We start from the raw sequence: 108,992 nt of genomic DNA on the forward strand, positions 1-108,992 counted from the left end.
CAGAACATACTGATGAACCTATGCATAAAGTTATTCCATTCTACACTGAACCACCAAACAATAAATCAGAAGAAACAGAAAATGACAATGTACCAAAGGCTACGAGTGCAAGAGATGAAATCTTGGAATTTTTAAGAACTGATACTGGTTCTATCCGTCTCGCAAGAATTTTAGCATCTCGAAATATGACACTAGCAGAACTGATAGAACATCGCGAGAGAGGATCTAGTCAGCAACATCTTGCAGAAATATTCAGGGAATCTGGACAACAGAAGAATCATTCCGATGAAGATGATGAAGGAGAATCCAGTTACAACACTAACAGCAATGAAGTAAGGTACAGCATTCCTGCAGATGTTAAACAGGAAACCTCAACAAATAATAACAACAAAGATACAAATATCATTCCAAGCCTTGAAGAAATGTTTCGTTTTTTAGAAAACACTGACAGAGGGTCGCAACACCATGAGAAAAAACCAGGCGTGAAGCAGTCTTTCGCATACACCTCCACACAGGAGCCAGCGAACAGTGAAGAATATCCTAGGAATTTTGCTGAAGATCCAGACCATATACAGCATACATTCCCACATAAATCTGATATCTACAACACACTACGACATAGACCTCATAATCCACCTCCGTATATCCCTCCTCCAAGCAACCCTTATTCTGTACCATCATGGAAATCAACTTACTCACATCCAGACACCATCTATTCATTTGATCCCAACAATCCATATTTCAGTGCTGGTCGAAGACCTTTAATTACATCAAGGATAGCCTCGACACCAGCACCATCCCAGATCAACAATGACATAACTGACGGTATTGTTTTGCTGGAAAATATAGGTCAAGTACGTGAAGTTGGAGGCTCCGGAAGCGGAAGCATTAAAGGACCGATTCACAGCAGTAGAGACAAAGACAACAGATACGATATTCTATACAGAGATGATATAGATGAGAGAGAATCAGAAGGCGGCTTGCCTTCTGATGTCAAATCGGCTATCATTGTAAGTTCCGCAATTCTGGGACTTGCTATTCTCGGATTCTTAGCGATTTTTGTGGTCTGTAGATGGAAACAGAGACAGGCAAGGAGACGATTTGTTGACGGGATTGCAAATGCGAGGGCACAGAGTCCTATCTTGATACAGCCAGACGAGAAAAATAATCGTCAAAGTATCAGTCCGGTGATGGTGAACACAGGGGACCTGTATAAAAGAGATGTCTCTCTTGATGGGGAAGACGACACTGTAGATCCTGGAGTGAGGCGCTATTATTTATGGAGGACCATACGGAAAACATTACGATATAAATAGAACTGTAAATTATGTTAACTTCTGAGACTTATTTTACTGCAGAATGTGATAATTACATTTAGTATGACCGTTTTTCTTTACTTCGACTCCATCAAAATACCTCACTTTAAAATTAACTTGTAAATAACCACTCCCCAATTTTAGGTATTAACTTTTGAGAATTCACTCTTTTGAATGGGAATGATTGAGAAGAATATAATTACAAGAGATCATAAATAAATCAGATACAAAACTCTGCCATGTACTGGAATTAATAGTAAATACAGTGTGTTCATAAAGACATGGTAGGGTTTTAAATGATAATTGTAAACAAACACGACAGTGATAAGAAACAGACACAAAATGGAAGAATATCTTCTCAAGTTTTTACTTCAGTGAAGTTCGATGCGGGTTCCTGTAGTCCAGCAAGTATCAAAGCATTACTCCAATTCCTGCCACACATGACAGATAATCAGAAGCGATGGATGTGATAACTTCTCTCATTTTCTCTGATGATTAATATCATTAATTGGTACACTGTACACCCTTTGCTTGACATAACTCCAAAAGTAATAATTTAGTGTGGTCCGGAGACCGTGGTGGCCATGTTTCCATCCACCTCTTTCAATCGATCTGTGTGGAAATGTTTCATTTAGAAATTCTCGACGTAGGCCAGAAAAGTGCGGAGAAGCATCATCTTCTGAAAGCTTATGTTGGTGTTGGAAATACAGAGTATTGCAAACAGTTCCAGAATACTGAGGTACGTCTGCAAGGTTACAGTGGGTTCTGCTAATAAGTGACCAATCACTTTATCTTTTGCAAGAGCACAACTCACATTAACTTTTGAGCTATGTGCCTCATGTTCAACAGAGGCATGTGTTTTTCATAATCCCACATTCTCATGTTGACTATAGACCATAGATTGGTAGCTAACCATAGCAATCATGACAACATAAACTTAAGAGTTATTATTTCATTTAGTGGCTGTTTCACATCTCTACCATGTTTCATTGAAATTACATTGTCATTTAAAACTCGAACATGACTTTATGAACATATTGTACAAAAGAGTCAATCCAAGTGGCAGAAGTTACACTGACAACACACTTTAAAAATAAAAAAAAAATCATAGTTTAGAGTAAACAGTTTGAAGTGTATGAAACTCTTGACAAGGAAGATAAAGTTCAATAGATAAAAGGCTAATCATGCACAGAATTGTATTATCTTTAGTATATAAACTTCAGTTAAATGGACATGATTAATGTTTTAGAAAAAATACACCACTTTCACATACTGTATTTGATTGCTTTATACAAATTACCGTTAGGCTATTAAATAATTTTGTTATACCAGTATACCAGTATGATTGGTAAGGTATGGATCAGGAATGTGTGATGGGACCAGGGTGACTTGATGCTAAAATATAAAACGTCATTGAAGGACAAAATGGTGAAAAAGGAAGACATTTTACTAAACTCAAAATATGATTGATCGTTGTGTATTTACATGCATGCTTAGTAATGAATATTTAATATGTTCGTAAGGAATGCATGACATATTTGTGTTATCTTGCTTCATAGATATACAGAAACTTGTAAAATAAAATTCAGTGTATAAAAAAATTTTGAAAACCGTAATTATAAACTATGTCCAGAAAAACAAAATATTTTAAAGAATTTCTATGATGAAATGTTGTTTCATAGAACAAATGAAACCAAAACAGTTATATTTAATTACAATAAACATTTATCAAAATATCTATTGTATTTAACATAGTACCGTATGTTAACACTTTTGTTGGAGTCAGAACTGCCATCATAGAGTACTGTAACACGTAATTTTTAAATAATTGGATAGTAACTACAATGTAGTTGAATTCAATCTGTGTAATTTGTAAACTAGAACTCTTTACGATTTTTTTCAAGGTATATTATCAATACTAGAATTACTGTTTTCCCAACAATTCTTCAAATGGTACAACAATAACACATGTAATATGTAATACAGTATATATTTCCTTCCCAGCTAATTTGCCACTTTCTAATTTTCTCATTACTTGTAAATTCTAAATTGTGACAAGTACAAAGAATGCATTAGTTTTAAAAAAATGCATTATAATACTACTATTATAAACAATTATTGTTGTATTTCATTCGCTCATAGTATACGAAAATTCTTATTCAGTAAATGTTAATTCTTCAGGGTTCATAAAATGGAAAGAGGTTAAAATTGTCGGAAAGGATCTTGAGTTGACGAGACATTTTTAATATACTGTAATTTGTATTATATTCCGATTTCAAACATCCATTTGTCATCTTTACAATTATTTCTCCACTGTTCAAGAATGATGCTATGAGAGTCTTGTTTCTTAAGTGTGAATGTGCATTCATAAACTAATTCATATTAGAAATGAGCATTTCATGATGAATCCTAATACAACAAAATTTACTGCAATTAAATATTTATGTATAGACAATCTATAATTTATGTGCACTTTTTTATGTATTGTTTATTAAAATAAAATAAAATCAAAGACACACTGTTGTAAAATTTTTTGTTTGAAAACAAATTCTATCAGAACCTCGTATGTTGAAAATGACAAATTCTCAGGAGTTGAATGTTTATCATACAGGGAAATTAAAGTTCTTTCTTTCCTTTTCAATGGACATCAATATCATCTGAATAAATTATACAATTATATATAAAGACCACAAGAATCTCTTTATTTAAGGATTTCTAATTACATACAGTAATTTTCACATTATATTAAATGTTACACCTCTAAATCCTAGACTGTTACAGTGCCTAAAATCTCTGTATTTTAAATTACACACTACTTAAGAAGTAATAATACCTACTCTGCAAGCTTAAAAATAATTAGTTTAATACAATGAAGAAGAGGTTGCATTTAATAAAAGAACATGTGAATCATACATTATCTACCATTGCATTTGTATTTTATACACACTGAAATAAACCGCCAGAGGTTCAATGTTAACATGTTGGGCTTATATGCCTGGGTTCAAATCCCACTTCATCCTGAATTTATAACTTGTATTGGGTAAGCTCGTGTTCCGGAGGTTTTTCCCTGGGTACTTTGCTTCTCCTGTGACATCTCAACAGATCTCTATCATTTTCATTCATTCATTATGAGGGTCATTTCATAAGTCATGGCAACTATATTATATCACCCAATATAGCTGCAGGAATAGAAATTCACTATATGCAATTGAAGGTCACTGGAATGCTAGTACTAAATTGGGTCCAGATACAGGAGGCAATGGGTAAGGGAAATTGAAAAATGTGTAAATAGAAATCATTGTTTTATTATGCACAAAAGGAAACAAAGTACATTACTCACAGCTAAAACCTTTCAAAATAATCCCCCAAGGCTTCCATACATCTTTGCCAATGATGATGCAGGCTTTGAATACCATTGGGTGTGTGCGATTCGTCTATGTGTGCCACATCTTGTCGAAACATTAAGACGTCCTGTTTGTAAATTGCTTCCCACGCACTGGCTTCTTCAATTGTGGAATGAGATCAGGCAAGTGGGGAGGATGTTCCAACACACTATCACCCAATTCTTCTCGTAGCTCAGAATGGCACTGACGAGCATTCGTGCCAAGAAAAACTGCAATTTTCACGTATGACTGCTGTTCAACTTTACCTACATCCATCTTGGAGCACAGCCTCTAGCATACTAACTTTTGCATGTGCTGTCAACTAGCCACCAATGCACACAGATGCAATCTGGCATTAGCATCCTGTACAGTGTACAACAGGTTTTCAAATGTATATCATTGTTGTTCCTGCAATAACTATTGTTGCTGTTGTTGTTGATGTCTAGTGCCTTGCATTTGGCAATGAAGCCATTAGTAGTCGTGCTTTCCAATACTTTTGAACTGTAGTTTCTTCTGATCTTAATGCTTCACAGGTCTTCAAGTGGTCTTCATTCATTTCTGCTGGATCGTTACACAGGACACATATGGGTGAAGCTGAGATACCTATTCTGTAGGGATGACTTGCTAGACAGTCATGATTTGTCAATAGTCTGAAGGCTGCGACTGCTGTTTTCCTTGGTCTCTGGGGGATAATATCTGGGTTGGAAAGTAGTGTAATCCATTTTTTGTCTTTAGCATTTGATTCTATTTCTTGTAGGTATGAATGAGAAAATTTTGTAGTGATCAAGCGTTTTATTGAGGAATATGAGAAATTAAATTTAGACTTTTGTTTTATTGTTGTGCCTTTCTTTGCAAATGTGTCTGCGGTTTCATTCCCCATGACTCCACAGTGTTCTGGAATCCATTGGAGATGGACAATCTTATTAACTTTTTGGAGTTGTGTTAGCATTTTGTAGCATTCTCTTATTTTTGTTGACTTCTTTGTAGCATTTGAACATATTCCCTGAATTGCAGCTTTAGAATCTGAAAGAATTACTGTCTTGTTATATTTATTTAAGGGAAGATTTAATAATTGTCGGAGAGCAATGTGTATAGCCTCTATTTCACCATCATAATTTGTTGTGTCTCTGCCAACAGAATGATAAAAGGAAAAATGTGTACATGTAACTCCAGCTCCAGTAAGGTTTTCTGTGGTTGATCCATCAGTATATATGTGTAGCCATTCTTCTGTAGGGTATCTAGTATCGATCGTTTCCAGTGCTAGAAGTTTTTGTATTTCTTTTGGTGTGTCTGATTTACTTATTTCCTCTGTTAATTCCAAACTGAAGGTAGGTTGCAATAATTCCAATGGATTTTCTCTGATAAGTAAATTTTCTCTGGTGTTAGGAATGTTCAATTTGGATTTAATCTGTGTTACCTTTTCTAGGAAACTACTATGAGTTTTAAGGAATGAAGAAGGGAGGTTCTTTTCTGTCCATTTAGAGTTTGGCAGTCGTAACATTTTCTCATGTTGAAGCAGTGCTTGTTCTTCCATTTTTGTTGTTATTGATGGGATCAGTGTTAAGGCAAGCATGGCATCAACAGGTGTGGATTTAACTGCTCCAGTGATTAGGCGAAGAGCCTGATTTTGTATTTGTTCAAGTTTATTGATGTTAGCATTTGCTGCTGTTATTAAAGCTTCAGAACAGTACAAGAGGTTTAGTTTAATATACATTTTGTATGTTGTTTTAAGGACTCTCCTTGAGCAGCCCCATTTAGCACCAGCTAACCTTTTCAGGATTTGCAGTTTCTTTTCAACCTTTTCTGAGATGTTTGTTATATGTCTTTTCCAACTAAGTTTTCTGTCGAAAGTGATGCCCAAGTATTTGGCATCATCAACTGCTTTGAGTGGTTTATCAACAGTAATCTCACTAGACGTTTTGATTTATCTAGAGAAAATCAAAACTCGAGTGGGATTTAATTGACTATTACTCAATTAGAAAAAAGTATATAAAGATTAGAAGTAACGAAGTACTCCAATACAATAAAATATTAATTGACTTACGAAAATACAACTGTCTTCAAATGTATTATTGTACCATCTCAACATTACAAATATTACGCTAGATGCATGCTAGATGGCAGTAGTGTCTTTATACAGACACTGTAATGATTACTATTCAATAAATCTTAATATTAAACAATCTCTGATACGTGACTATCCATAATATCATATAGCAGAAGTTCTTTTTATCCTCTCAGAGCAGAAGCTATAACATAACCTAACTAATATACACAAGTGTTAGAAAAGTTTTAATTAACGACGATGACATAAAAAATAAACATGAATAATTTTAAAAGGAATAATTATTGAATGTACAATTTTAAAATCTGAATGTGGTTGGTGGTTCAACTGATGTTATATTGGACGTGTGCGTAATAGAAGTGGAACTCGTTGATTTAGGCCTACATGGTGTATTCAACTTATTCAGAATTTCCGAATGAATAATTTTAAAAGGAATAATTATTGAATGTACAATTTTCAAATTTGAATGTGGTTGGTGGTTCAACTGATGTTATATTGGACGTGTGCGTAATAGAAGTGAAACTCGTTGATTTAGGCCTACATGGTGTATTCAACTTATTCAGAATTTCCGAATGAATAATTTTAAAAGGAATAATTATTGAATGTACAATTTTCAAATTTGAATGTGGTTGGTGGTTCAATTGATGTTATATTGGACGTGTGCGTAATAGAAGTGGAACTCGTTGATTTAAGCCTACATGGTGTATTCAACTTATTCAGGATTTCCGAATGGTGCTCTTCATTTATTTGTAAATCGGATTTCAGAAGATGCATAGGTATGATCAGTGATTTTTATTAATTCTTGTTCTTGAATGCCAATGCGAGTCATATTTGAAACTGCTGTGCATCGACTGGAGTGGTTTGTAATTTTATATATATTTTTGACGTCCAGACCAGCGCAGTTTCAAATGTTGGCAAACAAAGAAACAAATGCTAGGGACGCGATAAAATTAAACAAATGCTAGGGACGCGATAAAATTAAACAAATGCTAGGGACGCGATAAAATTGTGTGATAAGCAGCCATGATTGGTTTAAATACATCCTTTCGTACCGTTTTATTGGTCAAAAGTAGTATGACGTAGTAAGAGTGTAATAGTCATTATAATTTATGTTAACATTCACTGGTTTATATTTTGTGTAAATAATTCATAATAACTATTGTGTAAAATATGGAATTTTTCAATAGGAAGAAAAAATACATTTATTCTTCTATGGCAGTAGTGCATAGGAGATTGTGAATTCTTACATTTTCCAAAGAAAGAAATATAATTACATATAGGGGATTTTATTATTTGCTGTATCACTATTTAAGTTATTTAATAGAACAAAAACTGAAAATCGATAAATATGTCACATAGGAGTTCTTGCCGGAACAACGACGATATACTGAACTAACCACATTTTTGGTCATTTGGAAGATATAACATAGTTGCCATGACTTATGAAATAATCCTTGTATTAAAAAGTTTTGTCATTACTGGAATATAACCATGGAAAAATGGTAAATTAAATCAAACATAGATAAATACAATTGAAAACAATGAAAATTACGAACTATTCAATGTTTTTTTAAGCATAATAACCACTGAAAAAATCTCTGGTCGGCGGGAAAAGGCACATAAGTCAAAAAGAATATTTTTCATGAGAGATTTTCTTTTTAATTTACTCTTAACTGAATCTATATATATAATTTGAACTGGTAATGGAAATTACGGGAAAACGGCTGAACGGATTTTAATAAATGGCCCCTCATTTTGAAGCTTGGAACCCAAAGATCTTCGGAAAAGTAGTAGTTTTCAGTGAAATGTCAATTTTCCTACATAATTTTCCTATTTTCCAAAATCCATCTGTTGTCAGTTTTGAGAACTAATTTTATCGAATCACGGCCGAACTTGATTGAATTTCGGAACAAAACACACACTACAATAAACAATAGGCTATTACACGAATGCCATGACCTGCAGGATTGCCGACATATTTAGAGCTCAATTCAATTTTTTATTAAAAATTCATTCTGCAGTGTATAATAATTTTCTGAGTACAGCTGTGTATTGGATATTCAAATCTACGAAACTTGAGGTGGTTTGATGACATTATCATTAGAAATGAAATATTATTATAGTTAATATCATGATGCATCTATTTTTCATTAATTGTACATAATATTGATGCTATATTGATGACATGAAAGTGAAACGTTTTGAGGTTATGTAAGTAAATGTAGAGAATATCTTAATTTAGATCTTCATTTCTATAATTTACTGAGTGGCTGCTATATATAACTACAAAACTTAAGATAATAATATTGTTATTAAAAATCAAATATTTTTATACTTATTAACCCAGTGGGGTTGGGTCTTTTTCATATACTTAATGGCGGTGTAGTGTAGATATTGATATGTATCATTCTCTTCAGTATTGGCTCGGGAGAGCGCAAAAATTACAGTTCCTAAGGAAAGATCAAAAGATATTACTTACTGATAAAATAAGAGGCCTAGAAAATTTTGTAGTCTCCAGATCATTTCAGCAAGATCTCTTAGTAGAATAAAATGATTTTACGCTCTACATTTCAAGTTCTACATGCAGCAGCTATACGAAAATGCTATTGTTCGAAAGCTTAGCAAACCTGACATTTTTTTAACTTTCGCCTACAATCCACAATGACCTGAAATAGCTAAGCTACTGCTATCGTCCTGACATTGATACTTGCGTTTTCGCATTGAAACTCAAAAACTGAAGTTGGATAGGTTCAAGAAAAAGTATTTGGCCTAAAAAGATCCATTCAGAGTATGTTTCATTATTATGGAAGCAAATAACTATCAAAAAGACAAGTATTCTTCATTGAAAATAAGTCTGAAAAATTTTTATTTGAACATCTAACGAACTTAGTTTGCAGCAGCATTTGCTGCACAAGCCACTAGTATAAGTATAATAATGAAATTCATGTATGTTGGTTAAAGTAAGACCCTTTTCAATTTAAAATAAAAGAAATTTTATTATTTCAAAAATTAGAAAAAATACTAGATTTATGTGATTAGGTACAACAGAAAAATCGACTTTTTGAATTATGTGCCTTTTCCCGCCGACCAAAGAAATAATAACAGACCTAAGATCTTGTGGTATTAATATTAATGTGCCATGACACATCTGCCTAGTTCTTACATCTTTCCTTCAAAGTGTGGACATTTACCTCCTTCTTCAACTAAAGAGTGACTTATGTGCCATGAAAGTAACTGTAATCATTCAAAAGGTAAAATTTTATTTCTTGCGGATGTTTATTTAAATTTCTTCAAGGAATGTGGATCATTGCAGATTACAGAGGTTTTGTAGAAAAAGGAAGGTTTACAGATTTGTTTGGTCTTCTAAGCATATGACATCATTCCCCAGTCATCACAAGTTTACATCAGATTGTGTGAGTTGTTTCACACAAAACTGTTATAAGATCAGTAACAACTGTATCACCAACATGAACTCCAAGTAGAATGCTGGAATAGTAGGTATAAATTGCAAGAGAAATCACTGAAATCCTTGAAAATTTCGAATGGACCTTGCCTAAAGATTTCAACATACTTTTCAAGGACACTAATTACCTTTTTGTCAAGTTTTCTCTATACTACGTATGGTCAGAGATGCCTACTTCGCAGATGCCTGCTTTAGGCAGCAGTATATTAAGTCAAATAATTGTTACATGCCACTTTTTTTAGTCTGACTGCTAAATGTTTTAGATTTGTATTAGTTTGTGTGTAGGAGGCGCAAAATTCTTTTCAGGCCCATGAATGTAGCACTACCTAAATACGGAGCTGTGTATTGTGAGCAAGTATTATACTGATCCTTTTACAGGGCGCAGGGACTCAGACTTGTTATGAAAGGCTCTTTTAAATGTACTCCACTGCACTAGATATTTATCCTTTGCTGACTGCTTGTTTTTGGTATCATTTGAAAAGATGGTATTTGAATTCCCATACAGGCTCCAAGTACAGCTTGTATCTGCACAGTAGTATTGAAATTTCAATTTTGGCACATCCACAAGGAAATATTTCAGGTACTACTTGCGTTCACTGTCAGCATCTTTCTTCTTAATAGTTGCTTTTGCCTTGACATAAAGAGCAGTTGGTGATTAATCAGTACTTTAAATCTGGCAGTAGTACTAGTGACTTCGTTTCTTTCTTTTAGAATCTGCAAGACATTTACACTTAAATCACAGGATTAATATTAGAATCTTCTCTGTATCTATGTAAAAGTGCATAAATACTCAGAAGACCATTCGGCACAGACGAAAATCCCTGCCCATATGTGGGTGCGCACTGAGAAAACAATGTGTTTGTCTTTTCTGTTGTTTCTTCCATTTCGATTTTCTTCTTCATTTGTTACTCAAGCAGTTAAGAGCCCGAAGACCTATGAGAGTATTCAGACAAGTCTGAAAACAATTTTTAAAATCTGAGGTTATTCCACTGCCTTTACAACCAGTTTCAACTGCTTCTTCATGGCTGACCAAATTCGTTGGATATAACAGGCCTACTTCCTTCGCTGACAAACACTATTCCCACAGTCATATTGCCTCTGGTAGTTATTTTTGTGATCTGAAAATATGAACAAAGAAAGATTCAAAATGTCATACATTGATACAGAGTAACATACATGTTTTTAAAATTACTTTTTGTATTGACAGAATATTGCAGATATGAATGCTAAAATGTTTAAAATTAGTCCTTGAAGTTAAATGAGTAACTTTTCGAATATTTAATATCACATCAACAAAGCCAGTAACTGTTGGGAGTAATACAGTAAAATTAAAATTACAGTTAGGTTGTGTATAGGTTATGTACTTTAGTATGCGATTATATATCATTATCAAAACAAAATATGGCTTCTTACCTGGTGTTAATATATTTAATTGCTTTTTAAATATTCATATGAGGTACAGAAATTTTCAGTCAAGGTGAACTTCAAACCGCTGATAAACATCATAAACATAAACAGAAGTCACATAACAACGCCACCCAAAACATACGAGAATTTGATGGTCACAATATGCAGCCAATAATATGGGAAGTTTATTAATTACTTCAAACACTTCTTTTCATTGGTCGCTCATTTCCGAAGTTTTGTAGGGTAATGTGGAACCAAAAATGAAACTACAAACAAAACAATTTTTTTTGTATATTTTAACATACGAGGTTTTGGTAATATGTCATTTTTATATAAGGAAGTGTAACCGATATATAAAACAAGAACTTGAATTTTATTTCTTGTACTATATTCTTCTCTGCTGCTTTTTTATATTTTGCCACAGAAAGCTAAATCTAATTTTAATTTTTCAGTTGATATTTTCATGTTTAATTCTTTACATACACACTTTCATTCATTACGATTATACTATGGTCAACAGCATAGCTAATTCATTACATTACATCATCAATATAGTTATTAAACAATGACGATGATAAGCTACAGCCTTATCAGGTACGTAAATTTATTTCTTCCACCTCTTCATAGAGTTTACTTCATATACTGCAGCCTTGTTAGGCACCTACATTGATTTATTCCACTTGTGAAGGATTTCTTTAAAATATTTTAAATATGCCACTTACTTACTTACAAATGGCTTTTAAGGAACCTGAAGGTTCATTGCCGCCCTCACATAAGCCCGCCATCGGTCCCTATCCTGTGCAAGAATAATCCAGTCTCTATCATCATACCCCACCTCCCTCAAATCCATTTTAATATTATCCTCCCATCTACGTCTCGGCCTCCCTAAAGGTCTTTTTCCCTCCGGTCTCCCAACTAACATTCTATATGCATTTCTGGATTCGCCCATACGTGCTACATGCCCTGCCCATCTCAAACGTCTGGATTTTAAGTTTCTAATTATGTCAGGTGAAGAATACAATGCGTGCAGTTCTGTGTTGTGTAACTTTCTCCATTCTCCTGTAACTTCATCCCGCCTAGCCCCAAATATTTTCCGAAGCACCTTATTCTCAAACACACTTAACCTATGTTCCTCTCTCAGAAATATGCCACTACATTTCAAATTTATACTGACAGTGTTTTTCCATGGAGATGATTATTGAAATGTGCCCAGCAGACAAAATACAACAGAATATCCTGTCTGTGTACTGCACAGACATCAGCAGCAAGGAATATACATAACTGTATTGTACTCACCAATATTGTTCATAGGTGAATACTTCCCGCAACAAATCACTAGCAGGATCAGAGGATTGCTAAAAAAGTAAAATAATTGCAACATTAGTATCTACTTGAACAAAATTTGGATGAAAAAAAAAGTGGATCATTCAAATATACAGACAAATTATTACAACACAAAACAATGTAAAAGGCTGAGTATCATAATCCTGGCCAATGTTGCACAGTACCTAAGTAATACAGTAAAACTTATTTTATATTGTTTGGTAACGCATACACGTCCGTTGATGTGACATATTAATGAATTTAAATACTATTATAGTCACAATCATGCCATGGTATGAAAGAAAAATTTCACAATCTCGAGCGGGAATCGAACCTGCGACTTCCTGTTCTTCGGTCTGGCGCTCTACCACTGAGCTATCGAGTTCATCTCACGCCAAAGGCTTGGAATTATCCTTTCATACTGGCGACTCTGTTATAGAGTACTGTCCATAGCGTCTGATCTAGTCAGCACTGTTTATGGCTTCAAAGAATCTTTATGAACTCGATAGCTCAGTGGTAGAGAGCCTGACCGGAGAACAGGAAGTCGCAGGTTCGATTCCCGCTCGAGGTTGTGAAATTTTTCTTTCATACCATGGCATGATTGTGACTATAATAGTATTTAAATTCATTAATATGTCACATCAACGGACGTGTATACGTCACCAAACATCGTAAGATGAAGATTACATTTGTAAAGATTCTTAATTCCCGATTTACCACGAAAATCGTCTGTAGCTGCATTTAGATTGGCAACAGACCATGATTGTTTGGCTAAACACCTGCATAGAATTGGAATATATCAGTCCCCTAACTGCCCATTGTGCAACTCAAACCAAGAAATGGATTCGGAACACCTCAAAATCTGTGCTTCATTGGCTGGTCATGATAATATCTTTGAAAAATATTGGAGTGCAAGAGGTCAAATGACTTTATTGTCAAACGCCGGCATTAGAAAACAACAACAACAATATTTAAACGTGTGCGTCTTGTGATTCGCTGAGGAAGACGTTTCTTAAGGCTCGATATATACTTAATATAATCGCCCGCCATTTGGCTCTTTCGTTGGCGTTCGCAGAAAGCGTACGAAGACGTTATTTGCCGCTCAATTATTTGCTGAATTACAGTGTGTTTGATTTATTATCATAGGAGCTACGACATGATAATGTTTAACGATGTGGCAAATAGATTCCTCGTATGGTAGCTCGGCAACGAAAGAACAAAAATGGCGAACGATACTACCTACCTAGACTTTATAGAGTCTTCACTTCCTAAGACGTAAGCAAAGAGGAGGAGTCACGCTGGGAATAACAGCGTCGCGACTATAGTATCTGAGTGAGATGACTGTGATAAAGCTGGCGAAATGAGTCCAGGCTCCAGTGCCAAAAGTTACCCAGCATATGTTCTTAAAGAATTGAGGGAAAACCTCGGATAAAACCTCAACCAGGTAACTTGCCCCAACCAGGATTTGAACCCGGGCCCGCTCGTTTCACAGTCAAGCATGCTAACCATTATTCCACAGCAGAGTCATTCCACGTCAAATAGCACAAAATTATACAAATTTTGACCTTCATATTTCTGATTGCGTTCATATTTTTTTATCAACTCTATGGGTCTAATAAACCAACAAGTGTACTTTTATTTCCTCCTAAGTCCACATGTTTTTAAAATATTGCATGTTAAAATTCGTTAAAAATGTAGCACAATCCAACATTTAAAGTGTCATATTTCCGAGGATATTTAAGTTAATTTTTTTTAATGCATTTAAAAGCTTAAAGTACTGTCTTTTGTTAAATATTTACTAACTAATTTTAATATAATTATTACAAATAGTTTTTTATGATTCAATTTTTAAAAGTTAGATATCAATGTGAAATAGCCCTATTAAAAATCTAAAAAAATGCCTACTAGGTGCACTGAAGTATTCTTAATAATTCCAGAAAAAATCACAATGGGATCTCCAATAGTTTAATGGAAATTTAATTACTTACGACGCAATGTGTAGCGGTCGGTGCAACAGCAGTGGACAGGAAGCGTTGAAGTGCACTGGGAGGTTTATCGGCGCTGGATGATCAACTGAACGTTGCAAGATTACACACAGTAGGGATCAAGACACTCGAGAAAACACTGCTAATTTACTTATTATGATATCCTCAAATATTTGTACATTATGCTTTTTAAACGTTTGTTTTCATTCACACTACACCTTAAATTTTCATTCGCCTACCTTCTTTCTTGAAAGAAAATTGTTTTACTAGGCCTAAATCTTCAGTTTTTTGCAACGGAATGAAAGAATATAATTTTAATGTACCAGTTATTGGTTTTAGATTGTGGTATCTGGCCTGCAAATTTTCAGTGTGGTTTTTGTGCTTATTCAATGAACAAAATATAAATGACACTTTAGAAATGTTTTTTGTGACCAATCAAACAGTTTTTTTTTGTTGATGTTGCTTTATAGGATCTTGTAGGCTATAGGCTGCTCTCGTTGCAAGTCTTTTAACAGTTCCTCCAATGCCACCACATGGACTTTTACCATGCGATGTTGCAAAGAAGTGTCATTCAGCACCAATTCCATAATCGTCTTCATGTAAGCAAATATTTTTAAAATTCTTTTTGTTTTTGTATTGTTAACTTCATCCTTCAGAAAAGTAAATGATTTTTTTATATCGTTGAATTCTTGCTTTAAGAAGTTGATTGCTTCGGATTGAAAACATTGAAAGGAATCGGTGTCATGTTTCATGCTTTCTGAGACGACGACAATATTTTTGTGACGAATTTCTGTATCTTCTTTTAAATATACTACGAAAGGATGTATTGTGTCTTGGCATTTTTTCCAATGCACACCTTGTACTCAATCTTGTATTACAAATGAATAATTTTCAGAAAAGTATGCAATTTTCAGGTTGTACATTTTCTTTGCATTCCGTCAAAAATAAAATATGGCGACTTTTGAAGGGATGACGATGCATCTTCTACATGAAAAACTTTACTTGCTTGGAAGCCTTTTATTTTTTTAAACTTTTCACGGGGTATCGTTTTCGTTGTAGTTTTCTTTTCTTGATAGGGGATTTTATTGACATCAAACTCTTGTTTAATTCCTCAATATTGGTGATTTCTAGCGCTGTATCGATAGATCTGCTAGAATAAGAACTGGGATAATCACTCTCTCTGCCCGCACTTTTATTTGATCCATGTTTACTAATATCACAAGAACTACCGGCTTCACGTATAATTTCATCTGACATATCTGGAAGTTGAAAGATTTTTTACGGAACGAATCACATATTCGCACATTCAAAGACTCCTTTAAATTGAGCTTTATCAATAAATCGCGACTTATGCGTCTTAGTGTTTTCTTTTTAAAAGCGTGATTATAAAGGTCAAATGGATTTAAACACTTGTTATATATTACTCGTTCTTTACCATCACTGATGTTGTATAGAAGTCACGTCACTCCGTGAAATTCAAACCCTGACTGATTATTTTTCTCTTCTATATTTTGTCTCCTGCCATCTGTTTACTGCCATAAAGTTTACTGCCTTACCCAGCCTTGCTATCTTTAAACACTTCGCTATATTACAGTATAAACATACAGCATTGTGAAGGGCCCCCCCTCTTAGCTGTTCTGACAATAATAAGATAACTTTAGATATTTACTGTTCCTTAAGGTATTGATCATTTGATGAATGAATGCATTTCTTTCGAAGTGTTGCGAGATCAGATATTACATGCAACGGGGGATTTCGTAAAAATTGCCGCCGACAGCTTTCTAGTCTATCTATGGCTGCAAGTAGTACATTAGCTGGGAATCGCGAGCGCGTGCATGCCTCTGGAAAATAAATTGTTACAAATGTATGTGTGGAGATCCCACATTTCTAAATGCAGTAGTGTACAGATAATACATTAGGGAACAAGTCTATAATTTTTTTCAGATTTTTAACTTGGCTATTTAATATAGTAATTATGCTTTAAAAAAGAAATGATTAAAAAAATACGCCAAATTTTAAATTTATTAGTGACAGGCCTAATGTAATAAAAAGTGTTGTATTTAGTCTTTAAAATGCGCCAAACGGCAAATCTCAATTATTTGTAGACACAGAGTTCCAAGTGAGTTTATGTAACAGTGCGCGCATAATTTGCGTAATTTCAGATAGTCATAACTACACAAATAATTAATAATTGTGAAAATAAAACAATATGAGTCTCTTTATTTGATGTCTGGAATTCATGAAAAAAAAAATTCGACCATTTCCGAGAAGGTAGTGTTTTATGGCTGTGCGATTTGACGTGGAATGACTCAGCAGTGGACTTTACAGTGAAATGGAGTAGGCTTGTTATTCAGTATCATCATTGTGAGAAGGGGGCAATAGAGTGGTGGGTACCATTTTAACACTCACCTGAAAGAGTTTGTTGAAATATGCATACTGTCTGGCAATATTCCGGCACTGCTTTAATGCTGGTTCTGAAACAATTAATACTTAATTATTCTAATATCTTGGAAGAATATGGTATTTAAATAAAGCTAAGGTTTCAGGCAGAGAATCCTTCATAAGGGGAAACTCATAGATTACATTAATGTTACAAATTATGACAGTGTTGCATCCTATCACCACCAATATTTCTATTAGTACTACATTCAGCTTTGAAAAAAACAAGAGGAGGAAGGAAAAGTGAGGGTCTAGATCATGCGATTGTTAGTAATTCACAAGGAATGTACTAATATTTATATACAGTAAAAACAAAAGTTTCATGGTCCCATTCAGAAAAACATAAGTTTGTCAGGACATAACTACGAAATGGGAAAAACATTCGTTTCAGGCGACAAAAATGCGATTTATATAAACGTTAATAAAATCTACAAATTAAAATCGATTCTTTCAGAAAGTGTTAAGTTCGTGTGTCTACACCAGTATCTATCATAGATATCGAGATTCGATGCAAAGAAAAGAAATTATGAATATTTATTTTTCACGAGATTTTCAAATATGAAAACACGAATAAAAATTTTATTACAAATCTCAAGAGATTCTTCTAATTCCCTAAAGAAGTGTTAAATTCATGTGTCTGCACGCATACCTATCAAAAGTTTCATGGTCCCATGTACAGAAACATCAGTTTGTTATTGTATCACTACGAAATCGGAAATATAATAGTTTCAGGCGACGAAAAATGAGATTTTTATAAATGTTAATAAAATCTATAAATTCCAACCGATTGTGCTAATTCTTTCGGAAAGTGTTAAGTTCGTGTGTCTACACCAGTATTTATCACAGGTTTCGAGGTTCGATGCAAAGAAAAGAGATTATGAAAATTGATTTTTCACGAGATTTTCAAATATAAAAACATGAATAAAAATTACAAATTCCAACAGATTCCTCTAATTCCTTAAAAAATGTTAAATTCATATGTCTGCACACATATCTATCAAAAGTTTCATGTCTCCATGCAGAGAAACATAAGTTTGTTAGTGCATAACTACGAAATGGGAAATACAATCGTTTTATGCGATGAAAATGAAGTAGAATTTAAGCAACGATTTAACTAAAGATCATAAAAAAGAGTCAATATTTGAACATGACAATAATTGAAGTTATACTATGTTATAAACATGTAGTACTACTAACCCAATGAAGGAGATCCTTTCAACTCCTGCAGTTCATTCGTCTTGAAGTACAGCACTGTAGTATACTCAGTTGGGAGAATGGCGATATAAGGCTTCCAGAAAGAATCAGGTTTGAACTTCTCCACCAGCAGCAGCAATGACAAAGCTACATTTGGCATGTGCTGCAACATCGCATCTTTCCGCATAAGTGGACCTGCAACAATGTATTTTCGCGTAAGTGTACCTGCAACAATATCATGCAAAATACGGTTTTCTTTTTCTCAATGCCACCAGGTTGTCATTCGACATTTCTGGTCTCTCCTGACAATGGCTTATGTGTAAGCTACTTCTGAGGTTGGAGCACCTAGAAGACGGAATTACGCTGTCTCGATGGTATGATAAAATGACTATGAATCTGTGGCACCAAGAAAGGTCTTAAATCTAACAATTTCCAGACTGTACACGAACACAAGAATAATTTCCTTTAAGAAAAAGTCCCTGGGAATCGAATCCAGGACCTCATGAAGTCTAGCCAGAAGCTCTGACCATCAGACCATGACTCTGGTCAGATATGGTTTACAATTTTCATAATTTACAAGTTGTACCTATCATAATATGATCATTTTACAAAACTTTTGAACAAGATAACTGGCCGGTTTCACCAACGTTCGTTATCATTATAACGTCTCGTTAAATAATTTAATGACATGTTAGTCAATTTTTATGTTTCACTAAACATCGTTATTGCTAACGCATCTTTAAACTCATCGTTAATTTATTAGGACCTAATTCGTCGCGTTAAAGCAGTAACGATGGGTTAAGAAGTCAACAATATGGCGGACGTATTCGATGTTGAAATTCTGCAACATAATGGCGAACTTTTATGTGTTGTAATAACACTTGGAATAATCATTTTGAAGATTTAAGTGATAAAGAATTTCACGAAAGCTACACATTAAGGAAATAAGTGATAAGAATGATTCTAGAATAAACTGAATATAGGTTAGAATACAACAGATAGGAATCACCCACTTGACACCTCTGCAACAGATTCTTCTCGCTTTAAAATAATGTTATGGGAAGTTTTGAAATAGTAATTGGTGATATGAACAGGATGTCAAAAGCTGTATTGTCTAGATATGTGAATAAAGTATCAGACGTACATCAACATTACGACCACAATACATTCATTATCTTTATAATAGGCCTACAGTTAAATTTTCTGTCGTCATTGACAACGATAGTGTGTGTAGGCTACATGTTCCAATCATATCTCCTGTCAGTAATATGGCCAAAAGATCCTATTTTTCATTCAATATTCAAACAATTTCATTTGTAAAGTTCCACATAAAAAATTGTGACTAAACTATCACTGAGGTAGTTTCCTTCGTGCTCTGCTTATACACCTTGCACATACGAAACTATGACAGGTTAGGTTTGATTAGTTTAGGTTTTTGTTATGCCTTATATATACGATCAGTTACATGTCCACAAAAAAAAAAAAAAATAATAATAAAATTCAACGATTTTCAATTCTGAAATCAGCAGAATTACCTCAGCATTAGTTTATTGAAATTGTAATAGGTTAGAATACGACAGATAGGAATCACCCACTTAATGCCTCTTCAACAGATTCTTCTCGTTTTAAGATAATGTTACGGTCAGTACACAATAGCACAACATTCCAAAGGTGTAAGAGGATGCCTTTCTAAATGGAAAGGGTGCAAAGAGATTTTGCTTTTAGGATGCAATGGATACCCCTTAAAATCCAATTTAATGACACCTCTTCTGAATTCTACCACACAAGCAGGGCAAAATTGTTACAGGTACATAAATCTACATGAAATACAGTATAAAAGTAGTATGCAATTTATGGAAGAGGCGATTTCCCATCCTAAATTTAGGCCTAATAATAACTGTATTGTTCCATCAATTCTGAAGCTGTTTATCTTATCGTCCGCAAAATTTTCTTATATTTCCTTTAGAAGTTACAAATTAACTGCTCTACATTCCTATTTACATTTGGAAGCATCTGGTTCTTTTGTTTTTAAATTACGGTATGACAACATACTGTATTTAGGAAAAATATCAAGAATAAGATATTAGATGTTCTTAAAATTACAGCCTCTTACACGTTTGCCTATGATTGTTTCCTCATGCCAAACAAAGTCAGCCATGATCATATGTAACCAATGAAATTCGCGATTTCGAAGCCATGGTCGTATGAGAAATAAAACATGCAAGATATAAGCACAAAATTCCCAAGTTAGTAAACGCACGTTAATTTTAAAGAAATGAGGCAAGGTGAAACAGTCAACTTTTAAAGATCTCGTTAAAATTAAATGATCCGTTTACTGACACGTTGTTTGTGCTAATTTAAAGGAGCTTGGTGAAACCGGCCAAATATCTTAATTATTATTAGTGGCGTGTTTCTGGATCAGAAATATGCATAACTGTCAATTCATTTTTTTTTTCAGTGGGATATTTTACGACGCTGTATCAACAACTCAGATTATTTAGCGTCTGAATGAAGTGAAGGTGATAATGCTGGTGAAATGAGTCCGGGGTCCAGAACTGATAGTTACCCAGCATTTGCACATATTGGGTTGAGGGAAAACCCCGGAAAAAACCTCAACCAAGTAACTTGCCCCAACCGGGATTCGAACCTGGGCACCTAGTTTCGCGGCCAGATGCGCTAGCTGTTACTCCACAGGTATGGACTCAATTCATTTCATGTCACTTTTATTAGATGATTAGATGGTAACAATACTTGTAATTTTTACTTTTTTATTAGGAAAAGTATTGCGATTGCAAAAAAAGAAAAACTGAATGATATTTTACGGAAACAAAGTATAAATGGTAATAACATTCACAACATGATAAAAAGAAAGATCTGAATTGTTGCGGAATGTGTAAAATGTGTAAGAGCAAGTATGCGTCATTTTATTGCAGTGATTATCATTCTTATGAAGCAATAGCTAACAATGATGAAAAAGTTATCTGCTTGCTAATACAGATTTTAATTCTAATAAGTAATCAATCAATCAGTCACTTAATTAGTCACGTAAACTAAATTCGATTCTTGATCTCATTTTCAAGAACCTGTAATTAATCACGTAAAACATTATCAGAACAACTGGATAAATCATATGCATCACATGTGTAGAGATAGAATCCCAAAAGTCATGCTCCACTATCGTCCAAACGGGAAGAGATCTCTCAGTCGTCCAAAGAAGCGCTGCATTGAAAATTCAACTGTGAGATCGTAACAGGCCATATGGCCTAATACTTGAAGGGAGGAAGAAGAAGAAAAACACATTTTCATTTCGCTTTCATAGCAACCTGTTATTTGCCCATTTCATTCTTTTTCCAACCAGCTGACTATCAGAAGATACTGGTTTACTTTTCTATCTACATTTCAGACGTCCTGGAGACCTTCTTTAATGTGATTTTCTTCCAGGCCTTTTCTAATTAAGGTGTTTCACCTTCTATGGCTTGTGGATGTGGACTTGTAATTTCTCTGTTTTTCTAGCACCTCTGATATAAAAAAAGCAGTCCATCTGTCTCTGTTTGTCTATGTGCAGTGATTTCTCCTGAAAACTTCCGGTCACATTTAACCTACAAGTGAATTACACAGAAATATTTTTCTGTAATTATTCATGAAGATAAATCTGAGCATGTATGGACAATCAACCAATTCAGACATACCTCCTACAGGTAAGTCTATAAGAGAGAAGTTTCTCGTAAACATACCTAACAAAGATTCTCCAACAGTTTCTGTAGTTAACATCACTTTCCTAGGAACTGCAATAAGAAGATCACCCTGAGTGAAATTTTTCTCTGCTTTGATTCCATATTCATAGCCTGGAAACTGTGCAATCTTCAGTCCATCTATTTCAGCTCCATTCTCCTTCATCCATGCTATAAATTCGTCAATGCAGGCACTTCGGTCTCCCACTGGAATCTTCATATCTAAAATCACAAAACAATGAAAAATATAATCTATACTTTCTAAACAAATGTTATGTTTCTTCAAAGTGGGGGGGGGGGGAATTCTAAGCATACATACAATAATCTGTAAACCTTTGTGTAATATTTCATTACACACCAATAGTAAATATCCGGTGTTCAATTTTCTATAGGACTTCCATTATATATCCATGAGATCATCATCATGCAGCGAGCTTAATCCTCAATGCAAAGATAAACGATATAGGCCATGTCTATTGTTGAGCATGGGGTACTGTTCTTTTGTTTTGTTAACAAATGAATGTAATTGTGTATTAAAAACAAGAAATAAATGTCATCCATGATATTATCACTGTCTAGTATATACAGTCACGAAGCTTGAGTTTATGTGGGTACTGGGAACAATAGACTGTGCAGGTACTATTTTGCATTGTCTGTAATGAGGCGATAGTAGCGACCCAGTGGTTAGCAACTATCTATGGATGCATATTACTATTTATTGAGCTTCGTGACTGTATATACTAGACTGTGATATTATTACAATTTTTTTAAATATTCCTTAATGGCGAAATGAATGTTACAATAGAGCATTACAAATGTATTGTTGAAACTTACTTCCGCACGGAAGTTTTAGTTGAAGAGCATTGTCATAATGATGTTGACCACTTGTGAATGAATTTCTGGCCTACTGACCACAATTCCAGCAACTTTCTCGACGAAACCACCTCAGAATTATCAGGTAAATTCAATATTTTCTTATTTATATAACAAACTAATATATGTTTTTAAAAAACGAACAGAATTAAAAAAATTAAAATATTAAGTGCGAAACCCAGACATTCCAAAGTATAAAAAATTGTTAAATCAGTCAAATCGTTTGCCTTTGGTTAGGCTCGGCAAACAAACCTATGACGTGGTGAAAGTAAAAGCAAGTGCCAGAAGCTCCCATTCAAAATTGAACACATTTTAATTAAAGGCATGTACTATATTAACTTACTAAAATACTATACCTGATTCTAATCTTCTTATCTTCTCCAGCAGTTTCCCAATTTCTAAATGTATTTCCCATTCTTTACTAGCATTGGGAGTTGACTGAATATTACTGCTAACTGAAATATATAAAAGAAATATTATTCGTATTCTGCCTGTAAGAGGTAATCACACACACAAATACTCACTTAATACCTTGTTTAGTAAGAACAAAATTAAGAAATAAACCTTATTCCTAACGCTATTTCAAACCAAAACAATGCTCCTAGAGAAGTAAAAAAAACCTCCAAATTCATCATCGGTAAAAGCAGTTGAAAAATGAAACTTCTAGCATTTCTTGAATTAACGAAGTAAAGGTGAAAGAGAAAGTAAATTCTCAAAAGCTGAAGCATAACAATTCCTTTCTTTACAAGTCCACAGAATAGTATACTGCAAAATTTTTCTTTGTTGGGAAGTGTGTTATTACAAAATCAAGAAAAAGTTTGAAAAAAAAAAAAAAAAGACAAAGTCGAGTTTTTTTCTAGTTCGGAGATTCTGTAATGCACTTATCACAGAAGCTATATTATTATTATTATTATTATTATTATTATTATTATTATTATTATTATTATTATTATTATATGAACAATTGCTATTATTAATTTGGTTTTAAAAATACTAAAATGGCTTAATCTCGAAAGAAAATGTCCAACAGTATGATAATATTTAAAATTTACTTGAAAGGCAGTAACCTATGTCAAAGCACACTAAAGAATAATAAATCTAATAAGCTATATAGGCCTAGGCCTAATGAAAAGATAAGAGGTTAAACTGAAGGATAATATAAAATTACACTCCACAACAATTTTATTTACGTCTGCAAGAATACAATACAATTTTATGTACTATTATGAAATACAGAAAGACCTGTTAGCCTACAGGAAACAGACCATGACAGGTCACTCAGTGCTAAATACCGGTACACTTATTATAGGTGTAGGTACAGTAATTAGTTACTGCATAAATCACAGGAGGGAAAGAAGTCTATGCAACTTGCATTACTAACATTATGGTAGGCCTATATCATTTGCATAAAAGCAAGAATAAATCTTATTCATGAAAACAGCAGGCCTAAGTAAATAAAATATATTTTAAATTGGCTAATAAAGCCTCACAAAGTAAAATACATTATAATATGATTCACAGGAATTGTATCCTTGACTGTGAACCCCCAAGTTTTGTCATACACATAGTAATTGGTAGTCTAAAGCAAACATAGCTCAACGGTAATTAGACCTATGTATGGGTTAATGGTAATGGTTTTCGTACAGTTCATGTAAAACTCTGAATTAACAGAAAGGTTATCTCGAATGCTTAACATCTGAAGATATTATGGATAGCCTTAAATGTATTATATCGACACATCCATTTTCACAAACTGGAGTAATTTAATTAAATACAGTAACGCCAGAATTTTGGAACTAATGTCCAAATATGCTAAATGTTCGTGACTACGATCCATACAGTAGGCCTAAATATGTGATAATCACTCTAAATAATTTATGTTTACCAAATTGAAACGACAATGTCTTTTAAATAAATGTACCGGTATATAAACAATGCAATCAAAACCTGTGTTACCACGAATTGAAGGCCCAAGGAATCATTTTCCTTGACATTTAAATACAATTAGCATTAACGTAACTTACTACTCTTATTCCAAAAGAGAAACATTTAAAATGAATCTCGTATAATTCCGATAGATCATCAACACAGAACTGAGTACCAAATACATATTATAAGAACAAATTGATATGGCATTGCTTAGAAGGCTATATTTTGAAAGGAGTAGTGTATTTCAATGTGAGACACGGAGCACATGTTGGCATAATGGTGCTTCACTCACCTTTCAAAAGTTTATCTACCAACTGGTTTACTTCATTTCTTTTTTGACGAGACAATTTCTTTGGTAAACTTTCCTCGATATTAGTTTCTTTGATTGGAAGTTTTCCTCTTCCATGTATTTTCCCGTGACTCTTTTTGCCCATTCTACGTGCGTCGCAACTGTAGGTCTCATCCTACACTCACCACTAAGTGTTAAAATTATAAATATCTTTTATGTTGTTATTACAGAATCTAAAAATTACGCAAACCAGACCATTACTTCTTTTTTTGCCTCTCGTACGATTTCCAGCAAACCAGACACTGTCCTCATTCACTGCTTTCAGCACTGTGAGTGTGATCGTATATGGTCATGTCCGATCTAGGAGGCTGTGACAGTTCTGCGTCTTGTAGTCCTGCATAATATAAGTGGGGTGAATTGTTTCCCATTCCAATTTTGATTATAAAATCTTAAATTGTAAATGAATTTACATAGATATTTTAAAATGTTCATTACGATTATATTTCGATGCAATGATCCAATAAACAATACACTGTATGTTGTATGAATTTATAATATTTTTTTTTTGTGTCAAGAGTAAATATAACCATGAGTGTTCATTTCTTTACTGGTTACGAATAAAAACAAACACTTTTATTATTATATTTACTCTTTCACACAAAGATATAAAACAAATTGCAAGAATTCGTTCCTATGACCCCATTTTACGGTATACCATCCATAATATTATATATGTGAATTTCATTATACTGTATATTGCTGCTTAGACTCAACAAATAATACTGTAGTAGCAATATCAGAAGCAAACAGCTACTACTTATTTATTCAGCACTCTAAATGGACATGCAATTTGCCATTCATTGTGAAAGTTTGACTTTGTCATGACAAATTTCATTAATTTGACCAAAGATGTTTCTTAAAATTTTATTTTCAGGAACTATAAGAGCATTTTCAATTTTTTTTTTCTGCCTCCTACAACGAATATTACTGGCCAAATTATTGTCTTGTAACATCTGAGTTTAGTAGCTGCTGAAAACATTTTGGAGGTAATTGTTTTTAAAGCATGGAAATGTTTGTAAATCGCTGATTAATTTATATTTCCATTGAGTTCTTCTGTGATGTTGTGGCCGAAATATTGCAGTTTCTTGTTGCGTACCTACATAGAAATAAAAAAAAAACCATTTCAACTACACAACTTTCTTTTCAGCAAAATCTTCCATTTACACAGGATTAAAGTAGAATTATCTTCTAAGACTTGAAACAGAAAAAAGTGTAGGACCAGTGGGCATTTTAATTTGGGAGGAGAGAATCTTGAAACATTTTTCCGACACTTGCAGAACATAACCAGAAACATTAAAATAACTTTCTCCTCCAAAATTGTTTCATATTGCTCAACTAAACACGATCTCTTCATTGTACAATTAAATTAATGAACATTTATGCATTCATTAAAATATACAAAGTGGGTCAAAAGTCGCTTTCCCCAATATTTGTTCTTAGGTTTCATACTTGTACACATATACCGATGTCGTAACTTGAATAAACGAATAGCTTGTGTAATAAGTGGTGGGTTGACAACCATGTTCATGTGTTCAACTGTTTTTCCGTTGTCATGTCTTGAAAACAGCCCTCATTTTTCCGAGATGCAATTAATATGGCAACAGAATGGAGCATCATCTCAATTTGGTGTAGGAGTGAGAGGCTTCTTGAACCAGCAATTCCATTAATGGATTGGCCATTGTGGACAACAAAATGGCCACCCAGATTATGCGACCTGACGCATGTAATTTTTCGCTGTGGGGTATCCTGAAAAATGTTTTTGCTCAGAAATCACAGGATCTACATCAGTTATGACAGATGATGGAAGTCATTCGTGAAAATCTGAGTTATGTTCTGCCATCTGTAAATCAGTGTCTAAACGTTGTGAATTGTGTATCGAGAAACAGGGCTTCCATTCTGAACAAAATCTGTAAAGGAATGTGTAGTCAAATGTAAATTGAAGGTAAGGAAGTGTTTGGGGAAAGTGGCTTTTGACCCAACTTATACATTTAACCATATTGGGAGAGGGCATCATCGTTAAGAAGATATTGGTACAGGCCTGACACAAACACTTTTCTTCAAGGGACACATATAAATTTTAGTGTTCAGACGCAGTATTTCTGAAGAATAATTTTTATATTATAGGTAATAACTTTAACAAACATTTTTACATCTATTCCATATTTAAACTGAATCACAAACGTTGTACTGTGACATGAGTATGAAGTTCACTGGAGATTTTATGTAAGGGATCTATAATTAACCTAGTTGAAGCAAATATTAACAAAATGTATAAGTTTCTTGCAGTTTGGAAAATTATCCACCTATTCTGTCCAAAACAGTAATATCATGAACTTCAAATACTGTAAGCTATCTTAGTCTATCCCAGATATGATTTTGTTTCTCCAGAAATATTATCTGTCAGAGTATTAAAATGTACACCAAGTTACTTGTGCCATTTTTACTAATTGTGTTTAAACAACCTTATTTCGAGTATTTACATCATCTGAAGGCCTATGTTCACTAATGTTTGCTGTGAGTCAGAAGGGCTGCTCATAAACATTTTAGGCTCTTCCTCCTCTCACCAATATTGTAATGAATGTTAAAATTTTGTAATTTAAATATAATATTAAGGCAAAAAGCTAAGGAAATTTTATTACGTCTAACAATGCCATTTGTTATAGAAATATTACAAGAAAAATAACAATGCTAAGTTTATAAACATGTTTAATAGTGTTACAATCAACCAAAAAAGAAAGATAATTTTAGTATAATAAATTAAGGCATACTTTTATGAATATACTAAAGATATATTCAAGAAAAATTAATATGCAGATATAGCAAGCAAACATTCTCATGGGGGCAGATTGTTTTCTTCCCCCCCCCCCCCCACCATGTTAGTAATGCCAAAACAATTACTTATACAAATTTTGGTCACTCGAATGCAATTACGAAGGCCCTCCAGTGAGTGAGTTTCCCTGAGCCCATTTACTTAAATAAAAAAATTTCACGAAAAGATTTATTGGAACAGATACAGCAATTGTTGAACTATTTTTCAACATATTCCCCACTGAAACTGAAAGATCTGTCATATTGTGGTATCAAGTCCGTCATAGAAGTCTGCCGTCTGAGATTTGTACCACTGTGTAACAGCCGTCTGCACCTCTCTGTTGAGCCCATATGACAAATGTCTCAATTCCGGTGAGGAAATATGTTGAAAGATACCTAAAAAATTGCTGTATCTGTTCCAATAAATCTTCCCATGAAATTGTATTTTCTTTCTGTAAACAGCCCCAAGGAAACTTACTTTCTCCACAGCCCTTGTAATTACGCTTGAGTGGCCAAAATTTGTATAAGCACTAGAATGTTTGCTTGCAAGTCACTGAAATATAGCCTAATTAACTATTGTACGGTATTATTCAAACTGAACATCATATTTAAGAAGCTCTTGAGAAGTTGATTACTTTAATCACAATCCAAATACTATTTCAATAATAGGTGGTTTAACACAATTCTTTAGAGTTAAAAAAAGAAAAGTTTTCGTGAATATTTTCTCTCTTCCTCCCTCTAAAATTACCTAAAAACCGAGTTGGGCTTTCCCACTCAAGTGGTGTCCATCCCCTCCCCCTCCCCATGGGCGATCCTGTGGCCAGAACTAAAACTTTTTGTAATTCATATGCTCCATTTTGTGTCTGGTTAATGGTGGTACTACAATGAGTCCTGAACTATACTAGGATTGAGGAGGAAGAAAGGGAAATGGAATAAACAAAAGCACAAATAAAAAAATTGTGTTATTGTTTATATTTAATACAAAATAGTGGACTGGCCACTATATGAACATTCGTCCAATATGCATGACAGAACAGTAACATGAAGCACACAGTGTTCAAGTTATGTTCTGTAGTGCATACTGCATTACATAACACATTTCACTGTGGGGGCATAAGCTGTTTCTTCTGTAGCACTTGCGCTGCTATGCGGTCTACATCACGACGGCCTTGTACAGTCAGCCTTCTCCCGCCATCTCCTGTCTTCTCAATCAGCTTCAGCTGTTCAAGAGACTGCAGTGCCTTACGAGCCACACCTCGAGCACCCCGGCAGAAATGTGATGGACACACACCATTACGCTGACGACCTGCAAAGTAAACACAAATATTAATAACCACTAGTAACCCCTTTATTGAAGGTACAAACGGGAAATGTGTCACATGTTATCTGAAACAGAAAGCAATGATATCATGCAATAGTATTGCTGTTGGACTATGTAACAGAATAAGTGATTTCTTGTACTGAACAAACAAATAAAAGTATAGGATAAGTCTATATTATAATATGGAATATCGTGAAAAAAATGAAAGCATAGGACAAGTCTATCTCATATATAGGGGAATTTCAATATAATCTACAATAAGTTATTGTGTTAGTATTTTATAATTCTCTGATTAAATACAACATAAAATTAATAAAATTGCTCTAACCCAAAAAAGTGACAAGTGATTTGCTCAATCCTTATTCATTCATTCATTTATTTTATTCCATAGATCTTACATGAGCAATGAAGCTTTAAGATGTGGAACAAGTCAAATATTTTACAATATTACAATTACAATTTTTACAAATTTTTATAGTTTTACAATTTAGTAATTTTCTACAATTTTTACAATTTTGTGCAATTTTTTACAATATTTTGGCGAGATGTAATGAGATGAGGTGAGATCCGAGTATTCGCCAAAATATTACCCGGCATTTGCCTTTTGGTTGGGGAAAACCTCGGAAAAACCCAATCAGGTAATCAAATCAAAGGGGTTGATGCCAAGGACTCGCCATAGACCATCTGGCTTCAGTCCCACGGCTGTGGAAAACCTCGGAAGAAACCAAAGACCAAAGGGGGATCCAACCCAAGCCCGAACGCAGCTCCGGATCAGCAGCCAATTGTGTGAAACGTTTATACTGTTCGTGATTGTTATTGTGATCATGGTTAGGATTGTAGGGATGTTTGGCATTTGAAATAAAAGTTTGATACATATTTATTTTTTCATTTCTATCTTTATACTCCCTGCATTTAAATTTAACAAGGCAAAGCCTTCTTGTTTACTACTTCATAATCGCTTCCCCAATCCATGAGGCCTAGTCTCCAGACAACACTGCAATTGATAATCCAAACGATTCACATATCAATATGACGCCAATGAGTTTTTTGAAATTGTAATGAATAATACGTTATTACAGAGAATTGGATTCATTTGAAAATAATAGGACTAAGTTAATTTAACTATTTCTGCCTTTATACTCCCAACGTTTAGTAATCACCTCCATTTGTGTAGGAATAATTTTTTATTAAATTACAATTAAGTTGACTATTTCGGCTTTTACATGTTAAAACGTTTCACGTGAATCTTTCGGGAAAATTTCAGTACACGCACAGTCTAGTATATACAGTCGCGAAGCTCAATACGTAGCAACATTAGATAGTTGCTCACCACTAGGATCACTAATATCGCCTCATTACAGGCAATCCAAAATAGTACCGTCACAGTCTATTGTTTCTAGCACCCTCAAAACTCAAGCTTCGTGACTGTATATAGTAGACTGTGGTATACGGGTTCCTCACTGACAATATTATATGCTGAAATACTAAAAAGAGCTGATTTGTCTGCATTTGTTGAATGCGCATCATCATGCTTATAAAAAGGCACTTTTCAGTGCCAATAATCTATTTTGCGTGCAAAAGGTTGGAATTTTGAAGTAAGAGGGGAAAGGAAGGAATCCGTGTTCTGAAAGAACAAATGAGAATGGATCTGCCAACATAATAAGTATAGGTTGAGCATTCCTTGGAATGCTGGAATGCAGAACTCCATTAAGGGGAAATATTGCAATTTTTGTCAATTTTCGAGTAGTATGCAGAAAAACGTTCCACGTTAAATACAATAAGGAAGCTGGATTACAAAATCCCTGCCATGTTTTATCTCCTTTCTTAACAATATTGAATCAACTGCATGGAACCTAGTATTGGTGGAATTAATGAAGCAAGATTGTATTCAGTGTATTAAGTCCAAGAATTTGCTATGGGATTACCTCACATTCGACTTACAGTTGGGGTGAAACTCTTCTAGTGTACCGTCAGAGCATGAGTCCATCTTGTTACCCTGAGCTATGTCAATGTCTTGTGCTAATGTTGAATATCTTTATATATATATATATATATATATATATATATATATATATATATATATATATACGGTATATAAATCGCGATTCCCATCCAGAATAAGTTGAAATTCCTCCTGTAATTGGTGGTTACAAACTGATTGTCCATAAATGCTTTATATTCAAATTACAACCTAAATTAAATTCGTTGGTTTTCTATATGCTCTGCAGTTTTGCTATACATTGGCATCTTATTAGTACCTGATGTCACAATATGTTACAATTCATAAACTAATAAGAGCACTTTCTGTTTATTACATTTTAATCCAAAACTCAAAAACTAGCCTATCTGTGATACGTGAAATCTGATTGCAGATTCTGAAAACGTCGTTAAAATGTATGTACTCATTTTACTCTCAATATATGTAGAACTATCTTCTGTACAACACATCAGAATCACACCATATCAACAGAGCTGTCTTTGCAATCTAAGGCAACATTAACCTATGATTTGCGGATAAACTCCAGAACACGGACTGCACCCTTTCCTTCTTACTTCAAAATTCCAACGTTGTGCACACAAAATAAATTATTGGCACTGAAGAGTGCCTTTTCGTAAATATGATGCGCATTCGACAAACGCAGATAAATCTGCTCTTTTTAGTAGTTTAAGACATAATTTGGTAGGCGCAGTCCGTGTTCTAAAATTTCCCTAAAAAAAACTTCAGTCCATACCTCCAAAAATTTTTGTAACAGCTCCTACTCCAACAGGGGAGCGGAAGTAAATATGCCTTGCGAGGGCAGCGCATCTGGTGTAGTACCAATCTTCATCGTAAGGCGCCAGCTCCTTGAACCGTGCACTTTTTACTAGGTCTACCCATTCTGGCACCTTCATTTTGCCAGTTCTGAAAGAAGAAGAAGAAAGAAAAAAAAATAAATATAAGAGAGTAGGGAACAGATTTCCAGATCAAACAGTCTTGATTGGAAAAATTATACAGTATGGTTTCCTCACTGCCAACAACTTATCTTAAAAGACTAGAAGAGGTTTGGGTTAAACGTAATTAACATTCGATCAATAAACCCTCTTGGTTCACTCAATATTCTCTATCGACATATTGATAACATCTACTGAATTAACCCCAGAATGGAAACAAAACTAACAAATTATGATTTTCAGGAACTTACTTTTTAAGGAAAGCTGAAAAAGCTTTCACAAACTTCTGCTGATCTACGTCCTTCAGCGTAACCGACGGCATCTGGAAGAATTAAAGAATAACAAAGAAATCCCCAAAGAAATAAAATACATTTGCAAAATACCCATCTTATTTCCCAATATCCAGTAAAAAATACTGTACTAAGAATGACATTCAAAATACCAATGATTCAATACCAAAATGTGGGCAGTGTACCTTAGTTGCTAATACACACACCTACACTAAATGTTCCAAAAGATTTTTAAAATATTAATATTCTAAGCTTCACTTTACACGAAGTGTACGATGACCATGTGGCCAAGCAAATTCTACACATTAAAGTAAACACACGCATTGCTTTCAAATATTAAACTATGGTAATGTATATAAGAAAATAAATATTTCTGGAAGCGGTATAAATTAGTTACAATGAGTCTTAACAAATTAAGACGAAATTTACAAAAACAATATTTCTCATACACACATACCTTCACTCTAGCTACTACCGGAAAGAGAAGCAACTGCTGCCGTCTACAAAAATGAACATCGAGGAATCGAAGAGTGTATAAATTATTTCCGAAGTAATTTGAATTAATTCAATTACGAAGAAATCTATTGAAAAGAAGAGATATATAGAAGACTAATTTAATTCACTAATTATTGTGAGTTTATTTAATCAACCTATCACATTTATAATTTTGTTGGCTGAAAACCTCACGCGACAGGTCTGCCATCTGTGATAAATTATGGCAGCAGACTGTGTGCTCCCATCTATCGAGTGAGAAAAGCATTCGAAGCAATTCTTCATGCATAATAAAAATATATATAAAAAAAAACTAAATATATTTCTTTCTTGCTCTCTCTAAAACCGTAATGCCTCGTATAGAATACACCCCTCAATTTCTATACCTATCGCAGTTCTCCAAATTCATCACGATGCTGGGTGGGGCTGATCGCCTACACTGACCGAAATTTCAAAGGAAAATTCCTTCCCATGAGGACTCGAACCAGTGCTCATTCCATAATTCCTGGACATGATGCCTTAGACCACAGCACTGTCACAGGGCATATTGAAAGAAAAAAAAAACCAGGGGGGGGGGAGTTGTATTTAAGGAATTCTGCACAGTTGCTTGCATAGGTTTGGTGTGTTGTGTTCAAAGTTCAACTAAAAATAATACCTGTATGCATAAAATCACGTGAGATATTAGAATATTTAAATGAAGGAAACACCTCGTGGATTGTCATTTTTTAAATGCTTACATCTACATACTGAACACTGATTTACTATGGCTATGGGCATAATTTTTTGGATGGCTTCTATCAGTGGCATACGCAAAATTTTGTCAGGAGGGGGAGGTCGTTATTAAAATTGTTTACAATTTACATTATCAGTATTTTAAATTTTGTGTATTATTATTATTATTATTATTATCATCAGCTGAGTTTTCACAGGAGGATGTGAAACTAGTTCCGGGAAGAACATTCACGACATCGTCATGCTGCTGCTGTGAAGAAACATTTGTCAATGTGAAATTTTCACTAACCTCGCAAGAATCTTTATGTGGCCTTTTGCTAAAAGAAAACAAAGTTGTAAAATTGAGCTTTGCGGTTGCTTAGACATATCAAAGAACCTGGAACGATAATGTGAAGTTTATATGTTGTTGTTGTTGTTATTTTCTAATGTCAGGCGTTTGACAATAAAGTCATTTGACCTCTTGCACTCCAATATTTTTCAAAGATATTATCATGCTCAGCCACTGAAGCACAGATTTTGAGGTGTTCCGAATCCATTTCTTGATTTCAGTTGCACAATGGGCAGTTAGGGGACTGATATATTCCAATTCTATGCAGCTGTTTGGCCAAACAATCGTGGCCTGTTGCCAATCTAAATGCAGCTACAGACGATTTTCGTGTTAAATCGGGAATTAACTGTGGATTTTGATGCAGAGAGTTCCATTTTTTCCCTTGTCAATGTGTTATCAAATTTTGTTTGTTAAAGTCTAAGTATGTAGATTTAATAAATCTTTTCACAGAGTAATAAGTAGATTTTGTAACAGGTCTGTAAGTAGCAGTGCTGCCCTTCTTTGCTAAAGCATCCGCATTCTCGTTTTCCAGGATTCCACAATGGGATGGTATCCATTGGAATACAATTCTTTTATTGAGTGATATTAATTGAGAGAGCATTTTAGTTATTTCTGCTGTTTGAGATGGTGTGTGTTTGGAGACGATTGATAGAATAGCTGCTTTGGAGTCTGACAATATAACTGCATTCCTAAATTTATTGATGTGGCATAGAAGATTCCTGAGACTTTCACTTATTGCAATGATTTCACCATCAAAACTTGTTCCATATCCAAGAGATCTATAAAGTGAGAAGAGACAGCACGTAACACTTGCACCGGCACCTTGTTCTCTGGAGATCAAGGATCCGTTGGTGTATAAAGGAAGCCAGTTTTGTGGAGGGTACCTAATATTAATTGTCTCTAAAGACAATTGTTTCAGTATTTCCTTCTGATTTCAGTAGGCCTATTTCTTCTGTTAAATTTAGATTATATTCTATATTTAATAAAGTTAAAGGGTTTGGTTTAATTTGTAAGTTTTCTTTTAAATTCGGGGTATTGATTTTCTGTTTTAATTCTTGAACCATGGATATGAAACTTTTTTGAGTTTTCAATCTACAGAGAGGACTGTATGAATGCCAATTGTTTCCTGGTAATCTGATAAGTTTTTCATATCGAATCAGTGCTTTTTCTTCTATTGTCATTTTGATGCTATTAATATTAGTGAGGAATCTCATAGAATCTATTGGAGTTGTTTTGATTCCACCAGTAATGAATCTGAGAGCTTGGTTTTGAACATATTCTATGTCATAACTACTGAGGCTTTCCTGGCGACGTGATAATTCGAAATTTTCTCGGGCTTCCAACCAGGTCATAAGTTGGTGATCCACCGACGTTTCGAGGATGTTCATCTGAACTTATGACCTGGCTGGAAGCCCGAGAAAATTTCGAATTATATTCTATGTCATTTATGAAAGGTGAAGTAATTAAAATTTCTCCGCAGTATGTCAGCACTGGCTGTATAAACATTTTGTATGTAGTGTTCAAAGTATTCCTAAAGCATCCCCATTTCTTTCCTGCTAGTCTTTTTAGAAGGGAGAATATTTTACGAGCTTTTTCAGAAATGTATTTCAAATGGTTGCTCCATGGTTGTGCATTTGACAATTCACATTTTTTTTGTGAAGTTTATATTAAAAATATGAATTGTCAAATGCACAAAACATTAAATGATTATTTCACAATAAAGTCAGAACTGCAACAAACAGGTGAATACTGCTCTTAAAATGAGTTTGAAATCGACAATGTACAATATTTAATATCTGCACTGCAGAACTTGTCAAAACAACCTTTTCAGTATGTTTCACAAGTTAAATTTCATGTTGTATTGGCTTCATTTTATTACAAGGTCTGTGCTAGGCAGTAGATCTCTCTATAATAAAGATAGCATTGTTATAATTTGAACATGCCACAACAAGCACCCAGCACAGGGATTATATTGAAGGAGAGGTAGAAGGACTACGTTTTATGTTGATGTAGATTTTGTTACTCTGACAGTGAAAAAGATCATGGATAAAAAAAAATACTAAAATTTAAATATGTTTTTTTAATTCAGGGGGGGAGGGAGGGAGGTTCAAACCCGGTAGCCCCTCCTTGCATACGCCCCTGGCTTCAATACACTTGTGAATTATTAGAGATGGTTTCCAACTAAATCAATTAAGGAAGTTGGTGACTCAAAATACAATATGCACCTCACTAATGGCCCTCCATGCTTTCATGATAATTAAATGTATCTGAAAAATAACCAGCTATTTAAAATCTCAATAAATGAGATTGACTGCCTCCGTGATTCTGTTGGTCAGCATGCTGGCTTCCAGATCTGGAAGTCCTGGGTTCGATTGTTGAAGAAGAAAAATTGCCTGGGTGTCTAGAATCTGGAAATTTGTATGATTGTGAGTGTGCTGGGTTAATATTAATTAGCCAATCTTCAAAAATATAAAAATATAATATATCAGGACTGTCGCTGGGCAGTAACCTGAACAGAAGTAACAGCATCACATTGTTGACAAGTAACTCCATCAGTTAGCACAACCATAAAGCACTAATAGATGCTATAGAGTTAACGGGAAAAAAATAAATATGAAGAAATACAATCTATACTAATAATAAATCTGTAGCCAAAATTTTTCTGGTAATTTTCGATTTTCCAAAAATAATTGGTCCTAACATATATAATTAATCACCCTGAAACCGAAAATCGCTTTTCTGAAATTTTTGTTTGTATGTCTGTCTGTCTGGATGTTTGTTACCTTTTCACGCGATAATGGCTGAACCGATTTATATGAAAATTGGAATATAAATTAAGTTCATTATAACTTAGATTTTAGGCTATATGGCATTCATAATACTTTATTTGAAAGGGGGTTATAAGGGGGTCTGAATTAAATCGAAATATCTCGCTTATTATTGATTTTTGTAAAAAATGTTACATAACAAAAGTTTCTTTAAAAATGATTTCCGATAAGTTTTACTCTTTGCCAAATTTTGATAGGAATGATATTTAATGAGATAAATGAGTTTTAAAATTAAAATAACGCCATCTAAGGTGGTGCAATGAGATATGAAAAAAATGACTTCGTCTATAAGGGGCCTTGGACAACAACAATCGAAAGATACTAAACATAGCCTACAGAGAATGTTTCTGTGTTGTTGTATGAAGTAATATCGGATGCTAAATTAACCGATTTGTATAATTAATTATTATTTCACCATTGAAGTGTAGTTTCTCTAGATGGACATAATGCTATGTTATTACAGTAACTTCTGAGTGAATCAAGGACAGGTAAGATTAAAATAACTTCTTATGCACAGAAAACTTAATAGGCTATTTTGTACATTCATTAAACTATGGTTGCATGTAAAAACAAATAAGAAACATGTTAAAGGAATTGTCATTGCACCAAATGAGTGCTCTCTGGACGAAAATGATCGCATTTTAATAATTTAAATACAATTTCAATTAAGTAACAATATTAAACGATTTATCCTTCTATCAAACACGACTGTTCCCTGGATCAAACGTCCTATTTTAATTATGTAATTACTTTATATTTATTTCTAACAGGTGCAGCGGAGCACATGGGTACGGCTAGTGTGATATGTTCTTAAAGTTCACATCTCAATTTATCAATTAGTACTTTTTAATAACCCTTTGTGATCTACTCACTAACTTTCCTTTGTGCAAAGTGCAATTAAGTCATTATTGGTACCAAAAGATCTTCGCTAATTCATAGCAAATTTGCTAGTAGTTCAGTAAGACTTTCCACAGTACCAAAACAAGGAGGCTCTGCATAGCAAAAGAGATGTTGATGTGCCTATCAACAAATGACAGGAAGCATCTAGTTACTTATTCTAAATGTCATCAGGGTGTTTGCAAAACATATTCAGAACAGAAAATAGTCTGTATTTAGTGTCACAACAAAGTACAGATAAGAAACCATTCTTCCTAGGAAGTGACAAATGCCATATTATAGGCAACTCAAGAATAATGTAAAGTACATTAATTGTTTACAAAAGTTGCCATTACCTTTATAAATCAAACAGAGCATATCTGAGAGAAAAAAACTGTACCAAAATATATTTGCAATATATCTCACTCAAGAAGCAGTAATTTCAAAAAAAGATTTCAGTGACCTCAACCTGTTTTTTTCTGTTCTCTCAGCTTATAAAAAATCATGTAGAAAGTCAACACATGAAGAAATAAAGTTTCGAGCTCAAAGCATAACTAAAATATAGCCAGCGGTACTATTCAAGTATTTGAATACAATACTTATAGCAAATTTGTTTTCCCTGATTTTACAATAATTAAATATTCATCTCGCTAATACAGTGCATTTATTTTGCATAGGCTCACTACGTAACACTCCTGATCACATATACAGCATGTAAACAATATAAACTGCCAAAAAAAAAAAAAATACTGGTGATAGAGCATAAATTATTGAACAAAAAATTCTTCTACAAGCTTTGTGGTCTCCTAGAAAAAAAAAATATCTGTGAGTCTAATGTATTTGGAAATGATAGTAGACGTCATTATTTATTACTGAACAAAGAATTTTCATTTGTCTTAACTTTCTATAAAATTAATCCCCTGCCCAGTGTCGAAGAGAATTTCACGAATGATTTAATAGGGTTGATCCACCTAACAGGAGAACAGTTAATGAAATAGTGAACAAATTCAAAACTACAGGATCGATATTGGACAAGAAATTAAATCTGAGATGTCACAAAACAACATACACGAAGAAATAGCAAACATTTCGGAAGCGGAGTTGCAACATGTGAATAAAAATGTGATTAGATCCTACAGCACATATCTCACAGCGAATAGGGAACACTTTCAACAACATCATCTTTGTAAAGGTAAGCATTTTTTACAATTTCAAAAAAAAAAAAAAAAAAAAAAACTGTCCGCTCTATGGTTTATCTTGCATGTTCTTGACTCTCAACCAACCACTCAGTGGGCCACATGTGGGCAGCTGTATTATTCAAAATTATTTTTAAAATTATGGTTTATTTAAAGACGCAACTGCAGAGGTTATATCAGCATCACCGGTGTGCCGGAATTTTGTCCTGCAGGAGTTCTTTTACATGTCACTAAATCTAGTGACATGAGCCTGTCACATTTAAGCACACTTAAATGCCATTACCCTGGGCTGGGATCGAACCCGCAACCTCGGGCACAGAAGGCCAGCGCTATACCAACTCTGCCACCCAGGGTGATTGTATTATTCAATGCCACATACACTGAGCTCTGGCAAGTGGGTCATAGCAAAATAAATGCACTGTATAAAATACAATAGAAAAAGTGACAGGAGATTTACAGATCTCTATGGTTACGTGCACACGTCTTTGTTTTACTCTTCACAAAACAATACTAAATATTGACAATTTTTTAGTATAAACCCTTGCACATAAACTCCATTTTCCTTCCATATTACATGAACTCGTTCAGTGACATCATAACTTCCTTCACAGTATTCAGTTATATGCAGATAATGTTTATAATTATTTGTTATACATCTTGATTACACAACTTTTAACACTGTATCACTTCGGAATATGTATGATAAGAACTTTCTTGTGTTAAATTTTAACGTATCTTGTTAACATGTTAACAGTGTGTTGAGTTTCTGGCTTTCATATTGTTCTAGTATGTTGAGTTTCTGGCTCAACACACTAGAACAATATGAAATATACAGACACACGAAAACACACCCCAACAATATTCTCAACACACAACTCAATTTCAAAACACATACACTCTTTGACTCTACACTACGAACGCACCCTCACAGGAAACAAGAGGTGCCAAGACCAACAACGATCCGTTCAGAAGATGACCCAAAATAGGTCGAAACATGTTAACAAGGTACATTAAAATTTAACACAAGAAAGTTCTTATCATACATATTCCGAAATTATTTGTTGTTGCTATTATTATCATCCAAAACATGTATTAGAGCAGGTGGTCTGTTACGGTCTCGCATCACTCTATCTCTTAGTCGAATGACCAACGAATCTTCTTCCATACTAATAGGATTTGTTTAGGAATGTATTCTATTCATCCTTCTGACATGATTTTCCCAATTTTTCTTTTTATTGTTTACATATTGTAGTAAGCCACCCTATCCCATTATTCCTGGCCTAGTTGCCTCGTAAGAGGTTCAGACTCGTCTTTGGACAGTTGACTAAACAACAATAACTATATTGTAATATTCATTCGGTTTCAAGCTCTTATTTCGATTGTGAGACTTGAAAGCAAGTAAAATCCTCCCAGTGGGGCGCTGGCTAACACAGGGAGTATGTCTAGTGATAGGCCTGCTATCTTTATTACTATTATTATTATTAAGAAGCCACCAGAGTAGTCTAGTGGCTAGAGCACTGGACTTATAATCCTGTGGACTCGGGTTCGATCCTCGATGTAACTCCCATTTATAACGTGTTGGGCAGGCCCGTGGTCTATAGAGGATTTCACATTAAGAAAAAAGCATTGAGCATATGGGGCTATTCCATCAAATGACCAGTTTCCATAGAAACGCCTATCTACCACATAGCTTGTACAATGTATTAGGCAAGGCCCATAAAACCAATGCTTTTTTCTTAATGTGAAATCCTATATAGGTAGCGCGGATTTTCTTCGAGGGCTCCAGTTCCCCCATGGCATCCCAACAAATCTCCACAATCATCTCATCTCATCGCAGGTGTAATGTAGAGCAGCCTCCTATGGTGCAACGACTGTCTGTAAACTGGTCTACACTTGGGTTCTTTCTTCATTATGAAGATGAATAGTCAAGTACCCACCATTAGTATATTATTATTATTATTATTATTATTATTATTATTAGTTTGCCAAATTAAGACAGCTGTTCACTGCTGTACTGACAGTAAATGGCATTGTACAGCAGTACAGGTATATTATACACCGCTGCAGTGGTGAATGGTCACGCAGACGGTCTGGGTTCGAGTCCCAGTCTGGCTTGCGATTTTTCATTTGAAATATCCGTAGTGGCACTTTTGGCAGACAAGGTCGCAGTTGCAGTTTTTCTGGGAGATTCTCCCATTTCCCCACATTATGTATCAACATCATTCTATCCATACTCCATTCCATTATCATTTCACAGCATTCCTTAATGCACAGGCTACAGTACTAATGTGCTGGCCTTCCATCCAGACGGCCCAGGTTCGATCCCCAGAATAAGGAATTTATGGTGGATAAAATAGACGTTACAGGGGTTTTTTTCTCGGGGTACTCCCATTTACATCTTTCATGCCACCAACAATTTCCATTTCTCCCTTACTTCATCTATCATCTGTATTAGTAAAAATAGATTGGGGTGATGTCGGGGGTTAGTACGGGTTTCCGATGCTGATCTAGATTCTAAGGATTTGGGGTTCCGGGCTCTGAGTTCGAGTTCATCAGTAGATGATGAGACTTTACCTGAAGGGCCCAGGAAGGACAGCCTGCCTGTCGGCATCAGATTCACGAATACAACCTGGACCGTCTGTCAGACTAGATAATCATCGCATATAGGCGAAGAATGGACCTAAATGGCCTATGTGCAAAGACCCATCCCGGACCTAGTCCTCGTGAAATCAATCAATCAATTGTTAAATGTTATGTTTTATTTAACAACAGTCGCAACTGCCGCGGTTATATCAGCGTCGCCGGAATTTTGTCCCGCAGGAGTTCTTTTACATGCCAGCAAATCTACTGACATGAGCCTGTCGCATTTAAGCACACTTAAATGCCATCGACCTGGCCGGGATCGAACCCGCAATCTTGGGCATAGAAGGCCAGCGCTATACCAACTCGCCAACCAGGTCGACCCAATCAATCAATCAATTTCCCCAATGCATGAAGGGGACAGTCTAGGGACAATTGAGGACCGTTTTTGCAAAACTTGCTAACTGCAAAATTGAGATTTTTGTGGATTCGTTAACATAAAGTAGGCCTCTACACGATGTTAAAGTTATCGTAGTAAAATTGAATTATTTCTCTTCATTATAGTGTGTCAAAGTGTGATGGTTGCACCTATAACCTATTTGTCTCCATTCAGTTTTTTGTCTCTCCTGTAAAATTTAGTTTTTCAGTTAGCAAGTTTTGCAAAAACGGTCCTCAATTAGAGTTGCCTGCATGAAACCTGGATATGCATCGAACCTTAGAGTAGTCAGCCAGTGTAGGAATGGAAAGCACCTAGATCGAAAGTAAGTATGTAACACATTTTCTAGGTCACAGTTATGGGTTGTAGGTCTACATCCCAAAATTCAAATAAAGGTATACATTATACAGTTCTTCTTCCACTCACAATGACAATATCACTGGGAAATACACTTGTCACTTATTCACTTGCAAGTAGATTACACAACACTCAACAGATGGCAGTACATATATGCTTTGGCATGTGCAGCACCTAGCAGAGACTTCTTGAACTTTGAGTTACGCTATAAATGTTAGATTTCTCTCATCACTTGTACTTTGAACAAAGACGTATTCACGTTAAAATATCTGCCTGTAAATAACTTTAAATAAAATATTAACAACTCATGATTTTACATAGTTTTTTTTTAAATAAACCACACTTGAAATGCTCATAAAATAAAAGATAGGAATAATGTTTATGCTATGTAAAGCTACTAAGGCTTGAGGTTTATTCGTGGTTGTTTTGTTATAGTTGGATCATTATAATCACGGAATTTAATTAAAACTTTGTCACTAACTCAAAATATCGCACCATATCTGAAAATTAATTTAAATTTCCGCACATTTAAAAATGTTATTGGACAAAGAATGAAAGTGAACACAGTAGAGAGAGATTGTAAAACAGATTAAGTACATAAAATATCAAAATGTGATCATGTACACAAAATCACAACAATGACTGTTGCATTATCTAACATCTAATTTCGTTCTTCTGGCAATGTAACACATTACCTGATAAAAAAAAAACACAAATTCAGATGTAGTCTTCAGTTTTTTATGTTTAAATCTGCTAAAAATGTTCAAGACTGACACTAAATTAAAACCATGCATATTCTAATACTTCACAATAATCCTATAGTTATGGCACTAATTTTATGTCTATTCACAAAGCTTTTCTACTTTGTTCTCAAGTTCACTTACTACTAACACAATGTCATGTCAAAATAAAAGTCATGTTGATCTCAGGTATTGCCACATTCACTATAAGATTGTCAAAGACGATCTACAGAAATAAACTATGTTATCTAATAAGCTGAGGTTCGATGTATTGACAGTGAGTATGATATACAAAACAGACAAGGCAAGGTTGTTCAGTGCAGAAAATGCCCACAATTAAGTATTTAATGTATGTAAACATAAACAATCAACTATTAATAGTATGCTTGAATCTGTGTTGTTCTGATACAGGGTGGTAGTGATTTAACTGTGCAGACTGAAAGGGGCAATATAATATATTATTAAAATAAATAAAAAACCTATTATGCGTTTTGTAATTAAGTGCACGATTAATTAGAAAATTAGGCTAAAAGACTGCAACAGATTGGCAAGAGCACATCACCAGCTTGGCTATCCTAAGAATACACACACGCACTCAGTCTGAACAGCAGAGTTCTGTTCTCTAGTCAGAGTAGTAGGCCAGACTTCAGGAAATGACTAAACATGTTAATTTTTTTAATTTTATTTGTAAGAAAACCGCCCATTTTACTGAAAAACTGCAAAAGGATAAATCATTCCTTATGAATTTCTCTAATGATAAGAGTAAAAATCAGATAGCACTTATCAAGTAAAACAGTGTTAACATTTTGGGGAAAAAAACTTTTTTTTTTCTGAGCGAAGTATTTATTTGGGACTAATATGGTATTAGAATTTCTTGTTGTACTTAATCCAAGGAATAAGCTGTTAAAATCTGCAGTTATATTATTTTCGCCCTGTGTACACATTATAACTGCTGGACAGATCAGTGTCCTCTTACAAGATCTGAACAAAGGATGTACGTCACTGTCTCTGACAATAAACAGTAACTCTAATGACTGTAATGAATAATCTTATAGTGAATGCGAAATAAAAAATAATACATTTAAATAATATACATGTTGAATTGATATAGTCACATCAAAATAAGTTGAAAATGACACTTCTTGTAGTTAAAAATACCAATTACAAAGCTTACAGCTGTATTTAGCAATATCTATAAATCCAATATAAAACTTACTTAAACACACATTTCAATTTTCCGTGACTTTATTTAACTTTTTGGAGATTGTCACTTTCAGCAACATGCACTGCCTGCTAGATATTCAAGGCCTGAACAGGATGAAGTGTAAGCAGTTGCCATGGGAACCATGTGTCGAATCTAGTAAACAAAAAGCATGTGGTGTTTATTTGGATTTTATTTTTTGCTCCATTGTCCTAATTTATTCAAAATAGTCTAATTACTCTTTGTGATCATTTGATAACGTTATTTCTTATCTTGCTTCGAACAAATGAGTGTTATACTGTAAGATTATTTATACATATTATTACTAGTGGTTAGTGTGTGTTAAATACAAAAGGAGATAATCAAGATTTCACCCATTGCCCCCAAAGATAGAATGTATTCAAAATAATACAATAGGCTTCATGTAGTCCTTAGTTTATTGTCGTAGAACCTAAAGTTTTCTGTGCTGGAGATTCACGTCCATACTGCGTTCCAAACGACGATGTACAGCCATATCAGACTTTAACCCAGTTAGTCACAACACGTGAGACATTTTTGTGCGGTGTTGAAACTGTTTACAGAACCAATGTCACCAGCAGACAGAAGTACCTGAGTGGGATACAGACAAACCTTTGAAAGTTTCCCTTTGCAATGATGCCAACTGAAAGTGTGTAATATTTTCCGAGAATCTTTTATTTTGGGTATATTTCATCTAAACCCTGAGAGGTACGAAACTTCATTTATACGCTCTAATTAAATTTTACTCGAAATTAGTTTTGCTGTGAAAATGTAAGAACGCGAAAATATCGTATTTACACCATCAAATAAAATACGCACACCAATTTTTTTTATCCTAAAATCCAGAAAGAAAAACTGGCGAATATAATATGCATCTGTGCTAAAACCACTCAAGATTGAAATTATATTATCAAGGTAGGTTATAAAGGCAGTCTCTTACCTCTAACTATACATCAAATTCATCCTCATTTGCAGTATCAGACCTGGAACTTTCAGCCAACAGATCTGGGTTCGTGTCAGAACATTGACAGTGAATGTCATGCTACTCTTTCGTCAGTAATTATTGGTAAATTCTTTTGGTTTAATTAAAGACGTGCAATTGTTGAGAGTTATATTAATGAAATCTCATAATAAAATAAAAAATGTTATTAAGTTATTCTAGTAGTTAAAAATATTATACTTATTGGTGATTTTTGTCAAAAATGGACAAGAAATTACGAATAAAAAGTGCGCAAAAGACGAGAAAACACAAACTCGCAGTGGTCGTTTCTGTCAGTTGTTTCCCACCATATCTCGTAACATAAATAGAGCGTTAATTTTAATTTGAGTCTGAATGTTTGCATACAAATATAACATCCACCCCAGTTTCCAAGACGACGTTTTGTCAAAAAAAAAAAGGTGCATATTACAATCACCTAAATACAGTAAAATATATATTCATTGTTAACATGTGCCGGCTTAGAAATTCCTGGAAATTCGAAGCTGCCCATTCTTGTCTTCATATGTGCTAGCTTCAGTAAATCGGTTATCCGTCAGTGGGACAATCAATCCAAAGATGGGAGAGAAGTATGTGCAGAGGGAAGAAATGAACATTTTAAACAATGAGAATCCAAGTCCAAAGCTGTGACGATACTGAATACAACTATCCTAACACTCCTTCTTCTTCTTCTTCTTCTTCTTCTTCAGTCCCTTCTGCTGCTAAGCGTCGGGTTCGCCTCTCTCCGTCCATTTCATCCATTTTTCCCGCTCTCTACACATTCTCTTCATCTCTACCATTGTTTTTCCTTTCTGTTGGCCTATTCTTTCTATTGTATCCTCCCATTTAATCCTTAGTCTTCCTCTTCTCTTTCTTCCTTCCACTCTCATTTCCATCACCTGTTTAACCTTCCTTTCCTCTCCCATACGATATACATGCCCAAACCATTTCAACTGCCTTTCATTAATCACCTCTGTTAATGCTTTTCTCAGTTTAACTTCTTCTCTTATCCTGTCATTCCTTATCCTATCTCTTCTGGTCTTTCCTACAGTTCTTCTAAGATATTTCATTTCCACTGCTGTTAATTTACTTCGATGTTTATCTAAGAGTGGTAAGCTTTCGGTACTATATTGTATTATAGGTTTAATTATTGAATTATATATCTGTATTTTTGTCTTAGTGGTTATTTCTTTTTCCCCAACTATTGTATTACTATTTGATAGTATGCTGATGTTGCTTTCTTTACCCTGTTCAGTACTTCTTGATCTACTCTTCCATCACTAGTTATTATTGTTCCTAAATATTTAAAACTTTCCGCTCTCTCCAGATTTTATCCTTCACATTCAATGTTAAATTCTGTTTCCTTCTCTAACACTCCTCTAAATTGAAATATTTTGAAAGTAGACTCAACCTGATACTGATTGTTTTTTGAATTCCAATGAGTGGAAGAAAGAGAAAGTGTGTATGTAACTGACTTTTTTTTTGTAAAATAATCATGTGTTATTAATTATTTATTAATGTTATTTCAGAAGTAATTAAATGCCATTTCAGTTGTATGTTTTTCTCACTTATATGTTTTTTCTTCAGACTCCCATAAAAACGTATAAATGAAGTTTTACTAACAGTAGTCTTACGTACAGTAATCGAGAAGAGTTTGGTTCCATAGACAATAAGTGTGTAGATGTCAGGCATCTGTTAACATGACTACTGTTAAAACAAATCCATCCAAAGGAGAAGTGTGCAAAATTAGTTTGTGAGCAAAAAGTAGGGGGCTCTGGATCATCCAACTTACAGTTCCAATTTGTTACCACGTGACTTTCATTTATATGGACACTTAAATAAAGATCTAAAGGAGCACAGGTTCCACAAAGATGATGAAGTGAAGGCAGCAGTGATAAAATGGTTCCGAAGGTGCAGACAAGGTTTTCTTTTTTCGCTGATGCTTCCCCAAATAATGGTACACTTGTGTCAATGCCTATGTAAACTTCTTCTAAGAAATCAACTGCATTTATGTATTCTTAAACACTGATCTTCCTGCATCTACAATACATTTTATGTACTGTATCTTAATAAATAGATAAATTGGCTCAAAGAGATTTAATTTGATTATGCCTTGTATTATGTGAGCTTGGACGTTTTCTAATATTATCTGGGTTGATAGTGTAAAGTTTTACTGTTTTATTAATCGTAAATGTCCCATTTTAGATTTTCCTAGACAGATTAGTAAGATACAGTTTGAAGAACGTTTTACAATTTGTTTCATTTGAGCTCTTGCACTCCAATATTTTTCAAAGGTATTATCATGGCCAGCCACTGAAGCACAGATTTTGAGGTGTTCCGAATCCATTTCATGGTTTGAGTTGCACAATGGGCAGTTAGGGGACTCATATATTCCAATTCTATGCAGGTGTTTGGCCAAACAATCATGGCCTGTTGCCAATCTAAATGCAGCTACAGACGATTTTCGTGTTAAATCGGGAATTAACTGTGGATTTTGATGCAGAGAGTTCCACTTTTTCCCTTGGGATTGTGTTATCAAATTTTGTTTGTTAAAGTCTAAGTATGTAGATTTAATAAATCTTTTCACAGAGTAATACGTAGATTTAGTAACAGGTCTGTAAGTAGCAGTGCTGCCCTTCTTTGCTAAAGCATCCACATTCTCGTTTCCCAGGATTCCACAATGGAATGGTATCCATTGGAATGCAATTCTTTTATTGAGTGATATTAATTGAGAGAGCATTTTAGTTATTTCTGCTGTTTGAGATGAAGGTGTGTGTTTAGAGACTATTGATAGAATAGCTGCTTTGGAGTCTGACAATATAACTGCATTCCTAAATTTTTTGATGTAAAATTGATGTATTGAGGTCAAATGACTTTATTGTCAAATGCCTGGCATTAGAAAACAACAACAACTTGTTTCAGTCATATTGAAAAACTTGAGAAACTATAATCTCCTCGGGAAGGGCGAGGGAGGAGGGGGAACTCAAAACTTGACACTGCACTTGAATTCATCGACAGATTTAAGTGTGAACAATATGATTAAAAAAAAAAACAGATATAACAGTGGCAATTTTCCAACAAGATTGCGAAATGCTGAAACTGTTATGTATACAGCATCATCACAAGACCTATGACGTTCAATGAGTTTGATAGAGAGTTTTACTAAACACATTTTTAAATTCGTAAACTTTCTTTAATTTGATAAGGCAAACAACAGCAAAACATCCCGAGCAAGAAGTGAGGAAAAACATTCATTTTTACGTTTGTTCCAATCTCGAATATCTAGCAGACAAAACAATGGGACGCAATCGTAATACTGATGGGTAATGTATAAAATGTTACGAATGATTAAAAGTTGTAATACAAATATGCTGCTATGCAGGTTGACCGCAACATATTTTAGTTGTAGATATGTTGTTACAAATTATTACAAAAAGTACACTGTCTTTAACAACACGGCAGCCTTTAAAAGACATGAATATTATTTTTATGTACTATTTATGGAGATTAATTACAAACTAAACAATATCTGTAATTAACATAAAATACTTCAAAGTGTTCACTCATCAATGGTAAATTAATACCTATATTTAGCAGCCTATAAATTACAATTTATTTGAGCTAAATTTCATAATCTATTTCTCTATTTATGCTAGAAAGTCACTTACAAGGCTCTGCTATATTATTATTCTTTCTATAAAGTAATAATAAAAATAAAATAAATACAAGTTAAAACTAAATTTACATTTCATCATGATCTCGCTGATATATTTTCTTGATCTTTCAATATCACATAAAACATTAAAAACCTTAATCACCTTAAAAAATATTATGCAAAAATTGGGGTAAAATAAATAATGATCAGAATTTGTGTCAACTCTGTCAGTGATTGATATTCTTCCGGTATAAATTTGCAAATGTTTTTCAATCACAAGAAAAAGCCATCTGTGGTGTAAACATAAACGATGTGAGGTTATTAAGAAGCTTGGACAAATTACGAAGATTTCCTTTCTTCTCATAAGGTTATTTATTGATTTTTTTTTTTCTTATCCTGTCATAATTTCCAGAACAGCTCCACTGTCTGCTAAACAACCTAAGAAACTGAGATTTTTCTCGAGAGTGAAAGATGACACACGAAATTTTTAAACAAGTAGTCCTCAATTTATAATTAAAAAAAAACCATTGGAAAAAATCTGGATAAAATGAACGAAAAGTCTGAAACCACCTTATTATATGTCTGATACTGTATGTTACGTGATTTATTATAACATCTAGTAGTTGGCCGAGAATTGCAGTGAACAACAAAGGTCACCTCCAAATTCTCCATCATAAATGCATGCCGATTATCTCTGAACAACGACTTAAACTGTGAAAACGATCTTTCCACATCACAGGACGTCAGACGTGCATATTTAAAGTGAGGAATGTCACAAACACAAACAGCGTCAATTTCGCCTACAGGCACACCCTCCAATTCTTGAGCAACTTTACACATTTTTTTATATCCACTGTTTTTCCCAAACACATTCTAGAATTTGTCCCTTAGTAATTGTACTTCTGAACCTGGTAGCGAGTCTAGTTTAATTTTCACAGCACGCACCTCCCTGTTTCAGACAACAGGTTTTTGGATGTTTCGAGTTTTTTTATGGTGTCACACAAAAAGCTTAGATTTGCTAATAGGAAAGCCAAATCGTTTTTTAAATAACCATCTTTCAGTATATCTTGAAGGATATCGATTGACGAAGCCCGATAACAGGGAACCACAACTTGAGGTATTGCCTTACTTGATGGACATGAGCGAGAGATTTGTTTAAATTAAATAATGTTCATACCCGAGTTCTTATCTGTTGTGTTTGACAAACATAGCGTGGAATGAAATCATCTTCAGCAACAATAAACATTCCTAATTATGTGTTGCAAGATCTCTCCTCCTTGTCCTTGTTAATTTATTCTCTAATAACAACACTGATAAGCTGCCTACCAGTTCTCGGAACTTGAGGCGATACTATTACAAAAACGGATCACAGATACACCACACAGCCCATAGAATCACGAAGCAACCAAGATTTCTTAAAAAGATAACGTACTTCTGAGTGACATAAATGATTTAGTTTTAAAATATTTAAAAGTTCTTGTAAAAAAATTATTTAAGTAAAAAAACTCCAAGATTTATGTGTTTATAATAGATTTCCTGAAAATATGTATTTACATAAATTTTTTGTGAAAAATATGTGTTTTTATGTGAAATAAAATTCGGGTTTTAAACTTGAAACTTCATGTTCGGAATTTTTAACTATGTTAATTGTGTTTTATCACACGCAAAAATAATATTTAATTACATAGGAATCCGCTCCTTAATTATAAAACACCGCAAAATGAGGACTACCTGTTGTTGGAAAAGAAGAAATTGAAGCTCTATTCATATCAACTATAATACGAAACATGTCACAATATGGAACAGAAATTTAGAAGTTAAAAAAAGAAAAGCGCATTGATGTTTTGCATAAGTTACAAATATATAGTAACTGTCACTAAATTAATAATAAATATATAATTAAAATGGAAAAGTTAGGTTTACGGTTGTCACACGTATTTCTTTTCAGATTTATCTACAAAGTTTATCAGTTTCCTTCCACCTTCAGAGTCTTAAGTATTCTATTACTTTAGTTTCTGGTATTTGACAGTGCAATGCATTAAAAAGTAAATAAAATGAGGGAATAATAATACGAGCTGCCAAAGTGACTGGAAAACTATTTAAAACTATGTTCTAATAGTTCAATAAAATAATATTAACTAATATCTCACTATCTTCCTTCTCATGCTTTCAAACATGTCACACTTTTTCAAAATTTCTTATCTGAGCAATTACCTCTTCAACAGAAGCGACTCTATCAAGAGACAAACAAAAGATTTCATAAGGTTCCATATCAGATATGGTCCTGCTCATATGATATCATTTTACAAAATTAGCTGCGTGATTTCAAAAGAGTAACATAAATGTCTTTTTTTTTTTTTTTTTTTTCGGAAAAATTAGCCTTAGACCCAAATTTGCAAAAGAGGATTTTCGATTCAATTTTTGGACGAGGAATAACGGTGTGTTGTTCCCTTGAGAAAATTGAAGACCTCCCCAGAATAAGGATGTAACCAACAAAACAGTAATTCACGTTTCAGGAGAAAGCAAAATAATTTCAGAAGCATATTTCATTAGGCCTACACTTACTATCACAACCATTTGACTAAACAAGGATACAAGTTTATTCTGTCATTGAACATAATAATTTATTGTTATTTTCACTTACATCATGTTTCAAGAATCTGATATTACATCCTTTTTCCGGGGAAGGTCTTCAATTATGGAGCATTCTGTATATATTCCACCAACTATTTAAATAGCTTTCCCCTGCCTTTTGAAATGACTTCGCCTTAGGCATTCAAAGTTTCAGGAACTTTTATCATTTTGTATACAGCAAAACCTCGATTATCCGTCCCTTGATTAACTATTCTGTGGATTATCTGTCACCAAAAAAAGAGCATGTTTTTAAGTGCTGTACATAAATGGCTTACATTATTCTTTTCTACCTTTTGAATTGTGCTACCACGATCAGTGAACTTCGCTGAATGCATAACTTTCCTTCGTTTCTATGTCAAGTTTAAATAAATACCTTCACTCCCTTTGGATTATCATAATTTCACGTTGCACTGCCTTTCTCGAATATTTGTTAGTAATCAGAAAACTTAGAATGGATTTAAAAAGTAAATTAGTTGCGAGAAAGTATGCAGAAAAAGAAATCGACTTTTTAAAGCATATTAAATTGCGCGAGATAGATTTAAGTGCATTAAAATCGATAATCGATCATATGGATTATTCGTTTTTTATTAACTGTTCACTATGTCCCGTCCATTAAAAACGGATGATCGAGATTGCACTGTATCATAAAATTGTTCTTTATACGAGTACATAATGATACAAAATAATACCTCACAAATGAATCCGATACACAAAAATAAAACAAAAGTACTTTTTGTGATAATTTAAATATTGCGCATCTTGACACACAACCTTTTTAGCACTCTTTTCCTTGTAAAAAAATGGAAGATATCAAGAACAAATATCACATGTAACAGATGCTAGTGACTCTCGATGCATTCACAGGAATGAATTTCTACTTTTTAGAGCACCTGTTGAAGTCAGAGACTACCAATACTTCCTTCTCACTGCTTTCACAAAATGTCACACCAGTAACTGTGATAAAAGAGCTCCATTCAAAGATTTCCATAAGCTTCTGGAATGAATTACATTGAAATTCCACCATCACGTTCATTTTCCCTCGTACATGGAATGTTCACCAGCTTGAGCAAATGCAATCTGCATTGTACGACGAATGTGATTTATACCTCCATTCCTGCATCTGACCTCAAGCCTTTCTTGTTCAGATTCTTTTCAGATTGCAGGCGAGCACTTTCCGTTCTTGTGTGCCACACATAAATCTGTCAAAAAATAAACTTATTAATTTTAGATTAGATTCTCGACAGTGAGTTTGGACTGTATTGGTTCTGTATTGGCTTCACATTAAACCAAACACAGAACCATAGTTCTTGTTACTCATAAATATGTAATAATGTTTCATATTCCTCAGAAGTGTAAACCAATGAACACAAAATTTAAATGCATAAACAGCTGAAGAAGAGGAGCAAAAGAGGAGGAAGAAAAAGAAACTAATAAGAGGAGATAGTAGGAGAGAAAAAGAGGGGAGCAGAGAGAGGAGGAAAGTGTAGGAGGAAGAACAAAAAGACAAAGTAGAAGAAAACAGTAAAATATAGAGCTTTTAAAAAAACATTCAATATTTTGAGAGGTGTAGTGTTTATCAAAACAAGGAAACCAAGTCTAACTTAATAAACACGGGTCCTAAAATTTAAATCTTCTGAAATATAAGTACTTGTTCATCAACATCATACCAGATGATCAATGTGATTTCCATTAACACTTAAGCAGTCACGTGTGATGTTGTCAACAGCCCAATCACACATACAGAGCTTTAACTACATATTGAGTATGCCTGTACTTCTGAAACTTTGAGTACCTTTCTTAGAATAGTGATATCCTGAACTAGCACCAACAGATAGCATGCGTGTACTTTGAGAGATGCGCTTTGCGTGTGCATTTGTTTTCCAATATATAAACATTGAGGACTTACGTTGTATTAGTATGTTAAATACTCTTAAAAACAACTCAAAATGCCAAATTTTTGTTGTGTTCCTATATGTAAAAACCAGGGAGAGCTTTTTGCCTTCAATTAGATCCCGAAAGATTCTGAATATATGCTTTCAACCTTAAAAAAATATAACTAATTAAATTGCGCCTATTAAACAAAAAGAACTACTTCAAATAAGAAATTGCTGGCTACAGTTTCATTTTGGAAGAGGGCAAAGAAAAAAATTTTAATAAAAACGTATGCAATCTCGACAGCAAGCTATGTTAGTTTAGACTGTATGCAGTACTTGTAGGAGTCCCCGAATTTTACGACTGCATTTCACAATGGAACGATACTTGGCCTACAGTAAACTCTTGATGAACTGGGATGTTTATTATTTAGGACGATCCGTAGTGAAAAAAAAAATATATATAGTCTTACAAATAATATAGTCTATGTAACTTATGGAAACCATGTTTTAACTTCAAATTTTCAAAATCATCATACATAGTATTCAAAACCGCATGTCCTTAACCTACAAAATGCATGAATAATCGTGATACTACTATGATCATATTGTATCATCCTATTAAAAATTGCGTTTGTTCTTTCTGCAATTAGAGAAAAAAAGTAATAGGAATTCAAGCCCCATATTCCCTCCCTTATAAAGTAATATATTGATGGCTGTAATTAAAGACGCAATATTCACCTTCGACAAAGATCCTTTTTTTTTTATTTGTACACCTCGTTCTCAAAGTTCTCGTATAGGTTCATGAACATTCAATTTACTCGTATCTATATTCTATATCCCCATCCATCTCTTCAGGGGAATACCTCAGTATTATACAAGTTTACGCTATTATTTATTGTAAATTAAATTAAATTAAATTATGAGGTAAGAAAATACTGAATTCTATTAAATTATACCAGGTTATACAAAATAATAATAAATATAATATTGACACGCACAGAAAACCAACAAGCGGGAGAATGTAATGAACAGTAGCATGTGACATAATATAGCCCTGTGCCACATGGAACGCTTCTGCCATCTAACTGTAAAACTTCGTATAAGACACCTCTATTGGTAAGGCAACAATAACCGTAAACATGTTTGAAATCGGAAAGCACACACTCGAGATAATAACAGTTTGAGTGGTGTGGGGTGACGAAGTGTGATTATTGTGGTAAATAGTGACAGTGACTAAATTGACCATACTTGTGTAACAAATAATAACAATTGCATATAAACCTAAAGAAATCATCCTCTGAAATTCAACTGAATAGAAAAGAACTTACACACTCAAGTTCACAATTTCTGTAACACAGTAATTTTATTTCTGAATTCTTACCTTCACAATAATAGTAACTGAACATGTAAAAAAAATTACAATAAAAAAATTAATTAATTAATTAATTAAATAATATAATAATAATAATAATAATAATAATAATAATAATAATAAATGTTGGTTGGTTTCACTGGACTAAAACTAACCTTTGTGCAATTGTTAGCCTTAGGTTCCAACTGTTCTGTTGTTGTAAGATGGCGGAGAATCTCTGATTCCTGATAGCCACTCTGCACATTGAAGGAGAACTTGGCTTCTGGATGCTTTAGGAAGTGCGACAGGTTTATTGCAAAGCCAGCCATGTCCACGGGAAATGGTCTCTCTGGACGCCACACACTATTCCAACCGTTCACATGACCTGTCTTGGGATCCAATATTGGTTTCTCGACCAACAGACCTCCTGCGAGACCAACTGGCCACACACTTACGATTTGTGTGTCTCGCATCTGAAGAAAAAGAGAGAAAAAAAAAAAAACATAAATATCACTTACCATGAACTGCAGACATGTTACATACAGAATGTCTGAAATAATGCAATAAACTTCTGTGTTGTACATGGGAGCAAAAGAAATACTAAACATAAAATTTGCCATATATTTCAGTGTAGTAGAGCTACAAGTTTTTCATTTCAATGCTTCTCGTCAGATTGCAACAGTTCTCAATTATGTCATTTATACGTTTTTATGGGGGTTTGAAGGGGAAAAAAGTATTAAGTGAGAAAAACGTATAACTGAAATGGCAGTTAATAACATCTGAAATAGTATATGAAGACTATATAGAATCAATTACCAGCAATTAAGTCAATTTAGTAAAATATTCACAAGAGAAATTTCGAGCTTCATAGTTAAACTATCTTTCAAGCTATAATACTGTACTCAAATTTACAACACATATTCTTGAAGAATTTAAGATTATTTCTAGGAAATCTCAGCTATCAACGCTGCCTGATATATTGCATTTCAAACTTCAAACCAGAAAATTTTACCTTGCTCACTTGTCCTGCATGTTCATTTAATAATATGTGATTATATATATATAAACAAAAACAAAAAAACACGCACACACACACACACGTCAGCCTGGGTAGCGTAGTCGGTATAGTGCTCGAGGTTGCAGGTTCGATCCCGGCCCAGGTCGATGGTATTTAAATGTGCTTAAATGCGACAGGCTCATGTAAGTAGATTTACTGGCATGTAAAAGAACTCCTGCGGGACGAATTGATATAACCTTGGCAGTTGCGAGTGTCGTTAAATAAACCATAATTTAATTTTTAATAAACACACACATATATATACATACATACATATATAATATATATATATATATATAAAATACAATATTGAAAAGTATTTTGACCTACTTATGGCTGTGGAGTGTGTCAACAAATTTAGGAAATTACACAAAATAAGCTGCTGTTTTCATCCTACAATCAACACAGTTTATTTTGTGTAATTTCCTAAATATAGTCAATAAGGATGATTTCTGTTCTCTCTTGAAGGGTATACACTATTTTAAAATAATTTAACACACAAACACAACTATCACATGAAATATTCAGTAGTCTTTGTAGCTTTATTCTCTTCAGCTCTAATCAACAATAACAACAATCCATGTTGCCAGGCGACGATAGAAAAGAAAAGATGCGAAAACAAATGAATGAGGTGTATAAACAATTGAATACTCTTTCAAATTTAAGTATCATTAGATAAGGGTGACATTTGAAATTTCAAAGTGGGGGCAACTGGGGGTAAGAGGGTGAAAACTAATATGCAATTAAGATTGGTTTTAAACTTCTCCCTCAATATCTAAATTGACGTGTTTTTTGTTTAATTAAATTGAATTTAAATTATTTAGACTGGGAAGTTTTGAAATGAATGCTATGTATAATGAAGTCAAACGTACCTCTTCAAATAACTCCAAGCTATATGTGTTGTCATCATCTGCAAAGTAGATTACTCCTTTATCTACATCAGGTTTCAGATTATTTCTAATCCACTGCAGCGCTGTATTACGCTGCTGAACACCTCTTGGCTTCTTCCACATCCCTTCCTAGTAGAAATAAGGTTATTTTTTATCATTAAAGGTTTACTGGGTTTTACTGTGTACTGCAAAAATACAGTGTGTTTTAGTGGATCCTGTGTAAGAAATGGAGACATGCTTTTGGGAAGAATATTAACAATTTAGAGCAATAAAAAATGTCATGGCAGAACCTTACACGATAAAATACACGATTCAAAAGGATGGTGCAAAAGTAAACTTGATTTATTCATAACTGAAGCAACTGAACACATCTGTATTAACAAGAAAAGACACGTTTTATTGTACACTACAAAAGCTCGATTTGAGACCCGTTGGTGACACAACAGATGTCGAGATGGTAGTCCAGTTTTATCCAGACTCATGCCAGCATGTTCTCATTGACTCCACTGCTTTTGTGATGCGTCGTCTCAGGTCGTTCAGGTTCTGAGGCATGGAGGTGACAGACATGAAGTCCTTAGTATATCCTCACAGAAAGAAATCGCAGTTTAAGTCTGGCAATCGTGGAGTCCACAGTGACACTGGTGAGTTATTTTATCCTATATGGTCTGGGAGGGTATTAATACACTTCTATAAGATACAATATACTATGGATTATGGCACCTGTAGTTCCCTACTAGTCCACCTTGTTGACTTGCTAGGACTACGTTCTGGTGCTGACATTATAGCCATAATGCACACTTTTCATTTAAAAATTATTAGATCCACATAAACGACATGAGCTAACCTTTTCGTTAAGTTTCCATTCTTTAGGCGTAGCTGCCGACAGATGTGTATGTGTAATACCAGATTGTTTCAAGATGTTAGCTACTATAGATGAGGGACCATCAGCATCTTCAACTATGATCCAATGTAGATTAGGAACCAGCATGAAAGTGTGTGATAATCTGTAAAGAGAAATGTTAGTGTTTTTCAACAATCATCTTTTATTTTGTCTCACAAATCCATAAATAAATCTATATTTGTCTAAAGTATTTCACATGCAGGACTGAGACATGGACATTTACAAAAAGACAAATCAGTAGACTTCAGACTGCAGAAATGAGATTTCTAAGAGGTATTGTGGGTAAGACAAGCATGGATCAAATAAACATGAAAAAAATTAGAGAAGTATAAGTTGAAAATTTACAGATATCTTTAAAAGAACAATGATTGAGATGGTTTGGTGGAGTGAAAAGGATGGATGATGAATGACATAATATCCAGGAAAGTGCTGGCATCAATAAAAAAGAGGAAAGAGACCAAGAAGCAGATGAATGGACCAAGTAAAGAGGGACATCGAAAGAAGAGAAAAAGAAAATGGAATAATTCAAATATGGAAGGATAGGGAAAAATTGAGACTGCCACTATAACTTGTTTGCCAACACGAGATATTTTTTATAAAAATAAAATACATTACCTAAATTAATAACACAAACAATGAATAATTAAAGTAAATATTAAGGAAATATAACAAAGTAGTAGTTGTTTTCTAGTGCCAGGCGTTTGACAAAGTCATTTGACCTCTTGCACTCCAATATTTTTCAAAGTTATTATCATGACCAGCCACTGAAGCACAGATTTTGAGGTGTTCCGAATCCATTTCTTGGTTTGAGTTGCACAATGGGCAGTTAGGGGACTGATATATTCCAATTCTATGTAGGTGTTTGGCCAAACAATCATGGCCTGTTGCCAATCTAAATGCAGCTACAGACGATTTTCGTGGTAAATCGGGAATTAAGGCCGTGTCTCAAAGCTACATTTTCAGCTGAAGTGAACTAGATTGATGACTAAATAGCCGGATGTGACGTCAGAAGTTATGATCCAAAGCTACATAGTGCATACCAGTCAAGTCCGTAGTAGCTAGTAAACGAAAATGCTTGCTTGATTGTTGACTTGTTCACTAAACAAACATGGATACCTCATCAGCAATTGGGGTTATGAAATCTGAAAATGCTTTGGAAGTGAAATAATGTAAATGTAATGTAGAATAACACGTTAACTTTGAACACTGACATTGTTAGTACCTTGTGTACAATGTTTTAAACATTATTGTAATATATTAAGCACTCATCTTTTCCACATAATTCGTAATAAAACTGCATTAGGACACTGTCTTCTTAATTCAGTGCTGCACCATGATGTCATGGTTTTTAGAAAAATAGTCTATGAAGAAGGCCATGTTTCAAGCATACATTTCCAAAGCTCCCTAGTGTGTAGTTTACAAGTCACCTAGTTGCTAGTCACTAGTGTGTAGTATGGACTTGAACTTTGAGACACGGCCTAACTGTGGATTTTGATGCAGAGAGTTCCATTTTTCCCTTGTGATTGTGTTGTCAAATTTTGTTTGTTGAAGTCTAAGTATGTAGATTTAATAAATCTCTTCACAGAGTAATAGGTAGATTTAGTAACAGGTCTGTAAGTAGCAGTGCTGCCCTTCTTTGCTAAAGCATCCGCATTCTCGTTTCCCAGGATTCCACAATGGGATGGTATCATTGGAATACAATTCTTTTATTGAGTGATATTAATTGAGAGAGCATTTTAGTTATTTCTGTTGTTTGAGATGAAGGTGTGTGTTTAGAGACGATTGATAGACTAGCTGCTTTGGAGTCTGACAATATAACTGCATTTTTAAATTTATTGATGTGGCATAGAAGATTCCTGAGACTTTCACTTATTGCAATGATTTCTCCATCAAAACTTGTTGTTCCATCCCCAAGAGATCTATAAAGTGAGAAGAGACAGCACGTAACACCTGCACCGGCACCTTGTTCTCTGGAGATCAAGAATCCATCGGTGTATAAAGGAAGCCAGTTTTGTGGAGGGTACCTAATATTAATTGTCTCTAAAGACAATTGTTTTAGTATTTCAGTGTTTACTTCTGATTTCAGTATTTCTTCCGTTAAATTTAGATTATATTCTATATTTAATAGAGTTAAAGGGTTTGGTTTAATTTGTAAGTTTTCTTTTAAATTCGGGATATTGATTTTCTGTTTTAATTCTTGAACCATGGATATGAAACTTTTTTGAGTTTTCAATCTACAGAGAGCACTGTATGAATGCCAATTGTTTCCTGGTAATCTGATAAGTTTTTCATATTGAATCAGTGCTTTTTCTTCTATTGTCATTTTGATGCTGTTAATATTAGTGAGGAATCTCATAGAATCTATTGGAGTTGTTTTGATTCCACCAGTAATGAGTCTGAGAGCTTGGTTTTGAAATATAACAAAGTTATTAAGTTGGTTCATCACATATTTGGCTTAATCAGTACTATTCTTAGTTTACAAACCAGTCCCAACAAATTGCCTCTTTTATATCTCATCCAAGCAAATGCCGGAAATTTTCAAAATAAGTACTACTGTATCTTTTTATTACCGTGTCAAGTCTGCTTTCTGAACTGGCCTGGCATATGTTGGCGTAATTGCGTAGATCACAGGTAACTGAGATGTAAATCTTGCTGACCTCAGAGATCTGCATTCTGCAGACAATTTTGCTAACTGAAAGAAAACAATTACACAAAAGATGGTTAGATAAATCAGTCAAAGTGATTTAAATACATCATTCTTACATCTCCACTTAAAAACACATTCTAACTGATCAAAATGTCTACTTAAGCATAATATACCATCATCAACATCACCACCACCCCCATCATCATGTCCTTGTTATCATTATTTACTGTCATTGACATCATCATCAGAACATGGAGAAGTGATAGTAGGAGGAAGAATAAAGTATATAAATGCCAACAAGACGAATAGCATGGTCATAGGAAAAAGTAAAGAAGGTAAACTTGCGAATTCTAAATGAGGAAGTAGAGCAAGTGGACAGCTTCAAATACTTGAGGTGTATATGAGCTGCTGCCAAGAAGTGAAAAGGAGGATAACAATGGCCAAGGAAGCTTTTAATAGGAAAAGGAACATCTGCGGATCTCTGGAAAAAGAACTAAGGAAGAGACTAGTGAAGTGCTTTGTGTGGAGTGTGGCATTGTATGGGGCAGAAACATGGATATTACGACGAAGTGAAGAGAAGTGACTACAAGCATTTGAAATGTGGATATGGAGAAGGATAGAGTGTGTGAAGTGGACAAACAGAATAAGAAACGAAGATGTGATAGAAAGAATGATGCTGAAACTGATCAGAAAGAGGAGAAGGAATTGGCTGGGTCACTGGTTGAGAAGAAACTGCCTTCTGAAGGATGCACTGGAAGGAATGGTGAACGGGAGAAGAGTTCGGGGTAGAAAAAGATATCAGATGATAGACGACATTAAGATATAGCCTATGGATCATATGAGGAGGCAAAGAAGAAGCAGAAAACAGAAAAGACTGGAGAATGCTGGGTTTGCAGTAAAAGACCTATCCTAGGGCAGAACACTATAAATGAATGATTGAATCATCATCATCACCACTGTCACTGTCTTTGTTCTCGCCATTGTTACTCATATTATCATTGTCATCATCATTATCATTAGGAGTAGACAAACTCCAAAATGCTCCAGGAAGCAGTCTATTTTTTTTTTTTTTTAAGAAATTGAAGAAAAAACTCACGCATTAGATTGAATCTTTCAGTTGTCATGACGACTGTGCTATAGACTGTTTATCCCAGATCATCGTCATCATTGTCTTCAACAAGATCGCCATAATAAAAAAAATATAACACCATTAACATTAATAATAAACTCATACAGTATTATTAAGGACAATTCAATTCTATGTGTAAAAAAAAATCATAAATACAGGCACTAAAAGAAAATAGAGGTACAAACACAGCAAAACAGGCAAATGGCTTAATAAAATAATAAAATCAAATTTTGCATCTTCATGATGTATTTTCTGGAGTCATACATAAAATAAATTCCTAATTAAGAAGAGTAGCCTATATACCGGGTGTTTCATGAGGACTAAGCCTAATAAAGATTTTAGGAGGTGGCAGCGTGGACTATTCTGAGCAGGCCTAAATCAGTTCATATATAAACTTGTATCCAATTTTCAATGGTTATGGAGATACAGCTGTCTGAATATTACGAGCCTACATGTAAAATGCTTTACAAAAGGTATCAAGGAGAGACAAATGACTTATTGGCTGATTGAAAACTTTACAAATCATCAACATCGCTATTGTCAAGAGAGTTGAAAAGTGCATTGAAGTTAGTGGTGGAATTTTTTAAGCATTACTTTGAACTGTTGCAAATTACACTGAAATGCATTTCAAAAAAAGTTTTCTGCTAAAAAAAAATTACCGATTCTAGTTAACTGAAGTGCCCTGAATACGAATCTGTATTCATATTTTCTGTATCACGTCAGGTTTTTCTGTAACTTTGAAAAGAAAAATGAAAAAAATGTCAAAATTGGCAAAGTTCATGATTTAAAAAAAATGTAATGCGATACTCTAACTTATATGACTGCTTTCAGGTATTGAAGGTCGTTCAATCCGAGCCTGTATTCAGATTTTCTCTATCGCTCCAGGTTTTCCTGTATTTTTTGGAAATAAGAATGAAAGACTTCAAAATTTAAACAGGATTTCAAAAACGTCAACTGGGGTATACTATTTTTAAAAACATATTTTAACATATGTATTAATAAAAATTATTTTTATATAATTAATATAATGCTGTAGTATTTATATTATATTACTTACTTACTTATGGGCTTTTAAGGAACCCGGAGATTCATTGCTGCCCTCATATAAGCCCGCCATTGGTCCCTTATCCTGAATAAGATTAATCCAGTCTCTATCATCATATCCCACCTCCCTCAAATCCATTTTAATATTATTTACCCATCTACGTCTCGGCATCCTCAAAGGTATTTTTCCCTCTGGCCTCACAACTAACACTCTATATACATTTCTGGATTCGCCCATACATGCTACATGCCCTGCCCATCTCAAACGTCTGGATTTAATGTTCCTAATTATGTCAGGTGAAGAATACAATGCGTACAGTTGTGTTGTGTAACTTTCTCCATTCTCCTGTAACTTCATCCCTCTTAGCCCCAAATATTTTCCTAAGCACCTTATTCTCAGACACCCTTAACCTATGTTCCTCTCTCAAAGTGAGAGTTCAAGTTTCACAATCATAAAGAATAACTGGTAATATAACTGTTTTATAAATTCTAACTTTCAGATTTTTTGACAGCAGACTGGATGATAAAAACTTCTCAATCGAATAATAACACGCATTTCCCATATTTATTCTGTGTTTAATTTCCTCCCGAGTATCATTTACATTTGTTACTGTTGCTCCCAGGTATTTGAACAATATCATTTAAACAATCAATAGATGCCTCGCCTTCATACCTTCAGTAAGGCATTTTATATGAAACATTCAAACAGCTGTATATCCACACCCATTGAAAATTGGACACATGTTTATTATTACCTCCTAAAATATTCACAATTCCTGCTAAAACACCCTGTATATTATGTTGTCATTATCTATTAGTAATCATGTCTGAATTATTACTTTCTTTAGTTCATTTTTAGACCTATATATCTTGTGCTTCTGAAACTCGAGAACATGTCACGTTGCAGTGATAGTTAATGTTGCAATATAAATAACACAGAATTATTATTGAAATTAACAAAAAAGTAACTTCGCCAAAGCTGTATTTAAAATGACAAGTGATGTAGAGCTAGAAATGTAACTCACACTTTGTTTAAGAGCTGCAATTTCTAATTCTGGAGACAATCCTTCTGACAACCCTATTTTTCCTGAAACAGAAAAGCAGTATAATAAGTCATTTAATATCAAACCAACAAACATAATCAGCCCTCATGCATTAGACTACTGTTCCTTACTTCCAAGATTAAGATCTTGCGACATCTCTTTTGCCTATTGGTCTGTAATTTCACAATATGTAGACATAGTATTATAGAACTTTTCTATGACAGCACGAAATCTATTTATTCCTACAGTCTTTTTATTTTACCTTATTAATGAAAGGTATTTAATATGTCTTCAATTAAAATGAAGTCCTATTTTTAGTAGTATGAAACAAATCTCCTCAGCATTCAGAGTAAGTAACTGACAGGATATTGTGCCTTTAAAAACCACGTGCATAGGAGGAACTTCATGATAGAAACAGTAAGCATAGGCTTTGTATGCCAGGAGATGACGCTTAGAATATAGGGTCATTTAGGAATATGATGCATTCCACAAGGTTCTGTGCAAGGGTCTTTCATTTTCCTCATGTATATATAAATAACTTACCTAGCTGTTTACTATGGAAGCTGGTACTATGAGGGTCATTTAATAAGTCATCGCAACTGTATTATATCAGCCAATAAAGCTGCAGGAATAGAAATTCATTACATGCGATTGAAGGTCACTGGAATGTGCTTTGCAATGCTAGTACCAAATTGGGTCTGGGTACAGGAGGCAATGAGTAAGGGAAATTGAAAGATGCGTAAATAGAAATCATTGTTTTATTATGCACAGAAGGAAACAAAGTACGGTACATTACTCATAGTTAACATCCTTCAAAATAATACCCCAAGGCTTCTACACATCTTTGTCAACGATGATGAAGGCGCCGGATACCATTGGTTGTGTGCGATTTGTCTACGTGTACCATCGCTCATCGAAATGCTATTAAGATGTTCTCCCTGTTTGCAAACTGCTTCCTACGCAGCGGCTTCAATTGCAGAATGAGATCATAGTAGCATGGACTGAGATCAGGCGAGTAGGGAGAATGTTTCATTGCACTATCACCCAATGCTTCTCGTAGCTCAGAATGACACTGACGAGCATTTCTAACATGAATAACTGAAATTTTCACGTATGACCATTGTTCAACTTTACTTACATCCATCTTGGAGCACAGCCCTTAGCACACTAACTTTTTCGTGTGCTGTCAACTTGCCATCACTGCACACAGACGCAATCTGGCGATGGCATCTGTATAATGTACAACAGGTTTTCAAATGTATAAACTGAACTAACCACATTTTCGGTTATTCGGAAGATATAACATAGTTGCTATGACTTATGAAATGACCCTCGTATATGCAGATGATACCACTCCTATCACAGTAGAGGATTAAGGAGTATTCAAAAGGAAATGCAGTTATTAAATTTGGCATTTATTTACATTTGTGTTATCAAAAAATGGTCTGATGTATTTACGTAGGGCCTACTTGATTTCTAGTCGCGCCATCGTACCCTAAACAAAATACAAATTGAGCGGCGACACCAATTTCCCATTGGAATAATGCTGGAATGATGCTGTGAAAGTGGTGGTTGGCTTTCCTTTGGTGGCGCAGTTCTAAAGAATTGCCTTAAATTTAATGCGATGCGCAACATCATTCATTAAGTAAAACTGGATTCCAGTTCTTAGACTGTTCCCAACTGGAAGTGTCATCGCGTGTCCTTGTGTATGACATTTAAGAAATTACTTACACTAGCTTTACAAATGACCTTCATTCTTTGCATGATGTGTACACGGCCTATTAAATGCATTCTTAATAATGAAATCGTCCATAAAAGTTGTAATTTCAAGTTTCCCTCTCGCACCTCCTCCCGGCAATTTGAGGTTATAAATCGTATTTTAGGGTAAGAATTTATAGAAACGTCAGATAGTTTAAGTATTCATACTTGACAGTTCATTTCCTTACCTCTGTTCCTTAGACTAGTGAACCATATTATCACTATTGCAACAATTAGTACAAGTAATAATCTTCTTTTCATTCTCATGTCCTGTGATGGCACTGCCACGTTTAATTTATTGTGTGCTATTTCTCGTAGCATTACTTTAATTATCATGCAGTTTAACACTGATATAACTATTGTTAATTACGTATAATAGTGATGCTAACTATGCACTCATCACTCCGATGAGGTAATGACAACACATCATTCACATTATGAACCTGTTTTGTTATTACAACAAACCGTCACCATTCCCTTTCCACTGTCGTCTCCAAGTACGACCCAACACAATCATGATAGCCAACATTATTATGAATTGTGTTATATTAATTTGCGTTCTCATAAGTTTTCTGTATAAATCACTAAGCATAATTAGAGTAATTTATATTATAGTGCGTTATTACATAAAAACTTGTAGTCTGATTGAATAGCAAGCGATTACGGAATTAGATTTTAATACAAGAACAGTGGCTAGCCTGAAGCCATCTTTCGCTGACAGAAGACAGATGAAGTACGAATGCAGCGTGGGACGTGTGAATTGTTGTGAGGATTGTGGTTATGTTATACTACATCATAGTTAAGAAAAACTGTAATAGCTTATTCCAGAATTTAGAATTAACTTAGTATTCCATTTATTTTATATACATCTTCCATTCTCTACATTCTACTTCCTGAACCAAATATGAGCGGAAAGAAAATCGTTAAAGGAGGAAAATCCAAAAATTCAGGATCCACTGCAGACGACGAAGAATTAATATTGAAATTTAAACAAAAATACACTGATTCTGGGTGAGTTTTTTTTTTCATATTAGAAATAGTTATGTCTTATGTGCTGACAATTTTTATGAATGTCAGTTGAATGTACCTATAAATGTTACATGTTACGTAACACCATGTTCTGTTTCAACATGAGACGAAATCCTCACCCCCCCTATCATTTTTGTAGGCTTATTTATATAATTTTGTTTTACCGGTAGGCCCTATATGAAATTTAGACTTATGAAATATATGAATCTTATTTGTAGGAGCAGCTGCAGCAGCCGCCCTAGCCAGCACAAAGTAGAGATGCAGACGCTGTATCTTAGCAAGAATTCAGAGAATGTGGTTTTGGAAACGATAAAGAGTATACGTGGTGCAGTAAGTGATTATCAAGTATTCTGAGCTCAATTTAAAGGGAGTCTCATTACAATTTATCAGCATTGCGGAAAACTAGTTTATTGTGTATTTATAAAATTTACAACTATTTTCTCACAATAGAATGGTTTACCATTATTTCTGTGTAATGTTGTTGTTTTCTAATGCCAGGCGTTTGACAATAAAGTCATTTGACCTCTTGCACTCCAATATTTTTCAAAGATATTATCATGACCAGCCAATGAAGCACAGATTTTGAGGTGTTCCGAATCCATTTCTTGGTTTGAGTTGCACAATGGGCAGTTAGGGGACTGATATATTCCAATTCTATGCAGGTGTTAGAACTGGAATATATCAGTGTAATGTTTGAGTGCGGCAAACAGTTTATTCCAGACAGAAAAAAAAAAGCTCAACATTGTCAAATCTTGTAGTTATAGAAGGTCTATGTAGTGGTCATTTTGATTATTGTATCTGAAATTGCCTTCAGCAGTGGTTTCAGATTTAGTTGCAAGTTAAAACAAATTTGTACATATATACAAATACCAATTCACATATCTGGGAATTTCTGTAACACAAGACAATGACGAACTGACTGATGTACAAAGAAGGATTGATTTAGCAAATCAAAAGTTATTTTACCCTCGTCAACGAAATGAAATCTAGATCAGTTCATAGAAAGACCAAAATAATGTTTCATAAAACTATGATCAGATCTGTACCTGAGTATGGGAGTGAGGCTTGGACTAAATCCAAACATTCAGCTGAGATTATTATCGGTAGATTTGAAAGGAAGATTTTGAGAAGAATTTATAGGCCCATTAATGAGAATGGTTAATAGAGAATTAGGAGAAATGAGGAATCGAAATTGCTGTATAAGGATCCATATCTGGAAACTGTAGTACATTTAAGGCTGGACATATTGTTAGGATGGAAAATGTTAGGCTTCCAAAGAAAGCTCTGGAAGCAACATTTCGTGGAAAGAGAGTCAAGGGAAGACCAAGAAACAGATAGGAGTATTCAGTCAGCAGAGATTCCAGTAATTTATTCTGGTATGGGTGGTTTACACCAAATGTAGGCCTACTACTCTTATAGGTGATTTGCAAACTAGCCTATACAGAATGCTTCAAAACTTACATCGCAGAGTTTTAGGGTAGATAAAGCGTAATGAGTACATTCCTCACATGTTATGACACGAGAGGTAAAATACAGCTTTCCATAGGTACCCATCATATGATATGTATTCCAAAACATTAGCTGGATTATGTTGTAACATTCCAGAATTCAACTATCATAAATTCTCAAATCTCTTAATAAAGTAGGTGCGTACTTGTTTATTGAAGTTAATTATTTCACCATAGAAATAAAAGAAATACTACTGAATTCTTATCATTGAAATAATGAAATTTATATTGTAAGGTAGATTAATTAACCAGCTTAAGTGTTTAATGTTTTTATTATTGTTTTTAGGATTTCTCTTTGAGAGATAGATCATCCTACAGAGATGAAGGAGAGAACCTGAGTCGACAATATTGGGTTGATCGTGGTCATTTGGTGGTGCAAGGAGGCATTGATTACTCTGCCAAGCATACCAATCCTAGAATATCACATGAGCACATAAATACGTATGCTTTGGCAAAACTTGAAAGGTATTTATGCGAGCTTCAAATAATGAATTATTATACTACAGAAGAAAACTAACATTATATGTACAAACTCCTTAAATATGCATATAATGCAATACCGGTACCTATATAAAATCTTCACCCTTGGTTGCTAATAACTTGAAACACAGTTATATAATGGTAGCATATGATTTGCAACAAAGGAATAAAACATGCAAATACAATATATTCTTGATTATCTGGACCAGAGATGCAGAACTCTGCTACAATTGAAGCACACGTCATACCTCGGAACACGTAATTCATCCCTTCCCTTTAACTCTCGCGTCATTGTACCTTAGGGGGAGAGGAAAAGATAGAACAGTCTGTATACCTAATATCACACAAACATCACTGAAGGCTCCGGCCTTGTGGATGGGGTAACGAACTCTTTCCCATGTTTCCACCCCTCTCTTCCCAGTTCTGCAACCCTGATCTGGACTAATGACTGGGAAGAGAGTCCGCCGAGTTAGCTCTGTGGTAGCGCGTCTGCCTCCAGACTAGCCGGCCCAGGTTCGATTCCTGGCAGAGTCAGAAATTTTCATGTTAAGTACACTTACACTCACCTAGTACACGACATAACTCTTCACAGATACACATCATGCATAATTTGGTCTGCCGAAGTGGTGTACAATTTGAAAAATGGATCACAGTTGTGCCATCTATCTGCAGTATGAGGAACCCGAATCACTTTAAGTGAAAAAAAAAAACACACACACACTCACACACACACTAAAAAAAAAAGATAATACAGAAGTTTATTATTTTGCATGTACCAAGTAGTATATAGGCCTAATTGGTGAACAAATACTTTAAAATCTATATTTAACTTAATATTTACTGTAATACATACAGTAGGTGTATATTATTTTACACATAAGATTAAAATTCACTTACAATTTATTTAAGATTGTGGAAAACAAAAGTAAATTTGTTGTTTACAGTAAATACTTACATAATTTATGTCCTGAAGTAGGCTTTGATACTTTTTTGATTCTGATCATTCATTTGTTTTCTTAATTGCAATTCGTATTTTGCGTGCTGCAGTAGGCCTAATGTCACAGTATTCAAAACCCCATTGTGCCAAATAATCGAACAAAGTATCAACACATCACTGAGCCTCAATGTGAGAAATACATTCATAATATTGTAACTTTTAAATTCAAACAATAATGTAACTTTATTGTTTCAACAATAATCACTTTCTATAATGAGTTTCAACACTCCAGTTAACAATGGGATTTCCACTCCACACAGCAACACGTATTTCGTTATTGCACTCCACAGACGACAATGACAATTCACTCGGATTATTGAGAACAACAATGTACTGTTAATCTTAACTAATGTTCACAAAGCACTATTTACAAAACAGAACTGTCAGTTCTCAGTTCGTTGCCTTGACTAGTTCCTCTAGCTCATTCACTCAAGTTCACAGTATATCGAACCCAAGCCTTCTAGAGACAGTCCACTGCACTCGAACTCAGGCCTTCCGGGGACAGTCCACTGCACTCGAACTCAAGTCTTCCAACTGCGTTGCTCCCGCCTGGACCCTCGCAGAGTCGCGGACAAACACTCAAGTCGAACTCCGGTCTCAAAGCTGGCTTCACTGCTACACACTGCTTGCTGACCAAAAACTGACACAACTCTCTTCTCCTCGCGTCCTGTATTTATTACTAAACCATAGTTTCGAGAACTTACGATTTCGCGATCAGTCTACAGATGCCGAGAAGATGGCGCCTATCTAGACTTCTCTGGATTTCTCCCCTCTCCCTTCGTCACAGCACATACCCTAGGAAGTAGATGCGTGCGCAACTTCATTTGCCGCGTCGCCCAATCCTTCCACGTGCGCCCTGACCTCTGTGGGACGCGTGATCAAGTCTCGATGGGGCTGTCACAATATTTTATTCCTTCGCAACTTACCGTTTTAATTTGAAGTTCAGTTTAATTTTTTTATGATTTGTTGTCGCTTTATATTAATAAGTAATAAATTATTTTCGAGTGTAAGATGTAATCTGCAAACCAGATAATAGAGAGTGTACTGTATGCTAAAATCTGGCCCTTAATCATGATCATAAATTATGCAATTGTGACTATGATATTTTTTTCTTTTTTCAGTTACGGCTTCCACAAGTCACATTGCTTGGAGGCCCTGGAGCTGACAGGAGGAGACGTGGGAGTAACTCTAGAGGTGCTGCTCTCCCAGTACTTCAAACTTGGACTCTCCTTCCCTTTCATTGCAACAAATTCTTCCGTTAACAATGGCGACATTGAAATTAAACCTCCATCCTCTGACATTCTGCAACAGCGGGAAGAAGAAAAGTGTGCCCTAGAATCTATTTACGACTCTGCCTTTGAAGAGAGGATAGCAAATCGTTTGTGGATATTGAACTTACAGCTGGACTACCTGCTAGATGTTTATGAAGATAATGAAGGTTTTGATGTGCAAAGGAACAATAAAAAGTCTGGAAAGAAGGAAAGAGACGATAGCTGTGAGAGGATTTCTAGTAGGAAGTCTAAACCACAGCCGGAGTTCTGTAGGTTAGTGCTTACGTCATAAAGCATAAGTGACAGTGTATTACTGATGCAGATCTCATATTATATCTATGCCCGTCAGTAGCCATTAAATTTCAAGTGGCTTATCTTACAACGTGGGTGTCAGCACATTAAAAAGCATTACAACTTAACTCCATCTCTTTGGCTTCTCATTGCAAATGTGACGCACAAAGGCACAGATAAAATATCAGATCTGTACACAAATTTTTTGCCTGGTTTCCATTGCCTCCAGATATGATCAATTAAGATGTTTTTGGGGCTATACTGTAATAGGAAATCAAAGCAGTTAGCATGCCTAATCGCGAAACGAGCAGTAAGTCATTTTGCAGAATGCAAAAAGACATGAGGTGCCTAGAAGCAAAGTCAGCAATCTCCACTTTGGAAAATTTTACAGTAGAAGCAAAAAACTTTTTGAGGTGTTCACTGAACGACAATTCCATCAAAAACTATTTTCATATGTAAATGGACATCGGAAAAGCAATTTTACATAGTATCTTTACTTCAGAGTAACTGTGGAACAATATATTAAAGCTTTTAATATGGAGATTGCTGTTTTTGCTTCTCAGATGTGGATATTACAGTCTCTGCATGTAAGATGAAGAAGATTACCAGGTTTTATTGCAGATTTCAGAAGTCATGTGTAATTATCAAATTTAATTCTGAATTATAAACATTAGTTTAGGGATAACAAAGCATACAAATTTTTTTTCCACAATATTCAACATTTGAAAAGTTTTATTGTTCATCTTGCTACACACACAATTCTGGAGATTCTTCCGTGAGTTCACATGCACAGTCATTAGTGTCTACCTCATTAGACAAGTCCAATGCATCAACATTGTCAATTAGTGGCTTGTAAAAATCCAACTTTGCGTTCTGACGCCAGTTCTCACTGAAGTGGATTTGAAGCAGTCGTTTGACATCAGAAATTTTCTTAGGATGCACAAGATTTGGTTGTAGAGGTGGAATAAGTTCTGGAACCATTCATTGTACATTCGGTGAAGTAGTGCAATATTCAATTGAAATGGCAAATATTTTCTCCCTCTTGGTGAATGGCAGTAGTGAAGTTCAGAGATGATACGAATTTTATTACAGCCTCTGTTTTTGCCTGGAATTTCTGAGAGCAGTGATCTCCTTGTTCTTCAGCTGGAACATTTCCAGTACTAAAAAAACTGTTTGGTTACAAATTCAACTCTTGCTCGTTTTACCTGGATAATCCCGAGAAAAGCCTTCTGGCATACAGGGACTAGATTATTACTCTCACTTTTCCTCATAAAGTACTTTGTTTGGAAATATTTTCCTCTGCGAGTACCTGTTGTCGATCTCTTTCGGGTTATGGAGGACACTTTACAATACCGTAATAAAAAGGCATTTTGACTGGATTGATCCTTATTCGCATAGAACAGCTTATGGAAATCTAGGCACTGCTTCATAGATAAGATTGAACATCGAAAGCTTTTTGTAGCATGCCCACATGTAGGAAAGGCTGGCAGCATTGGAAGCCCATACCTGTGGAAAAGAGGGAATTCTCTAATTTTTTTAAGCTAGGTACCTATTTCACAAATTATGATCATAAACTACAACGTTGTCAGTATTAAAATCAAAGTATAAAGAGTCTTAGAAGAATGTACACTGCATTTATTTATTTACATATTTATTTATACTATTGCTTAATCTGCAATAGTAATTTTGAAACTAGTTTTCATTAAAGCAAACCACAGCAAAACAATAAGACATTATATAAGAAAATATTTAACTAACCTGAGCTGTTTAGCTTTTGATCTTTTCCACTTCTCAGGCTGAGATTTTCTTTTCCTTGCTTTGGAATGCGAGACTGGTGTTATTTTCTCTATACTATTCATTTTACTGGAAATTTTATGATACCTGTATTCAGTAAAACAAAGTAATTTAGTTTACTTTTACCTCAGAGAAATAGAACTGACACTGTAATAACCATACTAACAATGAGAAAAAGGAAAGAGGACAGCTGACGGTCACATGACCAAATGGCATTCTCTGATTGGCCAATGTGGATATTGCTGACTTTGCTTTTCAGATTGTAAAATTTGAGCATGGAGATTGCTGCCTTTGCTTCTAAGCCCGGTTTTCAATATGAAAATTAAACCATTTACAGCTGCTTTTGCTTTACATAACCTATGGAGATTGCTAGAAAACACCAAGAAGAATCCAATGCTGTCATAATATAAGTTTCTAAAAAAGTGGAGATTGCTGACTTTGCTTCTAGGCACCTCACATGTGTAATTCGACTAATGACTAATGAAATACTGACAGGAACAATGCCAACAATCGATTATTGCATAAAATTGTCCACTGTTGTAGCTGTTTACTCATTTTGTTATGATACAATATGATAGAATATGATACTGGTAATGGAATTTCAAGCAGTCAAAATATCGCGTTCGCATTCAAACGGCAGTTGGGTTACTTTTATCTGCACCACCCAGTACAACAAAAAGGAAAACAATTTCTAATTGAAAGGGCTGTGCCTTTTAATAACATTCAGATAATACACGCATATACAGGGTGTTTCATGAGGATTTACCGCCACCTACAGAGCTTATTTTCGAAGACATTCTGAGAAACAAGTGTCATCTAAACATGTGTACTAATCTCAATATTTTCAGAGTTACATTAATTTGAAGTTGTTTGTAAAATACCATTATTCTTTAGTTTTATGAGTAAAAGAATATTACAGATGAAGAATGAACTATTAAGAAATATAATTTCTTTAATTAGCTAATATTCCGAAGCTAAAAAGTGTTAATAATTCCATAGTTCCTTCGTACAGAATTTGTTTTTCGATTTTTAACTACAAAATTATATTTACTTACGCACTAGTCACAACAATTGTTACAAATCACGCCACTCTTGTAAATTCTTTAAGACTGTACATTAGGATGCATGTTGTTGTTGTTTTCTAATGCCAGGGGTTTGACAATAAAGTCATTTGACCTCTTGCACTCCAATATTTTTCAAAGATATTATCATGACTAGCCACTGAAGCACAGATTTTGAGGTGTTCCGAATCCATTTCTTGGTTTGAGTTGCACAATGGGCAGTTAGGGGACTCATATATTCCAATTCTATGCAGGTGTTTGGCCAAACAATCATGGCCTGTTGCCAATCTAAATGCAGCTACAGACGATTTTCGTGGTAAATCGGGAATTAACTGTGGATTTTGATGCAGAGAGTTCCATTTTTTCCCTTGGGATTGAGTTATCAAATTTTGTTTGTTGAAGTCTAAGTATGTAGATTTAATAAACTTTTCACAGAGTAATACGTAGATTTAGTAACAGGTCTGTAAGTAGCAGTGCTGCCCTTCTTTGCTAAAGCATCCGCATTCTCGTTTCCCAGGATTCCACAATGGGATGGTATCCATTGGAATACAATTCTTTTATTGAGTGATAATAATTGAGAGAGCATTTTAGTTATTTCTGCTCTTTGAGATGAAGGTGTGTGTTTAGAGACGATTGATAGAATAGCTGCTTTGGAGTCTGACAATATAACTGCATTCCTAAATTTATGGATGTGGCATAGAAGATTCCTGAGACATTCACATATTGCAATGATTTCACCATCAAAACTTGTTGTTCCATATCCAAGAGATCTATAAAGTGAGCAGAGACAGCACGTAACACCTGCACCGGCACCTTGTTCTCTGGAGATCAAGGATCCATTGCATAAGGATGCATAATTAAACTGTAAAGAATGAAGTTCCTAAAGTCGTATGATTTGTAACAATTTTTGTGATAAGTATGTAAGAATGATGTAATTTTTAGTTAAAAATTGAAAAACAAAATCTGTATAAAGCAATTAACAACATATTTTTAGCTTCAGAACTCTAGCCAATTAAAGAAATGACACTTCTGAATAGTTCATTCTCTATTTTCAATGTTCTTTTACCCTTACAACTAAAGAAAAAAGATATTTTACTAACAACTTCAGATTAATGTAACTCTGAAAATATTGCGATTAGGACAAATGTTTATATGACATTTTTTACTCAGAATGTCTTCAGAAATAAGCTCCGTAAGTGGCGGTAAATCCTCGTGAATCACCCTGTATATGGAACTGTGAATAAACTAAACACGTATGGAAAGTCAACAGTACACTTATACCCTGAAATAATTTCAGCCTCTAGCTTCATTTTAAATTTCCTATTTCGTTCCGACACTGAATTGCGGATTTAAATCACTCAATACTTCCAACATCCATACTATTTGATACTGGAATATTGCAAGAACATTCGTATTTTGTATTGCATTTAAATGTGACAAACATTTGAATTATGAATATGTATAGCCTGTATTTTGTATATTATATACTGTAATTCTCAAACTTTTATTTCAGATTTTTTGCCAAAGGAAGCTGTAAATATGCCCAAACCTGCCGGTTTTCACATCAGCCTGTTCAAACACCAGTGGTGGTACCCAAAGAGGAGAAGGAGAAAGAGAAACCACCGTTCCAACTGGAAATTCGATTTCCTGAAGGTCAGCCGATTGAAGATCTCTCTCTTTGTTATTTCTTTAGCGTGATGTTCTTTTGTCTTTCAGACATATTGTGTACTTGTTTCTGTATTTTGTTTGGTAAAATTTGTATGAAGTATGTGAGGCAGTTCTTGTTTAGTGTCATGTTAATGTTGACTTTAATTTAAACAGTATTTTTAAAGCGCACCAACACAGTTCTTTAACATTTAACAACACTTATACACTCAGTCTCGGACAAAGACAATTTTGATAAGAATAATATCTTATTGTAGAAATATTGGTAAACACACAGAAAAGTGGATTATAATAAATTATAGCCTTGTGATACAATTTAGTTGAATTATTAAATGTCATACATACATTTTTGTTAATACAATACAAACAAAAGTTGCGTAATCTAAATTCTTCATTAATTGGTCAAATTTAACGAGACAAATAAGATTGGTTATGTTAAAAAGTCGAAGTTGAATTTAATAAAATCTGGGGGTCTTTTTTCTCATGCCATGGGTGATTATCTCTTAACAGAAAAGAAATACGTAGGTACTTTTACTGATATTTGTCTTTTTAAAGCTTATATTTTAATAAAAGAGTATCTTGTTTTGCAATACGAAATACGAAAAGCCTGAAATCCCATAAGGGCAACGGCCTCCTACAGGAGTGTAGGGTGAGCTGAAGATCTACTACACTTGGGGAGCCAGTCCAAGAGAGCTTACACTAACACTTACAAACTAAACACATAAACAAATTATACCAACTAAACACGAAAAACTATACAGACTTTGCAATAATGACTAGTGGAAAAATTTCTTATTTTAGTACTTGTTGCTTATGTAAATTTGGTCGCTCTCCTGTTTTTTTTATTTTGCTGGTATTGAACAACTTCGTACGAAATAATATTTTTCATTATATGAAATCTTTTGCAATGACAGGCATAAAATCTCCGGATGACTTCCATTACAAATGAAGCAATTCCTCCATGATATTTACCTCATTACTGCTGAGTGCTTTTGAGCATTTAGCAGTACAGTGGAATCCGTCGTATTCAGCACCCAAATAACAAACAATTCAAAAACAAAGTCACTTCTAAATAAGAAAAATAAAAATAAAAATACGAGAGAGAGTTAGTAAGACAAACTGAAGTAGTGACCTACATTTTTTAATGAGACACCTGAAACTATTGCCACTAGATGGCAGTATTATCAATGTGAGCACAAGCAAAAGAAAGAAGCAGCAATTGCAATTTGGCAGCACTTCTGCAGGAGTGCACCAATATATTATTAAATAACTTATAAAACTATTTTCCAATTAACCAGCACTGGTTATCCAACACTGGCTTTGTTCCGTAGTTGCCAGATATGAAGGATTTTACTGTATGTTGAAATGCTGTGTAACATATCATGAATTCTGTACATGGGATTCCCTCCAGCAAAGCAATGTTGTAGTATGGATATCTGAAAATTGAAAAAGTTTGATGGAGGCATAAAAAGATTGCGTTGACTTAAAAAAAATGCAAGCAAATTTGTTCTGTGTGACATAAGAACATCGTCTGTAGCTACATTTAGATTGGCAACAGGCCATGACTGTTTGGCCAAGCACCTGCATAGAATTGGAATATATCAGTCCCCTAATTGCCCATTGTGCAATTCAAATCAAGAAATGGATTCGGAACACCTCAAAATCTGTGCTTCAGTGGCTGACCATTACAATATCTTTGAAAAATATTGGAGTGCAAGAGGTCAAATGACTATATTGTCAAACGCCTGGCATTAGAAAACAACATCATTTGAAGACATTATTACAAAAACAACCCTTGTCAAAATTGCTATTTTTCAGAACAATAAAAAATAAAAGAATAACACATGTCAGCTATTTCCATTCAACTGGAGTTTTATCCTTGTGTCTATTACACTTGACATGGGCCGTTTTTGGAATCTATAAACATTTTATATAGTAGCAAATGTGTCCTTAACTCAGTTTCATTAAAAATGACTAGAGCTGTTTTTGTAATAATGTCTTCATTTTTTTATGATAAAGCAAAAAATTTTATGTTATTTCGTTTCTGAAAAGTTAGTATTTTATTTTTTTCTCTCATCACGAAAAGGTGAAATTTTAGTCTAATACTAGTTCTATGCAACATTTTCATGAGCTGATTTTAACCATTTTCTTGAAGGATACCATGGAAAAAATAAAATAAAATGGAAAAAGTAAAAGAAATTCATTGCATGGTAAAACAAATTCAAATGCTAAATAAAAAAGTGGTCTTCCAATGGATCCCAGTCCACTGTGGACTGAATGGTAATGAGAGAGTGGACATGTTAGCAAAAGAAATTAACTAAAATCAACTTAAAAACGAATTTCAAGTTCCCATATGAATCAATAAAACGAGTCATAAAAAGAATAAGTAACAGCGAACAGGCAAAACATCAAAATTAAAATGGAAAGAATCATTCAAAGATCCAAAACTAATTCCTGACCTACCTCGAAAATCTGCCATGGCCATGTTTAGATTGCTTACTGGACATGATTGCCTCAGTAAACGCCTCCATCGTATTGGAGTACTGAATTCACCTAAATGCTTATTGTGCGCACCAGAGAAGAGGATATGGGGATGGAGCACCTGGCTAATTGTGAAACTCAGGACATTTGTGGACCTTCCATCAAAATATTGGGAAGCAAGAAGGATGATGACTTCATTGTTAAATCCACACACACACGCACACGCACGCACGCACGCACACACACACACACACACACACAATATTTCTATGCATTTAACGTTTCAATTAATGGACTAATGAAAACAATGCATCTCTGCTTATGAAATTCATTAGCAATATGTTTATGTCAAGATTAATTTGATCTTCATTTTAAAAATATGTGGTACAATATTAGTCTCTTGTTTGTAACATTTTCTGTTACTATTGCTAGGTTCTTGCTATCCCCTTGAGCCAGCATTAGTGTACCTGACTACATCAGCCAGCAGATTTCCTCCTATCGCCAGCCTACGGTTAACAAGTAGGTTACTCCAAGAAGCACAGATCTGTGCTAAGGATGAAATTCCAGCTGTGTACACAATAGCACAGTTGTTACTTGATCATCCAGATGAAATGGTAGAGCTTTTAAGAGGTGAGTCACATTTAATTTCTAGGATAGCCCCAATATTTCCACTACAAGTAGGTCCATGTCTAAATATTATTTTTTGTACTTAGCTAATTTCATTTTTCAAATCTTAAATTGAAGTTGAGGTTTAATAGTTACTTATCATTTGAAACTTTTATTTATTTATTTATTTATTTATTTTGTGACTTGTAAAGAGTGAAAAGCACATTAATAGAGATAAAATAACATTCCCACATTTCGATAAATCAAATTTTCTGATGATCACTGCATAACATTGTTTAATGTTATTCCATCTCAAATCGACCGAAATATAGAGAAAATTAACCTTGCAACTTTTAAATACAATGAAACTTTTTCTGTCCGTTGACAACTGTAATACAATGCTTTGTGCAAAGTTTCAGGCATCAGAACTTCATAGTGTTCAAATTTAAAATATTTAAATTTATCGTATTTTCATAAAATTAGCAACTTTAAACTGTTGTGGCTCCGAAACCCTTTCATCCAATGATCAAAATCATGGTTTATTTTGATTCTAAGAAATTAAAGTTTATATTGACATGTAAACCGTTTTTCTTACTTTTTATGGAAATGGAGAAATTTAGATTTTTCTTCATTAAGATGCCTTTGCCCACGAAAAAATATTTTTGAAATATATGGTTAGATTCCACATTGAAAGTACAAATAAACACATTTTTTTACTGGTGCACCGTTGATAAGAAAGTATTGAAAATATCAAATAAGGAAAAAAATAGTACACGTGTGAAGTAACCAGCTGCATGTGAGGCGGGAGCTAGCCGAGACAAGCAAGTGATGTTTCGTATAGCTTTATCACAAGTTTTCATAAACACAGGAGTAAAATGATGCCCAACACTCGCTTATCTTCAGCTCTCGGCCAGTGCGTGCGGTACTGCGCCATTCAAGTCCAGGCGTGTAAAAATAATGTATTTAATACCCTCGAAACTTATTGCCGAGCCACTAAGCAAACAATGCCAAATCCCTCTTAATAATGCAAGGTTTTTTCTCAATATTTTTTACATTTTTACAAATGGGCAAAAAGCCAAAAAGTAAGTAAAATCAAATTATCTGTCTCTCTGTATACAATAAAAATAAGGATTACTTCTTAACATAACCTACCAAATGTCAGCTTCAAAATGAGCTCCCGTTCAATATTCTGCAGTAAATGTTTCCAGAGTTCTGAGCGCTGAAAGAGGCTTGTTTTTATAAAATACGCTAAATTTGTCGCTCAATAGTACGAAAACCGTTTGACTTTCTGTAATATATTTTTGAAAATGCACTGTCCTCAGCACCTTGTATAAATAGGGAAAAAATTAGAGTATTAAAAAAATGCAAGGTTTTTTACTGATCGATTTCATATGGAATAGCCCAAATAGTCTTTATTTTATGTTTAATGAATAGTCTGCACCTGTGATTTCTTGTGACGTAGAAAGATCATTTTCTGTGTTCAAGAACGTGTTGTCAGATAAATGCATGAACGTAAGTGAAAACAAAATGGGAGAAATTAGTTGTTGTACGTTGTTTCGAAAGAAAAAATATTATGTAACATAATGTAGAACTCAATTTTGATAGTGCATATTTTTACTGTTTTTTTCCCTCCTTCACTGTGCATGTTTTGTCATATAATAGTGCACGAATGCATGCATGTTTTAAGATATGATAGTGCATGGAAATCCGGAATCTAATTTTAACTAAAACTTAAATATATGATTCTTATGTAAAATCATCACACATGAATAAAAATAAGTTAATGACGGAACACATCATACAATTGTTTTAAATATCAGTGTGACTAAACGGAATTAACCATGCCAATTAAACTTAGAGTATACAGTTTTAAGGTTAAACTGGAAGTGTCCACTCAAATGAATACATGTTTATTACAGATAAGGATAACACTTTCTTAGATCCAAATTGTGCACTATTTCCTCCTCCTTCCCTGCCATCTGACGAGATTTCTGAGACACTGCTAGAGACAGCAGGGGAGACCAGCACAAGAAATGCAAACACACATCAACAACGACAGCAAATCAGCCTTCATGAACTTCTCAGGTCAGTTCAAGCACAGTGAGTTTTGACCATTTCCATACTCACTGTTTTTCCTACCAAACAGTGAATTTTCTTTGACTTTGAATCCCTCCTGTATTAGTTCTGCCCACTCGTCCATGCAAATATTGAATAATGTTGACAAAAGCAAATAACACTGCTGTATCTTCTTCGGTTTGGAAGTAAATCCCGAAAAGACAAAGTATATGATTATGTCTCGTGACCAGAATATTGTACGAAATGGAAATACAAAAATTGGAGATTTATCCTTCGAACAGGTGGAGAAGTTCAAATATCTTGGAGCAACAGTAACAAATATAAATGACACTCGGGAGGAAATTAAATGCAGAATAAATATGGGAAATGCGTGTTATTATTCGGTTGAGAAGCTCTTATCATCCAGTCTGCTGTCCAAAAATCTGAAAGTTAGAATTTATAAAACAGTTATATTACCGGTTGTTCTGTATGGTTGTGAAACTTGGACTCTCACTCTGAGAGAGGAACATAGGTTAAGGGTGTTTGAGAATAAAGTGCTTAGGAAAATATTTGGGGCTAAGCGGGATGAAGTTACAGGAGAATGGAGAAAGTTACAAAACACAAAACTGCACGCATTGTATTCTTCACCTGACATAATTAGGAACTTAAAATCCAGACGTTTGAGATGGGCAGGGCATGTAGCATGTATGGGCGAATCCAGAAATGCATATAGAGTGTTAGTTGGGAGAGCAGAGGGAAAAAGACCTTTAGGGAGGCCGAGACGTAGATGGGAGGATAATATTAAAATGGATTTGAGGGAGGTGGGGCATGATGATAGAGACTGGATTAATCTTGCTCAGGATAGGGACCAATGGCGGGCTTATGTGAGGGCGGCAATGAACCTTCGGGTTCCTTAAAAGCCATTTGTAAGTAAGTAAATATCTTCTTCTTGTGACAGTTTAGTATTAACTTTATTGCTTTATTTTTTTCTGGGAAGTATCTTTATTCTAGCATTTCAAATAGCTTTTGCCTATCCAGATTATCAAAGGCTTTTCGAAATCTAAAGCAACAGAGGCGTTTCTGGATTACATTCTCCCCTTCATAAATTAGAGTTCATATTGCATCAGTGCACAATCGACTTTTTTGTAGGCCATTTTGTTTTCCATATATTAAATTTTCTGAGTATTATTGTAATTTTTTGGTTAAAAATCTTAGTGTACATTTTGTAGCATGTGTTAAAATATATTTATTGTTCTGTAATTTTCGGCATATCGTTTGTTCCCTTTCTGGAATAATGGAATGAGTGTCACTTTTCTCATCATATCTACGTCTCGACCTCCCCAAAAGACTTTTTCCCCTCCGGCCTCCTAACTAATACTCTAGGCTATATGCATTTCTGGATTCGTCATACATGCTACATGCCCTGCCATCTCAAACGTCTGGATTTAATGTTCCTAATTATGTCAAATGAAGAATACAATGCGTGCAGTTTTGCGTTGTGTAACTTACTTCATCCCTCTTAGCCCCAAATATTTTCCTAAGCACTCTTATCCTTTGTGCCTCAAAGTGAGAGTCCAAGTTTCACAACCATACAGAACACCTGGCAATATAACTGTTTTATAAATTCTAACTTTCAGATTTTTTGAAAGCAGACTGGATGATAAAAGCTTCTCAACCGAATAATGACAGGCATTTCCCACATTTATTCTGCGTTTAATTTCCTCCCGAGTGTCATTTATATTTGAAGAGTCCACTGCAAGAATGATGGATGTCATTTGGAATACATTTTGCAGGAGAAGCAATTGAAAGTTTGAAATGCTTAGCGCTCAAAGCTTAACTGTGATTTTCCGATCATTACTGGACAATGACTATCAGTGTTAATGCCATATAACTCTTTATGTACATTCTATATGTCTTAAGCTAAGCATTGACAGTCTTGGTTCATTTTCGATAAGAAAGTGACATCCATCATTCTTGCAGTGGACTCTTCATTTGTTAATGCTGCTCCAAGATATTTTGAATTTTTTCAACCCTTCAAAGGATAAATTTCCAATTTTTATATTTCAATTTCGTACTATGTTCTCGTCACGAGACATAATCACATACTTAGTTTTTTTTTTCTTTCGGGATTTACTTCCAAACCTATCTCCTTACTTGCTTCAAGTAAAATTCCCGTGTTTTCCCTAATAGTTTGTGAATTTTCTCCTAACATAGTCATGTCATCCACATAAACAAGCAGCTGATGTAGCTGATATAGCTGAAATAAATATATTAACCGTTCTGTATTGTTGTTAAGATGTAACTGTGTGTCACAGGGAGGACAGCAACATTGCTAGAAGATTTCTGGAGAAACAGGGTGATTCTCGTTACAAGAAAGCTTTGGAAGGCCGAAGACAACTACCTGCTTGGAGTCGCATGGAAATCATTCTGAATGCAGTGAAGAAACATCAAGTTGTTGTAGTCAGTGGAGAAACTGGTTGTGGCAAAAGTACTCAAGTTAGTGTTTTGTTTATGAAGTTCTGCTTGTTTAGGCATTACAAGATTCTCTCATAGAGTTGCTAAGGAAACACAATTTTGAGAGCATGTTTACTATGTAAAGGACTATCAAAATTCAAAGTTTGGGGACTCCCAAATGTTTTTGGCTACCAAGTTTTACAGACATACATCACATTATCATATAATTTTTACATATTAAATACTGTACTTATGCTTTATTGCTCTGACTTCTCCTTCTCCTCCTCCTCCTCCTCCTCCTCCTCCTCCTCCTCCTCCTCCTCCTCCTCCTCCTTCTTCTTCTTCAAGCTCTACAACTCTCAGATGAAAGTTTTGGCCTTCTCAACAACTTTCTTCCATTCCTTACGGCTTCCAACTATCTTTGTCCAATTTTCCACCTTCATCAATTTCAAATCATTCAGGACATCATCCTCCCATCTATTTTTTGGTCTACCCTGCTTTCTGTTAACTATTGGTTTCCATTTGTATATTTGTTTGACCAGTCTATTATTCTCCATTCTATTTATATGACCAAACCATCCTAATCTTAGCGATTATATATGATTTATTATGTTCCTATTCTTCATCAGCTCATTCAGTTCACTGTTATATTTAATTCTCCATGTACCATCATTCACTTTAGTTGGACTAAAAATTTTCCTTAGTATTGCTCTTTCAAAAATTAGCAGTCTATGTTTTATGGAGTTTTTAAGGACCCATGTTTCGCTGGCATAAGTTACTACAGGTCTTATTGTAGTACAGTATAGCTTAAATTTGGACTGTTTAGATATCAATTTACTTCCAAATAACTGCAGGTTGGCATGGTATCCTTTGTTTCCCATTACAATTCTTTCTCTTATTTCTTCCTCAATGATGTTGTTATTAACAGTTGATCCAAGATATTTGAAACTTGGTACTTGTTGAATCGTTATATCATTTATTTTAAAATCTCCCAAAGTTTCTCTCTTCGTGCTACATTTTAAGAATTTTGTTTTCTTCTCATTAATTATCAATCCAAATTTCATTGCCTGTTCTTTTAAATTGTTACATGTTTATTGCTCTGACAGGTTCCCCAATTCTTACTAGACGACTGGCTTCTGAACTGGAGTTCTGCTGAAAAAAGCCATTTGGAAATTATATGTACTCAACCAAGACGTCTGTCAGCTATTGGTGTGGCTGAGAGAGTAGCAGAAGAGCGTGCAGAAAGAATAGGAAATACAATAGGCTACCAGGTAAGAAATTCACTTTTTTAATAATAAGAATAATGAAGATAGATTTATGTAAATATCACCAACAATACAAAATAATATCATTGATTGCTGTGTTAACAGATCCGTCTTGAAAGCAAGATGTCTTCCTCTACTCGATTGTTATTCTGTACCACTGGTATTCTGTTACGAAGATTAGAAAGTGAGCCACAGTTGAATAGTGTGTCTCATATCATAGTTGATGAAGTGCATGAACGCAGTGAAGAAAGGTAATATCGACACTACTGATTGTTATAACTATTTCTACATCACCAAAATGTATGATGTGTCAGTATTTACTGCAGAGCTGTGTCTTCTGCAACTGGTACTGATGATTTTAATTTACTTCTTTTGTGGTATGGTGTGTCTAGATGAAAGTTATACAAATGTATCCAAATTAAAGAAGAAAAAAAAAGACTTCTGTATTTCGTAATATGTTGTCCTAGAACTAGATGCTTTTCTGTGTTAGAGGTTCATGTCCATATTGCGTTCTAAAACAGTGCAGAACAGGCCACAACATGCATTCAAACTTCATCTGCAGTTTCAGTATTGCTTAGTGAGCTCGGGAAAGGTCACCAGCTGGCACATGTGCTTATATCAGTTGCTTCACTTAGAACAGCCGTGGCAAAAATGTGATCGTGCGCTGAGCCACTGTGTAACCTGCAATGTGCATAGCACCTATGGAGGGAGGCGGACACCCGAAGGGAAAGTGAAGCAACTGTCTGACTTATTAACGGATTTTCATTTTCCTTACATCAAGCATTTAAATGTAATTTTATACAGTATAAGGTTAGAAACTAATATTTAGTACGTGTAACGAAGAAAGAAATGAATAAGAAAACATAGGACACATCATCACAACCTAAAATTACCTGTCTTCAAAATGTCTCTGTGATAGAGTTTCAAAATCAGGAATTATGTCACTTACTGCCAGTCGTAGTTGATCACAAAGGTATTTGTCTGTCACTCGTAATCTAAATTTGCTTTTTATTATTTTCACTGTTGAAAATAATTTTTCACAAACGTAAGTTGTAGTGAACATGGCTTCAACAGAGCAAGCGAAAGAATGAAGCTGCGAATGTTTATTTTTTGGCAAAGATTGGAAAAGTTCAACATTTGTCATCTAGCTTTCATTTAACATCACATTGTAAATTTGTGAGTTTAAATTGAAGATCTAACCGCATTATTCGTACATCTGCTGAAAAAGGATCGACGTACAGAGATAATAATAATAATAATAATAATAATAATAATAATAATAATAATAATAATAATAATAATAATAACACTTAACCTTTTAATGTTTCATGGGTGACATGTAGTATAATGCCATTTTATGTTATACAACCGTTTTCCTCTAAATACTTGTGAACAAATCATACGTTTAATATTCTCATCATATTGGCAGCAAAAAAATGCGTTCTCCCATCCTACTTGAAACTTTCGTTTTTGTAGAGGTACATGGTTTCGAGAGAGACATTGCGATGATACGTCACTCGCAGGTCAGAGACAAATACAAATGGAACGGAGTTTGACTCCAGTGAGTGAGAGGGTGGGGGTTGCGGGAGGTAGGAAGCAAGGCGTAATGTACTCGCGAGTCACATTTTTGCCACGGCTGACTTAGAACAAAACTTTAGTACAAGTGCAAGACAATTGGAGCTATTCCTTCTTCTTTAACATCACTGCCCTAATCAAAGGATGGTCTGATTTATTTGATCCTGTTGATGCCTGTTTACAGCTGTGAATACTGATCTGTCTCAATTTTCAGTGACTTCCTACTACTTATTCTCCGTGATCTTCTTCCTTTCCGACCTGACCTCAAAGTAATACTCATGAGTGCCACGTTGAATGCTGCCTTGTTCTCCAGTTACTTCGAGCAAGTTCCAACAATAGAAATACCCGGTGAGACACGCATCCACTAGTATAAGTCTTTGTTTGTGAAATGCAACTTTAAAAGTAGAATTTATACGTTTTATTCATCATGTCCACAGTATTGGACAGAAAATTATTTTAGTGGAAACCTATTAGCAGAATAAAACTTTGTACAAATGAACTCAAGTTACAAGAAAAGTTTCTTTTTTTTTTCAGTAATCGCAATTCATCAAAGTAGAATCACATGACTTACTAATATTATACCTTTGTTCCTAATATATTTCCAGGACGAACATTTCCAGTAGAACAATTATTTTTGGAAGATATTTTGGAAAAGACAAATTTTGCTCTTGAAGAGAACTCCATGTATTCACGTAAAATGAAAAAATCTGGCAACTCAGGCCCTGGTGACATATCATCTCTAGAATGTGAACTTGAAATGGCCGACATTAAAGGATCATTAACCATAATCTCAAACCCAGCCACGAGAGATGAGCACCTCACAATTACTCAGTTGTATCATCGATATAAAGGTAAATGTTTTGTTGGATGAAGATCTGACCTTTCATACAATGTGTCCAAGCAAAACGTGTATATATATATATATATATATATATATATATATATATATATATATATATATATATATTTATATTATCATTATATATTTTACCAAGTAAAATGGACATATGGTAACTCATTCTTGTGTTGGTTGTCTTAAGGTGTTAGGTACAGCTTAGAGCAGTAAAATTTTTAAAAATATTCAACATTATTTTCCTTCATTACTGTATCTTGTACAATAATGAAAATTGATATGTGTAAAATACTGTCCTTCTGCTATATATATATATATATATATATATATATATATATATATATATATATATAATATTTTTACGATTTAAAAAAAATTATTTATATATTTTTTTCAAAATTCAAAATGTTGGCAGTTCACTGTGCAGTGATGAAGAGTAAATGCATATAGAGTGTTAGTTGGGTGGCCGGAGAGAAAAAGACCTTTGGGGAGGCCGAGACGTAAATGGGAAGATAATATTAAAATGGATTTGAGGGAAGTGGGATATGATGATAGAGACTGGATTAATCTTGCTCAGTATAGGGACCGCCCTCGCATAAGCCCACCAATGAACCTCCGGGTTCCTTAAAAGCCAGTAAGTAAGTAAAGATTCAGATAGGGATAAGGAAAGCTTATTTAAGACGATTCATTTTTGTTTTCTGTAGTTGCGTTGCTAATGTGTCCAAAAGTCTAACAATCAGTTTACTTAAGATTAGAAGCAAAAAAAGGAAAACCTGGGCAATGCCAAGTACTTTAAACTAGTGTCCAATAAATGAATGGAATTCAGCTATGAATTTTTCTATTCACTTTGCTTAGTTTCACTTTAATGCCACGCATGTATTTTCGTTCCTCCCATGCCTTCCCTGCATCATTCGTTGTTTCTTGTGTTAGTGAAGGAGTTCTTGTTATATATAATTTTGCGCCAAGTAATGTTATGCTCTTTTTTGTGTCTATTTTATTTTGTATTTAAGTAAATGTTGCTTCTTTTTTTACAGATTATAATAAACTTACGTGTAAAAATTTGTACTTAATGGATCCAGAAAAGATCAACTACGACCTAATTGAAACTGTGCTGACATGGATAGTGGCTGGAGAGCACAATTTTCCCAGAAAAGGGGCAATATTGGTAAGAGATATTTAATATTATGGAAACAGAAAACTATAACAGTAAGTTATTTTCCATTTTCTTTAAATACACATGTAGCAGTTGAGAAGCATACAACCGTGGTATTGTTCAGTAACGCCATCCAAATTCATAATGAAAGTGTATCTCAGGAAGACTTTGACTGTGTGGGTAAATATTATGGTTTATATGATAAATAGAGAAAAAAAAGATTTGGGGGAAAGAAATCCGATTATTTGCCAGATGCTTCATCAGATGATGAATAATTGGGTTTTTCTACTGTAATATCCAGTAGGACTCACTGAGTCTGCATAGGTTCAAAGACGAACTATGTCAGCTGACCAGAACTATTCTAAGATTTTGTGCCAGAAATAAGAGCATCAGTATTATAATGTGAATACTTCCTCAGGCACTGCATTAAGGGGTTAGGTACAGCTTACAGCAATAAAATTTTGAAAGTATTCAACATTTTTTTCCTCCATTATTGTACGTCGTAAAATAATGAAAATAGGTATGTGTAAAACACTGTCCTTCTGCTATATGAAAAAAATATTTGTAGGATTTAAAAAGTTATTCACATTTCTTTTCAAAATTCAGTTCACTGTGCAGTGATGAAGTATTTCCCACATAACTAAAAAACTATCCAATATTCTGAGACGAAATTTCTTGTGTACATTAATGCATGTCATATGTACAATATGATGCAAGATCACTTCTCCATCTTTGATAGATTGTCTGATAAAAAATAAATTCATTTTATAAAATGGTCAAATATCAGTATTTTCTTCTAACACAAAATAAAAAAAAATATTATTTATTAAGGAATGTAGTTGAAAGAGCATGATATTGTAAACATGAGTTTCAGCAATAAAATAAAAGAGAGAGAACATGATAAAGTTAACAAGTTTATGAGTTATGAGGGAAACGCTTCATCACTGCACAGTGAAGTGCACATTTTGAATTTTGAGAAAAAAATATATAAATAATTTTTTTAAATCGTAAAAATATTTTTTACAAGATATTTACAAAATATCTGTACAAGATACAATAATGGAGGGAAAAAATGTTGAATATTTCCAAAAATTTTACTGCTGTAAGCTGTACCTAACCCCTTAGAAGCAGAAAAAATTCTCTTCTTCTCTCAGTCTTTAAACATAAGAGTCATCATCATCATTATCGATTGAACCCTATGGTTTGTTCTGCTCACAAGGAACCAAAATTATCTCTCCATCTTGGAATGTAGGCTTTCACGGCCGGCGTTGATAGGATGCGTATTTTCCGGGCTAGAGGGCCGTGGTCTGTCGGTGTTACAACCAAACGTTTCGTCCACTACTCCGGTGGACATCTTCAGTGGCGTGGTACACGTGTGCGGAGAGATCTGCTGTGTGTATCAGGAACTGGCATTGAGACTGGTAGCACGTCGATATTTAAGGTGTGGGGCTGTTGTTGCTTGTTGTTGTCACCGCGGTCCGCACTAGTGGCTTCGGTGTTCTGATTGTTTGTCATAGTGTCTAATTGTCGGAGAAAGGGTTTGATGTGTGTGCTTCTGAGGGCCGGATACCAAGCTTTGTTGACCTTTAGTCCTTCCTCCTTACGGTTAAAGTTGTTTTTGTGTTTATGAATCTCAATAGCTTCCCGATGTAACCTGGCATAGAAGTGTGGTGTACTGCTTAGGATGTCGGTGTCCTGGAACCTGATGTTGTGATCCCCATCATTATAAGCATGCTCGGCTATAGCTGACTTGTCCACGTAACCTAGATGGCAGTTCCTTCTATGCTCAATGATTCGGGTCTTGAAGCTACGCTGTGTTGTACCTATGTACACTGACCCACAGGAACACAGGATTCTATATACTCCAGCTGATGAAAGTCGGTCACGTTTGTCCTTGACAGATCGTAAGCAGTTACAAGTCTGCCTAGTAGGAGTGAAAATTGTCTCCACGTTGTGTTGTTGTAGTATCTTGCTGATCCACACTTCTATGCCGGGTTACATCGGGAAGCTATTGAGATTCATAAACACAAAAACAACTTTAACTGTAAGGAGAAAGGACTCAAGGTCAACAAAGCTTGGTATCCGGCCCTCAGAAGCACACACATCAAACCCTTTCTCCGACAATTAGACACTACCACAAACAATCAGAACACTGAAGCCACTAGTGCGGACCACGGTGACAACGACAAGCAACAACAGCCCCACACCTTAAATATCGACGTGCTACCAGTCTCAATGCCAGTTCCTGATACACACAGCAGATCTCTCCACACACGTGTACCACGTCACTGATTAGATGTCCACCAGAGTAGTGGACGAAATGTTTGGTTGTAACACCGACAGACCACGGCCCTCTAGCCCGGAAAATACGCATCCTATCTCTCCATCGTCTATTCACTTGACCCACATCTCTCTTTCCACTAAGTTTGTAGGCCATAACATGTTAAACTATGCTTGCTGTGTCCATTCTTAATATATGTTCTCTCCTGTTTGATTTCTTGTATGGGAAAACTCTTCTTTCCTTCCTGATGCTACAGTCCTCTATACAACCTTGAACCCTTCAATAATATTCCTTCATGCTAATTGGTTCTGTACTACCATCTTTCAATTGTAATATCCCAATTTTGACAGAAATACGTTCATAAACTACAGCAATAAGTCGAAATATAGTATAAGATAGAAAATAAGAGAGAAGACAATAGTCTGCCAGCTGCTGGACAACCATTGAGAGCTGTATAATTCGGCTTTGCTATAGGCTACTTTGTCTTCCGTTGCTAACTTTCATTAACTGACATTAAAATCAGTGATCCCAGAAACATGTCTTCTTCGAGCTGAAGGGACAGCACTTGGTTTGTGTGTTGCAGGTGTTTCTGCCAGGAATGGCTGAGATCTCGAGTCTCCATGATCAGCTGATGGACCATCCCGTTCTGACTCCACGCTCAGGGAAGTTCGTGTTGGTGCCACTGCATTCAACACTCACTAGTGAAGAACAGGCTGCGGTATTCAAGTAAGACGCTTTGCTGTATTTTGTGTCAGTTCAGTGAGAAGGTGGATAGAGTTCATTTGTGTTCTTTTCATTGTAGTAAATATTACAGTGTTAATTCTTCAATAGTTGCCTGACCTGCTAACACCCATTTATCTCATACATACAAGAGGCAATCAATATGTTTCCGGACTGCCCTGAGTGTAGGCAACACACAGGCCATAGGAAATGAAGTTATTTAGAACCAGAGAAACGCCTGGAATCTATACTAAACGCATCAAATGAAAGAGAGAAGAAGACTAGCCACAAGGCGTGTATGGAGAGATTCCAGGTAAAACCAAGGTTTAAGCCACAGTCGCATTTTGCTACTCGACTTCTAATAATGCAACAGACTTTCAATGTTGTTGTTGTTTTCTAATGCCAGGCGTTTGACAATAAAGTCATTTGACCTCTTGCACTCCAATATTTTTCAAAGATATTATCATGACTAGCCACTGAAGCACAGATTTTGAGGTGTTCCGAATCCATTTCTTGGTTTGAGTTGCACAATGGGCAGTTAGGGGACTGATATATTCCATATATTTACTTTCAATGTAAATGTGCAAAAATGCGACAACCACATTGGACTTCAGAAACGAAGATGGTAATGGAGAAAATGAAATCAGAGATGTGTTTGAACTATTCTGAATTTGAATATGGATTTCAAAGAGTTGGTGCAATTCATGTAAGTTAAGTGAACAATTTCTTCTAATTGATTTATATAATTCCATCGCATACTGTAAATTGTGAGCAAGGATTTTGTTGCATAAATCTTGTAAAAACTGGAATTAGAAACCGCCCTTCAGTAAAAAGAGTAAAGGCACATTCACAATGAAAATTAAACATAACGTAAACATTAACATAAGCACATAAACATATGCCACAAACTTAAGTAGCCAAGGCCCATTCACAATGAAAATTAAACATAACATAAACATAACACGTGTGTGGAAACAAACATACCGAATCAACAAAACTACAGAATCTATTACATAAAAATGGAGAATTGCACAATGACTGACGATGTAGCTATTCAATTTATGTTTCTAATAACTACAATGGCATCAGTATATGGCTTTCAATACTTGAAATCAAAGAAACGGAGATGTAAAATAATCAACTTTTCGTCATATGATTCCATGTTATGCGCCTAGCTATCATCACGGCCAATAGATCAAAATATTGCTTGTAGGCAAAGCCCATGAGATGTTAAACAAAAAGGGAAAACACGCTTTCCGCTTGTGTACTGTTTCCAAATCGCATAAACATAAGCATGAAAGTTTGGAGTTTGCAAACTTTCATGTTAACGTCTTATGATTAAGATTAAGTTTATGCTTATGTAATTCATTGTGAATGCTTTCATTAAATAACATGGACACAAGGTGTTATGTTTATGTGTAATTTTCATTGTGAATGGGCCTTTAGCACTCTGCTAACAATAAATATTGAAGGGCCTACTAGTAAAGAATTTAGAATACCCATAAAATAGTGTATTTAATGTGATGTAAATTTAGCAGTAATTGACTCTAAACATACCTACGTCTAGTGATTTATTTACATAAGTATATCTAGAGTGTGATGAGATGGATTGAAAGTAATACAACTTCAAGAACCAAATTACATAACTTTTTGTTTCTGCATACTTTAATTTTATATTTCTGTATAATTATTATTTAGCCTGTAATATTGCACAAGATTTTCGCAATTTGCACAGATATAATTTTTCATTTGTGCATTTTTGCGACAATCATTTATTTTATAACAAACCCTGGGTAAAACCGCAATAGGTCCTTGGCATGCTTGCACAAAATCACGTGTAGAAGCTCCGTTCTTAAAGACAATCTGACGTTGTTTGACTCAATAGGCGTGGAAGCAATGATCTTCAGTGGCATGCGCATGTATGTTTATTAGTACGATAAATACAAGTGCAGTTGGGAAACATATTGATTGCACCTTATATCTGAGTTTACAATAAAAATTCTCACACCGATATCAAGAACACACATGTACGTGGATAAGACATTCAAGACATACCGTATTTGCTCGCGTAATTTGCGCACTTTTCAATTAACTTTGGCCACTGAAAAATTGGGGTGCGTAAAATGTGCGGATTTTTCAAATAAGAGGTCCTGTTCTGAGTTTATCTCAATTAGTATATGTATAGGTAAGTATTTACGGTAGGGCTAATTTTCTATACAGGTAACTTGTCTCTACCAAGGAAAAGCATTGTTAAAGTATTGGGACTTTGGGGTTTCTTTCTGAAGCAGGTACTTCAGTTGCTGGTGAATGACCTACGATGGACTATAGGGAAGGAAAATCCCTACTACACAGAAAAAAATATGTACGTAATCCCTACTACACTGAAAAAAATATGTACGTAAAATGTGTGCGCAAAATACACGGAGCAAAAATTAAGTTCAAAATAATCCCTTAAAAATTAGGGTGCGCAAAATACGCGGGGGCGCAAATTACGCGAGCAAATACGGTAATACCGCTCAAACTGTTTATATCCTTCAGAAATGTAGAAGCAAGAACCACACTCTATGGATCTGTTTTTGACAAAGCTGAATGCAAGTTGAAGTAGATCTTTGATACATGAGTGACATTATCATCATCGCAAAAACCTCAAATTCTATATTTTGTTGTATCGCAGTACTTCCATTTTATAGGTCTACTCCCCCATATAATGAGAAATTACAATTGGAAATTATTGATTCGGCCAGCCCTTGGGCAGACATCTATGTATGAATTTAAAATCCTTACATAAACATCACTTACATTGTTTCATTTATATCTGCAGGAAGCCTAAGCCAGGTGTTCGTAAGATTGTCCTGTCTACAAATATAGCAGAAACATCGGTAACCATTGACGACTGCGTTTATGTTGTTGATTGTGGCAAGATGAAAGAGAAGAGGTAAGACAAACTAGGAATAAATGTCTTAAATTATTATGATCTGACTTAAACATAAACAAATTATTATTCACAGAAATTGTTAATTTTTTCAACAGTAATCTAAATAATTGTTCCGCTGCGTGGCGTCATGGTCAAAGGCATCCTGCCTAGGACTCGCGTTACGGAATGCGCGCTGGTTCGAGTCCTCATGGGGGAAGAAATTTTCTCATGAAATTTCAGCCAGTGTATGGGACCAGTGTCCATCCAGCATAGTGATGCACTTGGGGAGCTACGATAGCTAGCGAAATCTGGTTGCGAATGCCAGCTATAACGGCTGTGGGGATCATTGTGCTAACCACACGATACCACCATTCTGGTTGGATGATCATCCACCTCTGCTTCGGCATGTGACGTGAGGCCAGCTGGTCGGTCTAGGCCCTTCATGGGCTGTAGTGCCACGGATTATTATTAATCTAAATAACTAAACTGCAGTGAATTATAACTAATAACTCATTTATTTTTAGAAATAGGAACAGAAAGGAACTGGAGGTGGTTGAGTTAGCTTACATCATTTCAGTCCCAAGAATCTATTGTGTCTACGTGTTTAATGTCAAAATGGCTAAACCTAGCAAAGTTGATTTCTTCTCAGATTTGACTCCAACAAGAACATGGAAAGTCTAGAGCTCGTCTGGGTGTCTCAAGCAAATGCATTACAAAGAAAAGGACGAGCTGGACGTGTAATGCCGGGTGTCTGCATTCACTTGTTCACCAAACATCGCTATGACTACCATTTCCTCAAACAACCAATCCCTGAATTACACCGTGTACCTCTGGAACAACTCTTACTCCGCATCAAAACTCTGTCTCATTTTGCAGACAGAAATCCCCATGAAGTTCTGGGTAAGTGACCATAGCCGTGTATTATTTGTTGCATAGCATTTCAACACTACCAAAAAAAAAAAAAAAAAAAAAAAAATTAAAGCATCTTCTGTTTCGATGGTAAAGAAATTTCCTGACAACAAAACTCGTTTAATATTGTTTACATTTTAATACAAGTGCTTTCCAGACTATAGGATAGCTATCTTAACAGTTTATGGAGAGAAAATGAACTGTTCCCCCTGAGTACAATAATGAGCCAACTTCATCTTCATCTGTACCTTCTCCTCCCTCCTTCCCCGTCTCCTCTGCATCCTTTCTTTTCTCAACTCCTCTTCCTCCTGTCTATTCTTCTTTCGTCTTCTCTGCATCCTTCCCCTCGTCTACTCCTTCCTCCTGTCTTCCTCTCTGCATCCTTCCCCTTGTCTACTTCCTTCTGTCTTCTCTGCATCCTTCCTCTCATCTACTCCTTCCTCCTGTCTTCTCCTCTGCATCCTTCCCCTCATCTACTCCAGTCTTTCTTCTCCTCTGCATCCTTCCACTCGTCTACCTCTTCCTCCTGTCTTCTCTGCATCCTTCCCCTCGTCTACTCCATACTGTCTTCTCCTCTGCATCTTTCCACTCGTCTATCTCTTCCTCCTGTCTTCTCCTCTGCATCCTTCCCCTCGTCTACTCCTTCCTTCTGTCTTCTCCTCTGCATCCTTCCCTTCGTCTACTCCAGTCTGTCTTCTCCTCTGCATCCTTCCACTCGTCTACCTCTTCCTCCTGTCTTCTCCTCTGCATCCTTCCCCTCGTCTACTCCATTCTGTCTTCTCCTCTGCATCTTTCCACTCGTCTATCTCTTCCTCCTGTCTTCTCCTCTGCATCCTTCCCCTCGTCTACTCCTTCCTTCTGTCTTCTCCTCTGCATCCTTCCCCTCGTCTACTCCAGTCTGTCTTCTCCTCTGCATCCTTCCACTCGTCTACCTCTTCCTCCTGTCTTCTCCTCTGCATCCTTCCCCTCGTCTACTCCATTCTGTCTTCTCCTCTGCATCTTTCCACTCGTCTATCTCTTCCTCCTGTCTTCTCCTCTGCATCCTTCCCCTCGTCTACTCCATTCTGTCTTCTCCTCTACATCCTTCCACTCGTCTACCTCTTCCTTCTGTCTTCTCCTCTGCATCCTTCCCCTTGTCTACTCCTTCCTCCTGTCTTCTCCTCTGCATCCTTCCCCTCGTCTACTCCTTCCTTCTGTCTTCTTCTCTGCCTTCATCTTACTTATTCCTTTTTCCTTCCATCTCCTCCTCTGCTTCAGTTTCTTTCTCTTTTCTCCTTTCATCTTCCTCGTCTTTTTCACCCTGCCAGGCTAGCAGAGTTCAGGAAGATGTAAATGATCGCATTCAAAAGCAGTAGGGAACAACAAGTCATATAGCCTATATAATTTTACAACTTTGCAGGTGGTACATTGGAGCCACCTCCAGTTGAGAGTGTCGATTCTGCACTGCTTCGTCTCAAAGATGTCGGTGCTTTGGATTCAGACAATGAATTGACGCCACTGGGACGGCATCTTGCAGCTCTACCTGTTGACGTTAGGTAAGCTTTTTTTTTTCTACATTGGTATGTCTATAAACAATTATTCTGGCCTAGTTTGCTATGAAAAAATAAACCTTGTTGTCTAGCAATCAGCATGTTGAATCTGAAGTTTGCAGGTTCAAACGCAACTGAGAACAATGGATTTTAAAACACGAAAAAATCCTGATACTGAGCACACCTTCCTCCTGTAGGAAAATAAAACTGTGGCTTCTACTGTCATATGTTTATGGCACATGAAGGAACCTTGTTCCTGCTAGAGGGCTGTAGAAAAAATATGTCTACCATTCTCGCCAATATTGAATTTCAATGCTGAAAGTAACATTAAGTACGTCTGTGTAATATAAAATTGTATATTTAGCGCTCTGTTTGTTTGTTGCAGAATAGGGAAATTAATGCTGTTGGGTTCTATATTTTGCTGTGTTGATTCTGCACTTACTATTGCCGCATGCCTCAGTTACAAGTCACCTTTTGTGGCTCCGTTTGCTAAGAAGGAACAAGCAGACATTCGCAAGAAGGAGTTTGCAACAGCCAACAGTGATCAACTGACTGTTCTCAAAGCTTACAAGGTAAGAAGGAGGTGCTTCCATTTTAGAACCTTAAAATATTTTTACAGCTAACAAGGCAAGAACTGATGCTATATTACAACTTTTTATCGTGGTTTCGCTTCTCAGTCTTCATTTGAAGCATTTCTCCAGAATGCCGTACTCGCCTTAACCTTCTATCATTATATCAAGCTGAATGTTACAACCAAAGAATTTAGATTTCTCACCCTGCTCTACAGTGCAGTCATCTCATACAATTTATTACATTTAAGTTCTCTTTCTATGAAACGCCATGGCTTATGTTCTGGAGAATTTTTGTATACATACAGGCTGTATTAAAGACGTTTTTTCTCTAAGGGCTTTTTGCGTGATAAAATAAAAGCCTAAAATTGTTCATTTTGCTAACATTTCCGCCCACCCCTCACGAAGACGAAGCAGCTTTGATATAAAATTTTAGATTTCCAACAAAATTACGTTAGTATGATCTAGTTAGTTGGGAAACTAGACAGAAAATTATTAATATCAACATCCCAGATATCCACTAGCAACCAACCAGCCATATTAGTACTGATTAGCTGTAATACAATTCATGTTATATTTTTTCTCTACCTAGACAGGAAATAAATATTTTAGGTTTAGTTAAATTATTTCATTCAAATTTAATTTATTTTACTTTATTTTATTTTAATTGATTCGAATTTAATTTATTTTATTTCAATTAATTATTTTACTTTAATTTATTTTATTTTAATTGATTCCAATTTAATTTATTTTAATTGATTCCAATTTAATTTATTTTGCTTTAATTTATTTTATTTTAATTGATTCTAATTTAGTTTATTTGATTTTACTTCAATTTATTTTAATTGATTCTAATTTAATTTATTTTATTTTAATTAATTCTAATTTATTTTATTTTACTTTAATTTATTTTAATTGATTCTAATTTAATTTATTCTATTCTACTTTAATTTATTTTATTTTACTTTAATTTAACTTATTTTATTTTACTTTATTTTTGTTTTATTTTAATTGATTTTAATTTAATTTATTCTATTTTACTTTCATTATTTTATTGTAATTTAATTTATTTTAATTTAATTTATTTTATTTTTATTTAGTAGGGGAACTTCATTTAAGTTAATCAAAACCATTCTCCTTTCTCTTAAATTTTCTAATGAAGACATTAAGAAAATTTGTCTAATGGTATTGAGTGATTCATTATCCATTTTACACAATCACTTGTTTAATACTATGTAATTTTTTTTTCACTTCATTTCATTACTCTTCAATGTATTTTCATATGTTTCTCCGAAATCAAATTGTACTTTATTTTTAAATTTATCATTGTTCCGTATTCTCTCTGCAATCACATTGTATTTTTCATTTAACCTCTACTTTGTATTCTGGATCCTAGTGCTCAGCCGTAGATTTCGGCCAGATGTCCCAAATTGTGGAATTTGTTCTTAATTTATTATATATTAATTTATTTTATAATTACCAGTTTATATAAAGCGATAAATTAAGCTGTGGATGAGCAGGGGTTGACTTCTGACTTTATCCAACTTCGGAACTTTTTTTTTTTCCCCCACTCTCATGTAATAATTCTCTCTTCTTTTTTCAGAGTTGGCTGAAGGCTTGCTCCCAGAGCCGTTATGCTGGACAGGTGTTTGCCACCGAAAATTTTTTGTCTTGGCGTACTCTGGTGACACTAGCTGATATAAAGAGACAATTTCTAGAGCTTCTAGCAAGCATTGGGTTTATACCGGTCGAGATTGGCGGTAGGAGAGGAGGCAGTGATAATATACTTAGCGTAACAGGTCCAGAGCTTAATACAAATGGTGAAAATAATAGACTTCTGGCTGCAATTTTATGTGCTGCTCTCTACCCAAATGTGGTCAAAGTCTTAACTCCTGAGAAATCATTTGCCCCCAGTGCCATGGGCGCTGTTCCCAAACAACTGAGGGCCGATGAACTAAAGTTCAAGACTAGGGATGACGGTTATGTAAGTAGCTTTGTAAATGCCGACAGCTGCACATGCATTTATTTGTAACAAATGAAGTTAGTGATTACGACTAAGGTAGCGTAATTAAAATGTTCTTAACAGATTGCAAGAAATAGATGAACATAGTTGCAACACAGTAGAGCAACGGCCTGCACTTCACACCTTTCAATACTATAGTAATACAAATTGTAATCCTATCTCGTGTTACTATTAATTTATAAGTACCTAATTATAATTACTTTAAGGAAACACAGAACTTCCTATCTTGACAATGTTAAATTATGTCTTAGACAGGATGGAAGTGAAATAACTATTAAGTTGGAAGTTTCAGCAGTATGACAACATCGCCGCGAACACACTCCACTCACGATACAGATGTAAGAGGGCAACAGACTCGGTGTGGCTCGCTAGATTAGCTGTTCTCTGGTACCACATCTGCCTCCAGACTAGCCGACCCAGGTTCAATTCCCAGTGGGGTCAAACATTTTCATGTAAAATTTCTACCTTGGGACTAGATACACAACTTGTAATCACTAGATTGTGCACCAATATGCCTGGGTTAAATCCCAAATCTCTCTGCAGTGCATATGATGAGAAGGCATATATCACTGTTGATAGTGATTCGTTTGTCGGATGGGGACGTTAAGCCTGGCGGTCCCCTTGGTGCTATTCAACAGGAGTAGTACGTGCTGGCACCAGATCTCCTTTCCAGAGACACATTGTGTATAGTGTGGCCCGCTGAACTGGTGTGCAACTTGAAAAATGGGTTACAGTCCTGCCACCTATCCCCAATATGTGGAACCCGAATCACGCGAGTGAAGGGGGTAGGCATTAGATATACACACACACACATCTGTATCACGAGAAGAGTGTGTTAGCGGCAATGTTGCTGGACTGCTCAAATTTCAAACTTAATTTTCTAATTAACCATGCATTTAATCACAAAACGTAATATACATTTTCTATTCATTTAAGTGTACCCTATCGTCCCTTTCAATCTGCAAGATTATTTCACTTCATTCTGTATACATACTGCACCTCATCCTCAGAAAAACGAAAAATAAACATGAATATAATTTTAGAATAATCATATGGGATACACCTTTTTAAAGAGGAAATATCAAAGAATAAATAAGAAATTGGAAATTTATAAATAAATCAATCCGTCTTCTTAATGTATCCAGCTGTTTGCTGACAACATAAAGTCCACTATAATCTATTCATTTTTTTTATGAGAAATGAGGGGTATTTTGATTGGTGTTCATTATAGATCCCTGTTGCTCGTAGCCAGAATTAGGGTGTAGTCAATATATACTGCAGGGCTGTGTCTTGATTTTAATTTACTTCTTTTGTGGTTTATGGATGGACAGTATAGAAGAATGTGTTCCAGATCTTCATCTTTATTATTACAGCACAGACAAGTAGGAGTATCAATCAGTCAATCTTCTTAATGTATCCAGCTGTTTGCTGACAACATAAAGTCCACTATAGTCCACTGTAGTCTATTAAGTTGTTGTTTTTCACGAAAAAGAGGGGTATTTTGATCGGTAAAAATTTATAAAGAATGAGCGTTAAAATTAAAATTTGTATACAATTTCTCAGAAATCTCAGTTTATCATAATTTTCACTCAGAACACAATAATTACTTTCTCCCTTTACGTCTTGTATCATAACATTTTACATCGGTGTCCATGGGTTCCCTATTTCAAGTTATTTGTCTAGGGCTCCTCTATACTCAGCAGCATTGTTCATTAACTCTCTGTATTTCTTAGTTGCTGTAAATACAATTTTCTATCTTCTTATGACTTTCAACATTCTTGCCTCTCATACTGAAAGATGGGTAACAATGGTCCTTGTGTGCACTACAGGTTTTTCTACACCCATCATCGGTGAATTACACAGTGACTCACTTCACAAGCCCTTACCTGGTTTACCAGGAAAAAGTGAAGACAAGTCGGGTTTTCATACGAGACTGCTCAATGGTTCCTGTGCTGCCTCTTATCCTGTTCTCTGGATGCAGCCTCAAAGTGGAGCTTCACAAAGGAACCTTCGTCATCTCCCTCGATGACGGATGGATCAAGTTTGCAGTTGATTCTCATCAGGTAAGACCACGAATGAAGAAAAAATCAAGCCACACTCAGCAGGAGTTTGTCCAATTGTTGGCATCCAAGGTTCTGTATTAAAGATATCATCGCTATCACCATCACCAACATCTGGTATCATCGTCACCATTATCACTGTCATCATCATTGTCTCATGAATTAAATGTTTGTTTCTGATTTCAATATGTTATGCTTCAGTTCAATTTAATGCCAATAGTCCCATGTTGTTTTCTATAATTTCATATGGAATGTAACTACTGTCATCCTCTGAGGAGTTTAGTGCTGAGAGGAATGCGGTTCCGACTACAGTCTGTCCAAAACAACTTCCGACCTGACAAATGGCGCCTTTAGCATGTTACCATGGCAACCATTTAAATCAACCGATCACGAGAGAGGCATAACCATGGTAACGGGACAGTGTTGCCGTGTCTATGTTTACAAGTTGCATGTGAATACCACGGCCTAGTGGTGAATAGAGTGTCCGGAATGACTTTGAGTTGGCTGGTTAGCGCGTACTTTGTGTGAATTAAAAATATTATTTAGTTGTATTATTGGTCTAGTGTACCGGTATCGATAATTATTCTGTTTCAATTATATTACACATATTATCTTCATTGTCATTGGTGACTGTATGGCTAATGTGTATTTTCTAGTTTCTGCGAGAGTTTCTAAACAGGTGACTTGTGCAGTGTCGGAAGGAAGGAAAGACAGGCGGAGAACAAAGAATATTGGACAAGGTGCCTCGTTAAAGAGTCAAGCGCGAGAGATGGTGTGTTATGTAAGAGAGTATTTTGAGAGGGAAAAAGATAATGGCAGGACTCTATTACCTTTGGCGCAAGTCGCAATGAGAACTGCTGCTTGTGTTAAAATTAGTAAGAGCACTGTTATCGATATTGGGAAAGAAAAAGGCCGTGTAGATTTTTAATCATAAATAATTTTACAGTTTACAATTTTTTGAACGCCTTTCTAACAATATTACATTGAAGAATACCGACACTCATAAAAGTAGACGTTTCGTATTAAATTTAAACTGTTTTTACAGTTTACAGCAGTCCTTTCGACACTTTTCTAACTACATTGAAGAATACCGGTACTACTACTCTACTACTACTACTACTACTAATAATAATAATAATAATAATAATAGACTAATAAAAGTAATAATGTACACAAATTTTAATGCCTAGTGTTCAACAAATTGGTTAGAAATGTATATGTTCATGTCAGCCGTTCATTACTCCACTCTATCGGCAGCACGCTCTCTTACACGAAAGATGGGAAACATGACAACATTGCTCCCCCTTCTCTGTAAACTGTCAAGTCGGAAGTAGTTTTGGTCACGGTATAGTCTAGCGCAGTACTGGAGTGGGAGAGGACAGTGACAGCGGCAGTCTGGAAGGAATTACAATCATACTGAAAACATTCGCCCAATTTACGAGAGCAGTATGCCTATTAGTTTTCTAACGTATTTTTGGCGAGATAGAGATACAACCATTCGTACTTACGTGTTCAGAGAAGGAAAGTATTGTAGAAAATTTTATTTGCTTATTTATTTATTTATTTATTTATTATTCATTTATTTATTTATTACTTATTTATTATTTATTTTGGTGAAGTTAAGGCCATCACACCACCAGAAATACAAATACAATAAAATAAATAAAAAGAAAAATCATAATACAACTACAATAATATAAATGAAAAGAAGAATCATACTATAAAATTTAGTGATTAGTAGAATTGAATTAAATTTGTACAGTAATCAATTTAAATATACTGTACTGCTGAACTCACTTGAGAAGTATAACTACTTGATTTTATATTTTAAGATATCACCAACAAATGATTTTTACAGGACATTACAGGAATCTGTTTTTCACGATACCAATCACAAATATTCTAAAATTCCAATAGAATAAAACCAAAAATTTTCCACAGCATGTTTCCTTAAAAATGACCTGTAACGGTGAAATATTTAATGAGTAATTCATATAATATTAACATAGTTAACATCAGGGAGAAGACTGAAGACTGCATATTTTTGGACGATTAATACTTCCCACTCCGCTCGGCTCGGCTTGGCTGTACCAACAAAAGAATCTACCTGCAACCCCCCGCACTGATAGCAAGAATACCTCAGGTCCCAGCGCTAAACTCGTCGGAGGAAGACAGTACCTTTAATTGTATAGAGTTTTAATGTAAAAGGTTTATGCTCGAATGTCAAAATGGATTAAATGTTACCGAAATTTTTACATCTGACATCAATTGCTTAGCAGTGGGATCACACTCTTCAACTGATATTGGGTGGTATGCATAAAGTTGTAGTATTACCTTTTGCTTTGACTGTAGAAGATACTTGAAGTAGAAGTATATACTTCGTTTTGTATGCATAAATCTGATACTACTACTACTACTACTACTACTACTACTACTACTACTACTACTACTACTACTACTACGAAGTATGTACTATGCGACAATAGTATAAATGATCAAGAGTGTTTGATTACACCGATTATAGTACTTTCGGTTTATCTGTGAAGACTCGTTTTCACTTTCCATGGATTTATGTTAATTTTTGTTGGGAAAATTTATTGTCATCCTTAAAATTTGGTTAGTTTAAAAAGAAAATGGACAATTACGATGAAGAGGGAAAGTGTAGAAGAGAGAGAATGAGAAAACTGCTGTTAATTAATATACTAAAAGAATAGCCAGCATTATTAAACAAGTCGCAAATTCCTACAGCGGGAAGAAAATTGACAAAAAGCAAATTATGAAGAAAATAAATAACATGGAAACTGAAGTAAAGTCAAAATCAGACAGGCCCAAAATGTTAGTCATTCAATTTACATATAATCTAAAATAGTGTAGGTGCACGGAGTTTCTTCATGTAAATTAAATGTATTATAAATACATCATAGAACCATTTTGCTAAAAATATATTTTATATTTCCATTTTGTATAATAGTCTGGTTACAAGACATAATTATATACTTTGTGGATTTTCTCCTAACATATTCACATAATCCGCATAGACAAGCAGCAGTTGTAACCCGTTCAATTCCAAACCCTCTCTGTTATCCTGGACTTTCCTAATGGCATATTCTAGAGCAAAGTTAAAAAGTAAAGGTGATAGTGCATCTCCTTGCTTTAGCCTGCAGTGAACTGGAAAAGCATCCAGACAGAAACTGGCCTATACAGACTTTGCTGTATGTTTCACTGAAACACATTTTAGTTAATCGAATACCAAATTCAATAAGAATATCATTTAAAACTTCTCTCTTAACAGAGTCATATGCTTTTTTGAAATCTATGAATAACTGATGTATTGTACCCTTATATTCCCATTTTTTTCTCTCCAATATCTGTCGAATATAAAAAATCTTATCAATAGTCGATCTATTACCGGTAATATAACTGCTTTATAAATTCTAACTTTCAGTTTTTTTGAAAGCAGAGTGGAGCCTTACTTTGAGAAAATGTAATGAACAATTCTCGCTTTACAAGCTGTTATTTTTGTATGCCTCTTGTCCTGACAGTGTAGTTTATATCTGTTTTTATGAATTTATCTAGTGCCTGCTTCTGAAAGTTTTAATCCTTTGAATGTCCACATAGGTTGCAGAATTGCTGCAAACAATCAGAAACGAGCTAGTTGCTCTGTTGAAGGAGAAGATTGAAGACCCAAGCCTGAACCTGGTCACACACAAACAGGGCAAGATGATCATCGCTACCATCATACACTTGGTCACTCAGGAATAGGTATGTTCCACACACATACAGAGTGTCAAGGAAATGAGTGCAAATATTTTGACAGCTGATAGATAAAATCAGTACCTTTTTGTTACTCTAATGCTTTCTTCATTATTTAGCAGTATATCGAGCTAGCCTGTGTCTCGCATAAATGCAACATTTCACATTAAGGTACGGTCACACGTCGCTACTTTTGCAGTGCTACTTTTATACTGCAGCTGCAAAAGTTGCGTGTCGTGTTCACACGTAAGCCAAAAGTAGCGCGCTGCACGCTACTTTTCGTGCTGCGCAACCCGAGTGCAGCAAAAGTTGCAACTGGAGGTTGCGAGTCTGTTCACACACAAGGCGCTACTTTTGCAGCCGCAGTCATGCTGCAGGTTCCCATCTCCGTGTTGACTTCTCATTATACATTTTGTGGTTATGTTCGCATTATTAAGAAACTCATGCGAAAGCTTCCTTATCTATTATTTGCTTTTCTGTCATATCTAGTATTCAGAAATTGACATTATTTATACTATAAAGCTTTTAAAAACGCCTATATACTTAAATGATAACCAACAGTATATTCACGTAATCAATGTTGGCAACCCTCCTGTTTGGAACTACGCTACGGAAAATTTTAAAAATGAATTATATCGTCAGCACTTATGCTCAGACTGTGTTGTGTATTTAATAACTGTTATAAATAATTTATTTTCATCACATTTAACATTAAAATATATCCAAACAATAAAAGTATCATTGGCACATTTGGGTGGCAACACTGGTTGCAAAAGTTTAAACAAAATCGATATCAAAAATGCTGCGGCTGCAACCCTGAGAACCCTTTTCACACGTCGCTACTTTTAAGTTGCGCGCAGCATGGAAAAGTAGAGGGCAGCAGGTTCGGCAGCCGCTACTTTTCGGGTTGCACCATTGTTCACATGTTGCAGTACAAGAGTTGCACAGTTTTTTGTACTGCAGCGCTGCAAAAGTAGTGACGTGTGATCGTACCTTTAGGCTACTCCTTGCTTTCTGAAGGCCTTCAGAAAATGAGTCATTCTCACTTCATTCACCTGGAAGTCCCTCTTCAACTGTCACAAAAAGATTTCTTTGAAGGCGCTATCCACTTTTGGACGAGAATTTGTTTGCACTACTGTATTGGTACTTAACCTCATTTGAAAAATACAAATCCCTGTAAAATCTAAAACAAGGATAATTTTATTAAAAACCACCCAATTCCTAATGGACTGGTACCTACAAAAGGAGAAATCGGAATATCCAAACCTATTTTCCAGTTTTCAGACTGGTTTTCCTTGCTGATATTTTTCGAAAACCTCAACACTTAGAATAGTAATTTCCAAGGCCAAGATGTTAACATAATAACAGCCAGAGATGAAATCTATTTATTAGGAAATTTGTTAAAGAACTCATGGACAATATTTAGCTATGTACCATCTGGTATGACAAATAGTTTGTTTTTGCGTAGTTTTCAATTTCATCGTTCTGTTAAATGTATCAATTTATAAGTTGGTGCTGGAATTATTTTGTTGTTGTCTTAATGGAATAATATTTTAGGAGAAAAATTCGCTCCAGCGCCGGGGATCGAACCCAGGTCCTTGGTTCTATGTACCAAGCGCTCTGACCACTTAGCTATGCCGAATTCAATCCACAGCACCGGATCGAACCTTCCTCCTTCGATGTTTCCCTTTGTGGCCTGACTCCAAGTTAGGCATATATATGTTGACGTGTATCCAGTGTCAACTGCCATTATATTAGGAGCGCACTCAGCTGAGTGACTTGTTGGCCGGGGATCCGCAGTTATTATGCACTGCTAGCTGAGAGAATATTATAGATATATTAATTTGTCCTACAGAATTTATCTGTAATATTGATCCAGTGCTGTGGATTGAATTCGGTGTAGCTCAGTGGTCAGAGCTCTTGGTACATAGAACCAAGGACCCAGGTTCGATCCCCGGTGCCAGAGCGAATTTTTCTGCTAAAATATTAAGTGTCAATATTACAGATAAATTCTGTAGGACAAATTAATATATCTATAATATTAATGGAATAAGCTGATACTTTTGTGGAACTGAAAGCTAAGAAATCTTTGTACCACTTTTAATTTTACTTTTTATTTTTAGGACTGCAGCCTTGCTTGTGTGTAGGAAGTTAAAAGATGTACTTAATTTTTAAGCTCATCAACAAATGGAAACCGAATTTATCATATGGCAAATTATAAATGGTAGGTAACTTCACACACAAGACTGTTAAGATAAGTGTGAGTGAATTTGAATATAGAGCATGTACAACACGAAATTAATATCTTATTACAAGTGAACAGATCAAAGCCTGATTGTGCCACTAGTACAGAAGAAAGTAAATGTTTTGTTCGTTGTTAGGTTGTAAAGTAGGGAAGTATGCAGTCACAAATATATATTTGACAGGAACAGAAGACTAATCCAACTTGTGAAATTACGACTGATGTGGTACTTCGAATACGACTGGAAAGATTTTTATGAACTAGAAGGAAGACATTTTCAGGAGTCCAGAGCCTTTGCATAGCCTACATGTAATCTTGATTGTACAGAGTTCAGATGAGATGTATATTTTATTAATATTTATATGAAATTGTAAAATGAGGCTTTTCTGTGATGTGCAGTATTTATTTCATGTGTATTGATTGTTCAGTTGTAGTGTTTATATTGTAACATATTTTAAAATAAAATATTTAAACCTGATGGAAATAAATAGGCTTTCAAAATGAAAAACACGTATTTCCTTTTTATCTTGCTCTGTCTTCCTCTGTTTTTGATCAAGAACAAATATATACCGTGGGTTCATTTCAAAACTTCCCACTTTGAATCATTTTAGATGTACAGGGGACACGATTTTGAGGAAAAACACGGCAATTTAGTTTTCCAAGGATAAGTTCGAAACCACTGCTGATATAATTTTCTGTTCCATCCCTTCACCCTCACGTTTGAATTTCAAATTGCACCCCCTATCTTCAGATACATCATTTTAAACTTGGTGATAAACCCTATCTGCCTACAAAAAAAATAATAAATATTTCAGTCCACCTGTTTCTGATGATAGAGCCAGAAATCTATCATTAAATGAATTAAAGTTTAGTTGATATTAGACCTTATTATGAAGATGCTGTGCTTTTGCTATTTTCTAGAAAACAAATCTATTGTTGACTGGAGTTCCTGTTATCGTGAAATTGTCCATTGGGTTTTTTTATATACAGACTTTAGGATCTAGGATCTTTGGGCATTTATCAACAGACCATGAAATATTGTCGTCATTCTGTTTCTGTGTAATTTGTTATATAAGTAGCTTGTATTCATTTCTAATATTTCTGTCAGATGCCTTTCCAATTCACTGTGGGCTAAAGCAAGGAGATGCACTATCACCTTTACTTTTTAACTTTGCTCTAGAGTATGCCATTAGGAAAGTCCAGGATAACAGACAGGGTTTAGAATTGAACAGGGTTACATCAGCCGCTTGTCTATGCAGATGACGTGAATATGTTAGGAGAAAATCCACGAACGATTAGGGAAAACATGGGAATTTTACTTGTATGTATTTATTTACACTGCAAGTGGGCAAGCACCCCGTGGCAGTGGTATATACAATATTAACAATACACAATAAAATGATAACCAATACATAATAAAATTTACAATATACAATACAATTTTACAACACATATACAATTTTACACACAATACAATAATAATACATAATACAATTTAACACAATAATAATAAAACATACAATAAAATACCTCATTTTACAATACAACCTACATAATTATCTATAGGTCCTACATAAGTTTCAATAGTCTTTCACTTTACTCTCATCTCACTCACTGTAGTGGCACTATGACGCATTTCACTGACACTTTAGCACACATTTCACTGACACTCTGTAACACATTTCACTGACACTATAGAACACATTTCATTGACGCTATAAATTATCACTGATCGGAACTGTTCACTGCACTGTAAAACCATAACTTCACTGACTCACCTCGCTTCACTGATACAACAGTTCAAATAAGTCAAATAATTACACCCTTATGCATACTTATAAACAGAACTACATTTAAACTAAACATTTCTAGTCTAAGGCCCTCATACACGCTAGTTTTAAATA

At 34.8% G+C, this 108,992-nt stretch overlaps 5 protein-coding genes across 5 annotated transcripts in view; 2 read left to right on the top strand and 3 right to left on the bottom strand.

Moving 5' to 3' along the window:
• The window catches only part of LOC138704635 (probable basic-leucine zipper transcription factor J), a 53,815-nt gene extending 49,777 nt beyond the window's left edge, over positions 1–4,038 (top strand). The window contains exon 4 of the mRNA XM_069832722.1: positions 1–4,038. This exon is cut by the window's left edge and continues 1,883 nt beyond it. Coding sequence (XP_069688823.1) covers positions 1–1,316 — 1,316 coding nt within the window. The 3' untranslated portion in view covers positions 1,317–4,038.
• Setd3 (SET domain containing 3) overlaps positions 1–29,066 on the bottom strand; it is a 130,637-nt gene extending 101,571 nt beyond the window's left edge. Inside the window, exons 1-6 of the mRNA XM_069832723.1 lie at positions 25,401–29,066; positions 23,536–23,634; positions 22,310–22,528; positions 18,579–18,770; positions 17,352–17,416; positions 12,931–12,989 (exon numbers count right to left, since the gene is read on the bottom strand). Of these exons, the coding sequence (XP_069688824.1) occupies positions 12,931–12,989; positions 17,352–17,416; positions 18,579–18,770; positions 22,310–22,528; positions 23,536–23,634; positions 25,401–25,542 (776 nt within the window). The 5' untranslated portion in view covers positions 25,543–29,066. The remainder of the gene's footprint in view (positions 1–12,930; positions 12,990–17,351; positions 17,417–18,578; positions 18,771–22,309; positions 22,529–23,535; positions 23,635–25,400) is intronic.
• A 142-nt stretch (positions 29,067–29,208) lies between these two features.
• On the bottom strand, positions 29,209–33,380 carry LOC138704637 (small ribosomal subunit protein eS19-like). The gene is made up of 4 exons (XM_069832724.1): positions 33,265–33,380; positions 32,769–32,839; positions 32,319–32,488; positions 29,209–29,571 (listed from the first exon to the last, which is right to left on the bottom strand). Exons 2-4 carry the CDS (start codon positions 32,837–32,839, stop codon positions 29,366–29,368), a joined length of 447 nt encoding a protein of 148 aa, XP_069688825.1. The 5' UTR covers positions 33,265–33,380; the 3' UTR covers positions 29,209–29,365.
• Positions 33,381–52,295: 18,915 nt separating this feature from the next.
• Positions 52,296–66,032, bottom strand: GlcAT-I (Glucuronyltransferase I). The gene is made up of 7 exons (XM_069832727.1): positions 65,739–66,032; positions 63,775–63,836; positions 60,500–60,621; positions 57,873–58,032; positions 57,011–57,157; positions 55,258–55,554; positions 52,296–53,055 (listed from the first exon to the last, which is right to left on the bottom strand). Exons 1-7 carry the CDS (start codon positions 65,884–65,886, stop codon positions 52,957–52,959), a joined length of 1,035 nt encoding a protein of 344 aa, XP_069688828.1. The 5' UTR covers positions 65,887–66,032; the 3' UTR covers positions 52,296–52,956.
• Positions 66,033–66,315: 283 nt separating this feature from the next.
• LOC138704639 (putative ATP-dependent RNA helicase DHX57) lies at positions 66,316–107,105 on the top strand. Its single transcript, XM_069832726.1, has 22 exons — positions 66,316–66,561; positions 66,798–66,909; positions 68,374–68,552; positions 70,686–71,108; positions 75,495–75,634; positions 78,560–78,757; positions 80,653–80,818; positions 83,104–83,284; positions 84,349–84,513; positions 84,613–84,758; positions 86,297–86,430; positions 86,688–86,933; positions 87,970–88,100; positions 90,953–91,095; positions 93,911–94,024; positions 94,653–94,903; positions 96,312–96,447; positions 96,827–97,013; positions 98,614–98,994; positions 100,863–101,096; positions 104,712–104,855; positions 106,970–107,105. Exons 1-21 carry the CDS (start codon positions 66,455–66,457, stop codon positions 104,853–104,855), a joined length of 3,918 nt encoding a protein of 1,305 aa, XP_069688827.1. The 5' UTR covers positions 66,316–66,454; the 3' UTR covers positions 106,970–107,105.
• The last annotated feature ends 1,887 nt before the right edge of the window (positions 107,106–108,992 follow it).

Source organism: Periplaneta americana, chromosome 8, assembly GCF_040183065.1.
Source record: "Periplaneta americana isolate PAMFEO1 chromosome 8, P.americana_PAMFEO1_priV1, whole genome shotgun sequence".
In the NCBI taxonomy this organism is placed as follows: Eukaryota; Metazoa; Arthropoda; class Insecta; order Blattodea; family Blattidae; genus Periplaneta; species Periplaneta americana.

Coding starts and splice junctions, on each gene's coding strand:
- LOC138704637 (XM_069832724.1), bottom strand. CDS start 32,839: ATGCCGTCGGTTACGCTGAAGGACGTAGATCAGCAGAAGTTTGTGAAA. Junction 32,489..32,768: donor TTTTCAGCTTTCCTTAAAAA/GTAAGTTCCTGA, acceptor TTCTTCTTTCAG/AACTGGCAAAATGAAGGTGC. Junction 29,572..32,318: donor TGTTACAAAAATTTTTGGAG/GTATGGACTGAA, acceptor TTTACTTTGCAG/GTCGTCAGCGTAATGGTGTG.
- GlcAT-I (XM_069832727.1), bottom strand. CDS start 65,886: ATGATAATTAAAGTAATGCTACGAGAAATAGCACACAATAAATTAAAC. Junction 57,158..57,872: donor AATGGAAACTTAACGAAAAG/GTTAGCTCATGT, acceptor TATTTCTACTAG/GAAGGGATGTGGAAGAAGCC. Junction 55,555..57,010: donor GCTTGGAGTTATTTGAAGAG/GTACGTTTGACT, acceptor CTTTTTCTTCAG/ATGCGAGACACACAAATCGT.
- LOC138704639 (XM_069832726.1), top strand. CDS start 66,455: ATGAGCGGAAAGAAAATCGTTAAAGGAGGAAAATCCAAAAATTCAGGA. Junction 68,553..70,685: donor GCTTTGGCAAAACTTGAAAG/GTATTTATGCGA, acceptor TTCTTTTTTCAG/TTACGGCTTCCACAAGTCAC. Junction 94,025..94,652: donor GGCAAGATGAAAGAGAAGAG/GTAAGACAAACT, acceptor ATTTCTTCTCAG/ATTTGACTCCAACAAGAACA.